General features: G+C 45.3%; 2 protein-coding genes across 2 annotated transcripts; both read left to right on the top strand.

The window, feature by feature from the left end:
- Positions 1 to 32,512: 32,512 nt before the first annotated feature.
- ephx2 (epoxide hydrolase 2, cytoplasmic) lies at positions 32,513 to 95,108 on the top strand (the record flags this gene model as incomplete). Its single annotated transcript, XM_084333432.1, has 19 exons — positions 32,513 to 32,622; positions 44,234 to 44,312; positions 44,975 to 45,137; positions 60,434 to 60,624; positions 60,740 to 60,862; positions 61,058 to 61,129; positions 70,142 to 70,237; positions 70,370 to 70,448; positions 73,065 to 73,099; positions 75,506 to 75,532; positions 76,220 to 76,305; positions 76,544 to 76,655; positions 78,710 to 78,790; positions 80,255 to 80,285; positions 83,618 to 83,720; positions 84,997 to 85,066; positions 85,490 to 85,570; positions 85,722 to 85,780; positions 94,980 to 95,108. 19 exons carry the CDS (start codon positions 32,513 to 32,515, stop codon positions 95,062 to 95,064), a joined length of 1,683 nt encoding a protein of 560 aa, XP_084189558.1. The 3' UTR covers positions 95,065 to 95,108.
- An 11,914-nt stretch (positions 95,109 to 107,022) lies between these two features.
- Positions 107,023 to 121,399, top strand: LOC311244853 (uncharacterized protein; the record flags this gene model as incomplete). Its single annotated transcript, XM_084334536.1, has 6 exons — positions 107,023 to 107,148; positions 108,123 to 108,265; positions 108,907 to 108,974; positions 113,478 to 113,597; positions 118,901 to 119,005; positions 121,365 to 121,399. Exons 1-6 carry the CDS (start codon positions 107,029 to 107,031, stop codon positions 121,397 to 121,399), a joined length of 591 nt encoding a protein of 196 aa, XP_084190662.1. The 5' UTR covers positions 107,023 to 107,028.
- Positions 121,400 to 133,701: the final 12,302 nt, after the last annotated feature.

Genomic DNA, 133,701 nt, shown 5'->3' with positions numbered 1-133,701 from the left:
ATAGCATCATACTTTTTTCCGCATTATTAATTTCGAGTAATCCAGCTGGTGACACACGCCCTCCCAGGCTGCCTATTCCCGAGCTTTTAGTATGTAAATGAAGGTGTGATTGTGCGCCGGCCGCGAGGCTGCTGTAGGTTTAATTAGAAAGTGATTAACGTCTCCTGACGTTTTGAGGATGCGATGACTCTGCCCCAAGCAACCAGCCCCTCGTTTCATGGGTTTGTTTGTTTTGACAAGCAGTTACTCTGTTTATAAAGATGTCTCTTCTGGTTTTTGTCCAGATGTGTAGTAATAGTATACTCGGACCCCGGTGAATATAGCTGTTTTTGATTGTTTGTTTTTCATATTTTTAGGAAATATGAAATTATATGAACAACAACAATATTTCCCGTTTACATGCTCGTCTTTGATTTAACCGCAACATATTTGTAGTTTTTTGACACTGTACATCTGTAAACCAGCCAACACGACTCAGTTAGTCCACCTAAAAACTACAACATCTGTTAGGATCTATGGATATCGTATATGTCACAAATGTAACAGTACTATATACCTGTATGTCATGTATGTCCCTATGCCATAAATGTCATGATGTCATGTATGTTGTGTATGTCATAAATGTCACTATGAATTGAAAATGGGGGACCCTGATGTAAACAAGACAAACGTCTTTCTCTAGTCTGCATCCCCTTAACAATTGTGTGTATTGAGCCGTACTGTATTGTACCCATTCTGCAATCTGTTAAATAAAGTTTTCATTCATTCATTCATTCATTCATTCATTCATTCATTCATTCATTCATTCATTCATTCATTCATTCATTCATTCATTCATTCATGCACCCTACAAACTACAACAACATCACTTACCGGAGTTGAGGAAGAGCCATGAATACACCACGGCCGTCTGCGAGCGCATCAAAGAGCCCATGTTGATGTTCCGTCCCACGGCACCTCTCATCACAACGACCGCCCCTGGGTGTTCTCCTTTTGAGCGAAGCTGTTATTATCTCGACATGACCATTTTCACTGCACGGTCTCCGGTTGTCTGCCACCACGGTGCCTCCGGTCCGGTGCCTGTGTGTGTGTGTGGTGGTCGACTCCAGAAACTTGAGCGCGCCCTGCTCTCTCCGGTATGATGACGATAGTGTGACCAGGACGCAATAAGACATTGGGGTTCAAACGGATATTTTAGGAAATATTTTGCTGGTGAAACTAAATGTTTTTCTTATACTAGTAATAATACTAAATGGAGATATATGTGGCGGATACACCGTCTTGAACCGGTGTGCAGCGGGGACGTGGAGGGCAGGCGCGTGGGCGCTGGACAAGGTGCTGAAACGATTTATATATATATCTATCTATATAGACACTATATCTATTCTGTACATATCCCTTACCTACTCTTACTAGTTACTATATATCTATTATCTGTACATATCCCTCACCTCTTACTAGTTACTATATCTATATCTGTACAAATCCCTTACCTAGTCTTACTAGTTACTATATCGACTATATCTGTACAAATCCCTCACCTCTTACTAGTTACTATATCTATATCTGTACAAATCCCTTACCTACTCTTACTAGTTACTATATCGACTATATCTGTACATATCCCCCACCTCTTATTAGTTACTATATCTATATCTGTACATATCCCTTACCTACTCTTACTAGTTACTATATCTATATCTGTACATATCCCTCACCTCTTACTAGTTACTATATCTATATCTGTACATATCCCTCACCTCTTACTAGTTACTATATCTATATCTGTACAAATCCCTTACCTACTCTTACTAGTTACGCTGCTGGCCAGTATGACTTACTACTACCATAGTGTCTTTATACTGTATCACTGTACTTTTAATATTACAGCCCTGTACATACATCTGATTCGTACTATTACTCACTAGTACTCATTTATATATTCTATACCCAGTTTAATCACCTGTACATTGTATATTACTATTGTACTTTACTGTTCAATTTGAATCTAATCTAATATAATCTACTTTATATTAAAGTTAACCGTCTGTAGTGTGGTAGTAAAAGGGTTAACCTTCTGTTGTGTGGCAGTGACCTTCTGTATTGTCGCAGTGAAAGGGTTAACCCTTTGGTAGTGAAAGGGTTAATTATATTGATTTTGGTGACCTTCCCTCTAGCGCCACCATCAGGTCAAATGTTACATTTCAGAATTAGTGTAGCCCTCTCAGAAGTTGACACATTATTTCCTTGTGGGATTTATTTCATGTTTCTGTTGTAAATAAATGCATAATCATTGGAGTTTATAAAGCTGTTAGAACATGATGAAAATATAATATAAATATGTGGTTAAAAGGTAACATTGGTTAAAATGGATCAAAACTCACCAAAGTGAAATGTTTCAGTTAAAAACGGCTCAGAATCACAGCGCGCCGCAAGAGAAGCGGCCTGTCCTGTGAAGCTCCCGGCGCGCAGTGTTCCACAGGCTCGCGGAGGAGAGAGAATGAGTCATCAAAAGACGTCTGTATGACGCATTGCCATTGTTATTATTCCATCTGACTTGTGTATCTATAGAGCACCGGCTGCGGGGGTGCTGGAGACATGATCCAATAGACTTGTATACGGCCGAGTCTCCTGAACACGGAGAGACCAATTCCAAGTTGATCGGCACTTTCTCAGCCGAGCTATAGTCGCTTTTCTGCACCTACTCCCGAACTCTGCATGCGCAGATTGATGAACCTAGACTTTGTGGGCAATCTGCGCATGCGTAGTTCAGGAGTAGGTGGGGAAAAGTGACTATAGCTCAGCAGAGAAAGTGCAGATCGACTTGGGATTGGTCTCTCCGTGTTGAGGAGACTCAGGCGTATAAAAGTATATTGGATCATGTCTCCAGCACCCCCACAGCCGTAGCTACAACCACTTAATGTCAAGGCTCTCATCCACATTCATTCATTCCCCCCCCCCACTCTCTCCTCTATGAGCTCAATGTAACGCGGAAGTGCAGTGGTCTATATACAGTAAAGCGTAATGCGGTGAAGTGAGTTTTAAAGCCGTGGTACTGGCGAGGGAGGAGGGAGGACCGCCTGGCTGGGGGAGAGGAGGGAGGCTGGGGGAGAGGATGAAGGAGTGCCTGGCTGGGGGAGAGGAGGTGGAGAGCCTGGCTGGGGGAGAGGAGGAAGGAGTGCCTGGCTGGGGGAGAGGAGGGGGAGAGCCTGGCTGGGGGAGAGGAGGGAGGAGCTGGGGGGGAGAGCCTCGGCTCCACACTCCTACGCAGAGCTGTCTCCACGCCTGTACATCACAGCCTCCGTTTGACAGCAGAGCGCGGTCCAACTCTCTGCGTAGGAGAGAGTGCCTCGGCTCGTGTCTCTCTCTCTCTCTCTCACAGTGGCGGACTTAGGCTTGGGCACCATGGGGCAGCCGCCCAGAGCGGCATCTGGTTGGGGGCAGCATGGGAAGGTACATTTTTTTTTAAATAAATTCCCCCCTGAATGGTGATATTTGCACATTGCTCATCACTACATGTCAGGTCAATTAACCTTGTGTTTGGGCACCCTGTTTGTGACTGTGAGCTAGGCAGGAAACTGTCTGGGAAGGTCTTGTTTGTGACTGTGAGCTAGGCAGGTAACTGGCTGGGAAGGTCCTGTTTGTGACTGTGAGCTAGGCAGGAAACTGTCTGGGAAGGTCTTGTTTGTTACTGTGAGCTAGGCAGGAAACTGTCTGGGAAGGTCTTGTTTGTGACTGTGAGCTAGGCAGGTAACTGGCTGGGAAGGTCCTGTTTGTGACTGTGAGCTAGGCAGGAAACTGTCTGGGAAGGTCATGTTTGTTACTGTGAGCTAGGCAGGAAACTGTCTGGGAAGGTCCTGTTTGTGACTGTGAGCTATAGGCAGGAAACTGTCTGGGAAGGTCCTGTTTGTGACTGTGAGCTAGGCAGGAAACTATCTGGGAAGGTCCTGTTTGTTACTGTGAGCTAGGCAGGAAACTGTCTGGGAAGGTCCTGTTTGTGACTGTGAGCTATAGGCAGGAAACTGTCTGGGAAGGTCCTGTTTGTGACTGTGAGCTAGGCAGGTAACTGGCTGGGAAGGTCCTGTTTGTTACTGTGAGCTAGACAGGCAACTGGCTGGGAAGGTCCTGTTTGTGACTGTGAGCTATAGGCAGGTAACTGGCTGGGAAGGTCCTGTTTGTGACTGTGAGCTAGACAGGTAACTGGCTGGGAAGGTCCTGTTTGTGACTGTGAGCTAGGCAGGAAACTGTCTGGGAAGGTCCTGTTTGTGACTGTGAGCTATAGGCAGGAAACTGTCTGGGAAGGTCCTGTTTGTGACTGTGAGCTAGGCAGGTAACTGGCTGGGAAGGTCCTGTTTGTTACTGTGAGCTAGACAGGCAACTGGCTGGGAAGGTCCTGTTTGTGACTGTGAGCTAGGCAGGTAACTGTCTGGGAAGGTCCTGTTTGTGACTGTGAGCTAGGCAGGAAACTGTCTGGGAAGGTCCTGTTTGTGACTGTGAGCTAGGCAGGTAACTGGCTGGGAAGGTCCTGTTTGTTACTGTGAGCTAGACAGGTAACTGGCTGGGAAGTTCCTGTTTGTGACTGTGAGCTAGGCAGGTAACTGGCTGGGAAGGTCCTGTTTGTGACTGTGAGCTAGGCAGGTAACTGGCTGGGAAGGTCCTGTTTGTGACTGTGAGCTAGGCAGGTAACTGGCTGGGAAGGTCCTGTTTGTGACTGTGAGCTATAGGCAGGTAACTGGCTGGGAAGGTCCTGTTTGTGACTGTGAGCTAGGCAGGTAACTGGCTGGGAAGGTCCTGTTTGTGACTGTGAGCTGGGGAGGGGGCGGGGGCGGGGGCGGGGGATTCGGGATTCTATTCTATAAATAGTACACCTTTATAATGCAATTCGTTAAATGAAATCGGTCAATTCGAAGTGCTACCAAATAAACAATTGCAATTGTATAATAAAAGTATTTGATACAGGATTTGTCCAATGTAGTGTTAATTATACGATAGTTTAAGGGTGAAACTTGTTGGTGGGTGAAAACAAAATATACAATGATTACAAACACTTTGAGTGCCACGCCGGGTTTTCCTTTTTACCCCCTTGATGCCACGGTCCACTTCAATGTTAACGTTAATAACGCCTAATCTATGTTTTAAATTATGGCTATGTGTTATGGTTTGTAACCGACCCCAATCGCACAACACAAGACAGGTATGAGAGTAAGCCAAGAACAGGGCATTTATTGAATACAAACAAAAAGCGGCACTGTCCCTTTAAGGGAGAACACAAAATACTGGAAACAAGAATTAGGGAAAATTGGCACTGTGCCTTTAAGAGGCGAGCAGGCTAAGGGGCTAAGGCTAAAGGACAGGGCCAGGGCAAAAGACAGGGCAGGAACAGGGGCACTGGAGAGGGGAACAGGGACAGAGGCCCGGGGAGGCGGGCTGGAGACAGGGACAGAGAAAACAGGGTTAAGGCCTTGGACAGGGCGAGGGCCTGAGCTGCTTACAGGGATGGAGTAGGAGCGCGCAGGCTAGACGTCTGGAGTGGAGCGCGTCGGCTTGAAGAGCGCGCCGGCTCAGAGAGCGCGCCGGCTCGGAGAGACGCATCCTCCCGTAGAGAATTAGGAAGCGATGCGCGTCTGGAGTAGTAGCGCGCCGGCTAGACGTCTGGAGTGGGGCGCGTCGGCTTGAAGAGCGCGCCGGCTCGGAGAGTGCGCCGGCTCGGAGAGACGCATCCTCCCGTAGAGGATTAGGAAGCGATGCGCGTCTGGAGTAGTAGCGCGCCGGCTAGACGTCTGGAGTGGGGCGCGTCGGCTTGAAGAGCGCGCCGGCTCGGAGAGCGCGCCGGCTCGGGGAGCGCGCCTGCTCGGAGAGCGCGCCGGCTCGGAGAGCGCGCCGGCTCGGAGAGACGCATCCTCCCGTAGAGAATTAGGAAGCGATGCGCGTCTGGAGTAGTAGCGCGCCGGCTAGACGTCTGGAGTAGGGCGCGTCGGCTTGAAGAGCGCGCATCCCCCCGTAGGATAGGGAGCGATGTGCGCCGGCTTGGAGAGCGCACCGGCTCGGGGTCTGGGAATGGGGCGCGTCGGCTTGAAGATGTGCGTCGGGAGCGATGTGCGTCTGGAGTAGTAGCGCGCCGGCTAGAGGTCTGGAGTGGGGCGCGTCGGCTTGAAGAGCGCGCATCCCCCCGTAGGATAGGGAGCGATGTGCGTCTGGAGTAGTAGCGCGCCGGCTAGACGTCTGGAGTGGGGCGCGTCGGCTTGAAGAGCGCGCATCCCCCGTAGGATAGGGAGCGATGTGCGCCGGCTTGGAGAGCGCGCCGGCTCGGGTCTGGAGTGGGGCGCGTCGGCTTGAAGAGCGCGCATCCCCCCGTAGGATAGGGAGCGATGTGCGCCGGCTTGGAGAGCGCGCCGGCTCGGGTCTAGAGTGGGACACTGGAAAACCTCCCGTAGAGGAGGATTAGAGAGCGCAGAACTGTGTACCACTCCAGGCAACGGCGACAGGTGGCGATGGTGAAGACTCACCAGGAGCGCGGCGGTAGAATGGTAGCATAAGATACTGATAAGATACAGATACGGAATAGAGAATAAAGCACGACCCGACAAGGACTGAAGGGGAAGTCCAGCTATTTAAAGCCCTCTGGGGCGCTAATTAGAACACACATCAGGTGCGTGATGGTAATTGATACTTGACTTAGAAGTGTGTGTTCGGCACGGACCAATCAACACAGAATCCTCACAGTACCTTAAAGGAACGGAGCGAGGCAGGGAACACAATAAATCAACAACGCGAGGGTGGGGGCTGGTGAGGTGAGGAGACAGGGAATTAAAGGTCCAGGGAACAGGCGAACCTCACAGTACCCCCCCCTCCACGGGAGCCACCGGGCGACCCAAAAATACAGACAGAGGGGCAGGGGACATGACAAGGCAACAAACAAAAAAAATTGGCCAATCTAGCAGGGGAAGCTACACCAAAAGTGGGGCTAGCAGAGGGACAGGGTAGCCGCCAGGGCACTGCTAGCTACAGGGCCTATGCTAGCTGTACTGCTACATTAACATAGAGGCTGCGCTAGCTGCCGGAGCTAGGCTAGCAGACAGAGCTGGACCAGCATGAGAGAACAAGCTAGCTGGAAGGACAGTCCTAGCTGTGGGGAAACTGACCTTGCTAGCTGAAGGGGCAGTCCTAGCAGTGGGGAAACTGACCTTGCTAGCTGAAGGGGCAGTCCTAGCAGTGGAGAAACTGACCTTGCTAGCTGAAGGGGCAGTCCTAGCAGTGGGGAAAACTGACGTTGCTAGCTGAAGGGGCAGTCCTAGCAGTGGGGAAACTGACCTTGCTAGCTGAAAGGGCAGTCCTAGCAGCGGGGAAACTGACCATGCTAGCTGAAGGGGCAGTCCTAGCAGTGGGGAAACTGACCTTGCTAGCTGAAGGGGCAGTCCTAGCAGTGGGGAGACTGACCTTGCTAGCTGAAGGGGCAGTCCTAGCAGTGGGGAAACTGACCTTGCTAGCTGAAGGGGCAGTCCTAGCAGTGGGAGAAACTGACCTTGCTAGCTGAAGGGGCAGTCCTAGCAGTGGGGAAAACTGACCTTGCTAGCTGAAAGGGCAGTCCTAGCATCGGGGAAACTGACCTTGCTAGCTGAAGGGGCAGTCCTAGCAGTGGGGAAACTGACCTTGCTAGCTGAAGGGGCAGTCCTAGCAGTGGGGAAACTGACCTTGCTAGCTGAAGGGGCAGTCCTAGCAGTGGGAGAAACTGACCTTGCTAGCTGAAGGGGCAGTCCTAGCAGTGGGGAAAACTGACCTTGCTAGCTGAAAGGGCAGTCCTAGCAGCGGGGAAACTGACCTTGCTAGCTGAAGGGGCAGTCCTAGCAGTGGGACAAAACTGACCTTGCTAGCTGAAGGGGCAGTCCTAGCAGTGGGGAAAGCTACACAAAAAGTGGAGGCCATGCAGAGGGACCGGGTTAGCTGCCTGGGCATGGCTAGCTACAGGGCCTATGCTAGCTGCAAGGGCTGCATTAACATAGAGGCTGTGCTAGCAGCCGGGGCTAAGCTAGCAGACTGGGGCCATGCCGGTAGTAGAGGCCTGGCAAGCTGCAGGGGAGCTAACGAGGCTAACAGGGAAGCTAACAGGGGAGACTAACAGGCTAACAGGGGAGCTAACAGGGAAGCTAACAGGGGAGTCAACAGGGGAACTAACAAAGGCTAACAGGGGAGCTAACAGGCTAACAGGGGAGCTAACAGGGAAGCTAACAAAGGCTAACAGGGGAGCTAACAGGGGAGACTAACAGGCTAACAGGGGAGCTAACAGGGCAACTGAGGGAACTAAAAGGGCAAACTCAACATACACTGTCTGTGCTGGCTGGGGTCGTCGACTGGTCGGGTTGTACTGTTATGGTTTGTAACCGACCCCAATCGCACAACACAAGACAGGTATGAGAGTAAGCCAAGAACAGGGCATCTATTGAATACAAACAAAAAGCGGCACTGTCCCTTTAAGGGAGAACACAAAATACTGGAAACAAGAATTAGGGAAAATTGGCACTGTGCCTTTAAGAGGCGAGCAGGCTAAGGGGCTAAGGCTAAAGGACAGGGCCAGGGCAAAAGACAGGGCAGGAACAGGGGCACTGGAGAGGGGAACAGGGACAGAGGCCCGGGGAGGCGGGCTGGAGACAGGGACAGAGAAAACAGGGTTAAGGCCTTGGACAGGGCGAGGGCCTGAGCTGCTTACAGGGATGGAGTAGGAGCGCGCAGGCTAGACGTCTGGAGTGGAGCGCGTCGGCTTGAAGAGCGCGCCGGCTCGGAGAGCGCGCCGGCTCGGAGAGACGCATCCTCCCGTAGAGAATTAGGAAACGATGCGCGTCTGGAGTAGTAGCGCGCCGGCTAGACGTCTGGAGTGGGGCGCGTCGGCTTGAAGAGCGCGCCGGCTCGGAGAGACGCATCCTCCCGTAGAGGATTAGGAAGCGATGCGCGTCTGGAGTAGTAGCGCGCCGGCTAGACGTCTGGAGTGGGGCGCGTCGGCTTGAAGAGCGCGCCGGCTCGGAGAGCGCGCCGGCTCGGAGAGACGCATCCTCCCGTAGAGAATTAGGAAGCGATGCGCGTCTGGAGTAGTAGCGCGCCGGCTAGAAGTCTGGAGTAGGGCGCGTCGGCTTGAAGAGCGCGCATCCCCCCGTAGGATAGGGAGCGATGTGCGCCGGCTTGGAGTGCGCGCCGGCTCGGGTCTGGAGTGGGGCGCGTCGGCTTGAAGAGCGCGCATCCCCCCGTAGGATAGGGAGCGATGTGCGCCGGCTTGGAGAGCGCGCCGGCTCGGGTCTAGAGTGGGACACTGGAAAACTTCCCGTAGAGGATTAGAGAGCGCAGAACTGTGTCCCACTCCAGGCAACGGCGACAGGTGGCGATGGTGAAGACTCACCAGGAGCGCGGCGGTAGAACGGTAGCATAAGATACTGATAAGATACAGATACGGAATAGAGAATAAAGAACGACCCGACAAGGACTGAAGGGGAAGTCCAGCTATTTAAAGCCCTCTGGGGCGCTAATTAGAACACACATGTGCGTGATGGTAATTGATACTTGACTTAGAAGTGTGTGTTCGGCACGGACCAATCAACACAGAATCCTCACAGTACCTTAAAGGAACGGAGCGAGGCAGGGAACGCAATAAATCAACAATGCGAGGGTGGGGGCTGGTGAGGTGAGGAGACAGGGAATTAAAGGTCCAGGGAACAGGCGAACCTCACACTATGTGTCTAATCTGCCCGTCGCTTATCAAAGACTACTTTTCCAGTCAGTGCTGTCAAGGCAGATTGGTTTTTTATCGCTTCATTTCCGTTTCAGAGCATTTTGAAAAGCACCCGTTTTGAAATAAAAAACAGTTCATTCTAGACCATTCTGTGATAATCGTCTTTTACTGGAATATTCCAGAACGTTGATATTCGTCGGCCTATTTATGAATCGTTTTCAAATAAACGCTAGATGATCAATATTATACGTGCGCGCAAGCACATTTGTGCCACGCACGGATAATCGGCGCGTTCATTTCCTCATGGATTTTTTCAGTAAAACCGAAAGAGCCCATTTCACATAACAGCCTATATCTTCATCAAAATTAGTCTGATTATCCTAACACTGATAACATAGATTCCTTACCTGACATCAGATGGTATCCAACTGGTATATTCCAATTCCTGATCACCATTCGAAAAAATCGATAAGTGTATGGATCCAACGTGATACATTAGTACACATGATTCCGCGGGGCTGAGAGGCTCCAGAATTAACTGTGGTAACCCCGGCTGGATCAGTGGACTGGAAAATGTGGAGTACCGGATTTTTTCCCCCATCCATTTTCATTGAGTCCATTCCGAAATCCCTTATGTCATCTGGGAGACGATAGGGGGCGCTTTTTTCCACATATGATCGCCGGCGGCGCTTGTGTATACTCGGGTAGGCTCGCGTGATGCAATATGATTTCAGATCGCTAAAAAAAATTATAATAATAAAATCAGAGAAATCTCGTGAGTGGCTTTCAACATAACTATCGGAAACCCGAGATATCTCGTGTGTGGCAGTTAAAGTGTTAATGACAGAAAGGGAATAGAATTGTCCTAGGCTTTAAAGCTGCTGTAGACAACTTCAGAGAGAGTGAGTTTAGCTGCCAGGCAGAGATACAGTGAGTTTACCTGCCTGGCAGAGATACAGTGAGTTTACCTGCATGGCAGAGATACAGTGAGTTTACCTGCCTGGCAGAGATACAGTGAGTTTACCTGCCTGGCAGAGATACAGTGAGTTTACCTGCCTGGCAGAGATACAGTGAGTTTACCTGCCTGGCAGAGATAGAGTGAGTTTAGCTGCCAGGCAGAGAGAGAGCACCATTTGGCAGGACAAGAACATCTGATTGGACAAGAACAACAGATCCCTGCATCATTTTGTTATTCAATTTCATACTATAATATCTACATCCTGATCTGCAATGCACACTTTTTAGAACTGTATATAGTCATCTTTATTTTAGTCATCTTATTTTATTCTATGCTAAATTTATTGTATTTTATTATTGGAAGCTGCTATAGTTGAGGGACAACAATAAATAGATTTTCACTCTTCTTGCTGTAAAGTACTGAAATAAGTGACAATAAATAAATCTGAATCTGAATCTGAATCAATAACCTAATAATCAATAATCAGTATCAGATGTTTTTGACCTGCCAAGTGGTGTTCCCCAGGTTGCATGGGAAAACTAAGACCACCATTGTGTTCCACGTCAAAAGGTACTACACACTATGAAATCACCCGTCAATCAGAGGATGAGATTTTTATTTATTTATTTTTTATTTACCTTATTAAAGCTGCTGGTGCCTCAACAACACACATTAAATGTTGTAAAAATATGGAATTAAAATGCCATAGTTTTCCTTCGAATTCTATCTTGGAATTGAAAAGTTTGGGGTTTCAGTGTATAGTTTGGTTTGTGTCGTCCAGTTTGGTTGGAGTTTGTTTCAGTTTCAGTTCAACTTGAACTTTACTTTGGTTCAGTTCGATTCCGTTGTGGCTGTTCAGGGGCACAGGGGGTGTTTACCCACCGCATACTTAATGAGGCCCATTAACCCTTTCACTGCCACACTACAGAAGGTTAACCCTTTACTATCACACTACCGTTAGGTTATGGCTATAACCAAGTTCTGTTAGTTAGGGGTGACGCTTGGCATCACTACTGCACTATCTCGCATATGTGCACGCGCACTGAATAAAGACCACAAATGTACCTTTAATCCCAATATTTGTCTGACCACACCTTACCTTCATAAGCAGGTGTGTGGTCACCTGCTCTCCTCCTTCCCAAGCTTTCACCATAAGGTGAGATCAAGGGCTGCAGCGGCCGTCTGATGCCAAGCGTCACCCCTAACTAACAGAACTTGGTTATAGCCATAACCTAACGTTCTGTTCCGTTAGGGGCTCTGCTTGGCATCACTACTGCACAAGGGGAGGCCAAGCGGAGCCGCTGGCTGACAAATACACCCCGCTGACAGCCCCCCACAACCATCAGAACAGGGAGGGCGGAGCCCCCCCGACCCCCCCTAATGGAGGGCATCCCCCCTATTAGGGGCTTCACGGGAGGGCGACGGACCCGACCGTGCGAAGAGGCACTCAAGCAACTCAACGCACAGGGTGAGCAGACCGTGGCTTGACCCCACGACTACACACACGCACAACCCGCATGCCACCCGGGAACGAACGGAGGAACAACCTCGTTACTGCCCCCAGAATCACGGGGTCAAGGGCAAACCCAACCCCGTGGCAAAGCCGTAGCAGCGGAGCGCGAAGGAAGACCCAGACCCACCAAAAGGACTGGACTCCCTGGAATGGGGGCCCGGAGAAGTCCATGATGCCAGCATCAAGACCCCACCAGGTGGGCACGTAGTGCCCCGCCCCCCACATCGCCAGCGTATTCGGACAAAGGCCCCTCAGTTACTGCACCTGGTATTCCCAGGCGGAATCCCATCCAAGTACTAACCAGGCCAGAACCTGCTTAGCTTCCGAGATCGGACGAGATCGAGCGTGTTCAGGTTGGTATGGCCGTAAGCCGAGCGGGCCCCGTCCCCCCCAATAGTACACCGCCTGGCACACTGACCCTGCAACAGGCAGTCAGCATGGCCGTAAGCACACAAAAAAGGTTAACCAACGGAAGCAGGCAGCGCACCGGGGAAAAACCAGGCAACAGGCTATTAACCCTAGCCTGGAGACTGCGGACGAGACAGGCGCCAGAGGGGACAGCTGAACACAGCCGCCCCGGCGGAAGGAGCGTAAGCTGGCGGTGTTGCATGACCAAGCCTCCATTTAAAAACCCCCACCCAGAGGGGTCGAGGCAGAGAAGGCTGACACGATTGGCAGACGTCATGAACGTGCAGGGGCACCCTCAACCGGTGAACCCGGGAGTTGACACTGCACCAACACACCAGGGAATCAACCACCTTGGTGTTACCCAATGCGGTGGTTGTTCCTATAACCCCTCAAGAAAAAACTCCAAAACACACCTGCGGGTATACACCGGCTATACCGCAGTACAAGTGTTTCAGTTTTCAAAAAAGGGTTAACCCAGGCCTACGGGTCGACGAAACATTACTTCGGACCGGGCCTGGCGATACGGGAAGCACAGGGTCACCAGAGGAGGTCAAAGACCACCCCAACAGGTCCCTCTTCGCCATGCGTGAGAGAGGAGCGGAAAAGAATGGAGAACCAGCCCCTAAGCACACCGTACTTGGTATTCCCAGGCGGTCTCCCAACCAAGTACTAACCAGGACCAACCTGTGTACAGTGATGCAGTCGTAACATGGATAGAGCGCATCTTTGTGCGCGCGTACTGATCATCTAGTAACACGGCGAGTAACCGCGTGTGACCACGACTGCACCACTGCCTGTGTAGCGGCCGAGATCCGACGAGATCGAGCGTGTACAGAATGGCATGGCTGTAAGCCATTACGACAGTGCTGAGTAAAAACGTACTCAACCAGGGTCTCCATAGCGCTTAACCCTGTGACACCCGGACCGACCTGGCATTTTTCCCCCTGAAAAAAGCCCAAGTCCCTCAGGGTACCAGAACAGCAGATCTGCATCCCCGGCGGACAACGGGTTCAACTGATCCGGACCAGCGCGACCAGAACCAGTCCCGTGCCCTAACCACGCCGACATGCCTACTCCAGGAGAAGGGCAGATATGCGTGTCGATCTTAACATGAAAAGAAGGCGCCACCCAGACGTTCGGGCGAACCGCGCCTGGTGGCCCACCCCAAGGGCGTGAGACCCCTCTACATATGTTCAGATCCATTCCGTCATCATCCCCCAGACATGAACGAGAATCCGTCGAAAAACCAACCCAGGTCGTGGGATTTGGTCGTCGGAAGAGGAAAAAACCCCATCTCAGTTGCTTTATAAAAACGCTGTTTCAACCACAAGCAACCAAGGCGTGCCAGTCAGTCACCTGTTTACAGCGAGCTAGCACTATACGTGCGTCGGGACACACCCCCATCAATGAACAGGCTATTTAGACCTGTCATTGAATCCCCAAGGCGCCCAGGGGAACGACAAGAGGGGTGTGACACTCCCTAACTCCAAAACTTCTTGAATAGAAAAGAAGGAAGCATCAACAGTATGTATCCCAGTCTACACAGCCGGGGGTAAAAAAATTTCACATTTTTACATCCCACCACCCTCCCATAGGAAGGAGACGGGGATCCCCAGAGAGACTTCCCACGCGAGCTGTACAGATTGAAAAGAATATATTGCACCTTGAGCCATGTAAAAAATTGGTTTTAGGGCTCTCCGGGGAAGAGGCACTGAACCCATACACACTCAATAATCGAATTGAATCGAATACATATACAATAGAATAGGACCCTTCTAGAGGGTCCACTCACTTTGACAATCTGAGGAGGAAGGCTCTGTACTCTGATGAAGGCTCCCTCACATGGAAGAAGGAGTCCGAACTCACAGAAGGCCCGAATAGGCGCTTGGTGAGGAGGAGCCCTGACCACCCCCCTGAAACAGATCCATCACATGGACCTGAACAGCACACGGAAGTCCTACCAACAGAGACGCGCACGGTGACGTACTCTATGGCGGGGGAATTCCTGCGGTACACACGCCCAATATACCAGGCCGTGGGACCAGGAAACTCCCTCCCCCCCCCCCCCCCCCCCGTAACGTGCCTAACCGCCACGTGACGGAAACCTTGAAGGACAGGGGGTGTACCCCTGACCGACAGAAACAAGGGGGAGAGGAAAGGTTACCAGTTCACCCCTTTACGACCCCACACCCATGATACGATGTAATGACAAAAAGAGAATATGACACAGTCATAGTCAGCTCTAAGAAGCGTTTTGACAGCTCCACACAGCGCATGAGCTAACCTGCTATCTGATTTTTACTAAGGAAAAAACACAGAATAGAGAGGGCTCTAAGAGCCCCGGTCCAACATACACATGTGCTTCTGTGGCCAGTCCAACCCAGTTGTAGGTCACATGACACACACAACCCATCATCACCTACAAAAAATGGCAAAAACACTCAACAGAGGAACGCCGTTTTTCACAATGAGAGAATACATCATTCTCGATTAGTATCGGCCACAGGCCTTGCTAAGCACACACGACAGCGACCAAACCATCTTTTCTTTTAGGAAAATAAAGTTTCTCCAGCAGTTTTAGCACAACCTCAGCAATCAAGCTAAGGGTTACATCGCATCCCTACCACACACAAGACACAATTAGTGCACAACATGTCTGATAGAAGGATGAAAAAGTCCCCAGGGAACCGGGGGGAAACACAATCCTCTTATTTTACCCTCAATACGGCCAGTTAAAACAGGAAAACCTGTTAATATGTGAACACACTGTTCATTGTCATCACAGGCTGAGAAAAGAACATTCTTTTACTCACTTGTCACCAAGCATAGCTTCATAGGTTAGTTACCTTAGTTGTGAGTACACGGTACATATAAACACCATGATGTTTCTCACACAACAACCAGATCATTACATCCCGATTTGCACGGAGAAGCTAACTGCCAGTGACAAACACAGCTCACACATAGCCCGCGTCATATCCTAAATGCATTGCAGCAACACACGTTTTGGGAAAAACATCGTTATTCACAATACATTTAGAAAAGTAAAACCAGAAGACGTGTTATAAGGTCTGGTCAAACCTGATCCTACCCGGAACGTAGATCAGCGAAGTGCAGTCACAGACACCGTAGGAACACAGCCGCTCCTGTGTTGTTCGAACTGGGCAGCGTCGCCGCTCCAACCCGCACTACAGTCCTCTTTGTTGATGCAACCTTGCCGTCCTGGCTCAGGGCAGGGTCGACGAAACATCCCCTGTCAAGGATGACGTTGTAGTCAAGAGTGTAAAACATGTTAAAATCAAAGCACGTTCAACAGAATAGCATCAAGCTAACGGCCGCTCCAACCGTTCGGGCGCTACTGCTCCTGCTCGCGAGACGCCGAGCTAACGGCGCACGCGACCAGAAGCGAGCTCACGGCGGCGCGCGAGAAGCTAAAGCTACCCCGCGCCAGGCCATGGCCTATAGCAGCAAGCTAACGTTACCTAGTGATCACGACATGCTAGCCCCGCAGCTAACAGCTGACTGGCTAACAGTAGGCCCACTAAGCAGGCCATGCAGCGATCCCCGCAGGCTAACGCAGCAGTTAACAGCTGACTGGCTAACCGTAAGCTAAGCAGCTATCACCTGAACATGTAAACAATGACATAACACTCACCCAGACAGGCCGCCGTTCTGAACCTCTCCTCACTTTTTAAGAGAAAAGAGAAAACAAGATGTCAACACCGCTTTACAACGGTGATTTTACCAACACCTGACGGAATCAGCACAATACCAACTGGCCTGTGTAGCTGACTTGAACATGGATCTGCCGCTATCGCACATCCATGCACATATCCCCTCGTGAAGGAATACTCTCATTTGGATATGAAAGATGGGGCCTTAACACGGTGACAGAGAGAAATCCACTCGTCCAGAACACACAGGGATCACCAGTGTTAATGGTCGCGGCCCACTAGTTAAAACTATAATGGTCTTCAGACCAAGGCCTTCTGTCGCCTAGGTGGCTGAACAAAGGACCCTAGCCTGGGGCCGGTTTCCATAAACATTGTCAAGTAGCCCCCATAGCACTAACAGACAAGTGAAGCCCGCCAGCAACAGTACTCACCCAACCTGAAACCCACCGCTTCTCACAACAGCGGCGTGTCCGACAGTTCAGCTGTGGCCTGACAGGTTTCACCCCAACAAACACAGCAAGGAACTGCAGTTGAGAAGCATGCAGCGGCGTGCTCCCAATACGAAAACCGGTGGAGGATTTTTAGAATGATCATCATCTTCCAGACACTCCAGTACGAAGACAATATCGCCGTATTTTCTCGAAAATAGTGAGAGAGAAAATAAAGATATGATGTCAACGTATCCTTGTTTCCCAAAGCTGCTCCTAAACCTTTCTTCCATCATGGTGTCAAGTGTGGGGATCTACCGAGGCACTTCTTCCTTGTGGTGAAAGCGAGAAGGAGGAGAGCAGGTGACCACACACCTGCTTATGAAGGTAAGCTGATGAGGGGTGTGGTCAGACAAATATTGGGATTAAAGGTACATTTGTGGTCTTTATTCAGTGCGCGTGCACATATGCGAGATAGTGCAGTAGTGATGCCAAGCAGAGCCCCTAACGGAACAGAACGATGGTTAACCGTCGGTAGTGTGATAGTAAAGGGTTAACCTTCTGTCATGTGGTAGTGAAAGGGTTAACCTGCTGTTGTGTGGCAGTGAAAGGGTTAACCTTCTGTGTATTGTCGCAGTGAAAGGGTTAACCGTTTGGTAGTGCTGCAGTGAAAGGGTTCATATCCAACCGTCTCTCCTTAGATTATAGAGCTGAGAGTGGAAGAGCAGAGGAGATTAAAAGTTTGCTTCTGATTCGATGAGGTCACTCCAGGACATTGCTTTAACACACACACACACACACACACACACACAACCAGACACAAAAAAACACGCACACACACACACACACACACACAAACATACACACACACACACACACACACACACACACACACACACACACACACACACACACACACACACACACACACACACACACACACACACACACACACACACACACACACACACACACACACACACACACACACAAACACACAAACACACACACAGTAATTTCTGTATGGCAAGTGACAACCTGTATAAGAATGATGCAATTTTCTTTTATTATTATTATTACGTTTCTTTTTCTCTTTTTGTTTACTGTATTTTTCATTTATTTTAGGTATTGTGTGGTTATAATGTAGTCATGTATTGTATGTATGTTTGTATGTATGTATGTATGTATGTATGTATGTATGTATGTATGTATATAATGTTGTTGTTGAGCCAACAACAAGATATCTCGTTGTTGGCCGCCATGCGTTGGTTGCCAATAACAAGAATCGTTATTTCTTTTATTAGCGATATCCATTCATTTTTCATCCGTCCAGCCTGACATTATCATTGGGAATGGCTCTGAGCTCGAAAAGGGCAAATACCGCCCCCTATCGTCTCCCGGATGGTAATGCACATCATTGGATTGGAGTCGATGGGAAAATGCATCAGAAAAAAACTCCGCCCCAGGGTTTCCCCACCTCTGGAAAGCAATGTCGTTACACTGGCGAGGCTGCAAGCAGCTTGGATCATGCGTTTCAGACTATAACGTTGGATCAATAAACGCGATCAATATTTGGAATGACGATCAGGAATTGGATTCATATTTTTGCAGAACATCTGATCTGAGGTAAGGAATCTATTTTACCAGTTTTGGGTTAATCAGAGTTGCTTTTCACAGATTTCACAACGTGTGTGTGTGAGTGTGTGTGTGTGTGTGTGGCGTTAGGCGCTGAGCGCGGCACGAATAAATAATTTTTCAGCCCGCTTTTGTATCGTGCATAAGAACACAAATACTCTAGATCAGTGGTTCCCAAACTGTGGTGCGCGCACCCCTTGTGGTGCGCGAGCGCCCTCTAGGTGGTGTGTGACATGAAAAGGCTAATGGTGGTAAATAAAAAAAAATATATACATATATATTTTTTTTTACAATCAAATTTCATAAAAATCTTAGTCAAACCTTTAGTATTATGGATATTAAACATGCTGGCAGAGTACATGCATCCATGTTGTCGTGAACATTTTAATTAAATAAAGAAATTCCCTATCCATAGTCGCTGTGGGAAGAGATAAAATAAAAAATAAAATCTGTGCACGGAGACAGCAACAATTTTTTCTAACAGAAACCCATTGGGGGGTGCGTCAGCTAGGTCAAGAGGTGACAGGGGGTGCACGGCCAAAAAAGTTTGGGAACCGCTGCTCTAGATCAGTGGTTCCCAAAGTCGGGGTCGCGACCCAAAGGTGGGCCGCGAGCAGCCACGGATGGGCCGCGAGATGATTTAAAAAAAAATAAAATAAAAAAAAAAAAAAAAAAAAAAAATTTATTTTTTTTATTTTTATTTTTTTTGTCGGGCCACTGAACTTAGAAGCAGGCCAGGACAGTGTTTCTAGTTGTTTTCTAAAATTCTATTCTATTGTATTCTAAAATGTGACTATATGGTTTTATATTAACTTAATAAATAAACAAAAACGAAAAATCTACTTTTTCAACGAACATTTCAAACTAAATAACAGATTATGCACATAAAACGCTGAAAACAACCGAAGCAACAATAGTATTTTAATGAGGCTATTATTATTATCATTATTATTTTGCAACAAGTTAGCCCTCTCATAAATAGCACATATAAATGAAGAACTAACTTAATAGGATTGAAGTGATATTTGGCTTAAAAAATCGGTCGCCTGACAAAAAAAAAAAAAAAGCCAGACGATGTGCATTGGGCCGCGGCTCTCTGACGCCTTATTTTTTGGGCCCCGGCCTGAAAAGTTTGGGAACCCCTGCTCTAGATAATCTAGCGTTTATTTGAAAACGATTCATAAATCAGCCGGAAAATGACAACGTGTTTTGTGTATTCCAGTAAATGGCTATTTTCGCGGAATTTCTAGAACTCTCCTAAACTATACTCGTATTCAAAATGGTATAAAACGGAAATGTACTGATGAAAAAACAATCCGTTTCGTACATGTTGACTGCAAGCAATTCATTGATAAGCGACGAGTGTATTAGACACATAGCCATAATTTAAGATATAGTTTATGCGTTCGCAAATGTGCTCGTCCTCCCATTCATTAACGTGGTGGCATCCAAGCGATAAATCGCCATATCCGGCTGGCAACCAATGTGTTAAAAAAATAAATAAAAACAATTTAAATAATAACACACACACACAAACATATACACACACACACACACACACACACACACACACACACACACACACACACACACACACACACACACACACACACACACACACACACACACACACACACACACACACACACACACACACACACACACACACACACACACACACACACACACACACACACCCACACACACACACACAGTCACACACACACACACATACACTAACACACACACACACAAACACACACACTCGTACGTAGGCTACAGCTAGCGACCGCTGCTGCCCCTGTTGTCTGTCAACACCACCACTCCTCCCAGGCACAGGCGTCGATTTAGAGCGGGTTGCAGGGGACATGTCCGGGGGCGACAGTGGCTCAGGAGGTAGAGCGCTCATCTGGTAATCTGTGAGATTCCCAGGTCGATTCCCGCTCCTCCCAGGGCAGCGTGTCGAAGTGTCCTTGAGCAAGACACGTAAGTTAACCCCTAATGGCTCCCGATGAGCAGGTCGGCACCTCGCGTGGTCGCCTCCGCCGTCGGTGTGTGAGTGAGTGGGTGAATGTGAAGCACTCTGGATAAAAGAGTTATATAACCCTTTCACTACCACACTACAGAAGGTTAAACTTCTGAGGTCAAAGCTCCCGTGAGTGGGAGAACACCTTTGACGAAAAGGTATGAAAAACTGCCTCATCTCGGCGGAGAGGAATTTTCATAAATGCTGAAAATGTTGCACGATTCAGAATTAGGTAAAAAAAAATTATATTAGCAATTTCTAGTGATTTGAAATGTTCTCTATCTGTTTCCTTATTTGCTAAATGTAATACGACTTGTAAATTTCCCTTGCTGTCTAAAGAACTAGTTGAGTCATAGGGGAGGGGCTAAGTACTTTCACTCTTGAGTGTCGGGGACGCCTGATTGCTTTTACCAACGTGTTTGTGTTTCCGGGTTCCCGTTTTGCGCTCTGATTGGCCACGCACGTTTCTGGTCATGTGACATGTGCGCCCAATCATGTGACGGCAAGTTCTTTCGACGGTTAAGTTTAGGCACTCTTTCGAAGTTGGTTAAGGTTAGAGTTTGTCTTAGAGCATGGCGATAGAACGGCAGGTAGTTTGCAGGCTGTTTGACGCGGAAATGGGCAAAGACACAGCTCGTCACGCTATTGGGCGCACATGTCACATGACCAGAAACGTGCATGGCCAATCAGAGCGCAAAACGGGAACCCGGAAACACGAACGCGTTGGTAAAAGCATAGACGCATCGGGGACAGATGTGCCGACATAATAACAGCTACCAAATCCATTTAGATCCAGTAGGCTACTTTGTTGGTAGTGTGAAAATATGCAGAGAAAGCTTAATATGTTTAGAAATGTGTATATCTCTGTAGCATAAAGACAGTGTGCATCAGGCGGAAAAGTTACCATACCTCCGCGTCGGAAGCTCTGATTGACTCGTGCTTGGTTTTAAATTGTTCAGGAGACTCATTATGACAAACGCCTCATTCCATTCTCATTCCAGGAAGTCCTTCATTCCGACAGCCATCAGACTATACAATGCATCACTGTGCCTTGCTGCATCACTGAACACAGAGTGACAGTTATCTTCCTGGACTCTTACTCTTGAAACAGCACTGTGCAATATTACACCTACTGTAGACTTCAGTATATTTTTACTGTATATTTTATTCTATTTTTATTCTATTCTTATTCTTAGGCAATTTGTTTTGTTATTCTTATTTGTGACTTGTTCTGTCTAAATGTTTAATGTTGAGCGATTTGCAGTGTCAAATTTCCCTCGGGATAACAAAAGTATTTCTATTCTATTATATTCTATTATGATCATGTCTCTAAAGGTAAGGTAAGGTAAGGTACATTTATTTGTATAGCGCTTTTCCAGATTAAAATCACAAAGTGCTTTACAGGCAGTAAAAGGTTATAGGTTTAGGTTTAGGTTAAAATAGAATAACCACACATATTACATCACATACAAGATTGTAGAATACTTCAAAAATAAATAAATAAAAATATAATCACACATACACACATGTTATACCACATACATGATCAATTAAAAGCCTGACTGTATAAAAAGGTTTTTAGACCTTGTTTCATAAGGTAGCTGATTCCATAGCTTGGGTGCTACGACTGAAAAAGCCCGGTCACCCTTGGTTTTTAGTTTGGTCCGGGGGACGACGAGCTCTCCTTGGTCGGAGGAGCGGAGAGCCCTATTTGGGGGTGAAGGGGTGCCCGGGCACCTGCCTTTTTCATTTTTCATTAGAAAGTGCCCTTTTTATGCCACCCTCTTTTTTTTTTTTTTTTTTTTTACTGTTGCACATATAGATATACTGCCCTGCCCTTCCAAATGAAAGATGTCACGATAGCATCTAAATATTAGGTAAAGAAAGAGAGAGAAATGCCACCCCTCTCGTAAATAATAGGTCCTTCCAGCCTGGATTCGTTCTGACGGAAAACAGAATAATTTTGATTGACAGTCGAGTCTGCCAATTACGTCACACCGCTTGTACCCGCCCTGCTGTTCTTAGCACCAATCGGCAAGCACTATTCGTTTTTGACTTCCTGAATGTCCCGTGTGCTGTAACCTCGTTCCCAGCTTTATCTCAAGAGATAATGTGTGCTGACAACAACAAAGCTACAGTGCTAACAATAAGCGATTTGGCTGGATGCAGTCTGGACAGTGGATAAACATCAAGACAACAGTATGTGACTGTGGGACAGTGGACATAATACTTCATCAAGCCCTGCTGACCTGGACCACCTTTCAACTAACAAGTGAGTTAATGCGGTCTCTCTCTCGCTCTCTCTCTCTCTCTGTCTCTCTCGCTCTCGCTCTCTCTCGCTCTCTCTCTCTCTCTCTCGCTCTCTCTCTCTCTCTCTGTCTCTCTCGCTCTCTCTCTCTCGCTCTCTCTCTCTCTCTCTCGCTCTCTCTGTCTCTCGCTCTCTCGCTCTCTCTCTCTCTCTCTCTCTCTCTCGCTCTCGCTCTCTCGCTCTCTCTCGCTCTCTCTCTCTCTCTCTCGCTCTCTCTCTCTCTCTCTCTTGCTCTCTCAACACAGCGCGCCCGCAGCTGTTGGTCTGGAGCGCATATTGTGTTATTAAAGGGACACTATGTAGTTTTGGTGACATCGGTGAAACTGAATGTACCATAGACTTGTATTAACCAAAAAAATCGGGCTCGCGCGCTTGAATTTTATAAAAGATGCCCTTTTCTACTTTTTCGGCACCTGCCTTTCTAAAGTCCTGTGCACGTCCCTGTGGAAAAGTATTTAGCTTGTTTCACTGATGGCCTGGGGATAGAAGTGGGGGTCACAAATGGTTAACCGTCTGTAGTGTGGTAGTGGAAGGGTTAACGAAGGGTTATGTATATAACCCAGTTCTATGAGTTAAATGGTGCGCTCAGCACCTGTTCTGCACTGTACTTCACTTCGTGCACGTGCACTGAATAAAAAATTCCACCATGTACCTTTATATCCCAACATCCGTCTGACCACACCCCCTTCCGCTTACCTTCATAAGCAGGTGTGTGGTCACCTACTCGCCTCCTTCCCAAACTTTCACCACAAGGCGAGATCAAGAGCCGCAGCGGCGTCCAGGTGCTGAGCGCACCATTTAACTCATAGAACTGGGTTATATACATAACCCTTCGTTCTATGACGTTAATGGATTGCTCAGCACCTGTTCTGCAACAGGGGCTGAGCGGGAGCCATAGCCCGACCAATGTACCCCGCTGAGGCCCCCCACAACCATCAGACCGGGTAGGACCGATCCCCCCCGACCCTCCCTAATGGAGGATACCCCCCTATTGGAGGTTCACGGGAGGGCGACGGATCCGACCGTGCGAAGAGGCACTCAAGCAACTCAACGCACAGGGTGAGCAGACCGTGGCTTGACCCCACGACTACACACACGCACAACCCGCATGCCACCCGGGAACGAACGGAAGGAACAACCTCGTTACTGCCCCCAGAAATCACAGGGTTAGGAGCAAACCCAACCCCGTGGCAAGGCCATAGCAGCGGAGCGCGAAGGAAGACCCAGACCCACTGAAGGGACTGGATCCCCTGGAAAACGGGGGCCCGGAGAGGTCAATGACGCCAGGCATCAAGACCCCACCAGGTGGTCACTTAGTGACACCGCCCCCCACATCGCCAGCGTATTCGGATAAGGCCCCTCCAAGAGCGGGCCCTTTCCCCCCAATAGCACACCGCCTGGCACACTGACCCTGCAGAACAGGCAGTCAGCATGGCCGTAAGCACACAAAAAGGTTAACCAATGGAAGCAGGTAGCGCACCGGGGAAACCAGGCAACAGGCTGTAACCTGAGCCTGGAGCACTGTGGACGAGACAGGTGCCAAAGGAGTCAGCTGAAAACAGCCCCCCCGGCGGAAGGGGCGTATGCTGGCGTTGTTGCATGACAAAGCCTCCATTAAAAAAAAACCACCCAGAGGGGTCGAGGCAGAGAAGGCTGACATGATTGGCAGACGTCATGAACGTGCAGGGGCAAACTCAACCGGGTAACCCGGGAGTTGACTCTGCTCCAACACACCAGGGAATCAACCACCCGCTCGGTACAGACGGTGGTTGTTCCTATAACCCCTCAAGAAAAAACTCCAAAACACACCTGCGGGTATACACTGGCTATACCGCAGTACAAGTGTTTCAGTTTTCAAACAAGGGTTATCCCAGGCCTACGGTATCAACGAAACTTTACTTCGGACTGGGCCCGGCGGCACGGGAAGCACAGGATTACCAGAGGAGGTCCAAGACCACCCCAACAGCCCTCTCTTCGCCACGCGTGAGAGAGGAGCGAAAAGAATGGAGAACCAGCCCTAAGCACACCGCACTTGGTATTCCCAGGCGGTCTCCCAACCGAGTACTAACCAGGACCGAACCTGCTTTAGCTACCGAGATCGGACGAGATCGGGCGTGTACAGGTTGGTATGGCCGTAAGCCATTACGATAGTGCAGAGTACAACATGTACCCAACAAAGGGTCTCCATAACGCCTAATCCTGTGACACCCGGACCGACCCGGCATTTTTCCCCCCGAAAAAAGCACAAGTCCCTCAGGGTACCAGAACAGCAGATCTGCATCCCCGGCGGACAACGGGTTAACTGACCTGGACCAGCGAGACCAGACCAGTCCCGTGTCCTAACCACGCCGACATGCCCACTCCAGAAGAGGGGGTAGGTATGCGTGTCGATCTAAAACATGAAAAGAGGGCGCCACCCAGACGGTCCCCATTTAGACCATGCTCAGTGGCCCACCCCAAGGGCGTGAGACCCCTCTACCTATGTTTTGATCTATTCTGTTAACATCCCCCAGATATGAACGAGAATTCATCGAGACAACCTAGTAAACTGGCGCTCGGAAGAGACAAAACTCCATCCCAGTTGCCCTATAAAAAACGCTGTTTTAACAAGCAACCAAGGCGCACTTAGCCCCTGTGTGATTCTTTAACAGAAACACACCGAGCCAGCACTATGTATGCGTCGAGACCCAAACACATCAATGGATAGTCTAGCAAGACACCAAACATTGTTCCTCCAAGTCGCCTGGGAGAACGACACGGAGCTTCGTGCTTCATGTACCTTCCTCTTTTTATTCAAAAAAGAAAGAACACAGACATGAATCCCTCGTGATGCAGCTGAGGGTAAAATGTTTTACATTTTTACATCCCACCACCCTCCCATAGGGAGGAGACGGAAATCCCCAGAGAGACTTCCCACGCGAGCTGTATAGATTGAAAAGAATATATTGCAACATTGAGCTATGTAAAATTTGGGTTAGGGCTCTCCGAGGAGGAGGCACTGAACCAATACACACTCAATAATCGAATTGAATCGAATACACACACAATAGAGCAGGACTCCTTTTTGAAGTTCTACTCACCTTGACAATCTGAGGAGGAGGCTCTGAACTCTGAGGAGGCTCCCTCACAGGGAAGGAGAGTCCTAAGTAGGAGCTTCGTGAGGAGGAGCCCTGACCACTCCCTGAAACAGATCCATCATATGGACCTGAACAACTCATGGAAGTCTTACCAACAGAGACGCGCACAGTGACGTACTCTATGGCGGGGGAATTTCTGCGGTGCACACGCCCAATTTTCCAGGGCGTGGGACCAGGAAACTCCCTACCCCCCCCCCCCCCCCCCCCTCTTACCCTGTAACGTGCCGAACAGCAACGTGACAGGGACCTTGAAGGACAGGAGGTTTTAACCCCTGCCCATCAAAAGGGGAGGAAAGGATTACCAGTTCACCCCTTTACGACCCCACACCCATGATACGATGTAATGACAAAAAAGAGCATGACACAGTCATAGTCAGCTACATGAAGTGTCTAACAGCTTCACACAGCTCATGTGCTAACCTGCTATCTGAATTTTTACTAAGGAAAAAACACAGAATAGAGAGGGCCCCCTTAAGAGCCCCGGTACCAGACTTACACATGTGCTTCTGTGGCCAACCTAACCCAGTTGTAGATCACAAGACACACACAACCCTTTATCACAACAAAAAATGGCAAGTACACTCCTGCTACAGAGGAACGCCGTTTTTCATAACGAGAGAATACAGAATCCTCGATTAGTATCGGCCACAGGCCTTGCTAAGCACACACGAAAAGCGACCAAACAATCTTTTCTTTAGGAAAATATAGTTTCTCAAGCGGTTAGCACAACCCCAGCAACTAAGCTTACATCGTATCCCCACAAACACAGTGACCCAATATATTGTAAACAACATGTCTGAGAGGAGGGTGGGGAAGCCCCAGGGAACCGGGGGGAACACCCCTCCTACCTTACCCTTGATACGACCCAGTTGAACAGGTAACCCTGAGAAAAGAATTCATTCTTCACTCATATGTCACTAAGAATAGCTTTATAGGTTATTAACCCCCTTAGTTATGAGTACACGGTACATGAACACACATGATGTTCTCAACACAACTAACCAGATCATTTTTGCACATGTAACAACAACCCGATTTGTATGGAGAAGAAGCTATATCAGTGACAAGACAATTCACACACAACACGCGTCGTATCCTCAATGTATTGCAGCAACACCCGTTTTGGAAAACATCGTTATTACAAAACATTTAGAAGGGAAGGAAGAAGACGTGTTAAAGGTCTGGTCGGGACCTTCCTACCGTGAGCGCAGGCCAAGCGAACTGCAGTCTGGCTAACGGGGCACCGACGGTAAACACAGCATTCCTGTGTTGACGAGAAGGGCAGCGTCGCTGCGCCACCCAGCCGCTACGGTTCTCCATGTTGGCGCAGTCCTCGCCGGCCGGGCTCCCGGTAGGTTCGACTAACATCCTCTGTCAAAGATGACGTCGTAGTCAGAGTGTTTTAAGGCATGTTATAGTCATAGCAATGTTAAACAGTGTAGCATCAAGCTAACAGCCGCTCTCGACTGATAGCACCAAGCTAACGTTTCCTAGCCTAGTGACACAACGGGCTAGCGCCGCAGCTAACAGCTGACTGGCTAACAGGTAGGCCCACCCACCAACCCCACTCCACCCACCCAACCTCCTCCAATGTACAGTTTCTACGTCAAATGTATATACACTCTTTTTCTGGACACTTTTCTATCACAAACAGTACTGTATTTGCAAATCTGATATGTCATAAATGTATAGATGTAGCAGTACTGTCTATCTGTATGTCATGTATGTCATATATGTTATGATGAATTGAAAATGGGGGACCCTGATGTAAACAAGACGAAAGACCCGCCCTACTCTGCCTCTGATTCGCAGACTGTGGGTGGGGGGGGGGGGGTGCTGACGGGACGCTGAATATGATTGGACCAAAGCAGTAGACACAGACACAGACAGTTGGAGCAGTGCAGCCGGACAGGAGCTTGCAGAGGAGATAGCGGAGAATTTCGAGGATACCTGCTATACGCACTGATGACAGGATATATTTCCTTCCACTTGGTATCACTCCGGAATCACGTTTACTAACGTTGCTGCCATGAGCCTGCGCTATGGTAGCCTACAAGTGATAAAATAAATAAAACGCCCAACTCGCGCAACGACTCGGCAACAAGTTGTGCGCGGGCCGCACTAACACTAAACTTTGATGTCAAGTAGGGGGCCGCAAAATATCATCCAGCGGGCCGCAATTGGCCCGCGGGCCGCGAGTTTGAGACCCCTGCTGTAATATAATCTAACCATATAACTGTCAAATGTAACTATACAATGGGCATAATTAAGCCTGTAATATAATATAAGTATATAACTGTCAAATGTAACCTACAATAGGTGTAACGGAGGTACCGCAGTCTATCCACAGTCACGGGTACAAGTAGTGACGTGGCTGTGGACGTTAAGCGGTACTGCAAGTAAACTCACTCCCCAGAGGCATCCAGACCAAGTAGCAAGAGGTGAGTTCACCTCTTGGTACAGTGGTCTGTGATGTCGCCCCCGGTGCGGGAGACCGGGGTTCAACTCCCACTCAGGGCAATCCCTTAACAGGGGTCGAATCGAAGCAAACACAACGCAGTAAGATCACACCGGCTACACGTGGTGCCGCTAGACCCGGATGCCCTGGGTGGAGTGAGTTTAGGGGGGTGAGTGTAACGGAGGTACCGCAGTCTATCCACAGTCACGGGTACAAGTAGTGACGTGGCTGTGGACGTAAGCGGTACTGCAAGTAAACTCACTCCCCAGAGGCATCCAGACCAAGTAGCATGAGGTGAGTTCACCTCTTGGTACAGTGGTCTGTGATGTCGCCCCCGGTGCGGGAGACCAGGGTTCAACTCCCACTCAGGGCAATCCCTTAACAGGGGTCGAATCGAAACAAACACAACGCAGTAAGATCACACCGGCTACATAGGCATAATTGAACCTGTACTATAATCTAAGAATATAACTGTCAAATGTAAACTACAGTAGGCCTAATTAAACCTGTACTATAATCTAAGAATATAACTGTTAAATGTAAACTACAGTAGGCCTAATTAAACCTGTACTATAATCTCAGAATATAACTGTTAAATGTAAACTACAGTAGACCTAATTAAACCTGTACTATAATCTAAGAATATAACTGTCAAATGTAACCTACAATAGGCCTAATTAAGCCTAAACAAGCTTTTTAATTTGTTGATAAAGGAGGTGTGTCTCTGAGCCAAAGGGAGAAACGGGGGCATGTCTTAAAGGGGAACACCACCCAAATTACATTGTTTACATTTAGTCATTTAGCTGAATGCTTTATTCAAAGTGACTCGCCGGTTCTGTATGATTGTTCATCAAACAGTGTTGAACTTGAGTGCTACAGTCTTGAGTGCATAGTAGTAAAGACATATTAGCATAGTACTAGGTAATATAGGCACGGTAGATTACTTAGTAGCAAAGTGCATAATTGTTACGGTAGGTGGGGTAGTGAGGGAAGACGATGCGAACTCAGGTTGCGGACCGGAATGGAGGAGGCAGAGACGGCAGGATAACGTGTAAAACAGACTTTACTTGAACACGACAGTACGTTACAAAAGAAAACAAACGGCACAGCCGAGCTGGCGCTAGAGACAGAGAACTGAATTGTAAAACAAGGAAAATAAAACAACAACAAAACAAAAGACTAATCTACTTAATACAAACAGCAAGGCACGGGAGAACACGGGAGACACGACGAGTAGGGTAACACCAAGGACTAGGAGGAAATGACACCACAAGGAAGTGAGGACAGACAGACACCTAAATACCCATACTAATTAATAATGAAGAACACCTGGCCAACACAGAATCACAACACAACCTAGACACAAAAGCAATGACAAACTAAACACAACTAAACACTAAGGCAATGACACACAACAACTCAACAGGGGGGTGACATCACACATAGACAGGGGTGGCCCAGGACAACAGAACATTACAAATTAAATCCACAATGTGTAACCAACATATCGCTGCTGTCGGGACAAAACCTCATAACTCCAAAAACCCAACTTTTCAGCAGATGAAAAAAACTAACACAGATTTGAGGGTGAATAGAGTTAGGAGGTTTAGACAGATGATCGGTTTAATGCTTTCCCTTTGTTTAAACTTTGTAAAACCCACACACACATATGGAGGATGATCTACGGAGTTGATTTATATAATAAAAAAATAAATAAAAAAATGGAGTTATGAGGTTTTGTCCCGACAGCAGCGATATGATAGCAGCCCGTACCATAGGGCTTAGGTCCCTAGAGGGAGGCAGAGAGCCAATGTCAGGCGGAGGGCACTGTCCAATGTTACCATCCTGCCCAGTCCAGCCAGGACCGGGCCTAGGAACGTGACACATAATAGTAAAAGACAGTACAAAGTTTAGTATTTATTTCAGATATTGATTGAAGTGTGTCTTCAGGCTGCGGCTGTCCCGACTGTGGTGGGAAGTTTGTTCCATTGTGGACATTTAGAATTCCAATATGTTATGTCCACGGTCTAGGTTCGATCAATATTTATGAACGAACACGAGCTCCTCTCTCCCAAATCCAGAAGCCAGAGAAGAAAGAATCAAACCTGTGACGCCATCACAAAGTCTGGAGCTGCTCCACTGACAATGTAGTGTCAAATATGTTTCCCAACTTGTTGTGAATGGAGCAGCTTCAGACATTATACTTAAAATAAAATTATGTTTTTATTTTATTTTATTTTCAAACATAGAACAAAACATTACAATACAATAATAATAATAATAATAATAATAATAATAATAACAATGACATTGGCAACATCGACGATACCGACACTAACCATAACCAAAGAACAACAGTAACAGTGAAACTAATAAAAAAGGAATATAGACTATACAGACTTGACAAGAAACAAACAAACAAGAAAAAATAAATATGGCTCAAGTACATGCGGCCAGTGGGAGTGGCCCTTACGGAGTCGGCTCCCGGCCAGTGTTAGGACCATGTGTGCTTTATATGTGTTTTACCTATGTGTGTGTGCGTGACCTATGTGTGTGTTTTATGTGTGTGTTTAGTATGCCTGTGTATTTTATGCATGCATGTTTCATGTGTGCGAGTGCATGTATGTTGTGTGTGTGTATGTGTATGTGCGTGTTGTGTGCGTGTGGATGTGTGCGTGTACATGTGTGCACCTTTACATTCATTATGATACCCTCAGCAACGATACCAGCATCAACAAAACAAAATAGGGCAGTATTGGTCTATAGGGAGGCTATGGGTAATGGGGAAACCAACCGAGTACAGTGGCAGACAGTGCAGGTCTGATATGAGACAGATATGGGTCCCATATTTCATAGAAAGTGTCCAGTTTAGAGTGTAACATGCAAGTGATGTATTCACAGGGAATGCAGTCCATAATAATAGTGCCATGATCTTTTTTATATGACCTCGTCCTTGATCCAGAATAAAATCATGTTTTTCCTGGCAGCAAATGTCAACAAATTGAACAGTCTCCTATGTTTGAAGTTGGCAATATGAACATCTGGGACTGGGAGACCGAGTAAAACAGGGGATCTGGAATATATCAGATAGTTCCTCTATAATGTCGAACCAGTAGCTCTGGAGCTTTACACAGGACCAAAAGCAGTGGACGTGGTTTCCAATCTCTATCTTGCATTTAAAGCAGAGTGGGGACGCATTGGGATTCATTTTATTCAGACGTTATACTTGAAGACATTGCAGAACTTGAGTTTTCGGGAGAGAGTTCACGTTCACTAATATTTGAGGTCATAAACCATGAGAATAACATGTACAGTGTGAATTCTTAAACTTGCATAGTTCACCTTTAAGGAGCCCCCCCCCTCCCCCTCCCACACACACACAGGGATGTGCACAGGACTTTAGAGGGGCAGGGGCTCAATGGCTGAAAAGGGCACTATACCTGTGTGTGTTGTAACCGAGTGTGCAAAGCTTGCAAGCCCGATTTTTAAGGGACCTTTTCAGGGGGGGCCCCTTTTTATGCTTTTTGGTGGGTTTTGGTGATTAAATATTGAATATTGAACTATAATAATCAGTGCAGGAGCTCACTTATCCTTGAAAGACACTTTTATCACTGACTTAAAAGGCCCATACATCTCCATAAATGTTCAGGGGGGAGGGAATAAGTGCTTACCCTACAGTACAGACCCCAAGAAGTGCTGTATATTCTGTATTATTTAATATAAATGCATTTTTTATTCCAATTCCGATTTGTATTTGAGATTCCCAAATCCCATCGGACTTGACTACTTCGTGTCCCTCAATGAGTGTAATACCAGCATTCAACTGTATGCGCCACAGCGGTTTCTATCATCATCATCACCACCCACACTATGCATAAAATATAATAGTCCGCGGAGAGGCACGCTGAGGAGGCCGTGCAAACTGCAATGGAATATGGGGCATCTCTCTCTCTTTACCTAATATTTTGATTATATCCTGACATTTTTCAGTTGGAAGGGCAGTCTATATGCGTAACGGTAAAAAAAAAAGAAAAAAAATTAATGGCACTTTTTATGAGACTCAAAAGGGCAGGTGCTCAAGCACCCCCCTTGGGCTCTATGCGTGAGTCAGCTGGGCACTATCTATGGGTCCGCACAGTGAACTTCAGCAGCGAGTAGCACTGTATAATTGGGAGGAGGGAACAAGTTCAACCTATAACCTACACACTGTTTCATTCATTGTCGCTGTAGCCTGTCACAGTCGACTGGGAACATGTCGGGGAGGAAGGCTGTCCTGTTCAACTTGCGCGGAGTGGTCGCTCCGAGCTCCACACCCGGCGATGTCGCCTTTCGCGAGTTCGAGGAGGCGCACAAACTTCCACGGTAAGCAGAGAGATGGATAGAGAGAGAGACAGAGAGAGAGCGTGAGAGAGGGATAGAGAGAAGGGGGTGTTGTTATGTAAGATACTTGTCAGTCTACTCTCCACCAGCTTGGGGACCCTGATGTAAACAAGACGAAAGTCTTTCTCTGGTCTGCATCCCCTTAACAATTGTGTGTATTGAGCCGTACTGTACTGTACCCATTCTGCAATCTGTTAAATCAAGTTTAAATAAACGCATTCATTCAAGATATCTGGCCTCGCGCGGATCTCACAGCTGTGCTCGCACAGTGCAATACTCCAATTCAGCCATTGGGTGGGTGGCGCTGCTGAGCGGTCCCCAGACCGCCGGACCGTTGCCTTTAATATTCACGCCTGAGAGCGCCGCTGGCTCTGCGGCTCTGCAGTTGCATGCTTCTCGCGCACAGCCGCACTTTGTGCCTGGTGACCTGCTTGCAGCAGCATAATCGATCAGCCTGCTGGCTGCTATAGGATAATACTGTGAAATGAGTCCAATATGCCGATGCAACGGTTGCATAATGCAGTAAGCTAATGTAATAGGGTGATCAGCGATGTGAATTTGAGGCGATATGCATTTTTAGTAATATTTTTTATTAGTGGGCCGTGGCTATGTGGGTCAGAGCCTAGGTGCTGTAGCTAAGCTAAGCTAAGCTCTGGGGACCACCACCAATAGTTTAATTTATTTAACTATTTTCTTCTCTAGAAGTATTATTATATGGTGAGAGAATGGCTATAATCCTGCTCTCTCCTAGTCCTCTGATATCTCTACCTGTGGAATATACAGTTACTAAAATCATGTAAGCATATTATACCCTGGTTTAATCCATATGTAACAATAATATGTAACATTTTCATTCAGTTGCCATACCAAATAAATGTGAATGTATTGCTTTAAAGATCCAGTTGGGGCCCTCCTCAATGGTTGTAAGAGGTGTGTATAGACCTCCAGCTGCTGGCACAGAAACTGTAGATATTCTAGCAAACCTCAATTCTTGTTTTTCTGATTATGAACTATTGGTGGTGGGAGATTTGAACTTGAATCGAATCAAATTAAATCAAATGTATTTGTAGAGCCCGAAATCACAAATAATTGCCCCCCATGGGCTTCACAGATCAAGAATCACAATAGATCCACAACAAAAACACCATAAAATCCACAATTTAAGCCAACTTAAACTGGCTAAATAGGAACGCTGGGGGAGCTAGCATTCACAAGCCTGATGCAGTGGCGGCCGCCCCCTCTGGTTAACCCTGGTTAAAAGAGAGAAGAATAAGAATTTTTAGTTTTTGTTTTTTGTTGTATAGCCCTATAAATAATATAAACATGTTTAAAATGAATAATATTTACTAATTTTAAGTGTTTGTGTTTCCAATGCACAATATAACGTTAATATATCCAATATAAATAATCGTTTTCCTGAACAGGAAGTGACTCACTGTCTGATAGAGAATATGTTCTGTTACCGTAGCCGCATTTCTCCTAGCCGTGTTTCTCTCGGGCTAGACGCAATAGCGCTTTGAGTGCGCGTGCACGCCGTGCACTGTTTCATCGCTGTATCCGTCGCAGCCAATCAGTGCGTAACGCGCTGTGCGTTGAAATATGATGTATTATGATGGAACACGGGCGCGTTTTGAAGCGGCCTAAGCAGCAGCGTCTATAATTTCCGTAGCCGCATTTCTCGGAGACGCTCTCTGATTGGCCGACATCAGTTTTTTCCGTAGCCGCATTTCGCGGAGACGCTCTCTCTGATTGGCCAATGCCAGTTTCTGGGTTACAGTAGATAGTCTCTCTATGCTGTTGTGTTGTTGTGATGCAGCTATTTGTCTTAGAGCGTGAAGGCAAGTTCTTTCGACGGTTAAGCTTAGGCACTCTTTCAAAGTTGGTTAAGGTTAGAGTTTGTCTTAGAGCATGGCGATAGGAACGCCAGGTAGTTTGCAGGCTGTTCGACGCGGAAATGGACAAAGACACAGCTCTTCACTCACACAGTACTTGTTGGCTAACAACTAGGGATGCACCGAATGGGAAATTCTTGGCCGAAACCGATACTGAAAATAGGAAACAGTTGGCCGAAAACCGAATGCCGAAAGGCCGAAAATGATTAATAGAAATATATATATATATAATGTATTTTTTTTGTTCAGCTACCTGATTATGACAAAAGACATGATTATGGCAAAACTTAACTTAAATAATATTAATAAAAGTCAATTGCATTTTCTTTTCTCTGTAGTATAACTACAACCAAGTGCAGTCAGAACAAAGCCAAGGTGCTTTAAAACTGCATAAAGATCTGCACACATGAGAGGGAGAATAGCTTATAGCAGACTTAATGATGTTACTGTAGTGGCTACAGTAAGCATTTTATATAAAAGTACTCTGTATTTTTGTATGACAACTAATAAAGAAACTTTAACTACTGTCATTCACTGCGTTCTAGCCTACATGGAAGGACTTGTATTTACTACATCTCCCGTGACTCTTAGCGGTGGATGACGTAGCTTAAGAAAGACGAGTGAAAGAGGAACTGAAGCGTTGTTAGCTAGCTTAACGCTAACGTTAGTTAAGGTTTTTAACCGCGACGGGCATATAGTAATGGCGAGGATATAAAGCATGTTAAAGACGCATTTATTGGACGCGTTGCGCGCAGGGTTTACATAGAAACAGCGCGACTCCCGAGTCCCAAGAGGAGTTATCACAGGCTGCAGAACGCAGGACTGAAGAGCTCACGTTGCGCATGTAATGACTGAAGCCGCGTTTTGATGACATCATCACAACAACACGCGTTAGGTTACAGGTTGTTTCTGTTTCGGCGATATATTTTCGGTGAAAAAACTCTTTCGGCCGAGAGCCGAAAGGCCATTTTCGGCCGAAAACTTTCGGTGGCCGAAATTTCGGTGCATCCCTACTAACAACAAGCTATATATGGATGCAGTGTGGACATGCATGGACAATGGACATCAACACAGTCTGGACAGTGGAGTGGATATACTTTATCAAGCCCTTCTGCCTGCTGGACCACGTTTCAACTTAACAAGGTAGAGTTGCGATATCTCTCGCTCGCTCTCTCTCTCTCACTCTCACTCTCACTCTCACTCTCTCTGATTGTGTAGGGCATATTGGAAGCGTGGCTGCATTTGACTGACTGTGATCATATTGATTGATGGCAATGGTGATAGTTGTACCTAATTAAATATTCGCCAATGCGTGGTACATGTTTGCAAAATGTTTGGTATAGCGCCCCCCATGGAGAAGAATGTACGGGCCGCCACTGGCCTGATGGCCTGTGGGTAGAAACTGTTTGTCAGTCTCGTAGTCCTGCCTGCCTGATGGCAGGAGGTTGAAGAGTCTGTGCTGGGGGTGTGTACTGTCCTTAATTATGTTATGTGCTCTCCTGGTGGCAGGGGCGTAGTTTTGGTATGGCAAGGTATGGCACTCGCATATCCGATATACCATATCCACATATCCGAGGACTTGACATGGACCACACACATTGACGGCACGACAACGCCTCTACTTCCTTAGGCGCTTAAGGAAGTTCAATGTGAGTTAGAAGATCCTCAAGAACTTCTACTCATGCACAATGGAGAGCATCCTGACTGGCAATATCACCTCCTGGTTTGGGAATAGCACTGCACAAAACCGCAGCAGACTACAGAGTGGCCCGTTCAGCCGAACGCACAATTGGAGGGGGACTTCCCACTCTCCAAGGCATTTACAACAAGCGGTACATGGGCAAGGCTAAGGGAATAATCAAATACTCCAGCCACCCAACAACTGCCTCTTTGAATTACTGCGGTCAGGCAAGCGATACCGGAGTCTCATGGCAAGCACAGAGCGACTCGGAAGGATCCCCAGGCCATCAGGATGCTCAATGAACAATGAACAATAAGCAACCATCAACACACCCACAGCACACATAAATAAACAACCCACTGTAGCACCCACTTTACCACTTTAGACACACTTTACACTTTATATTTATATTATATTATTGGTAAGGAAATTGCACATCATTCTCATTCCTTATTGCACCTCCCTATTGCACCTCACCACTACAAGGTGGCACCACAAGCTAAGCTATACCTCATAATTTTGTACCAGCTGTACCAGTGATGTACCTGAACGCGTTCAATGAACGATCGCTCATGAACGCGTTCGTATTTTGGGTGAACGTACTGATTATCCGCTAAATAAACGTTATTGAGAACGCATTCATTATCAGCGCTTTATAACGGCGTTCAAACATGCGTTCATTCTCAGCACTCTGTTATAACGGCGTTCAAAGGTGTGCCAGATTTCATATGCATTTCAGCCGAAAACCCAGTTAAAACACACCGTAAAAAGGCTACAAAAGTATGCGGGAAACCACCTTATCTGGCAACGCGCCCTTGGCTACGTCATCAGACTCATCACAACAAACAGACCAGACCGGAACAGCGAGCAGAAGCCGAGCAGCAGGTCGAGAGCAGCACTCGCTCAGAATCAGACCCTACCTCTAGACGTCTGCGTTTGAGCATTTAAAAGAGTTTAACATTAAAGTCAGTACTGACTCAGACGGAAAAAATCTAACGTTTGTCTGTAAACTTTGTCCACTCGGTTTGAAGAAGCAAGTCCGCACATCGACGTCGACAGAAAACCTTAAAGTTTAAACGGCACATTGAGAATAAGCAAACGTCCTGTTTTTGTTTTCATAATAAAGACAATTCAAGCAAAGTTTTTCCTCATGTTTTTGAAAATATACTGTAGAGATGAAAGCTGCAGCTGCTACTAGTGTGGACTGAATGGGCGACGGCAAAGCGTTATGGAAATGAATTGATTGATTGATTGAAAACTTTATTAACAGATTGCAGAATGGGTACAATACAGTATGGCTCAATACACAGAATTGTTAAGAGGATGCAGACCAGAGAAAGACTTTCGTCTTGTTTACATCAGGGTCCCCCATTTTCAATTCATCAGGACATATATGACAAATGAAAAATGCAAATGCCAGTATTCCGATTGCTGTCTGTGGTTCAATATTTTTTACAAATAATAGCTCGCAGCCAGCAACGTATTGAAAAAAGAACTATAAAAATTAAAAAAAAATAACTATAAATTAGTTCTTTTTTGAAACCATGAACTTTAGTTCAAATTTCTTTATTATGAACTATGAACTGAACTAGTTCATTTTAAAAATTGTGAACTGTGAACTGAACTAGTTCATGTAGAAAGTGAACTTTCCCAACACTGAGCTGTACATACTGTATATATAGATACACAGAAAGAAACATTTCATGCAAAGTATTCTGTAACCTGTATGACAACTAATAAAGAAACTTAAAAAAAAAAAAAAAATGTTATCCTCTCTTTCTCCGATTTTTCTCTGTTTTTCTCCCCGTCCCAATTTAGTCGTTGTGCCAATTCCCCCCCCCCCCCCCCCCTGCCTGGTTGTTGTGCGCATGTTCTCCTACTGGTCGGTACAAGGGAACCCTGAAGTCATCCGCACGCTTCCTCCGACATGCGCGGCAACAGCCAGTGACTCTTTTTTCACCTGGCAGCGAGGACTCTCATTGGTGAAGCGTAACGCGTGGGAGGTCACGCTGCCTTCCTCAAGTCCTGCCTCCGCTGAGCAGGCGCCCAGACCTGACCTGTAGGTGTCGCTGTCCACAACGCCAGATTCCCACCCATGACTTCCCTCCCCCTAACTCAGCCAAACGAGTTAGTATGACGACGATCAGACCAAGCCAAGGCAATGCTGACTCCGGGAGTCGAGACCGCAGCCTCTTGGTGCATTGGTGACGAGCGCAATCTCCGCTACGCCACCTGACCGCCCAACTAATAAAGAAACTTGAACTTGATGTCCGGTTGCCGACTCTGACTGACTGGGGCCTGTTTGTAAGAACGTTCAGCACCCAGTTACAGAGAGCCGGTGTCAGACAAACAGTGAGGAGTTTAAATGAACAAGCTTTCATGAATGATATTATGCATAGCAGCAACATCTTCTTCATCATGGCAGAGTCTGCCGATGTTCAAGTGACCCTTGACCTCTTCACAAATACCCTGGTTCTTGCATGAGTTGTCAACTCTGCTTAATGACAGGAATATGGCCTGGTCACATGCTAGACACTCAGGTGATCCACAACACTGGCTTGCCTTTAAACAGCTCAGAAACAGATGTACCACAGCTATGAGAGTCAAAATCAAATTACTTAGATTTAATTACAAGTTCCTACACAAACCCGGCTCAGTTTTGGAAGACAGTTAACTTAAAGAAAAACAAGACCTCTATTCACTACCCGGCCGCTCATATTAGTGTTGACGATTGTGTCATTTCTAGCCAGAACTAAATTTGTCTGGCATTTAATAAACACATTGCAGTTGCTGGGAACCTGTTTGATAGAGAATATATTGGACTTCTTCCTGTTGATCTTAAAGGGGAACTATTTTACTATTTCTTTCACTATTTGGGCACTTTTACACAATTCCTGTGAGTTTATGGAACACCTCTGTAATTCTTTATTTTTTTTTATTCATTGTTTTGTATTTCTAATCAAGTCCTCAAACAGCATTTTTTTCTACCTCAAGATCTTAAGCCGTTTTGAGCCTGGGCTCCAACCACGGTGGGAACTGTGTGGAGACTCATGCAGCCGAGTCTCTCTGACATCACAAATCAGTAAGGCTGAGCCCGAACGTTCGAACGTTCGTTCGTTACGCTGACATTCGGACTTTAATTAATAGGTTCGAACGTTCGGTGAAAAAAAAATAAAGGATGCGCACGGGGTTGAGGTGATGTGAATGCGAGGCGCTCGGCTCAACCAGTATGGTCTGCCGGGCTGCAGCGGGATACTATTTCTCAACCAGAGCTCTATTTTGATTGACAGGCGATTCTGCCAATTACGTCACACCGCTTGCACCCGCCTCTGCTGTTACCACCAATCGGCAAGCCTCAACAGACTTACCGTAGCTACCGGGGAGCCGTAGTTAGCTCCCCGCCGAGGAAGTAATCGGTAACAAGGTTTCCGTAGGTGAACCTGCATTAGGATCATTAATGAATACCATCCTTTTTCGGCCACGGAGCGCGAGCTTCATGGCGGGAGGTGGTTGCGTTGGAAACAACAGCAGGCGCACGGTGGACAGACCCGTCCACCGTCTACCTCGGAACGGTGGTAGGGCGGACGGGCGGCAGGCGTGTTGGGAGCCCGGCCGTTCCGAGGTAGACGGTGGACGGGTCTGTTGAGCCGAGGCGTGCGCCTCTCCTCCCGGCTCCCCTCCCCGTCGACCAAGAGTGAATACCTGTTATTGAACGTGTAACACTAACTATATAACGTTCGGTTAATGCCACAAAACGAATGCATTTGTTTATCTAGCCCCTTACGTGACTGCAAGGGCTATTGTTTATCATACTTTGATTCAGTAGCTTGTTTATTTTCTTCTGAGTGCTTTGTTTAATTACATGTTTACATGAACAGCCACCACTGTAAACAACATGTTGTTCACCAATAGACTATGCAATGCCGCCCTCCGTAGGATCTATAATACAATAAAAAAAAAAATTATTATTAAAAAAATTTAAAAAAAAAAATTATAAAAAAAAAATTATAAATCTTTTTAAAAAATCGAACGTTCGTTCGATAAACCCTGGCGAACGTTCGAACCCTAAAAACAGGGTTCGGGCTCAGCCTTACAAATCAGCACATTTTCAGATGACTCAGTTCAGTGAGGGTGAATATTGTGAGAGGAGAATTGGAAGAATGCGCCAATATGAGAATTAGAGACGTATATAAGTCCACATAGCTAGGAAACAATGCTAAACACTGAAAAAGGCCATTTATAAGATAGTTCCCCTTTTAATGTTGATATAGACACTGAGGGGCGAATTCACAAAGAATCGATTGCGCGGCGCTAATAGCACCCTTAACTGCGCGCGATTAGCGCATGCTATGTGCTCCGCCTTTGCGAGCCATTCACTAAAGATATTGCGCAGATGAGATACTAGCGCAAACACGCCCATAGGTGTGCAATTTGCTCCTGATTTGCTGTAGCGCAGTTTGCCCGCGGAGCAGTTTGCACCTGACAGCGCTGTTGGCAGATATCAGGAAGGGGACAAAATAAACCCGAAATGAGGCATAGACATAACAGTATTTTTCATCATTGTATTTAGTTTATTTTGTAATGTATACATTTAGTCATTTAGCTGACGCTTTTATCCAAAGCGACTTACAAGTTCTGTACGACAAGTCATCAGGAAGGGCACAACTCTATCAGCTGAGTAACAATGTTCATCAAAGTGTTGAGGGCTACAGTGTAGGTTAGTATATTAGGACAAGTGCATGACAGTAAGGTTAGTTAGGTTAGAATTATTATTATTATTTTTTATTTCAGATAATGGTTGAAGAAGTGCATCTTTAGTCGACGGATAGAGCTTGCTTAATTTGTATTTTCATGACACATGGCATCCTTTGTTTTTGTCACTATCTTTTGTCATTGCATTTGTTTGTCATGTTATCCCCAAATAAATTATTTTGAGCAGACCTGTCCATGGTGCTGAATCTTTAGACCGAAGTTAGGCACTGTGCCAGTGAAAATATTGTCTCATTTAGGAATATTTTTTTTGAGTGAGAAAGTTGTATTTAATGTTTAGTTAAGATAATAGAACCCACATTATCATATACTCGAGAATAAACTTTTCATTGGCTGCGTTTCCAGCGTCTACTTCTCATGGACCTGATGAAACATTATAAATTAAAAGTTTATTCTGGAGCATAATAGTGTGTGGGTTCTATTCTCTTTATTGTGATTATTACCTAACCCGGCACCCAAAGGAGTGATGTGCTTTGGGGGGAATATATAGCATTGCCCCACCGCTACGATCCAGGCATCTAAACCGGCTTTTTAAGATGCCAAATGTGCACGTTCTGATGAGACTCTGATTGTAGGCCGCCTCTCCAACATTGGCAGGATTACGCACGGCAAGTGGACCCAGGGAATTTTGCAACCACATTCGTTATTATATTACTGCCATTGCACACTACCTGTGTAACTGTGTTGATTGAATACGTTTGCTTCCTATTTATTGGAACGTGAGTGCAATCAATAATAATAATAAACTTTATTTATATACCACCTTTCATACAAGGATTGCAGTTCAATGTGCTTTATATAATGAAGACATAATACAACAAGCAGCAAGAGCAATGCATAACGCAAATAAAAATGTCAGCATGATGCAAAATAAAAATCTCATTACAAAATCGATCAATAGCGCTGAAAACATTGGGAACGCCAATTTAACAATATTTAAATAATAAATAAGATTGCATGGGATCTCTGGGTGGCTGGCTCAATATCATCCTTGATTTCATCGAGTAGATCAAGAATTGCTTGAGCTGGCAACCTGTGTCTCCGGATGATTTCGGTCTCGCTTAAATCAAAAAGTGATATTTTCATTAGAAATATTCTTTCACAAGCACGCCTGGCATTACGATGCCTTCGCCTGGCAACGATTACTGCTGCCATGATCACCTGAGACGCTGGCAATGACGCCCCTTTATAAATGCGCTTAGTTACCACCAAATCTCTCAAGACGTAAATAGCGTCGCTTTAACTGCACGTCGCAATTAGCACCGATCTTTGTGAATTGGGAGTGTTCTTGCGATGAGGCTCATTTGCATAGAAAGGGGCACATGTTCCGCCCATATTATCTCATTTAAATACCCGCAAATATCACAGACGCACCGAGACGCAATGCTGATGGCAACGCAATTACCACCGTATTTCACCCTTTATGCTTGCTTTGTGAATAGCAAACTGTGTTTCAGTTATTTTCGCCGGCATAGCGTCAGAAAAAGCTGTGCAATCCCTTTGTGAATTTGCCCCGGATTGTGAGTCCCGTGGATTACACCCTGTCAGTGTGTAAAGTCGAGTTATGCCCAATAAAAATTGTCAATAACTAAAGGTGTGCCACAGGGTTCAATTCTAGGTCCTATCCTCACTATTTATATGAATGATATTGTGTCTTCACTGAATGGTTGTCAAGCCCATCTGTATGCAGATGATACTAGGGATGCACCGAATGGGAAATTCTTGGCCGAAACCGATACCGAAAATAGGAAACAGTTGGCCGAAAACCGAATGCCGAAAGGCCGAAAATGATTCATGGAATAGATTTTTTTTTACCAATGTTGTTCAGCTACCTGATTATGGAAAAATATATGATTATGGCAAAACTTAACTTAAATAATAAATAATCACTATTATGGGTATTTTTGTATCACAAACAGTACTGTATTTGCAAATCTGGTATGTCATAAATATATAGATGTAGCAGTACTGTCTATCTGTATGTCATGTATGTCATATATGTCCTGATGAATTGAAAATGGGGGACCCTGATGTAAACAAGACGAAAGTATTTCTCTGGTCTGCATCCCCTTAACAATTGTGTGTATTGAGCTGTACTGTATTGTACCCATTCTGCAATCTGTTAATAAAGTTTTCAATCAATCAATCAGAGAGAGAGAGAGAAAGATAGAGAGAGAGAAGACATGTGGACATCTGTGCTCTACTGACTCTAGTCCCCAGATGAATGTGCTCTCTTGACTTTGGCACAGTAGACGCGCGACGTGTATGCTCGAGAATGATAATAATAATAATGCTCTTCAGATTATATTATCAACAACAAACGGCGTCAATGTGAGAAACACAATCCCCCCCCCTCTCGCTCTGAAGAATATGCATATTAGATCACTCAGTGATTAACCGCGATGGGCATATAGTAAATAAGGATATAAAGCATGTTAAAGACGCATTTATTGGACACGTTGCGCGCAGAGTTTACATAGAAACAGCGCGATACCCCCGAGTCCCAAGAGGAGTTATCACAGGCTGCAGAACGCAGGACTGAAGAGCTCACGTTGAGCGTGTAATGACTGATGACATCATCACAACAACACGCGTTAGGTTACAGGTTGTTTCTGTTTCGGTGATATATTTTCGGTGAAAAAACTCTTTCGGCCAAAAGCCGAAAGGGCATTTTCGGCCGAAAACTTTCGGTGGCCGAAATTTCGGTGCATCCCTAGATGATACTGTTGTGTATTGTATTGCGGACTCTGTACAATTGGCTATTGAGAACTTTACTAGGTTCTTAATGCTAGTAAAACAAAATGTATGCGGTTTTCTAGAGCCAGAAACATTGAATATGATGGTTTTACACATATCTACCGTAAGTGGTTCTAGCATTGAGAGAGTCACTGAATATAAATATCTTGGTGTGTGGCTTGATGAGAAATTCACATTTAAATTCCGCGTGGACAACCTTGCCTTCAAGTTGCGACAGAAAAGTGGCTTCCTGTACAGAAACAGAACCAGCTTTCCTTTGATAATAGGAAGAGAGTTGTCGAAGCAGTTTTCTCATCAGTCCTGGACTATGGTGATGTAATTTATAGGCATGCTGCGGCCTCAACCCTTAAATCCTTGGACTCTGTCTATCACTCTGCCCTCAGATTCATCACTAATGATGGATATGACACTCATCACTGTGTCCTTTATGTGAAGGTTGGTTTGTCTTCTCATTCAGGACGACTCCCTGAAGGTTTCTTCTTTGCCGTTTCAGTGGCTTTCTGTCCAAAGTGGCGTCTCAAAAGGACAGTGCCATGGGCAGAGCAGAGCGGGGCGAGCTGACTCTGTCTCAGGTGAGACCATCCTCTCCTCCCCTCATCTCCTCTCTCCGCTTCTCTCCTCTCCTCTTCCCATCCTCTCCTCTCCTCACCGCCTCCTCTCATCTCCTCTTCTCATCCTCTCCTTTCATCTCTTCTCTCATCTCCTCTTCCCATCTTCTCCTCTCCTCTTCCCATCCTCTCCTCTTCCCATCCTCTCCTCCTTTCATCTCCTCTTCCCATCCTTTCCTCCCTCATCTCCTCTCTCATCTGCTTCTCTTCTCCTGTCCTCTCCTCTTATCTCTGCTCCTCTACTTTCATCTCCTCTCTTCTGGATGGAGATAAAGAGAGGTTAGTTTGATCAGAGTTCTTCAGGCTTAATGCTGTCACAGACTCAATCCTGAGAAACCCGTTTCAGACGGTTCCCAATAGCACACTTAAACATGTGTGTGTGTGTGTGTGTGAGAGTGTACTGTATGCGTGTTAAGGCTGTCAAAGTTAACGCGTAATTAACGCGTTAACGCACAATTCTGTTAACGCCACTATTTTTTTAACACACAATTAACGTTTTAGAAAAAAATAAATATATATATTTGGACAATCATGCGATTAATCAGATTACATATTTGAATCGATTGACAGCACTAAGATGGAGACGTCTCAGATCCTCCAGGTGTATTGTGTGCATGTGTTTGCAGATGATCCCAGAGCTGGACAGGCAGTGTGTGGAGGCAGCGGAGGCCCAGAAGGTGTCTCTTCCAGAGGGGTTCTCAGTGAGCGGTCTGCTGGGTCACCTCCTCCACGACCAGCCTGACCTCCACCCTGCTGTGCTGCTGACCGTCGCCTCTCTGCGCCAGAATGGTGCGCACACACACACACAAAAAATGGAGTAGGGGCCGCACTCGAGGAAAGTCGTTGTTTTTATTTTAATATGCACAAGTTGTATACGCACAAAACGTTTTCAGCCATCCGGTTTTCATCAGTGTGCAATGATAGTTGTGACAAACAAACCTTAACTAGGCTGTACTTGACAACATGCAGGTGGGAACAATCAGCAATCAGTCAACAGTCTAGGTTGACGTCATGATCAGTAATTAGCAGGGCTAGATTGACAGGTAGATATCATCACAGTATCGCATGAATGCGTATAATGGCTATGTATGAAACAACACATATTAATACATATTACAATACATTATTTACAAGTCTGTATGGAACAAAAAACTAGTACATTGGGGGTATCAGGTTATTAGACCGTTCATTAATCAGTGTACTAGTTATTGTTTATACAGTAAACAACTTAGAATAGGCTCAGCTTTCACCTAAAGGAATGGAGCCAAATTGAACTCTTCATTCATACCAGATTGATACATAGATTGGAGCCGATGAATCCATACACATTCCCGTTGCAAAAGAAGTTGTTCATGGTTACCACCCCTTCTATTAAGAAATACCATCTCTAGACCTATGCACTTGAGGTCATTGATTTTATGATCCATTTCGTTAAAATGTTGTGCCACAGGGGAATTAATGTCGGCCCGCTTTATATGCTTCTGTGTTCGTTCAATCTGATTTTTTATTTGCGGGATGTCTGTCCGATATAGTATATTTTACATGGGCAGATAGACACACATGAGTGACATTATTTGTTTCTTGGCTCCTCTTCATCAGCACACAGTACTAGTACACATGAGCACACACATACACACACAACACGCATGCTGCAATCGCTCACAGACAAACGGTCACTTTAAACCAAATGGAAAGGACACTTTAAAGGAACAAGGAAAATAAAGGTAATTTTAAGGAAAGAACTAATGTGGTTCTTAGTTTAGAAATAGCAAGTATAGCATAAGGATATAGAGTAAAAACTGTATATTGTATAGTAGTGTACATAGGACCCAGTGCCTTAATCCGTAGCTAACATTGTATTGCACTATCTCAGGACTTTATCATGTCTATTTTATGTATTTGTATTACCTGTTTTTTACGTCTATTTTATTATTAGTATTATTTCACAATCAAAGCGGGCATGGCCACCCGCATTTCACTGTATGCCCTGGTATGTATGTGACAAATAAACCTCTTGAATCTAGTAAGTAAACAGTGTAAGAGTTAAAATTAACAGCATTAAGAATCCGAAACACCATCTGTTGTATTATATATATATATATATATATATATATATATATATATATATATATATATATATATATATATTAGAGGTGGGCATAGATTAATTTTTTTAGTCTAGATTAATCTATCTGCAATCCTGGATTTAATCTAGATTAATCTAGATTAAAATGGCTAAAAAAAAAAAAAAAAAAAACTGCCGAAGGCATTCAAAATATGTGTGTTCTACCCAAATAATGACCAGAAGTAAGTCCTTACTTTTTCTTTCCTCCTTATGTTTCTCAGGCCAGGTGGCCCATTACACCATGAGCCCATCTCCCGTTTCCAAAATGCATTACAGACTGTTTGAAAAAGCTGTTTTGCTATAATAATTGGTAATGAAATATCAAAATAATGTTCAATAAGATGTACTTGTGTTTAATAAGTTGTTTTATTCAGAAGTTAACACAAATACATAATATTACCAGTACAGTACAGTATCTAGCACACTCTCAGGAGCAAAACAGAAATAATCATTTCAAACTTGAACTATGTGACATGGCTTGAATCAACTGCTCCAGTGGAGTTGCTCAGTGGCCAATGGTGTCAACTGTGGTTGTACTGGGCAGCTCCCAGGTGTGAATGGAAAAGAACATCTGTGCTCAGCGAACCTACCCTGGGTAAATAAAGGTAGACAAAAAAATGTAAAAAAAAAAAAAAAAAAAAAAAAAAAAAACTTGCTGCGTTAATGCTATACTAGTATCGCGCGATAATATAATTAGCGCAAATGTTTTTTTTTTTTTACCTTTATTTACCCAGGGTAGGTTCGCTGAGCACAGATGCTCTTTTTCAGGAACGCCCTGCTTCACATTCACACAGTTCCATTCACACCTGGGAGCTGCCCAGTACAACCACAGTTGACACCATTGGCCACTGAGCAACTCCACTGGAGCAGTTGATTCAAGCCATGTCACATAGTTCAAGTTTGAAATGATTCTTTCTGTTTTGCTCCTGAGAGTGTGCTAGATACTGTACTGTACTGGTAATATTATGTATTTGTGTTAACTTCTGAATAAAACAACTTATTAAACACAAGTACATCTTATTGAACATTATTTTGATATTTCATTACCAATTATTATAGCAAAACAGCTTTTTCAAACGGTCTGTAATGCATTTTGGAAACGGGAGATGGGCTCATGGTGTAATGGGCCACCTGGCCTGAGAAACATAAGGAGGAAAGAAAAAGTAAGGACTTACTTCTGGTCATTATTTGGGTAGAACACACATATTTTGAATGCCTTCGGCAGGTTTTTTTTTTTTTTTTTAGCCATTTTAATCTAGATTAATCTAGATTAAATCCAGGATTGCAGATAGATTAATCTAGATTAAAAAAATTTATCTATGCCCACCTCTAATATATATATATATATATATATATATATATATATATATATATATATATATCAGTGGCGAATTCTCAGGGCCTTCAAGGTATTCAGAGAAGGCCCTGTGAGCCTCAGAAGAAAGAAAATATGAATTTTAAAAATTCCTTTTTTTTATTTTTATTTTTTTATTTTTTTTTATCAAATGTATTAAAATAGTTTGTGTCGCTAATCTGTTAAAACCGCACTGTTTCACTCGCCATAGTTGTTTTCGACCCATTCACTGCGCATTAGAGCGTTTTTGTACAGGAGAAAATAACAGCCAATCGGAGATTTCTTTTCACAAGTCTCTGGGCAGACTTTCCTCCATCGGGTATTCTAGCTCGACCTGCCCAATAAACCTTAACAGGAGCCCAGGTGTGGAGTGACAGTTTGATCAGCCAATCACATTTGGAGCTGTAGTCAATGGGCGTAGTCTTTTAGATGCCAAAGTATTCTAGAGTCTGGCTGCGTCGGCCAATCAGAGCGCAAAACGGCAAACGTGGAACTTGCTACCTTAGTTAACTATCAAGCAAGACAACACGAGACAAACTGAAACATGGCAGCAGCAAATGATACCGTCGATGTTGTTGCGGATTTATTAACAGTTCCCTTTTCAAGAAGAACATTCAATGAAAAGATGGACATTATCAAAAAAGGCCGCCCAACCCCAGAAGGACTGGAAATCAGCCAGGCATCAAAGGCTGGTTACGAGCGACATTTCCAGGCTAGTAATTGGGAACGGTACCCCTGGATGACTGGCTCGGTTTCACGGAAGAAGCTTTTCTGCTGGGAATGTTTGTTGTTTGGGACCGACAAGGGTGCGTGGAACTTTAGAGGCTTCGATAACCTTACCTGTTTAACAAAGTCTGCACAAAAGCATGAAGGCTCGGCAAGTCACCTTAAGGCAACAATTAGTCTGAAAACATTTGGAGACGCAAGGGTTGATTTACAGCTGGATGAACAGAGACGGAGAGAAACAACGATGCACAACGAAAAGGTCAAAAAAAATCGGGATATTTTAAATGGCTCATACACTGCATGGTTTTCCTAGGGAAACAGGAGATGGCTTTCAGGGGCCATGATGAGAGTGGAACATCTTTGAACCGGGGGAATTACCTGGAGCTTTTGTCATTTTTAGCAGAATATGATCCAGCTTTGCACTACCATCTGACCACTTCCAAGGTATTTATTGGAACCTCAAGTCAAATACAGAACGATTTGATAAGTGCTGTTGCTGATGTGATGAATGACGAAATTAAAGAAGAAATAAGGAACGCGTCATGTGTAGCTCTAATGCTGGATGAAACGTCCGATGTGAGCAATGCTGCACAGCTGTCAATTGTTCTTCGTTATGTAACAGACGGTGGCGTAAAAGAGAGGTTCATTAAATATGTGGATGTGTCGGGGGGCAAAACAGCAGAAGAGGTTGCAACCCTGGCTCTTAATTTCTTGGAGGAATATGCATGCACAGATAAACTTGTAGCGCAGTGTTACGATGGTGCACCTGTTATGGCCTCGGGACTAAACGGTGTCCAAGCCAAAGTGAAGGAAAGGGTCCCCGATGCGCTTTTCATACACTGTTATGCACATGTCCTTAATTTAGTTTTATCTCAAGGTGTAAAAAAAATTCAAGAATGCAAAATCTTCCTCTCACACCTGTCTTCCATGGCCGCGTTCTTCACTAAATCGCCCAAACGTACGCAAGTGCTTGACCAGATGTGTCAAAGGCGACTGCCACGAGTTGCACCAACTAGGTGGAATTTCACATCAAGATTGGTTTGCACTGTATTTGAACAGAAAGATGCTCTTAAGGACGTGTTCCAGTACATAGTTGACCACCACGAGGAATTTGACGATACTGCTACAGGCGGTGCTGATGCTCATATATCATACTTGAGCACCTTTGAATTTAGCTTTTTAATTTCAACATTTTACGAAATGTTTTCCCATGCAGATGTTCTTTTTGACATTTTGCAGAGCAAGTCATTTGACATGCAGTTTTGTTTGGCTCGGGTGGACGAGTTTTGCATTCGCATTGAGGAGCAGAGGCCACGTTTTGAGCAACTCTATGACGAGACAGTGAACACCACCGGTGTGCCACCTGGGCGCAGAGCGTGCGGAGATCCACGTACATACTACAAGAAGGTGCATGATGGCATTATTGACAATATTCTAAATCAAATGACAACTCGTTTTAAAGATCACGAAAAGCTTTCATTCCTTTCCCTTCTGGATCCCACGCAGTTCACCATCTATAAGAAAACGTTCCCTGAAACTGCTTTCACAAGCCTGACTGACAGCTACGGGCCGCGTTTTGACTTGCCACGGCTGAAAACCGAACTTGGTGTCATGTATTCTATGGCAGATTTTCAGGGAAAGGACCCATCTGACCTTCTTCTATTTCTTCAACAAAAAAAACTCAGTGAAAGCATGAAGCAGCTATATAAACTGACGTGTTTAGTTGTAACTATCCCTGTCACCACCTCAACCGTGGAAAGGACATTTTCTGCCCTCAAGCGCATTAAAACATATGCGAGGAATACAACCGGACAAGCCCGACTCTCTGCATTATCCTCCATGTCAATTGAAAAAGAAATGCTCCTGGATCTGAAAAGGACTGATCAGCTGTATGACCGGGTCATTGAAAAGTTCACCCAAATGGACAGGAGGATGGATTTCGTCTTCAGGTGAACCACGTCAAAATGGTGAGTGAAACAAATTAATTTATATTGATTATATTGATCTGCCGCTGCGCATTTTATTTCCACACATATATGTCTGTCTTGAAATATTGGCTGGGCTGCTGTGCGTTTCATTTGGTAATTCTTGACTTGATCTTTCTTTGCATACCGTAACTTCCCTCTAAGCACAATTTGAATTGTATTAAAATAGTTACATTTGTTTCGTTGTTGAGTCACCATGCATGTCTAATAATGACAACTCGCTGGGAGGCGGAGATCGGCATTGGTTTTAGCGATCACGCAACGTTGAACCACACGATAATGTTGCCGTCTCTCTCTGCTTTCTCAATTCTTCGCTTGATATAATTAATGCAAATGTCCAATATAACGGAATTCGTTAGCTCATACAAATGTGATTATAACAGACTGCTGTTTAGTGTCGGGCCGACTGCCCACAGAACTGTCTATTTTATTTCAAGTCAGCAGCAGCAGCAGCACGGAGTATCGAGGGACTTATTTTATTTGGAATATAATATTAATAATATATAATATTATGAAGGCCCGGTTAACTCCGGTACGCTTCGCCACTGATATATATACTGTCCTGGATGGAGGGGGAGCTCACAGCCACTGATGCTCCGGGCCGTTCACACAACGCTCTGTAGCGCAGAGAAGTTTCCATACCAGGCGGTGAATGATGCATCCATCTGTCTCTCTGTCTCGCTGTCTCCATCTGCCTCTCCCTGTCTGTCTGCCTCTCTATATCTCTCTCTCTCTCTCTCTCACTTGCTGTCTCCATCTGCCTCTCTCTTTCTCTCTGTCTCTCCTTCTCTCTTTCTCCTTCTCTCTCTCTAACTCCCTGTCTCTCTCTCTCTCTCCCACACACGTGCATGCGAGCAAGTTAAAAGCTGACTTAAAACCCCAAGGCCAGACTTGCCAAAATCAATGATACAAAAAGCCATGAATCAATGACTAGACAAACTTCAAAGCCGTTCACACTTTCAAGAGGTCAAGTATAAAAACTGAGCTTCTACTGTGATTTAGGCTGCGGTTACATTAGGGTAATTTCATTTAGTTTCATTTAGCTTTTCAGTACGCTGCGTATTGGCAGGCAAGTTGGAGTTAAGTTAGACGTTGTTTTGTCTCCTCTACTATATACATGTAGTACAATGCCAAAGCAGTAGGTTGCGATGTAGTTCAAACATGAAGGCCATTTTCAACCAATCAGAAAGGTTGAACGAGCCACTCCACATCCTGCTCAAAATCTCAGAAAGCCACCATCTTTATACCTCGCATGAGCCATTTAGCAACATAGCATTTCTTTTTCAGCAAGAAATAAAGTGCAATAAACAAAAACGGATACATTCACTGTGTTCTGCCTCATTTGTTGATCATTTGTTGATGAAACAAAACTAACATCAACACAATTGACCACCAAGAGCGGAGTTTAGTCTCACAAAAATTGTTAGCTTACGTGCTAACGTGATTGGGATATGCCATTATAACAGTATAGCATTGTGGCTAGCAGCGTAGTCACGTTAATGCTAGCAGAATGAATGGATGTAAATGTTTTTTAACAGATTGCAGAATCGGTACAATACAATACGGCTCAATACAAACAATTGTTAAGGGAATGCAGACTGTTGTAGTTTGGAGTACTGGGTTCCTTATAACAATAACTTGACAACACATGATCTTAGTTTAGCCGCAGCTACAGGCAATCTGAGGAGGACGCAGCTGATACAGTATGCTGTATAGGTCCAGCCAGGGGAGAATTTGTCGTCTGTGTTTACTACTGCGCATGGGCGTTGGGCAAGAAACGGCTCTGTATCCGGCTTGCGCAAATTACATGGCACCATTGTCTGCGAGTTTCCAAAACGAAAACACCCTTTCAGCGTTGCCACTAGGAACCCGCATTTTCCTGCCAAAACGGCGTTTCTTTTTAACTTGGACATGCAAACGTAATCATTCAAAAATACAACGTTGCTGTTTTACCCCAGTGTAACCATGGCCTTATAGGCCAGGTGGGTGAGGTTCCACTGTGATTTATAGATCTGGGCCCTCATTTATCAATGTTGCGTACGCACAGATATGTGCGTAACCCGTGCGTACGATAATTTCTAAGCAAAGTGTGGGACTTATCAATTTGAACTTGTGCTTGACTTTGTGCGTATATCTACGCACAGCTCGGAGCATGCGTAGCTGGCGCCCGGTGGTAGAATATGTTTACAATGCGGAAATAAGCTTCAACACTGGCGTGTTCTGTATGGCCCGTAATTCATTATAGTTCATTGTAAAATAGCAACAGTAGTGTAATTATGGTCAAAACCCTATAAATAGCATTTGGAATAATAGGTATTTCTCTCCGAATGAATGCAGCATGGCCATGGTTTATATATAGCGTTATCGGAATATACGGGGTGTACTGACTGACTGCGCTCCGCGTAACTCAACTCGTTATTATTTTGCGCATAGATTTCAGAAATACGGGAACTTTTGATTATATTTAAAAGGCTTTGCCATTGTTAAACATAATAAGTGGAACCCCGAAGCTGTAAGCAGAATACAAGTCATATGAACACCCACGATATAGTGTTCTTCCCCCTTCCTATAAGAAAGAATAAAAAACGCATTGCAACGAGAACAGAGGTTATTTGTTGAGTTTGTGTATACAAAACCCTTGCAATAAATGTGTCTTAAATGAATGAAAAGCATACATGCTCTGGATACAGAGCTATCGTGTGGGTGATATGACTTGTATTCTGCTTACAGAATTCCACGTATTTAGTTTTACAATGTCAAAGCCTTTTAATATAAATCAAAACTTTCCCGTAGTTCTGCAATCTATGCGCAAAATAATAATGAGTAGAGTTCTAACAAAGAACATATTACATGCTGGGTAGGCTGATAGAGTAAACTATGATATGAATATGATATGATATAAAGGTATACTGGTCCGTCCGAGGATAGCGAGGAGTCGGATAGCCATTAAATGCCATTTGAGAATATAGGCTATTAATGCAAAGCGACGGCCTATAGCCTACATATTATTTAATGTTTTCATAAGCGTAAAGATACAACAGCTAGATTAATGATCAAATTGGTTTACTGTATGCAGGGCTGTGCCATGTGTTATTAAATATGCGCAAGTTACTGTTGCATAATGTAGGCTATGGCTGCTATTATATGTAGTTCATACAGGCTACCTAATACCGACAACAAAATAGATTGTATGCCTCTAGTACAAATCATATTATACCCGGTAGCCAATCGAACAGAACGAATAAAGGCATTCATAGCATGGTTATAATGACACACCAACGCCAAACAGTCGAACGGTCTTTATTAGTATTTTGAGCTGTCCAGACAGAATTGCAGCAATGGTCTTAGGGAGTCTTGATATCTGACATCACCATGTACAAGTCCGCCAGCCTTTTATTTATCCCATAACACGGGTTGTGTCTTCTTGGTTCCGTGAACAATCTCGCTCGTGGAGTTTCTCAGAGTTCACTCGGGTTGGTCCATTATTTCACACCCCATGGGGGGTGTTTCATGACCATATATGGATAATCATGCACGAGCATTGACGGTAGAACAAAGAGGTATTTATCAACACGGAGGAGCGTAGGACCCGTGTACACACGGTTGATAAATCCCAATATTTCTGTGCGTACACACATTCTAAATTCTGTGCTTACGTACTAAAATAGAACACTTTCTAAGAATTGTTGATAAATGAGGGCCCCGGGGAGTGAGGTTCTACTGTGATTTATAGGCCAGGTGGGTGAGGTTCCACTGTGATCTATAGACCGGGGAAGGGAGGTTCTACTGTGATTCATAGGCCAGGTGGGTGAGGTTCTACTGTGATTTATAGACCTGGGGAGTGAGGTTCCACTGTGATCTATAGACCTGTGGAGGGAGGTTCCACTGTGATTTATAGACCTGAGGTTCTACTGTGATTTATAGACCTGGGGAGTGAGGTTCCACTGTGCTCTATAGACCTGGGGAGTGAGGTTCTACTGTGATTTATAGACCTGGGGAGTGAGGTTCTAATGTGATTTATAGACCTGGGTAGTGAGGTTCCACTGTGATCTCTAGACTTGGGGAGTGATGTTCTAATGTGATCTCTAGACCTGGGGAGTGAGGTTATACTGTGGTTCTACTGTGATCTCTAGACCTGGGGAGTGAGGTTCCACTGTGATTTATAGACCTGGGGAGTGAGGTTCCACTGTGATCTCTAGACCTGAGATTCCACCTGTGATTTATAGACCTGGGCCCTCATTCATCAACGTGACGTAGAAAATGTTCTATTTCCATACTTAAGCACAGAATTTAGAATGTGTGCACGCACAAAAAAAAACGGATGCATCACACGTGCGTACACAGGTCCTACGCACACCTGTCATGATAAATATCACCTTGGTCCTACGCCGAGGCTCGTGCACACTTTCACGTATTTGCATACCAGAACCGCCCCGATTAACCATATACGGTAATGAAACACCCCCATGAAATGTGGAAAAGTGGACTAACCCAAGCAAACTCTGAGAGACTTCACTAGAAGCGAGATTGATCACAGAGGTCCAACCGAACTTGAACGTATAATCTTCGGTGCGCCGGGAGCCAAGGATGTTGACTGACCCAGTCCTGCTACAGAACCAGCACATTGACAGAAATAAATGACAAGAGATGACCCGACATTAAGCACTGTAATGACTGAAATTAAATCAATTTCAGCACGCCAACTCTGCGCTCTACAATGCCTATTGTGTGCGCTCGTCATGAGCCCGTGGTTCTGATCAGAGTCATTATGGCTTCAGTGGATCACCCTGATCTACATTGTGATGTTTTAGATACCCCAGTAATAACATTACAATTGAATTAAATACAATTAGGCCTGAATGAGACTGCGAGATTGTTCACAGAGGCGCTGCCGAACCAAGATTCAAGTTTCCCAACTTCAAGTTCAAGTTTCTTTAATAGTTGTCATACAGAAGTACAGAATACTTTCATACAAAATGCTTCTTACTGTTATGCTCCAGAGACTGTGCTAGACAAGATAGTATCAAATAACATAGTATAGCATGTAATTTAGAAGTAGAAAATGAGGTCACAGTGTTCAGTATAGACATATGTACAATGTTCGATGCAGAATAGACGTAACTGAGTTACCATATAATATACAATACTATATAGTGCAAAGCAGAAATGGGATGAGGTACAATTTAGGTACAATTTACAGTAAGGTGTACGAGTTGTAGTGCAATCCTTCATCAATAAATATAAAGTGTGGGGAGTGGGTGCTACAGTGTGTTTGTTTAAAGTGGGTGTGTGCTATAAAGTGTGTGGAGTGGGTGCTACACAGTGTGTTTGTTTAAAGTGAGTGTGTGCGTGTGGATGTGTGTGCTATGTGCGTTTGATGGTTGTTGTTGTGTAGTGTTCATTGTTCGTTTAGCAGCCTGATGGCCTGGGGATAGAAGCTTCTTCTGAGTCTTTCTGTGCTCGCCTTGAGACTCCGGTATCGCTTGCCTGACCGCAGCAGTTCAAAGAGGCAGTTGTTCGGGTGACTGGAGTCTTTAATGATTCTCTTAGCCTTGCCCCTGCAACGCTTGTTGTAAATGTTCTGGAGGGTGGGGAGCCCCCCTCCAATTGTGCGTTCGGCTGAACGTGTCACTCTTTGTAGTCTGCTTCGGTCTTGTGCAGTGCTATTCCCAAACCAGGAGGTGATGTTGCCAGTCAGGATGCTCTCTATTGTACATGAGTAGAAGTTCTTAAGGATCTTCTGACTGACTTGGAACTTCCTTAGGCGCCTGAGGAAGTAGAGGCGTTGTCGTGCCTTCTTCACAACACTGTCAATGTGTGTGGTCCATGTCAAGTCCTCGGATATGTAGGCTCCGAGGTACTTAAAGCTGTTGACTCTCTCAACCGGATATAATATGATGTACATGATATAATGTGTGTAGAGGCATATGATACAATCCATTTTGTTGTTGGTATTAGGTAGCCTATGAATTACATATAATAGCAGCCAGCCTACATTATGCAACAGTAACTTGCGCATATATAACACACAGCCCTGCGAAGCCTGCATACAGTAAACTAACTTGATCATTAATCTAGCTGTTGTATCTTTACGCTTATGAAAACATTAAATAATATGTATAGACTATAGGCCGCCTATATTCTCAAATGGCTTAATGGCTATCCGAGTCCTCGATATCCTCGCGGACGGACCAGTATTTATATGATCATATCATATTCATATTCATATCATAGTTTACTCTATCAGCATACCAGCATGTAATACGTTCTTTGTTAGAACTCAACTCGTTATTATTTTGCGCATAGATTGCAGAAATACGGGAACGTTTTGATTTAGGCTTTGACATTGTAAAACTAAATAAGTGAAATTCTGTAATATCACCCACACGATATATGCTCTGTGTCCAGAGCATGTATGCTTTTCATTCATAAGACACATTTATTGCAAGGGTTTTGTATACACATACACTCAACAAATAACCTCTGTCTGTTCTAATTGCAATGCGTTTTTATATCGTGGGTGTTCATATGACTTGTATTCTGCTTACAGCTTCGGGGTTCCACTTATTACGTTTAACAATGGCAAAGCCTTTTAAATATAATCAAAACGTTCCTGTATTTCTGCAATATATGCGCAAAATAATAACGAGTTGAGTTACGCAGAGCACAGTCGGTGCTTATTTCCGCGCTGTGAAAATATTCTACCACCGGCGCCACCTACGCATGGTCCGACCTGTGCTTAAATATACGCACAAAGTCAAGCACAAGTTCAAATAGATAAATCCCACACTTTGCTTAGAAATTATCGTACGCACGGCTTAAGCACATATCTGTGCGTACGTCAAGTTGATAAATGAGGGCCCTGGGGAGTGAGGTTCCACTGTGGTTCTACTGTGATCTCTAGACCTGGGGTTGAGGTTCTACTGTGATCTATAGACCTGGGGTTGAGGTTCTACTGTGATCTATAGACCTGGGGAGTGAGGTTCCACCTGTGATTTATAGATGTGGGGAGTGAGGTTCTACTGTGATCTATAGACCTGGGGAGTGCGGTTCCACTGTGATTTATAGATCTGGGGAGTAAGGTTCTACTGTGATCTATAGACCTGGGGAGTGAGGTTCCACTGTGATTTATAGATCTGGGGAGTGAGGTTCCACTGTGGTTCTACTGTGATCTCTAGACCTGGGGAGTGAGGTTCCACCTGTGATCTCTAGACCTGGGGAGTGAGGTTCTACAGTATAGACCTGGGGAGTGAGGTTCCACCTGTGATCTATAGACCTGGGGGTTGAGGTTCTACTGTGATCTATAGACCTGGGGAGTGAGGTTCCACTGTGATCTACAGTATAGACCTGGGGAGTGAGGTTCCACTGTGATCTATAGACCTGGAGAGTGAGGTTCCACCTGTGATTTATAGATATGGGGAGTGAGGTTCCACTGTGGTTCTAATGTGATCTCTAGACCTGGGGAGTGAGGTTCTACTGTGATCTATAGACCTGAGGTTGAGGTTCTACTGTGATCTATAGACCTGGGGAGTGAGGTTCCACTGTGATCTACAGTATATACCTGGGGAGTGAGGTTCCACTGTGATCTACAGTATAGACCTGGGGAGTGAGGTTCCACCTGTGATCTATAGACCTGGAGAGTGAGGTTCCACCTGTGATCTATAGACCTGGGGAGTGAGGTTCCACCTGTGATCTATAGACCTGGAGAGTGAGGTTCCACCTGTGATCTATAGACCTGGGGAGTGAGGTTCCACTGTGATCTATAGACCTGGAGAGTGAGGTTCCACCTGTGATCTATAGACCTGGGGAGTGAGGTTCCACCTGTGATCTATAGACCTGGGGAGTGAGGTTCCACTGTGATCTATAGACCTGGGCCCTCATTTATCAACGTTGCGTACGCACAGATATGTGCGTAACCCAAGTTCAAGTTCAAGTTCTTTATACGCACGTAACCCGTGCGTACGATCATTTCTAAGCAAAGTGTGGGACTTATCAAATTGTATTTGTGCTTGACTTTGTGCGTATATCTACGCACAGCTCGGAGCATGCGAACCTGGCGCCCGGTGGTAGAATATTGAATATTGCAACGCGGAAATAAGCTTCTGTGCATTAGTTTCAACACTGGCGTGTTCTGTATGGCCCGTAATTCATTATAGTTCATTGTAAAATAGCAACAGTAGTGTAATTATGGTCAAAACCATTTAAATAGCATTTGGAATAATAGGTCTTTCTCTCTGAATGAATGCAGCATGGTTTATATATAGCGTTATCGCAATATACGGGGTGTACTGACTGTGCTCCGCTTAACTCAACTCGTTATTATTTTGCGCACAGACCGCAGAAACACGGGAACGCCCGACCACATTCAAAAGGCTTTGCCATAACGTTAAACGAAACAAGTGGAACCCCGAAGGTGTAAGCAGAATACAAGTCATATGAACATGCACAATATAGTGTTCTTCCCCCTTCCTACTGTATAAGAAAGAATTAAAAACGCATTGCAACGAGAACAGAGGTTATTTGTTGAGTTTATGTGTATACAAAACCCTTGCAATAAATGTGTCTTAAATTAATGAAAAGCATACATGCTCTGGAGGATACAGGTAGCATATATCGTGTGGGTGATATGACTTGTATTCTGCTTACATAACTTCGAAACTCCACCCACCCCGTCCCACAATGTCAAAGCCTTCCAAACATAAATCAAAACATTCCCGCACTTCTGCAATCCATGCGCAAAACAATAACGAGTTGAGTTCTAACAACTACATGCTGGGTAGGCTGATAGAGTAAACTGTAAATAAAATAGCCTATAACATTATAAAGGATAATGGCTATAGCAGGGGTTCCCAACATTTATTCCCCAGAGCCCCACGATTCCTGGGAGACATAGCCTATAGGGATATGATATGATATATTATATATGCGCAAGTTACTGTTGCATAATGTAGGCTATGGCTGCTATTATATGTAATTCATATAGGCTACCTAATACCGACAACAAAATAGATTGTATGCCTCTAGTACAAATCATATTATACCCGGTAGCCAATCGAACAAAACAAATAAAGGCATTCATATTCCAGCATGGTTATAATGACACACCAACGCCAAACAGTGGTTAACGAACAGTCTTTATTAGTATTTTGAGCTGTCCAGGCAGAATTGCAGCAATGGTCTTAGGGAGTCGTTGATATCTGACATCACCATGTACAAGTCCGCCAGCCTTTTATTTATCCCATAACACGGGTTGTATGTTCTTGGTTCGGCAGCGCCTCCGTGAACAATCTCGCTCGTGGAGTTTCTCAGAGTTCGCTCGGTTCAGTCCATTATTTCACATCCCATGGGGGGTGTTTCATGACCATATATGAATAATCATGCACGAGCATTGACGGTAAGAACAATTGGTATTTATCAACACGGAGGAGCGTAGGACCCGTGTACGCACGGTTGATAAATCCCAATATTTCTGTGCATACACACATTCTAAATTCTGTGCTTAAGTACGAAAATAGAACATTTTCTAAGAATTGTTGATAAATGAGGGCCCTGGAGAGTGAGGTTCCACTGTGATCTATAGACATGGGGAGTGAGGTTCTACTGTGATCTATAGACCTGGGGAGTGAGGTTCTACTGTGATCTATAGACCTGGGGAGTGAGGTTCCACTGTGATCTATCTCTTATTTAAACAATTATAAATAAAAACAAAGATGGTAAATGCGGGACGGTCCACATTCATTTTGTGAAGGCTTAGAGTGTATTTAGGGACGGTCCTGCGAGGAGGGTGAAAAGTAAAACCCCTCAGCAGGCGGGTCTTAGAAAGGTCACATAACTCTCCTCCTCCTGGTCTATTTTCTGTCCACGCTGACCTCCGCACTCCATCTCTGCCCATCAGGATTACAGACAGCCGTTCTGGCCAATCACTGGGTGGACGACATCGCCGCCGGAGACGGCTCCTCCCGCCTGCTCTCCCTGCTCGGCGGCCATTTTGACCTGGTCCTCCAGTCCTGTCGGACGGGTCACAGGGTCCCCGAGCCCGCCATGTTCAGCTGCGCCCTGCAGCGCCTGGGGGTCACACCTGCACAGGTAGAGCGCACACACGCACACGCACACACACATTACTAACAACGTTCACATAATAAGGGACCCCTGTATTTCAGTCTCTCTAATTGGTTGGTGGACCTGCCACTCTTTGTTTCAGGCCCTGTGGTTGGATGTGGACGAGGAGGGCGTGCGGACAGCAGAGTGGGCAGGGATGAAGGCCATTCTGGTGAAAGACCTGACTGTAGCTTTCATCGAGCTGGCTGACCTCACTGGAACCACGGTATGAGTGACTGACTGAGTGACTGACTGACTGACTGACTGACTGACTGACTGACTGACTGACTGACTGACTGACTGACTGACTGACTGACTGACTGACTGACTGACTGACTGACTGACTGACTGACTGACTGACTGACTGAGTGAGTGAGTGACGGAGTAATTTGTTGATTGAGCGTGTGTGTGTGTGTTCCAGGCGGTCACAGCTGACAGTCTCCCAGTGGCCTGTCACCCTGACGAGGTCTCACATGGATATGTCACCATTAAGGTAACGACCAACACAGCTGATGAACTAATTAATAACTAATGACCTGGTTAACTGACAAGATAACGACCAACACAGCTGTTGAACTAATGACCTGGTTAACTGACAAGATAACGACCAACACAGCTGTTGAACTAATGACCTGGTTAACTGACAAGATAACGAGCAACACAGCTGATGAACTAATGAATAACTAATGACCTGGTTAACTGACAAGATAACGAAAGGTTATCCTATAACCTAGTTATATGAATACTGGCAGAGCGTCTCACTCCTGCCATTATGAGAACTCTTATCTCCTAGCACCTACTGTGCTCATGAACAAACAATCTGCACCCATGCACCTGACCAGGCCACGCCCCAGCGTACTCCTATAAGACGTCGGACATGGTCACACTCTACCTTCCTCGGGAAAAAAAGTTTCCAACATTGAAAACTAGGGATGCCCCGATCGATCGGCCACCGATCGTTATCGGCCGATAATCAGTATAAATATGCGCTCTGTGAATTCCGATAATGAGTCATATTCACCGATCGGAAACCGATCAAGCGAAGATCTCACTCGCTGTCTGTCTCAGACACACAGGAGTCGGACCTGCAAACTGCCGCTGCTCCTCCTCCATAGCCCCGCCCGCACCCGTGTACAGTTTGTAAACACAGAGGACTGAGAGGCGGCTCCTCTGCTCGAGTCTATAGTGCATTCGACCTGAGGTAACGTTAGCTACCTAGCTATCGTTACTGTTTAAACAAAATTACCCAGTCAACTATTCACTTTTAGTAGGCATTGTCTAACGGTATTTAGCCGGCTAGCTACTGATAGCTCCTGATATCAACAAATGCTCCAGCAAGTCTATTAGTCCATGTTGATACCTCCGTTAGCTTGCGTTAGCTTGCGTTAGCTGATGTTAGTTCACTGTTCAAAACGAAATGTCCCATTGAACTAAAAAGTTCTGTCTTAACGTCATCTAGCCGGCTAGCAGTAGCTACAGATAGCTCTTGATATCAATGTCTTATAACATTGATTCAATGCGTATTCGAGCTGAGGGCTTGCTGAATGTGATATGACCAAAGCACAGTAACATTATATCAATAGGGTCCATCTGCAGCTCCGGAGAATCCTTGCCGTAGCTCGAGGCTACTCGAGTATAGGGTCCAGGTGCAGCTCCGGAGAATCCTTTTTGGAGCTGGAGGCTACTAGAGTACACACAGACAGTGGAGCTGTTTGCAGATAGCGAGCATTTTGACTTGTTGCGTGGTGGCGATGTCTCGCAGATAATACAAGTACAAGTCTAATTATATAATATATTTTATAAAAAAAAATTTTTTATATAAAATAATTTTTAATTTCTTTTTAATCAAAAACTATCGGTATCGGTATCGGCCGATATGGCTCACGACGATCGGTGATCGGTATCGGTGGCAAAAAACGTGATCGGGGCATCCCTATTGAAAACCCAACCAAGGGACCTCAGGGCGCTGAGAGCGAGACGCTCTGCCAGTATTCATATAACTAGGTTATAGGATAAGCTTTCGTTATATATCATACTGGTCATCGCGTCTCGCTCCTGCCATTATGAGATATGGGGCAGAGCAGACGCGTGACCCGACAAGTGTACCCCCTGAGGGCCCGTAAGCCCCACTGTAACTGCCCCCCCAGCATCGTGATGAAATAAAGATGCGGTTATGTTTTGTACAGGTGCTTTTATTCATTTTCTCTTTTCTTTTGCATTTTAGCATAGCAGCACTGTAGCTTTTCTTTTGCAGTCGTCGTTGCACCGTGGTTGTACAGGTTGTGACGGTTGCACCGTTTGCCCCGTTTGCACCGTGAAAACTATGACAGTAAAAACACAAACATACACAATTAGTTATATTGCTCACAGAACCACAACAAAGCACATAATGCGTTCAAACAAACATTTGAATTTAATGATATCAAGGGTGAACTCGTCTTCCATAATAAAAGGGCATTTAGGGAAACTAATAATAATAAGTAACGTTACTTGTTCGGCAGCAGGTGCTCTTGATTAGAACCGAATCAGTCGGTGCACCACTTTACATGTCTACAACACGCAAAATATAGACATCTTCAATAATAATAATACATTTTTGTGTTCAACATAGGGCTGGGCGATAAAACGATAACGATAACTATCGCGATAAATTATTTCCTCGAAATAAACGTGAAACGTGGTCGCAAAGTTTCGATATATCGATTTTCCAAGCTTGGCTCCGTTCAGCCTCGGCTCAGCACACTCACTAACAACAACCAACGTTACGTGATGACGTGCTTGCGCACAACAGCTAACAACCAATCAGTGAAGGAGATGGCCGAGAGCGAAGTACACCCGGAAGGAGGTAGGACTCACTCAACAACAAGGCTTGCTAGGCTAATTAGCTTGCACTGCGATGTTTTATATATTTACGTGCCGAGTGTGTGTGGCGTGAATTCTGAGGCCACGTTTATAGTAGTGGGGGTATACAGTGGACGTCGTTTCAATATATTGTGGCGGAAGAGAGTATTTTCGTGTCATATTTAGCACATTGTCATGGAATACACCGCTTAGATACTACAGGCTTGCTAGGCTAATTAGCTTGCACGGCGATGTTTTATATATTTACGTGCCGAGTATGTGTGTGTTTTTAATTCTGAGGCCACGTTTATAGTAGTGTGGGGTATACAGTTCGTTTCAATATATTGTGGCGGAAGAGAGTATTTTAGTGTCATATTTATTGTCATGAGATACTCCGCTTGTCGGCTAACTGCTAATGTGCGCGGACTGATGACGACATCAACTCGACTTGAGACATTCGCAGCAGCATAAGAAGTTAATTAAACTTGACAGACATTATATCGACGATAATTATCGATATCGAATTATATGAAAATAATTTTATAATTTTATCGCAATAACGTTTTTGGTCATATCGCCCAGCCCTAGTTCAACATACCTTATTCCGCTTTACCAAGGGGTGTTAATTACTGAAGTAAGGTCCTTGTACTCTATATAGTTCGCTGTCTGCTCCGACGTTGTCTCTGGGTTACATCCTGTATTAGTTACAGGTCTCCTTTTGAACAAACAGGATGCTGTGACCTTTATACTATAGAAAAGACGAGCTCTGCCCCCATGTGGACACTAAAGGAAAATGCACAAGCGGCAACTGAAATATTAACCCAGGGTTTCTTAAATAGAAAGCTTAATATTCTGAGCTAATAAAGAAAAGTTGATCATCTAGACCAATGTAAATTAAAGCTTACTGATAATAAAGATGATGGGCATCTTGACCCTTGGCGGTCAGTTACACCCACTATCAGGGAGGAGGGGAGTCCCGTCCACCCGCCCGTCCTAACGAAGGGGGGGAGGCAGTCAACTCCACCAAGTGCGAAAAAGGTGGAACCAGAGACCCCTGAAAAACGCACAGCACAGGCGAGACCACGTGTGACACATCACCCCGTGGCACACACCTACACACCCCTGCTAGCCCACCGAAGGCGGGACGCAGGAGTGGTCCCAGACCTCAGAACCGCCTGGGAGACAGAACCCCCAGTCATGTCCACGAGGGAATACGTAACGAAGGGACCCGGGGAGAACCAGGAGGCCGCAGCACAGATGTCCTCCACGAGGCCCCCCCTAACAGGGCAGCAGCCCAAGGGGGGACCTGTCCAGCCAACGCGCCTCACCCGTACAAGGGCCACCGTAACAAACAAACAGTTGAATGGACGAATGCCTGAACCACAATATCCCGAAAGAGCTCCGGATATTCTTTGGCACGAAGACTGGATTAGGCCTCAGAGTGGCACCGCTATCGGCCGAATAGACAGGCGCTCAGGCCGCACCGAGGGAGCACACGGCTCACCCACGCGTTCAGCGGAGGTGATGGTCAAAAAGAACGCGGTCTTCAAGACAGCAGATCCAATGGCGCCTGCTCAAGAGGCTCAAACGGGGCCTCCGACAACCGGCCCAGGACCAGTTGGAGGTCCCACTCGGAGACAGAGAACGTTCCACAGGCTTGAGACGCAGAGCGCCAAACAGGAATGTTCCACGAGAAGGTGGCTGAACAATGTTCCGCCCCCACACTCGACCATAAGCCACCCCCCAGCGTAAGCCGCGGTAGAGGACGGAGCGCACGCGTACCGGATAGCGTTAACCACAGAATAGTCAAGGCGCATCCCCACCAGATTCACACTGTCAGCAGCCAAGCCTAGAGGCTGCCCCAGAACAGGAGGCAGAACAGAGTTCTGCGTGCCTGAGAGAGGGCCCGCAGTGAACAGGCCACGGCGGGGCCACCAAGAGCTGAATCAGGGCCGGGGACCACACAGCTGAGCCCCATCCCGGCGCGACCAGGACGAAGTCCCGCGCTCCCGACGTACCCGCCCCAATAGCTGAGCTATCAGGTGTAAGAGGGGGAAAGCGTACAGAATCCCGGACGGCCACGGAATCGGTCCCAGACCTGCCCGACTATGTCTGGACGTAATCCCCACTCGTCAGGGTGAGGACCGCCCCGCGACATCACACCTGCACCCACATTCACCATGCCGGGGATGTGGAGAGCCCTCAGGCAGAGCAGATGGAGAACGCCCATAGCCAGAGCCCGACCGCCGCCCGGTGCAGACGGGGGGAGCGCACTCCACCCTGTCTGACAATATACGACGCTGACGTCGTGTTGTCCGTCCCGACCAAAACATGCTTGCCCACCACAAGGTGGTCAAGCCGTTTGAGGACCAGAAGGACTGCCTTCAATTCCAACACATTGAATGTAGCGCAGACCGGGCAGCATGGCAGCTGCCCCCTACTGCGTTGGCTCGACACGTCCCCCCCCATCCCATGAGGGAGGCGTTGGTGAAGACCGTGACGTGTGACAGCCTGCTGCCCACGGGGACCCCGCAGGTGAGGGCACCAGACCCTCCCCAGAAGACTAGGTCCCCCAGTACTGACATGGGAACCTTCAGCCGCTTCCATATGTCTCACACCGGGTCCATTTCCCTACTGGAAAAAACCACCTCTGCATCCTCCTCATGAAGAGGAGGCCAAGAGGGACCCCAGCAGCAGGCGCATCACGGACAGCGCCGTAACCGTCCTAGGACGGAACCTCCCGAGCGCGCCAAGAACCCAACCACTTGCCGCCGCTCCGAGAGGACCGCCCATATAGACCTTGAGCTTAGAAAAAGCCCAAGTACTCCACCCGTTGATTGGGAAGAGGAGCTAACTCTACTTCCAGTCTACAGCAAAACCCAGGCTGGTGAGACATCACCTGCCTGGTATGAGACCTGGCGATCTACCCTGACCGGCCTAGGACCAGAACGTCGTCCAGGGCAGAATACAATTCGTAACCCCCGACGACGCAGAGGCCCCAGTGCAGTCTACACGCACTTGGTGAAGATGCGGGGAGCCAGAGAATAGCTGAACGGCAGCCTCTGGTACCTGTACGCTAAGCCCTGCAAAGGAAGTGTAGGTAAGCCCTAGGATGGAAGATCGGGATGCGAATACGCATCCTACAGGTCTATGGAGGTGAACCAGTCCCCCACCTGACAGCGTCTAACAGGTGGGAGACTGTCAACATTCTGAACCTTCCATGGGATAGGTCCAGTATGGGTCTGACACCCCCCCCCCGATTTCTCGGGCACCAGAGAATACCGGGAGGAAACGCCACGCATCGCGTCCTCCTTTGGGACCACGACGATGGCTTGCTTCGCCAACAGAGATTGGATCTTGTCAGCCAGAGCTGTCACCGCTGTTGACCCTGACAATAGGGACTGTAGCAAACCTGAAAACGGAGGGTGGGGTAGCACAAACTGCAACACAAGCCCCCGCCTCAGCGTTCTCTCCATCCACCTCGACATATGGCACTGCTGTAGCCATTATGTGATGATAATCCCAAGCGCACCCGCCGCCACTTGACACTGGTCCGCCAGGAACCGTAGATAGGCGGCTCGGTCCCACCCGCTGTGCGTTGCCAACCCTGGACCCGCCAACTGCGCGAGCAGGGGTCTCGTGGAGTCGGGATATCGGACCCTGACACTACCAACAAGGCAATCGCACCCAAGGGGGGCCCCCGACAGAAAGGGACGGTTTGATACGGGGGAAGCTGACGTCACACTGGGTGACAAAAGCTCCCCCACTGAACACCTCCCCGGCATGGATTGCTGAGGAACTGTTCTACAGCTAGACATGCAAGGCGTGAGGTCCCCACACTGCCCGATAGGGTGGGTTCCTACACACCGTAGCCCTGCAGTGATATTACTACCACCCAAATCACACGTGCCTGCCTGACCACTGCCGGTCTTCAGCTAGACGGCAACGGTTTTTTAGGGCGTGCTCATCTAATGTAGCCGATCCCTCGGCCGCCAAGGCTGTCGGCCTTGAGATCACCTGTTGTCTTTGTGTCCAGGGTACCTAAGGCGGGGGAAACATGGCCGCTGGTTGGGGGCCTCGCCACAGCCGCTGGCGAGGCTGCGCCCTCACCTCTGGCTGCGCGGTGTGAGGCGGTGTGGGGCCTAGGTAAAATACCGCCCGCGCTTCTGCCCAAAGACCAAAGTCCCTCTGCGGAGAGGGGAGCCCTGAGGAGGGAAAAAACTTCTCTCCTCCTCAAGGGGAGACTGATCCAACCAAGATGTCTGTAAACAAGCGTTGACAGCATCCTAGCCCTCCCTGCGGTTATAGCTTGCGGCTAGGTCAAAAGCGAATAACCTCAACCTTGCGTGATGTTTCAACGTCGGCTGGCCCTAAGGCCCCACCACCCGACATCATTTTTGACAGAAAAAACAGCAATTCGAACAATGTTGCTAGTCGCTGCTAATTCTATACCGGGGCGGTATAGGCTTTAACAGCCCACTAGCCACCTGCCGGGCCGACTCGCCTCATGGCGTCGTCCGGGCGGGACACCGTTCCACCATGTCAGAGGCAAAGGACTGATGCCACCTGCTTCACAAGCACGGAGCACCAGTGGTGGCTGAAGACAAAAGACTACTACTAGTGAAGCACTGCCTCACTAGTAGGAATGCAGCAACCTCCACTGTGGTGTGCACCCATGAAGGGATAAATGAATAAATGAACGAAAACTCCACTAACACACTGCAGAATGGGCTAGTCCATACACACAAATGTTAAGGGGATGCAGACCAGAGAAAAACACCAGTCCCGCACACAATTCATAGATTCACAAAAAGCACACCAGCCCGGCGGTTAGGTGGCCGAGCGGAGATTGCGTTCGTCACCAGCCCCGGAGCTGTGAGCTGGATTCGCCTGTTCGAATCCAGCTCACAGCTCCGGGGTTGTCACCAGCTTGGCTGGCCGTCTGCACTAATACAATTGGCTGTATTAGAGGGTGGGAGAAGCTGGCGGGGTGGGTCCGGTCGTTGTAAACAGCGACTCCTACAATTCGGTCGGGGCGCCTGCTAAGCGCGGATAGGACTCGAGGGGGATAGTGTGGTCCTCCCACACGCTACGCCCTCTCGATGAGAATCCGCGCTGCCAGGTGAAAAGAAGCGGTGATTGGCTGGACGTGTGTCGGAGGAAGCACGTGGTAGCCTCCACTCTCCCAGATGATCTGACTGTGGGGGGTAAGTGCGCAGCGACCAGGAAGGGACTGGGAATTGGCATACGACTAACATTGGGATGGGAGAAAATCGGAGGAAAATGGAGGGGGGAAAAAGACCAAAAAAATTAAAAAAAAAGGCACACCAGCCCTAGGCCTCAGCCCATCCACCCATGAAAATGGTAAACAAGCCCCCGTCAAAACTCCCAACATTAGACACCGATCGACCGTCAGCATGAATGGTTAAGAGGATGGAAGACCGGGCTGTCAGGTGGCGTAGCGGAGATTGCGTTCGTCACCAACACCGGAGACGCTGGATTCGCCTGTTCGAATCCAGCTCACAGCTCCGGCGTTGTCACCAGCTTGGCTGGCCGTTCACACTAATACAATTGGCTGTATTAGAGGGTGGGAAAGCTGCCGGGGTGGGTCCGGGTCGTTGTAAACAGCGACTCCTACAGTTCGGTCGGGGCGCCTGCTCAGCGCGGATAGGATCTAAGGGGGGTAGTATGATCCTTCCACACGTTACACCCTCTCAGTGAGAGTCCGCGCTGCCAGGTGAAAAGAAGCGGTTGATTGGCTAGACGTGTGTCGGAGGAAGCATGTGATAGCCTCCGGGGTAAGTGCGCAGCGACCAGGAAGGGGATTGGGAATTGGCTTAACAACTAACATTGGGATGGGAGAAAATCGGAGGAAAAAGGAGGGGGAAAAAGATCAATAAAAAAAAAGGGGGGAAGACCTTTTAGTAAAGACGGCCCTCGGCGGGGAACAAGAACGGAGACCCAGCATTGTAGCATTAGCATTAGCCGTGCGCACTAGGATAGCTGGGAAAACACCCAAAACAGAGTCATGACGACCATGTTTTCCCAAATATCCTGCCCCTCGCGCCAATACACAACTCTGCTGTCTCACGGGACAACGAGCAGTATCACAAATGCTAGCATTAATGCCTGGCAGCGCAGGCCCTACCTGTGCGCGACCTAGCCCGACAGCTAGCCGCCGCGCGACGTCTCTCGATCCGCTGTCACGAGATGAGGAAACCCCAGGACAGGCCCGATGCGCTGTTAGGATGTGCCGAGAAGATTCCAGGGGCTGGCAAAATCCGGCGAAAACCCGGATTTTGCATTTCATAACAACTAGTTCATGGAGTGCACTGCAGCGTCCATGTTGGAAACAAAAAAAAGAGGAAGGTAGAGTGTGACCATGTCCGGCGTCTTATAGGAAGACGCTGGGGTGTGGCCTGGTCAGGTGCATGGGTGCAAATTGTTTGTTCATGAGCACAGTAGGTGCTAGGAGATAAGAGTTATCTCATAATGGCAGGAGCGAGACGCGATGACCAGTATGATATATAACGACCAACACAGCTGTTGAACTAATGAACTAATGAATAACTAATGACCTGGTTAACTAACAAGATAACGACCAACACAGCTGATGAACTAATGAATAACTAATGACCTGGTTAACTGGTACCTATGTCTCCAGCCGGGTGTGAAGACCCACTACGTGGAGATGGGATCGGGACCACCGGTTCTGTTATGTCACGGCTTCCCTGAGAGCTGGTACTCCTGGAAGTACCAGGTACACACACACACACACACAGAAAATACACACAATTTGTTTTTGAATATGTCAATACCTTTCAAACCAGATATGAATCCTAAATATTCTGGAATATACAGTATAATCTGTTCCTCCTCTCCTCTCTCCTAGATTCCGGCCCTGGCAAATGCAGGCTTCAGGGTGTTGGCTCTGGACATGAAGGGATATGGAGAGACCTCAGCTCCCGAAGGTGAGAGAGGGAGAGAGAGAGAGACACACCAGCAACTGAGCATTGTCAGTGGTGTCAGCGGACTCATCCACAGCTAAGGAAATGCACTGTGCATTTCTTATTCCATCACAAAGCTCTTTAATCAAATCACCAGCCAGTATTTCAGTCATTCTGGTTGCTGTGCTATCTGAGGGGGATTTGCTTTTTTTTTGCCTTCAAACATGGTCTCCGTCACTTCAGTCATACATTATTTTATTATTTCTGCATCAGAGAATGGCTTCTCTTGTTTAGCCAACACCCATGCCACTCTGAGTGAGGACTCGGTTGCTTTTTCTCGTTGTGACATAGACTTGCAGCTTGATGACTATTTCATTCCATTTATTTTTGTGGTTCTTAGCGCTGAATTTTGAGGAAAGGTTGCATTCAAATAACTGTTGTTTCATAGTGGCGTTTCAAATTGCCACTCTTCACAACAGCTACCGTTTCTTGGCATATTAGGCACATTGGTGTGCTGGTTGGAGGGAGGATGAACGCATATATTTCAGTAGGGATGGGAATTGATAGGATTTTATCGATACGATTCCATTATCGATTCTGCTTATCGATTCGATTCTTTATCGATTCCCTTATCGATACCTGATCAATTTATAATTGAAATAAATAAATTGGAAATGCAACAGAACTACATTTACATTTAGTCATTTAGCTGACGCTTTTATCCAAAGCGACTTACAAGTTCTGTACGACAAGCCATCAGGAAGGGCACAACTCTATCAGCTGAGCTGGCTACATGCTAACGCTAACTTTATTGCGCAACTGTAGGAAAAACCTGGCAGCGATAAGGGAATCGAAAGTCACAGGAGCCACACGGTTCCAGGCATCGGCCAATTAGGAATTTGATTCCCATCCCTATCTTTCAGTCCATTCACCTTTGAATTGCTGATTTTCACCGTCGACTTTTCTTTTACTGGCCATCTTTGAACATGCCATATTTTTCTACTAGCTGCCTGCTGGCTAAACTAGGCTAATAGCTACAGTACCTGCAGATTATACTACCATGTAGTAGATGCACTGTCAATACTCGCTCTGACTCGGACCCCTTGAAAAAGACAACATGCATTCCGTGAAGACCCGCCCTACTCTGATTCGCAGACTGTGGGTGGGGGACAAAAACGCTGATGGAACGCTGGATTTGATTGGACCAAGCAGAGTAGACAGACACACAGACGGTGAAGCAGTTGGACATGCAGAGCACTGTTTGCAGAGGAGATAGCGGAGAATTCTGACTCGTTGCATTGTGGCGATGTCTCGCAGGTAATACAGATAATACATATGAAAAGTATAATTTGCTCAGAGTCCAGAGACAGTTGTGGTTCGGTCTGGATCCGGACGGGAGTCCGGACATGGAGGATGCCCGCTTTAGGATCTTGTTGAGCCAATTTACCCTCCACAAACACACACAAACCCCTCCATCATGTAGTTCTCTCCACATGCACCTCTCTCTATTCTCTGTTAAGCGCGAGCAGCAGGTGTTTGTCTGAGAGCCGAATATGCGGAACGCAATGGAGTAGATCGAAAAACTATAGGAAATATAGAAATAGATGCGTTCATTAGAGAAAACAAATTTCAATAATCTATGCCTAATCTATTCTATGCGTACTGCCAGCCAGCCTTCACGCAATGGAGAGATACACTTAAAATGTTGACGGAGAGAACATAATCTCCCGTTCTTTCACACAAAAATAATACAGCCGGACTATCTAACAATAATTAACATATTTACAAGTCGGATTAAGTTTTATAAATAAGGAGACTGACTAAAAATGGCCAATATCTCAATTTTGACCTATTTCTGAATTGAGCGACATTTAGCCATTTTCTGAGAAATCGTGAGCTCTTTAACCAGGCTGGTTAGAGGGTGCAGAGTCCCATATGGTGAGCTCCATAACCAGGCTGGTTAGAGGGTGCAGTCCCATATCGTGAGCTCCATAACCAGGCTGGTTAGAGCGTGCAGAGTCCCTCATTGTGAGCTCCATAACCAGGCTGGTTAGAGGGTGCAGAGTCCCACATCGTGAGCTCCATAACCAGGCTGGTTAGAGGGTGCAGAGTCTAACATCGTGAGCTCCATAACCAGGCTGGTTAGAGGGTGCAGAGTCCCATATGGTGAGCTCCATAACTTTTTTTTTTTTTTTTTTTTTTTATCTTTATTTATTATTTATTATGTAAATAAATACAAACAATATAAAATCAAAACAAATCATTGATCTCAAGAAATTCAATGTAAAAAAATAAACAAACAAAACTCAATTTACATGTTCGAAAAGGAGTAGGAAGAAGTATACACTTTTAATCCTACCCCTTTTCCACTACTCAAATGAGTGTACTAATTTAAAACCTTACAAAACAAATAAATATATATATATATATATATATATATATATATATATATATATATATATGCAAAACAAAAATGATATATGTAAAACATGAAAGAAATAAAATAAAAATGTAAACACCCGTGAATGTCAAATCCCTTCCTCATCCCTGTACCTCGTGAACATAATTTCCTTATAATTCAGTTTGAATTGTCTCATATTTGGACAATTGCCATTGTCTCTTGGTGTTTTCTCTCCACAGATGCAGAGGAATACTCTCAACAACAACTCTGCCTGGTAGGACACACACACACATACATATACACATACACACACACACACATACCCAAACAAGCATTATTTAATTAAGCATTACATCACGCGTCAGAGTGTGTTATAGAAATTAGATCAGGCCTATTGATTGATTGATTGAAAAGTTTATTAACAGATTGCAGAATGGGTACAGTACAGCTCAATACATTTGTTAAGGGGATGCAGACCAGAGAAAGACTTTCATCTTGTTTACATCAGGGTCCCCCATTTTCAATTCATCATAACATATATGACATACATGACATACAGATAGACAGTATTGCTACATCTATACATTTATGACATTTCAGATTTGCAAATACAGTACTGTTTGTGATACAAAAAGTGTCCAGAAAAAGATTGTATATACAGTTGACGTAGAAACTGTACATTGGAGGAGGTTGGGTGGGTGGGGTGGGGTTGGGTGGGTGGGGGCTGTACATTGGAGGTGGGGGGGGGGGGTACACTGTACATTGGAATACTGACAAAGCCATACTTGGTCATTTACTGTACAACTGGGTTAGGACATTTGTAGGGGCCAGTTTCGAATTGCAGTCTCCCGTAGGTGTTCTTTGAGAGTGTTTTTGAAAGTGGGTAGTGATTCACATTCCTTTACAGCTTTGGGTAGGGCGTTCCACATTGATGTGGCATAATTGCAAAACGTGTTTAGTCCCTTGTTTGAGCCGAATCTGGGTTTAACATGATTTGTGGAGCTCCCTCTGGTGTTGTGATCGTGGTATTCACTGACCTTTGGGAAGTATTTTGACATGTACATGGGTACCTTGGTCGTGTAGTGTATCTTGTAGACCAGGCCTATTGCAAGTTGCTGTACTCTGTTGTCTACTCTAAGCCATCCTAGGTTGTCAAAGTGGGCAGGGGTGAGGTGGGTTCTAGGAGTCAGGTCAAGCAGTAGTCTGACTAGCTTGTTTTGAGATGTTTGTCATTTGTTTTTAGTGCCTTTGAGGTGCTTTGGTACCATGAGGTGCAAGCATAGTCGTAGTACCCTTGAATGAGTGCTCCTGCCAGAGTCTTCAGGGTATTTTTGTTTACCAGAGAGGAGATCCAGTACAAGAATCGAGTTCGTTGGTTGACTTTTTTTATTACATTGGATGCCATTTTGTCACAGGAAAGATTAGTCTCTAGGATGGAACCCAGGTAGGTAATTTCATCTTTCCTTGTGACAATATTGTCACCCACTGTAACCGAGAAGCCGTCGGTCTTGCTGAGTTTGTTATTTGAACCGAAGAGAATGGACTCTGTTTTGCCCATGTGTAATGATAGTTTGTTGTCGGTGAGCCATATGCAGATTTTGCCTAGTTCCGAGCTGAGGGCTTTTTCAACCTGTAACTTGTTCTTGTCAGAGACCAGCAGGGCTGAGTCGTCCGCAAACAGGAACAAGTTGCAGTCACAAGCTGACGACATGTCATTTGCATAAATTAGGAATAGTAGCGGTCCTAGTATGCTTCCTTGTGGAACACCACAGCTCACTGTGAGGGGGGGGATAGGGTACCGTTTACCTCCACCATCTGTTCTCTCCCCTCCAGGTAGGATTGTATCCAGCTCACTGATAGACTATCAAAACCAATTGCTTTTAGCTTGTCAATCAGAATGGTGTGATTGACAGTGTCGAAGGCCTTTTGTAGGTCCAGCATGACCATGCCGCAGTATTTGCCCACGTCCACCTCTTGTTTGATGTGGTTGTTCAAATAGAGATGGTAGATAGAGTTTGGAATCAGGGCTGGTGGTCTATCGCCCTGCTCTAAAGATAAACTCTAAGCTTAACCGACTTCGAAAGAGGGCCTAAGCATAACCAGTTAGAAACAAGGCGGACATTAATAAAATGTTCAATCAATCATTCCAATAACACACGCTCACTTCATTCTTAGATGGCATGCACCTCTGAGCTGCTTCAAAGCATGCAGTCTAACAGTGAAGTGAGTGTGTTATTGGATTGATTGATTGCTTGAACATTTTATTAACCGTGAAATGGGTGTCCTTTTGACGAATGGCATCTAACTATAGACTTCCCGCGATTTATATTTTGTTCCACAATGAGTCATGACCAACCAATTACATAATCCAACATTGTGTAAGAAACGAACATGTTCCACGTGACAGAATCGTTTTTGAATGAGTCGTTATGACGCTATCAACACATCCATTCGTAAATATTATTGTCCGCCATCTTGGTTTCGTTGCTAAAAACTCGAACTGGCGGAGTGATTGTAATTCAGTTGTGGGGGCGGGTTCTGGGATCACAAGCGTGTGTTATGATAAATAACAACGTATAACTTGACTGTTTCAGCCAATCAGAATCAAGAAATGTGCATGCCATTGTATAAGATTGAATTCATTACACATTATTCATGAATGTTGTTTTGTGTTTTTCAGGATCTTATAACTTTCTTGGACAGAATGGTGAGTCGGACTGAACTGCTACTCTTTATGGAGATCCTGAATGGAGGTTGATAGATACAGTATCTCTCTCTCTCTCTCTCTCTCTCTCTCTCTCTCTCTGTCTCTGTCTCTCTATATCTCTCTATTTCTCTTTATCTCTCTCTGTCTCTCTCTCTGTCTCTCCATCTCTCTCTGTCTCTCCATCTCTCTCTATCTCTGTCCCTTTCTCTCTCTGTCTCTATTTCTCTCTACCTCTCTCTGTCTCTCTATCTCTCCATCTCTCTCTGTCTCTCGGTCTCTATCTCGGTCTCTCTGTCTCTTTCTCTCTCTACCTCTGTCTCTCTACCTCTCTCTGTCTCTATTTCTCTCTACCTCTCTCTGTCTCTATCTCTCCATCTCTCTCTGTCTCTCGGTCTCTATCTCGGTCTCTCTGTCTCTTTCTCTCTCTACCTCTGTCTCTCTACCTCTCTCTCGGTCTCTATTTCTCTCTATCTCTGTCTCTCTATCTCTCCATCTCTCTCTGTCTCTCGGTCTCTATCTCGGTCTTTCTGTCTCTTTCTCTCTCTACCTCTGTCTCTCTCTCTATATATATATATATATATATATTTCTGTGTCTCTCTATCTCTTTGTCTCTCTCTCTATATATATATATCTCTGTCTCTATTTCTCTATCTCTCTCTGTCTCTCTCGGTGTCTCTCTCTCTCCAGTCCATTCCTCAGGTGATCTTGGCAGGTCATGATTGGGGTGGTGCTCTGGTGTGGAACATGGCCCAATGCTTTCCTGAGCGAGTCAGGTACACACACACACACACATGTACACACATACACATATTATGTACACACACAGAATACACACAGAAAATACACACTTTGTTTTTGAATATGTCAATACGTTTCAAACCAGATATGAATCAACACTAGTCAACACTCATCTCTACATCATGCTCACCACTCCTCTCTATGTGTGTATATCTGTGTGTGTGTGTATATCTGTGTGTTTATGTGTGTATATCTGTGTGTGTTTATGTGCAGGGCGGTAGCATCACTCAACACTCCCCTCTTCCCTGTCGATCCTTCCTCTCCTCCCATGGAGAAGCTCAAGTCTCTGCCCATATTCGACTATCAGATCTACTTCCAGAAGCCTGTAAGTCAGTGTGTGTGAGAGGGAGAGAGAGGGAGACAGAGGGAGAGAGAGAGAGAGAGAAAGTGTGTGTGTGTGAGAGATAGAGAATAACTTAGTTTTATATAGCGCCTTTCAGAAGACCCAAGGTCGCTTTACATAAGGGGAAAAAAATAACAAAAGTAACAAACATACTAGTGGACAGACACAACATACAAAGTGAGAAATTAGGGGTTAAAGGCCAAGTTGAAGAGGTGGGTTTCGAGGAGTTTTTTGAATGAGTCCAGAGTTGGGGCGTTGTGGAGTTCTGCTGGGAGGGAGTTCCAGAGGGTGGGAGCTGCCACACTGAAAGCTCTGTCCCTGAAGGTCTGCAGTCTGGTTCGGGGAATGGAGAGCTGACCAGTGTCCGAGGATAGCAGGAGAGAGACAGAGAGTGTGTGTGAGAGAGAGAGAAAGTGTGTGTGTGTGTGTGTGTTCAAGTTTCAAGTTTCTTTAATAGTTGTCATACAGAAGTACAGAATACTTTTATACAAAATGCTTCTTTCTGTTATGCTCCAGAGACTGTGCTAGACAAAAGATAAGTATGAAATAAAATAGTATAGCATGTAAAAATAGAAGTAAAAAATAGAAGTCACGTACGTAGACACAGTGTTCAGTATATACATATGTACAATGTTCAATGCAGTATGGTAACTGAGTTACCATACAATATACAATATACTATGCAATATACTAATATACAATATACTATATAGTGCAAAGCAGAAATGGGATGAGGTACAATTTAGGTACAATTTACAGTAAGGTGTACTGAGGTATGGGTTGTAGTGCAAATCCTTTACCAATCAATATAAAGTGTGTTTAGGTGTTCTAAAGTGTGGAGAGTGGGTGCTGCAGTGTGTTGTTTGTTTAAAGTGAGTGTGTGCGTGTGGATGTGTGTGTTGTGAGTGCATTTGATGGTTGTTGCATAGTGTTATTGTTCGTTGAGCAACCTGATGGCCTGGGGATAGAAGCTTCTTCTGCGTCTTTCTGTGCTTGCCATGAGACTCCGGTATCGCTTGCCTGACCGCAGCAGTTCAAAGAGGCTGTTGTTTAGGTGGCTGGAGTCCTTGATGATTCTCTTAGCCTTACCTCTGCACTGCTTGTTGTAAATGTTCTGGAGAGTGGGAAGCCCCCCTCCAATTGTGCGTTCGGCTGAACGTGCCACTCTCTGTAGTCTGCTACGGTCTTGTGCGGTGCTATTCCCAAACCAGGAGGTGATATTGCCAGTCAGGATGCTCTCTATTGTACATGAGTAGAAGTTCTTAAGGATCTTCTGACTGACTTGGAACTTCCTTAGGCGCCTGAGGAAGTAGAGGCGTTGTCGTGCCTTCTTCACAACACTGTCAATGTGTGTGGTCCATGTCAAGTCCTCGGATATGTGGACTCCGAGGTACTTGAAACTGTTCACTCTTTCAACCGGTGCCCCGTCGATGCTGAGGGGGCTGTAGTCCCTGACCCCCGACCTCCTAAAGTCCACAATAATCTCCTTTGTTTTGCTGACGTTCAGGGAGAGGCTGTTCTCCTGGCACCATCCCGCCAGGACCTTGACCTCTTCCAGGTAGGCCCTCTCGTCGTTTGCAGAGATCAGGCCCACCACTACTGTGTCGTCAGCAAATTTGATGATTGTGTTGCTGTTCCGCTGAGCCACACAGTCATGTGTGTACAGGGAGTAGAGGAGGGGACTCAGAACACAGCCCTGGCGGGCCCCTATGTTGAGGGTGATGGATGAGGAGGTGCAGTTGCCTGCTCTCACCACCTTGTGTGTGTGTGTGTGGTGTGTGTGTGTGCGTGTGCGTGTGCGTGTGTGTGTGTGTGTGTGTGTGTGTGTGTGTGTGTGTGTGTGTGTGTGTGTGTGTGTGTGTGTGTGTGTGTGTGTGTGTGTGTGTGTGTGTGTGTGTGTTAGAGAGATGGAGAGATGGAGAGATGGAGAGATGGAGAGAGAGAGACTGTGTGTGTTAAGTAAGATACTATATCAGGCTTGGATGCACATTGTCCATCTGGTTCTGTCTAGAGATATAGAACTGTGTGTGTGTCAGGGCGTGGCAGAGGCAGAGCTGGAGGAGGACTTGGAGAGGACATTTAAGATCTTCTTCTTTGGTTCAACTTCCGCAGACCAGGTTAGTGGACTCACTCACTCACTCAACTCACTCATTCTTTAACCAGAGACAGTTTATATAATGAGATAGATCACTGTGGTAGTTTAACCAGAGATACTTGTGTATAATGTCCATCAGGGCACTAACTACCCAATAGTTCAAAGCTTCATTCATAACGTTGACATTCAAATTCTAAATCAACATTAGAAAAACACACTCGTACACACACACACACACACACACACACACTCATACACACACACACACACACTCATACACTTTAATATTTTATTTGGTTCCACAAATTATATTACATAAACAGGGAATCAAATGTATTGGGGCCAAGCAGCACTGAACACTTAAGGGTACACATAGCACCTCCTTCTCCACGTGGCTAAGCTGCCAATAATAGCTGAGACAGAGCAATATTTGGCAATTTGTTTGGCTTTTCTTTTAGACATTGCAGCAATTCTCAGACCGGTCATGGTGCATTTGTGTACATGGCCAAGACTTCCGAACACAAGTACACTATATCTACACCTATACCCAAGGTCAGCCATCACACTGAGCAGTGGTTGGTATTTGATATACTTGTCCCGGAAGGCCTGGTCCATGTACAGGTCAAAGGTACAGCCTACTTCTATGACCAGCACCTCTCCGTGGCTGGTGTCAACAAAAACAACGTCCGGTGTATTGGGTATGTTAGCAAAAACATTGTTGGTAAGGCCAAACCACTCTGGTTTCACTCTGGCATGTTTGTACATTGCTGCACTAGATGGTGATATGTTCCGTACCACATCAGACACAATGTCCACAATACGGTCATGACGAGCGATGTACTGTACAGGTGTTTGTATGCATTACATCCGTTTGTTATGTGTGCAATGGATTCTAGGTGTTGTGAATCCTGATGGTTTAAACAGAATGGACTGTGAGTTTGAGGATACCAAGTGGACAGATTGTATTGAGTGGATAATACCTGCAGTCTTGCTTTGATGGTAAATTTTAAAACATCCTCACCAACAGCGGCGTTCTTATACACTGAGTGTGAGACTGAGTGGTCAGCAAACTCCAAACAAGCTAGCTTTCCCTGTAGTCTGAGTCCACACCAGTGCACACACACACACACCCACACACTCATACACGCACACACACACACACACCCACACACACACACACACACACCCACACACACACACACACACACACACACACACACACACACACACACACACACACACCCACACACTCATACACACACACCCCCCCACACACACACACACACACCCACACACACACACACATACACACACATACACACACAGGTGCACGCACCCACACACTCATACACACACTCACACACACACACACACACACACACACAGACGCATTAACTTACACATGTAGTACACACAAATACACACTTACATGTACTTATACAGACAAACATACACACTTGTAATTCTGTGACTGTATTCCTCTCAGGCTGTCAGCACTTCAGGGGTCTGTGCCAGAGGTGAGACACAGAGACACACCTCTCTCACCTCTCTTCTCACCTCTCACCTCACCTCTCACCTCATCTCTCACCTCATCTCTCATCTCTCACCTCTCATCTCTCACCTCATCTCTCACCTCTCACCTCTCATCTCTCATCTCTCACCTCTCATCTCTCATCTCTCACCTCTCACCTCATCTCTCATCTCTCACCTCATCTCTCACCTCTCATCTCTCATCTCTCACCTCTCACCTCACCTCATCTCTCATCTCTCACCTCTCATCTCTCATCTCTCACCTCATCTCTCACCTCATCTCTCACCTCATCTCTCATCTCTCACCTCTCACCTCTCATCTCTCATCTCTCACCTCATCTCTCATCTCTCACCTCTCACCTCTCACCTCTCATCTCATCTCTCACCTCTCATCTCTCATCTCTCACCTCATCTCTCACCTCTCATCTCTCATCTCTCACCTCACCTCTCATCTCTCACCTCATCTCTCATCGCTCACCTCATCTCTCATCTCTCATCTCAAGTTCAAGTTCTTTAATAGTTGTCATACAGAAGTACAGAATACTTTCATACAAAATGCTTCTTACTGTTACGCTCCAGAGACTGTGCTAGACAAGATAGTATCAAATAACATAATATAGCATGTAATTTAGAAGAAGAAAAATGAGGTCACAGTGTTCGGTATAGACATATGTACAATGTTCTGAGTTACCATATAATATACAATACTATGCAGTGTACTAATGTACAGTACTATCTAGTGCAAAGCAGAAATGGGATGAGGTACAATTTTAGGTACAATTTACAGTAAGGTGTACGAGTTGTAGTGCAATCCTTCATCAATAAATATAAAGTGTGGGGAGTGGGTGCTACAGTGTGTTTGTTTAAAGTGGGTGTGTGCTATAAAGTGTGTGGAGTGGGTGCTACAGTGTGTTTGTTTAAAGTGAGTGTGTGCGTGTGGATGTGTGTGCTATGTGCGTTTGGTGGTTGTTGTTGTGTAGTGTTCATTCATTGTTCGTTTAGCAGCCTGATGGCCTGGGGATAGAAGCTTCTTCTGAGTCTTTCTGTGCTCGCCTTGAGACTCCGGTATCGCTTGCCTGACCGCAGCAGTTCAAAGAGGCAGTTGTTCGGGTGACTGGAGTCTTTAATGATTCTCTTAGCCTTGCCCTTGCAACGCTTGTTGTAAATGTTCTGGAGGGTGGGGAGCCCCCCTCCAATTGTGCGTTCGGCTGAACGTGTCACTCTTTGTAGTCTGCTTCGGTCTTGTGCAGACTACCTCACATCTCTCATCTCACCTCTCATCTCTCACCTCTCATCTCACCTCTCATCTCTCACCTCTCATCTCTCATCTCTCATCTCATCTTTCACCTCATCTCTTATCTCTCACCTCTCACCTCATCTCTCATCTCACCTCTCATCTCATCTCTCACCCCTCACCTCTCACCCTCACCTCTCACTGTACTATATTCTGTAGCCACTAGGAGCCAGTGAAGGGGTGTGAGGTCAGTGTGTACTATATTCTGTAGCCACTAGGAGGCAGTGAAGCGGTGTGAGGTCAGTGTGTACTATATTCTGTAGCCACTAGGAGGCAGTGAACGGGTGTGAGGTCAGTGTGTACTGTATTCTGTAGCCACTAGGAGGCAGTGAAGGGGTGTGAGGTCAGTGTGTACTCTATTCTGTAGCCACTAGGAGGCAGTGAAGGGGTGTGAGGTCAGTGTGTACTCTATTCTGTAGCCACTAGGAGGCAGTGAAGGGGTGTGAGGTCAGTGTGTACTCTATTCTGTAGCCACTAGGAGGCAGTGAAGGGGTGTGAGGTCAGTGTGTACTGTATTCTGTAGCCACTAGGAGGCAGTGAAGGGGTGTGAGGTCAGTGTGTACTGTATTCTGTAGCCACTAGGAGGCAGTGAAGGGGTGTGAGGTCAGTGTGTACTGTATTCTGTAGCCACTAGGAGGCAGTGAAGGGGTGTGAGGTCAGTGTGTACTGTATTCTGTAGCCACTAGGAGGCAGTGAAGGGGTGTGAGGTCAGTGTGTACTGTATTCTGTAGCCACTAGGAGGCAGTGAAGGGGTGTGAGGACAGTGTGTACTATATTCTGTAGCCACTAGGAGGCAGTGAACGGGTGTGAGGTCAGTGTGTACTGTATTCTGTAGCCACTAGGAGGCAGTGAAGGGTGTGAGGTAGGGGTGGACGGTATAAACGGTATACGGTATAAACGGTATGAATTTGCTCTACGGTATGGATTTCGACTATACCGTGTAACCGGTAGGGCAGCTCTAAAATAGCAATGACGTCATGTAACCACAGCGCGACTATTTCACTCGCATTTGCCCCTAAAAATAGATAGAATTAGTCATAGATAATAGATATGTGCGAACTGGAAAAAGTTATTTAGGAGGCTTCGCGCAGTGGGCGTGCCAGCCCCTACCGCACGCATGTAAACACGGGTCTAGTAGTCTAGTGGGACGGGACACGACACGGGAGGACGGCGGCGTCTCCCTGAGCTAACGTTAGCTTAGCTACCGTTACAAAATGACCCAGTCAACTATTCACTTTTAGTTTAATACATGATGAGGCATTGTCTAACCGAACGGTATCTAGTCGGCCAGCTACCGATAGCTCCTGACATCAACAAACGCTCCACAAAGTCTAGTAGAGACGTGTGTGCTACCGGTTAGCTGTTAGCTCACGTTAACGCAAGTTAGTTCACCGTTCAAAACGAAATGTCCCATTGAACTAAATAATTCACTGAGGCGTTGTATTAACGTTATATATCCGGCTAGCAGTAGCTACAGATAGCTCCTGATATCAATGTCTTATAACACTGATTCGATGCGTATTCGAGCTGAGGGCTTGCTGAGCACAGTTAAGTAACGTTATGCCAATAGGGTCCAGGTGCAGCGCCGGCGAATCCTGGCCGTAGCTCTGCTCGAGGCTACTCGAGTATAGGTCCAGGTGCAGCTCCGGAGAATCCTGGCCGTAGCTGGAGGCTACTAGAGTACACACAGACAGTGGAGCTTGTTGCGTGGTGGCGATGTCTTGCAGATAATACAAGTACAAGTCTAATTATATAATATATATATTTTATAAAAATAAAAAAAAATTATATAAAATAAAAAAAAAAATTATCAAAAACGATGATACCGTGATATATACCGTTACCGTCTATGCTTCAAATTATACCGTGATATACATTTTAGACCATACCGTCCACCCCTAGTGTGAGGTCAGTGTGTACTGTATTCTGTAGCCACTAGGAACCACAGATCAGCTGTCTAGTTGCTGAATCTGTGGTAAATGTGTTTGTGTGTTAAAAAGACGTTGTGTTTGTGTTGTCCTGTAGGCGGCCTGTTCGTGGGCCTTCCACAGGAAATAGCCAGGAGTCACATCCTGTCTGATGCTGCACTGCAATACTATGTCAGTCGTTACAGAGAGGGAGGCTTCAGGTACACACACACACACACACACACACACACACACACACACACACACACACACACACACACACACACACACACACACACACACACACACACACATTGTAAATACTTTATTTGATTCAATGTATTTGTATAGAATACCATGTCTCAATGGGCTTCACAGACCAGAACAACAACCAGCCTATGAAGATGAGCAAAATACTGTGCATAACACAGTTTTCAAATATTCAAATATTAATTGATGAAGGACTTTGTAGTAGGGCTGCATGATTCTTGCTAAAATGTGAATCACGATTTTTCTCTCAAAGAATTGAGCTCACGATTCTCTCACACGATTCTTGTTTTTTCAATAAAATCATTTATTGCACTCTTTCTTAAACTTAAACATAACATATGAAAGTGCTCGACTTAAACTTAAAAGTATCTTGTAACATACAAAATAACTCTAATAACAAATTTTTTTTATGCAATAGAAAATCGTCATAATTTAGAAATAAGATTGCATAGGTCTATGAATCGATTAATCATGCAGCCCTACTTTGTAGCATGTTGTAGTAGGGAGGGAGACAGGAAGCCAGTGGAGGTTCAGGACTGAGGTGATTGGATGGGAGACAGAAAGCCAGTGGAGGTTCAGGACTGAGGTGATTGGATGGGAGACAGAAAGCCAGTGGAGGTTCAGGACTGAGGTGATTGGATGGGAGACAGGAAGCCAGTGGAGGTTCAGGACTGAGGTGATTGGATGGGAGACAGGAAGCCAGTGGAGGTTCAGGACTGAGGTGATCGGATGGGAGACAGAAAGCCAGTGGAGGTTCAGGACTGAGGTGATTGGATGGGAGACAGAAAGCCAGTGGAGGGTCAGGACTGAGGTGATTGGATGGGAGACAGAAAGCCAGTGGAGGTTCAGGACTGAGGTGATTGGATGGGAGACAGAAAGCCAGTGGAGGTTCAGGAGGACTGAGGTGATGTGGTGCCAGGATGTCCAGTAGAAGCCTTGCAGCCTAGATGTAGATAATAGATGATAGATAATAGATTATATATATAATAGATAATAGATGATTTATAATAGATAATAGTTAATACATAACAGATAACAGATGATATATAATAGTTAATATATAATAGATGACAGATAATAGATAATACAAGGAGATAATACAGAACATTGCAAAAAGATAATCGGCATAAAAAAAGAAGAATCCAAGTCAGACACACTGAGTGAGAGAGACAGGTTAACAGACAGTTTAACAGGTTAACAGACAGGTTAACAGACTGTTGTCCGCAGGGGTCCGTTGAACTGGTACCGTAACGTCGAAAGGAACTGGAGCTGGCTGTGTTCTCGTCCCCGGGGAAAGGTTTGTTACGACACATACACACACACACACACACAGACCATTCATTATTTACACAGAGGAGTATACAGGAAGTGATTTTACACCTAAGCCGAAATAGTGACTGTCTCTCTCTCTCTCTCTCTGTGTCTCTCTCTCTTTGTCTCTCTCTCTGTGTATCTCTGTCTCTCTCTTTGGCTCTCTCTCTCTTTGTCTCTCTCTCTCTTTGTCTCTTTCTCTGTGTATCTCTGTCTCTCTCTGTCTCTGTCTCTCTCTTTGTCTCTCTCTGTGTCTGTGTCTCATCTCTCTGTCTCTCTCTCTTTGTCTCTTATCTGTCTCTATTTCTCTCTCTCTCCCCCTCCCTCTCTCTCTGTCTACCCCCTCTCTCTCTCTCCCCCCTCCCTCTCTCTCTCCCCCCTCCCTCTCTCTCTCCCCCCCTCTCTCTAGTTGTTGATGCCTGCTCTGATGGTGACTGCAGGTAAAGACCCAGTCTTGCTGCCTGTGTTCACACACGGCATGGAGAAGATGGTGAGAATACACACGCTCTCACACACACACACACACTTGTACCCTGTGCAATGACAAAGTACACTTAAATCTAATCTAGTAGGTACTTTGGCCACATGGCCCAGTGACCTATGTGTGAACGTTCACGTCATCAGACGCTCCCTTCTTCCAGATCCCCAACCTGACGAGAGGACACATCGAGGAGTGTGGACACTGGATCCAGATGGAGAGGTGAGTGTGTGTTACCCAACATCTACACTCTGCTATAAATATACACAGCCACATTTACATTTACATTTAGTCATTTAGCTGACGCTTTTATCCAAAGCGACAAGTCATCAGGAAGGGCACAACTCTATCTGAGAGAGAGAGAGAGAGAGAGAGTGAGAGGACGCTGGCGCTGCTTGCTGCCGCTTCTCACTGTCGGTTGAGTTTTAATGTTAATTCTTTTATTGTTTTATTGTCGTTTTTAAACCTATCTTGATCACTTTTTTTAAAAACTCCTACTGCTACCTGTGGAGCCAGCCATTTTTAGCCTCTAGCTTTTAGCTTCTTAGCCTCCCTCTGGAACCTGTTAAACTCTCTGTTTTTCCGGTCACAGAGTGGTTTGCCTACCTGCCGGCGTGCTTCTTTTTTTCTCTACACCGACCATCCCGGTGTTGTCGCCGAACTCAAGCGGCATCATCTATCACCCGCCAGGCTGCCACAGCTTCCCACCTCCGTACGAGTGCTTCATGGCTAGAAGCTAGCGTCATGATCGGCTCTTCCTCCTTCGGAATGCGGCTATATTCCATCTCGCAGCTGCTGCGACTCAACTGCACACATATTCCAACCTGCCTTCCAACCATCAAACAACTGAAACTCCTTCCCCGGCCCCAGTACTTCCACAGGAGTGCCCAGAGGAAAGTTGTTTACACGCAGCAACAGCAGCACGGAGCCCCATTGCTTGGTCAGTCAATCCCCACTGTCGCAGTGGTGCGACGTCATCAGAGCGCTCCCTCTCTGCAGCCTTGTAGCTCCGTGAACATTACGAGCACTAGGTGGCACAGAAAACACAGAGTGGATTCCAGTGTTTTACGGCCCCTCCAAAAACACACAACACCGTCCACTGTTAAAATAGAACTTTTAAACGTTCGATCCCTCACATCAAATTCCTGCTCCATCCATGAGCACATTCTGGACAGAGGGATAGACGTAATGTGTCTTTGTGAGACTTGGCATCAGCCAGGGACCTACTCTGTCCTGAATGAAGCCTGCCCCCCCGGTTACACCTACCTAGAGAAAGCCCGCAGTACTGGGCGACGTGGCGGCGGTGTGGCCATTCTACATCGAGATGGAATAGAGCTGACCCCCCTCCCCCTCCCCCAGCCCTCCTCATTCGAATGCCTTGCTGCAAGGTGCAAACCCCCCTTCCCCATGACCATACTGGTCATCTACCGGCCACCCAAACCAAACCCAGCATTTATTCCCGAAATACATGACCTCCTAACCACCCTCTGTACTACATCTGCAAACATGATCATTCTCGGTGACATCAACATTCATGTTGACACCCCCTCATGCCACTCTGCTTCAGAGTTCCTACAAATGCTGGACAGTGTCAACCTGACACAGCACGTGCACGTCCCCACACATGACAGGGGGCACACACTTGACCTTGTGATTTCCGACCCTGCTGCCCCTATTAACAACTTGTGTGTATATGACCCAGGCATGTCGGATCACATGGCCGTTTCCATGGATATGCTGTTCCCCCCCCCCCCCCCCACCCATTCAAAGCCCAAGCGCCAGATATGTTTCAGAAACATAAAAAACATCAACCTGGATGCTCTGGCCTTGGATCTTCAACATCTTGCCCCTCCTGCCCTCTCCCCAGCCAGTGACTTGGTAGGCTATTACAACAAAGCCCTGAGTGGCCTCCTGGATGTTCACGCCCCCGTGAAATCCAAGATGGTCACCTTCTCACGCTCTGCCCCCTGGTACACCAGCGAGCTGAGGGAGATGAAGGTGGCTGGCCGTGTCCTTGAGCGACGCCTCACTGCGTCGGGACTCACCGTGCACAGAGAGGTCTACAGAGAGCACCAAAAGGCCTACTCCAAAGCCCTGAAGGACGCTCGGTCACGGTTCTACTCCAACATCATCAACAATAGCCCCGGCAATTCTAAACAGCTTTTTTCCACCATACACCACCTCCTCAAACCCCAAACCCAGGCACACAGAGAGACCACTGAGAAGCGATGTAATGACTTCATGTCATTTTTCACATCCAAGGTTGAGGGCATCCGCTCTCTCCTCCCCGGCTCCTCTTCCTCACCTGCTCCACCTGCTGTCTTACAGCCTGAAGTCTCCCAGCTCCTCCGCTGTTTCAGCGACACCACGCAGCGTAAGGTCGAGGCCATCATCGGGAGGATGAAGTCATCCACGTGTGCTCTGGATCCCCTCCCCACAGCCCTGGTGAAAGCCAACATCCGCACTATTGGTCCCCTCATGACCAGCACCATCAACCTCTGCTTGCAGGCTGGCCACGTTCCGCCTGCCCTCAAAACTGCCATCATCACCCCCCTCCTGAAGAAACCCACCCTGGACCCAGAGGCCCTCGTCAACTACCGGCCCATCTCCAACCTCCCGTTCCTTTACAAGGTGCTGGAGAAGGTTGTTGCGAAGCAGCTCCTAGCACACCTCGGAGACAACAACATCTTCGAGAAGTTCCAGTCTGGTTTCCGTTCCGCGCACAGTACAGAGACAGCCCTGGTCAGGGTAACCAACGATCTACTGATGGCGGCGGATGCGGGAACCCCATCCATTCTGGTCCTTCTCGACCTATCGGCAGCCTTCGACACGGTGGATCATCCCATTCTACTGGACTGTCTCCACTCCAATGTCGGACTCCGCGACCTAGCCCTTGGCTTATTCCAGTCCCTCTTGGCTGGTTGGACTGAGTGTGTCTCCCTCGGAGGCGCAACATCCTCCAACCACCCTGTCACCTGCGGTGTCCCCCAGGGATCCGTCCTCGGCCCCCTGCTGTTCACCCTGTACATGCTCCCCCTCGGCCGCATCATCGGCCGGCACGGTGTGTCCTTCCACTGCTACGCTGACGACACCCAGTTATATATCCGGATCACACCATCATCACCTTCATCACCCCCCACACTGACCACTTGCCTGGAGGAGACTAAGGTGTGGATGAACCACAGGTTTCTCCAGGTCAACAGTTCCAAAACACAAGCCATGCTGATCGGTACCCCACACCAGGTCCGGTCAACCACCATCACCACCATCTCCTTCTCCGGTCAGGACATTCCCCTTTCCACCCTTGTCACCAACTTGGGCGTGAAAATGGACCCCCACCTCACATATGATACACACATCAAACACCTCTGCAAGACTTCTTTCTTTCACCTCCGTAACATCACTAAACTCCGCCCCTCACTCACCCTGGCAGATTCGGAGAAACTCGTCCACGCTTTTGTTTCCTCCAGGCTGGACTATTGCAATGCACTCCTCATCGGGATTCCTAGCAAAAGCATTAAAAAACTGCAAACCATCCAGAATGTCGCTGCTAGGATCCTGATGAGGGTGCGCAAATATGATCACATCACCCCCACCCTCAGATCCCTTCACTGGCTCCCCGTGGAACACAGAATTGAGTTCAAGGTGTCCCTCCTCACTCACCAGTGCGTACATGGTGGTGCCCCTGCCTATCTCAAGGAACTCCTCACCCCCCAGTCCTCCTCACGTTCCCTCCGCTCCGGCACAGCCTACCTCCTCAAAGCCCCCAGGACTAAGCTGCACTACATGGGTGATCGCGCCTTCTGCTCCGCCGCACCCAGACTTTGGAATGCTCTCCCCATCCACCTGAGAGCACCACAATCCGTCGAGGTTTTTAAAAGGGGCCTAAAAACATTTCTTTTTAACAAGGCTTTTGCCTGAATTTTCTTTTACTTTTATTTTTTACTTCTATTCATTTTACTATTATTTTTATTTTATTTTACTCTTAGGTTCTTCCATTTCACTGGTTGTTAGTCTTTTTAATTGTTTTTATTCATTTTAAATTGTTTTATTCCTTTAACTTTTGTTTATCTCCTGTAAGCACTCTGAGATTCTCACGAATGTAGAGCGCGGTACAAATTTAATCCATTATTATTATTATTATTATTATTATTATTATCAGCTGAGTAACAATGTTCATCAAAGTATTGAGTGCTACAGTGTAGGTTAGTTTATTAGTACAAGTGCATGACAGTAAGGTTAGTTAAGGTTAGATTTTTTTTTTGTTATTATAATTTTTTTTACATACAAACACAGCCTCTGCTATAAAGATAGTTATATACAAACACAACCTCTGCTATAAAGATAGTTATATACAAACACAGCCTCTGCTATAAAGATAGTTATATATTTGAAATGTATTAGAAGGATAAACCCCTTGAGATACCCTATCTCGTTTTCGAGGGGGTCCTTAACATAGGATACAAAACATACAATACAATACAATACAATACAATACATAACAAAACAAAACACAGGACAACAAATACACTTATACACTGACAGACGCTCTCCCAAGCGCACCCCCACAATCCACACTGATTCCTCCCAAGAGGATCACCAATATATATATATATATACATGTTCCCTTATAAAACACATACAAAATTATAATTTGATCTGTAAACAACATGTAAGCCCTAACACAGTAAATCAATAACGGGTGCAAGTAGTCTGTAGATGAGTGAACAAAGATATCTTGAATAACCGGTAAGAAGTGAGAGATCTGAGTGAACTAGGCAGTTTGTTCCAATCAGCTGGTGCTTTATATTTAAAGGCAAGTCGACCAATAGCTTTGGTGGTTCGAGGTATAGTAAAGAAAGGATGATCCCTGTGTCTTAAATTATAAGTTGAACTATATGGTGTTAAGAACTGCTTTAGATAGGGGGGATAATTAAACTAAATACATTTGTAAACAAAAAGCAACCAATGAAAATGTCTTCTGAATTGGGGAGAAAGCCAGTTTAACGACTCAAACATAAGACAGTGATGGGTTCTATAAGGGCACCTCAATATAAATCTGCAAACACTATTATAAGTGACATTTAAAGGTCAACCTTCACGTTGTATTTTTGTTCAATAAACAATGTGGACTAGGCCAACAGTGACTTTCATGAAGAATGGAAAAAAAAAGTATTGAAATTGACCCAGTTTTAGCGTTTTTATCAAACATTTTGTCTGCCCAACACAATCACCACGCACGTGCATATTTTAATCAATGGTTCATAACGTGCGTGTGTAATCGAAATGATCGTCACAACAGGTGCAGGGCACCAGGGGGCTCACCAGGGGGCGCTGAGAGTCACACACAGCTAGTGGCAGGCACTGATATATGCTTGCTACTACTAGCCGAATGAAAATGTATCTGTTTCACCTAACACTATTGCTCCGTGATTATAGCCACCCATCTCTAAAGCCACAACCACGTTACCATATTTGTAATAATGTAAATCATTGTGTCGTTGTACACATATTGTGTTTATAACGTTAGTAGCTAACATAGCTTAGCTTGGTAGCTATTGTGCTAACAAAATATCCCGACATCCGGCTCGCTGGCCGGCATGAACGGCCAACCCAAAATGGTTCTCTCCTCTCTGTACACCCCGTCCCCACGGGTACCCTGCCGGGGGGCCCATGGACGCGACAACGGCGACAATGGCTCGAGCCCGTAAAGGCTAGTGGTACACGATAGCTATGAGCTAACAACGGCCGCCGCTGTTGTCGCGTCCACAAGCTCCTCCGCAGGACACCCGCGAGGACGGGGGCACACAAAGAGGAGAGAACCATAGGCTAACGTCAGTGTAGTGGTCCCGACTGTAGGCAGCAGGGACGGCGGAGCTATATAGGCTAACTGTGATGCACCGAGTGGGCCACCATTGAACTAGTACTATGACCCGGACGGGCAAGGCATTTCCTGAAGTGACGTCACGGCCGTGCTAGCGTCTGATAAGCTTTTAGATTCGGCTCATTAATATGCACCTGTAGTGACGTCGGCGTTTGATAAGCTTTTTTTGATTCGCGCGTGCATGTTATTCGTGCGTGTACCTTTTTAACTCTTTCAGAGTGGCATTTCCGGTGTCAAATGGAAAAAAATAAATAATGAAATTATATACCAATGATGTAAACTACCCATAATTGATCAGTAGGGTTTAACCTGGAGGTTGGGCTTTAAAGGACGGAGATTTGTTAGTATGGTGTTCTGATAGACTATGACTGCGTAGTCCACTATTGGAAGTACCAGCTGTATAATGATTATTTTCCTAACTTGAAGAGAAAAACAGTTAATAGAACGATACAATATTCATTGTATAAACATTGTATTCATTGTAGGGATGTCCGATATTATCGGACATCGGCCGATATCGGCATTAAAATGTGATATCGGAAAATATCGGTATCCGTTTTCACATTTTTTATTTATTTTTTTTACATTTCTATAGAAATGATGTCCGATATTATCGGCCTACCGATATTATCGGCCAATATCAGCATTAAAATGTGATATCGGTTGATATCTGTATCGGAAATTAAGAGTTTGACAATATCGGTATATCGGTATCGGTAAAAAAGCCAATATCGAGCATCCCTAATTCATTGTATATAAATATAAACACAACCTCTGCTATAAAGACACAGTTATATACAAACACAACCTCTGCTATAAAGATAGTTATATATAAACACAACCTCTGATATAAAGATACAGTTATATACAAACACAACCTCTGCTATAAAGATACACAGTTATTTACAAACACAACCTCTGCTATAAAGATGGTTATATATAAACACAACCTTGGCTATAAAGATAGTTATATACAAACACAACCTCTGCTATAAAGATACACAGTTATATACAAACACAACCTCTGATATAAAGATACACAGTTATATACAAACACAACCTCTGATATAAAGATAGTTATATACAAACACAGCCTCTGCTATAAAGATAGTTATATACAAACACAACCTCTACTATAAAGATTTTTTTTTATCCACTTTTTCTCCCCATTTTTAAATTTTTTCTCCCATTCCAATTTCGTGTATCCAATTCTTCCCTCCCCTGTCTTGAACGTTGCTAGACTATGCCTCCCACTGGTCGGTTGTAGTGAGGACGGAAGCCTTGCATCACGTGTCCCCTCTGGTACACGAGGAGGCAGCCTGTCGCATCTTTTCACCGCAGCAGCTCGAACTCTCAGTGGCGAGGAGTAACGCGTGGGAGCCTCACGCTGCCCCCGCTACTTCCTGCTTCCGCCGCACCGGCGTCACCAAATTGACCTGTAGGAGTCGCTGTCCACAACGTCCAATCCCCACCCACCGGCTTTCCCACCCTCTAACAGTTGCCAATGGACCTGTCTCAAAACCCTGCCCTCTTTTCTTGATCCTCCAATCACAGCTGTCGCTTACCTCTGACTTCCTCGTACAAACAAAGTTTGTACGAGGAAGTCAGAGGTAAGCGACAGCTGTGATTGGAGGATCAAGAAAAGGGGCAGGGTTTGAGATAGGTCTATTGTGTTAGTATGAACGACCGGCCAGCCGGTAGCAACGCCGAGAGCTGGGCTCGAACCCAGCTTCTCCTGCGTTAGTGGCGAGCGCCTTGCCCACTGCGCCACTCACCCGCCCGTACTATAAAGATAGTTACATACAAACACAACCTCTGCTATAAAGATACACAGTTATATACAAACACAACCTCTGATATAAAGATACAGTTATATATAAACACAGCCTCTGCTATAAAGATAGTTATATACAAACACAACCTCTGCTATAAAGATAGTTATATACAAACACAACCTCTGATATAAAGATAGTTATATACAAACACAGCCTCTGCTATAAAGATAGTTATATATAAACACAGCCTCTGCTATAAAGATACAGTTATATACAAACACAACCTCTGATATAAAGATACAGTTATATACAAACACAACCTCTGCTATAAAGACACAGTTATATACAAACACAGCCTCTGCTATAAAGATACAGTTATATACAAACATAACCTCTGCTATAAAGACACAGTTATATACAAACACAACCTCTACTATAAAGATACAGTTATATACAAACACAGCCTCTGCTATAAAGATAGTTATATATAAACACAGCCTCTGCTATAAAGATACAGTTATATACAAACACAACCTCTGCTATAAAGATAGTTATATACAAACACAGCCTCTGCTATAAAGATAGTTATATATAAACACAGCCTCTGCTATAAAGATAGTTATATACAAACACAACCTCTGCTATAAAGATAGTTATATACAAACACAACCTCTGCTATAAAGATAGTTATATACAAACACAACCTCTGCTATAAAGATAGTTATATACCAACACAGCCTCTGCTATAAAGATACAGTTATATACCAACACAACCTCTGCTATAAAGATACAGTTATATACAAACACAACCTCTGATATAAAGATACAGTTATATACAAACACAACCTCTACTATAAAGATAGTTATATACAAACACAACCTCTGCTATAAAGATAGTTATATACAAACACAACCTCTACTATAAAGATACAGTTATATACAAACACAACCTCTACTATAAAGATAGTTATATACAAACACAACCTCTGATATAAAGATACAGTTATATACAAACACAGCCTCTGCTATAAAGATACACAGCTACATACAAACACAACCTAGATCTGAGAGACAGAAAGTTGGGAGGAGGCAGGATGAGGTAGATGAGGGATGAGAGGAGGAGGATGAGGCAGGATGAGGTAGATCTGAGGGGGTTGGGAGGAGGAGGAGAGGAGGCAGGATGAGGTAGATCTGAGGGTTGGGAGGAGGAGAGGAGGCAGGATGAGGTAGATCTGAGGGATGAGAGGGTTGGGAGGAGGAGAGGAGGCAGGATGAGGTAGATCTGAGGGATGAGAGGAGGAGAGGAGGCAGGATGAGGTAGATCTGAGGGATGGGAGGAGGAGGCAGGATGAGGTAGATCTGAGGGTTGGGAGGAGGAGAGGAGGCAGGATGAGGTAGATCTGAGGGATGAGAGGGTTGGGAGGAGGAGAGGAGGCAGGCTGAGGTAGAGCTGAGGTACTGAGGGTTGGTAGGAGGAGGTCTGAGATATTCGTGGGGCTGGTTGGTGAAGTGCTTTGTAGACCAGGATGAAGTGGAGATCTTTAGGACTGAGGTGGTGTCAGGATCTAGTGTGGGTTAGACGGCTGGTATGTGTTCTGGATATTATCTTATTATCTTACATCATGACTGTCACTAAGGCACCAGACCACCGTGACATCACATAACCTCTCAAACAAATAATATAATAAGTAATGATAAAAAAATAAAATAAGTGTGTGTGTGTCTTTTCTTTTCTTTTCTTTTTTTTCTTCTTCTTCTCCAGGCCATCTGAGTTGAACAGGATCCTGATAGACTGGCTCCAAGACACAGTGAGGAAGACTGAGGTTACCATGGCAGCCAAAATGTAACAAGTGAAGGATGGCGGGATGGAGAAGGAAGAGAGGAGAGAGAGAGTTTTCCTTTATCTTTGTTTTGTTTGACCTTCTATCCAGTACACTCTGGGGGTGGGGGGGGGGGGGGTAGCATTCCAATGCTATTGTACTTGTATGATGGCAAATAAAGACCTTGTCATAACTTAAAATCTCAATCCTAACTTCAAACATAATCCCTCTCAAACATCACGTAAAACCACATACAGACAGTCAACTTTCTCTTTTTCTACCCAAAGTTGAACCGAAGATACTGTATGTTTCTGACAACATTTCTAGCGGTAGGTTTGGTATGATATTGCTAGATCCTGAGTCTATTTGATCTGCAAAAGTCCTGAGTGGGTCTGAGCTCAGCAGACAGAGACGAGGAGAGAACAAGGCTCGACCCCTGAACTAATGACCCCTGAACTAACAACTGACACAGAGCTTTGTACTCTCTATCTCCCAGGCTATAAAACACACAGACACGCCTCACTGTTGCAAAACACACACTCGCCCTTTTGAAATATAATCCTGCATTGATTGAAACCTGTATTTATTCTTGAAATGGGACGTCGAGGTTTGACCCTCATTTGGAATGCTGTCAATATTACAAATACAAACAGTTCAGAATTCATATAAAAGAGATGACATACATTTGCATGACTAGGACAAAAACCCAGGTGAAAAGAGAAGAAAGGAAATAAAGAAAGATGCAATTACACTGAGGTAGGGCGGTGTGTGGTCATGTTTTAAATTAAAAACGGTTACATATTGGTCTGGGGTAGGGAGGTTTGTGATCATGTTTTAGATTAAAAACAGTTACACACTGAGGTAGAGAGGTTTGTGATCATGTTTTAAATTAAAAACAGTTACACACTGAGGTAGAGAGGTTTGTGATCGTGTTCTTAAATTAAAAACAGTTACACACTGAGGTAGAGAGGTTTGTGATCATGTTCCAGAGGATAGTGGCGTATTGACTTTTGAGAGTGAGTTGAAGATCATCCCAGGAAGCTGATGCATCAAAACAAAAGGCAGACTGACCAAGTTCAGACTGAACTCGTGGGACATTAGGTGTGAGGCCATCATCTGAGTGGGTCAGATAAGGTCCAGCATTCCAATCTAGCATTGTTGTGATGTATGGTGGCAATTTTCCATCAATGGCCTTAAAGATAAAGTACATCTTTCAACGCTGTATGGTGTTGGAGAAATCATACAATAACTCTTTCTTTCAACCTGAGACTCACTGGCCTTGTCTCATTTTCTGTGAAAAACATGTAAAAGAACACATTTTCATTTGAGTGACCACTGTGCACCCCGCCATTTATATTACATGTGTTCAGGTCCACTGCACCCCAACGTGTGTAAATTGTAGATAGAAAACAGTAAATATGGTAAGAATTCAACAAAAGGGTTCACTGTGTTCCTTCACTGTCTGCCTCCACCTTGTGTCATTTATATTGTTCAAGATAAACATGATTTATTACATTCATGACTTTATTATAATGGATTGTTTATCACAGAAAATAAACTTAGCACTTTTTTGTTAAAACACAAAAGAGGTAAATGGCAAATATAAAAATATTAACCACACATACTGTCTAGAATGGCATTAACATCTGTTAAGTATTTGTGCATGAAATGTTATGGCTTTATTGTTTTAAAATCCCAATAATGTTGTGGGTCCAACAGACCTGAGAACACTGAGTGACAGAGTCAAACACAGGGGTTAAGAGAGAGAGATGGAGAGAGCAAGAGAGAGAGACTGAAAAGAGAGAGAAAGACGGAGAAAGAGAGAGAGGATGAATGGGTGATAATGAGCATCACACAGACTTTGTATCATGGCAACGGTAAGGCCACCATGTAACTCACTGCCCACACACATACACACACAAGGACGTATGTTTGGTTTCAACAACTTTTTAACCCTTTCACTGCCACACTACAGAAGGTTAACCCTTTACTATCACACTACCGACGGTTACCGTCGGTATGTGGTAGTAAAGGGTTAACCTTCTGTAGTGTGGCAGTGAAAGGGTTAACCGGCTATCATGTGGCAGTGAAAGGGTTAAGCGGGGGGGGCTGAGGCTTTGGCGGAAATGTCTTTATTTATGTAAAGGAAAAGACTACATCCAGGTACCCGCTGACACGAATATTATGGGATATAATGCAGTGACGCTCTCATTCTGTATCGCTTTCAAATATGTATTCTCCTGTATTGTTTCTGCACGTTCAAAACATGGCACATGTGTTTTGGGTTGTCTTTCATATTAGCTCTAATTTCGGGGAGACATTTATATTTTCTCAATATTGAGGGGGGCCTGTCCCCTGCAACCCCCCCCTAACTCTATGCACACACACACTCACTCACTCACTCACAATAACACATGGGGTGCAGCCCTGCCCCTGAACCTGCGTGATGAAGACTGATGAAGCTGATTAACTTAATTAATCATTTGTTCAGATGTAGTACATGTGTGTTATACTTGTGAGGACATCCTGGGCAGTAAACATGATAAAGATAATACAAAAATACCTGATTGTAGGGTTACATCATAGAAAATCTCTGTTTTAACAAATGAATCCTGTTTTAAAACCTTGAAAAAATCGGAGGTATTTCTTTTCTTTTTAATAAATCCGTAAAAATACACCTTGAAATACACCTGTAGTGTGGTAGTGAAAGCAGTGGCGGCCCGTGGATGCTTCGCCACTAGGGGCGCTATACCAAACATTTTGCAAACATGTACAGTACCACGCCACCGACTCATGGCAAGACGTGAGCGATTCGACTCACGCTCACGGAAATGAATCGGCTCTTATGAACGAGTCGCTCAGCTGTTACTACAACAACACACAACCAGTCAAATAAAGTATAGTCTAATTCACAACTTGAAACACAATATATAAATAGAAAAGTTAGAAACAAAACTCGCTCCATCTCCAAACACACGCAGATCTCTCCCTCTCTCCTCTCTCTCACACACAGCGCGACGTGGAATCGATTCGTTACACAATCAGACCTATTATATACCAAGAATAACTTCAGTATGAGTACAGGGCTGTACACATATTTTGCATATTGTTAAACGAGCCAAGGCTAGCTATTAAACTATCGATATGAATCGAAAATCTGGGACCCTGATGTAAACAAGACAAACGTCTTTCTCTGGTCTGCATCCCCTTAACAATTGTGTGTATTGAGCCGTACTGTATTGTACCCATTCTGCAATCTGTTAATAAAGTTCTCATTCATTCATTCATTCAAACATAGACGATATTGAACAAGCCATAATCCACGTATTTTCAATCCAAAAGCGAGAGAGAGAGAGAGACTCACTGTTTAGTTGACACGTCCAGGGCAGGAGGGCTTGCCTTGATAAAGTAGTGTATAATCCACTGTTGATGTATTCCAGACCACTGTCCACTGTGTCCAGACTGCATCCGCCATATAGCTTGTTAGCCAAGTGTTAGCTTGTTAGCAGTTAGCAGCACCACAACACAAGTACTTCATTCCTTTGTCCATTTCCGCTCGAACAGACTGCAAACTACCTGGCGTTCTATCGCCATGCTCTAAGACAAACTCTAACCTTAGCCAACTTTGAAAGAGTGCCTAAGCTTAACAGTCTAAAGAACTTGCAGTCACGGCACGCTCTAAGACAAACAGCTGCCTGCATCACCAACCTAGGAATAAGCTAGAATTGGAACATTAGAAATTGGATTCGGCCAATCAGAGATCGTCTCTGTGAAATTCTGCTACGGAAAAAAATACTGGCGTCGGCCAATCAGAGAGCGTCTCCGCAAAATGCGGCTACAGAAATTCTTGACGCTACTGGCTAGACCGCTTCAAATCGCGCCCGGATTCCAACATAATAGTCATATTTCAACGCACAACACGTTATGCACTGATTGGCTGTGACGGATACAGCGATCAAACTGTGACGCGCACTCAGAGCGCTATCGCGTCTAGCCTGGGCCGAGAAATACGAAAACATAAAAAAATAAAAAAAAAACACTTCCTGCTCAGGAAAACGAGTGTTTTTTATTTTAGATAATAACGTTATATTGTGCATTGGAAATACAAACATACTTAAAATGAGTAAATATTATTCATTTTAAACATGTTTATATTATTTATAGGGCTATAAAACAAAAAACTAAAAAGTTTTATTTTCTTCTTCTCTGATTTAACAGCAGGTGGGGCGGCGCCCGTGCGCCCCTAGTGGCAGAGCCGCCACTGAGTGAAAGGTTAACCGGCTGTAGTGTGGTAGTGAAAGGGTTAACCTTCTGTACTGTGGTAGTGAAAGGTTAACGTACGGTTATGTATATAACCATAGTTATATGAGTATAGTGACGCTCGGCGTCATAGTGGCAATACTCTTCACTTCAGTACTTGCACTGAATAAACTCTCACAATGTACCTTTACATACCATCATCTGTCTGGCCACACCCCCATCCGCTACCTACATAAGCAGGGGTGTGGCCATGGCCATACCATCATCTCCTTCCCAATCTTTCACCACAAGGCAAGATCAAGGGGTCCTCAGTGAGTCCTGACGCTGAGCGTCACTATATTAATATAACTATGGTTATATACATAACCGTACGTTATATTTTGTATAGCTCTGCTCAGCGTCATAGTGGCAACTCAGGAGCTGAGCTCGTCAAATGTACCCGCTGAGGCCCCCCACAACCATCAGAACCGGGGAGGACCCGAGCCCCCCCGAACCCCCCTAGCGGAGGACGGGAGGGAGTCGGATCCGACTGTGCAAAGAGGAGCTTCAAGCAACTCAACGCACAGGGTGAGCAGACCGTGGGGCGTACCCACGACTACACAACGCACAACCCGCATGCCATTAGGGAACGAACGGAAGGAACAAACCCCCGTTACCACCCCTAATATCACGGGGTCAAGAGAAATCCAACCCCGTGGCAAGGCCGTAGCAGCGGAGCGCGAAGGAGGACCCAGACCCAGAAGGGACTGGCCTCCCCGGAAAAAGGGGGCCTGGAGAGGCCAATGACGCCACAGCATCGAGACCTTACCAGGCGGTCACTAGTGACACCGCCCCCCACATCGCCAGCGTATTTGGACAGGGCCCATCCAAGAGCAGGCCCTTCCCCCCATAGCACGCCGCCTAGCTCACTGAACCTGGTATACTCAGGCAGTCACCCATCCAAGTACAACCCAGGCCTGAACCTATACAGCCCCCGAAATCGAACGTGTTCAGGTTGGCATGGCTGTAAGCTCGAAGCACTCAAGAGGCTACACCCACAGCGGGAGCAGGCAGCGCACCGGGGTGACGACCCCCAGAAGAGGTCGATCCCTCAATCCAGGCAACAGGCACTTGACCTGAGCCTGGAGCACTGCGGACTAGACAGGCGCCAAAGGGGTCTGCTGAACAGCACCCCGGCGGAAGGGGCGTATGCTGGCATTGTTGTGCACCATGTCACAGCCTCCACAAAACCCTCCCGACTCTCTAGATGGGTCGAGGCAGAGAAGGCCGACACGATTGGCAGACGTCATGAAACGTGCGGGGGCACACTCAAGCGGCCTACACCGAGAGTTGACTCCGCTCCAACACACCAGGGAACCAACCACCCCCTTGGTTCAAACATGAGGTGGTTGTTCCTATAACCCCTCAAGAAAAAAACTCCAAAACACAACTGCGGGTATACACTGGCTATACCGCAGTACAAGTGTTTCAGTTTTCAAAAAGGGGTTATCCCAGGCCTACGGGTCGACGAAAACAATTTCGGCCCGGGCCCGGCGGACAGGGACGTACACAGGGATGCAAGAGGAGTTCCAAATGAACCACTACAACAGCCCCCTCCCAGTCATGCTTAAGCAGGAGAAGAGAGGGGCGAAAAGAATGGAGAAGGACCAGGCCCCCTTAGCGCAGCACAAGGTACAACACAACATGGACCAAGCAACAGTGAGGGCCGGGGTAATACGTAGTAACACAACCACGAACATCTCCATAACGTCAAACCCTGTAACACCCGGACCGACCCGGCATTTTCCCCCCGAAAAAAGCACAAGTCCCTCAGGGTACCAGAACAGCAGATCTGCTTCCCCGGCGGACAACGGGTTAACTGACCTTGACCGGCGTGACCAGAATCAGTCCCGTGCCCTAATCACGCCGACATCCCCAACACTAGGAGGGGGGTAGGTACCCGTGGCGATCCAAAACATTATAGAGGGCGCCACCCAGACGGTCCCCTTCGTACCGCGCTCGGTGGCCCACCCCAAGGGCATGAGACCCCTCTACCTATGCTTTGATCTATTCTGTTAACATCCCCCAGAGCAATAGCTTGAAAAGACATATTGCAACATTGAGCTATGTAACAATTGGATTAGGACTATCCGAGGAGGAGGCTCTTAAAACTCTGAGGAGGCTCCCTCACTGAGAGGGAGACTCTGAACTCACCGAGGAGGCTCTGAACTCCCTGATGAGAAGACTCTGAAACACCCTGAGGAGGAGGCTCTGACCCAATACACACACTACCAGTAGGGAGCAGAGCAGAAGAACAAACGTCTCTACTGCGTTGCATCACCCACCAAGCTCAATACACATACAACAGAGCAGAACTTCTTTTTAAGTTCTACTCACCTTGACAATCTGAGGAGGAGGCTCTGAAACTCTGAGGAGGCTCCCTCACTGGGAGGGAGGGTCTGAACTCACAGGAGGCTCTGAAACTCCCTGAGGATGAGGCTCTGAACTCCCTGAGGAGGAGGCTCTGAAACTCCCTGTAACAGAGGTCCATAACATGGAGCCTGAACCCATGGAAGTCTTACCAATAGAAACGCGCCCAGTGACGTACTCTATGGCGGGGGAATTTCCGTGGTCCACCGCCCAATATGGCGTGGGACCACGAAACCCCCCCCCCCCCCTACCCTGTAACGCGCTGATCCAGCAACGTGACAGGAAGCCCGAAGGACAGGGGGTTTTAACCCCTGACCAATCAGAAAAAGGGGAGGAAGGCTTTACCAGTTCACCCCTTTATGACCCCTCACCCCTGATACGATGTAATGACAAAGTAGAGCCATGACACCAGTCATAGAATGCTACCTGAAGCATTTAACAGCTTCACATAGACTCATGTGCGAAACCTGCCATCTGAATTTTACAAAGAAAAACACAGACCCAGAGAGGGCCCCTTTAAGAGCCCCGGTACCAGAGCTTACACATGTGACTTCTGTAGGCCAACACCTAACCCAGTTGTGGATCTTAACGACACACAGGGATGTAGCTCCAGATTCTGGGCCCCATGAAAGAATGTATTTGTAGGCCCCCAGTGAATGTGAGCGCGCCAGTCAGCGCGCGAGAGAATTTTTTTTGACATTTTTTTATTGATGAAAACGCATAATATGGTTTTTACCTATACATTCGGATCAGCAGTTCAGCACCTGCACTGTTGGTGGGTGAGCCTAGTAAAGGATGTCGCATTGCGTTCATCTTCAATGAATGGACCAATGCAATAGTCTACCAAAGCCCCCCCTCTCTCTATATATATCACACACACACACACACACACACACACACACACACACACACACACACACACACACACACTTCAGAAACAAACATAGTATCAATGAGAGCATCAATAATACACCTGAGTAAAAAAAAAAATAAAAATAAAATCTTTTTTTTGGGCCCCCCCCCCCCCCCCAGTGCTGGGCCCTTGGAATCATCCTAAGCTACCAGCCCCCCCCCCCCCCCCCCCCAGCTACGCCCCTGACGACACACACAACCCTCCATCACAACAAAAAAGGCAAAAGTACACTCTCACTACCGTAAGAGGAACGCCATTTTTCATAACGAGAGAAGACACAAGTCCTCGATTAAGTACAGGCCCACAGGCCTTGCTACAGTAAGTCCACATGATAGCGACCAAAACAATCCTTTCCTAGGAAAAATCGTTTTCCCAAGCAGGAGCACAACCCCAGCAGAAGCTGAGGGATTACACCGTATCCCCACAAACATAGTGAAACAATATATTGTAAACAAAACATGTTTGAGAGGAGGGGGGGAAGCCCCAGGGAAACCGGGGGGGAATCACCCCTCCCCACCTTACCCTTTATTTATTGTCGTCACAGGCTGAGAGAAGGACTCACCCCTCGATCATATGTCACTAAACATAGCTTTGCAGGGTTATTAACCCAACTAGTTGTGAGCTCAACCACGTTAACTAACGTTACATGAACACACAAGTTCTCATCACAACCAAACCAGTTAATTTTTACTCACGTAAAAAACAACGCCGATTTTCTAGGTAGAGAGAAACTACTGTATACCAGCGACAAGACAATTCACACACAACACATGTCGTATCCCCAATGTAGTGCAGCAACATACATTTTGGAAAAAAACATCGTTATTACAAAACATTTAGAAGGGAAGGAAGGAAGAGGCGTTAAGCGTCCAGAAGGACTCTTATCTACACCATGAGCGCAGGCTGAGAGGACTGCAACCACTGGTCTCTCCATGTTGACGAAGTCCTCGCTGGCGGGGCAGCACGGTGTAGGGCCGACTAACATCCTCTGTCAAAGATGATGTCGTAGTCAGAGTGTTATGGCCTGTTATCCTCACGGCTAATGTTCAACGGTGTAGCATAAGCTAACAGCCAACTAAGGCCGACTGGTAGCAACAAGCTAACGCTCCTGGCCTAGTGAACATAACGAGCCAGCGCCGCAGCTAACAGCTAACTGGCTAACAGTTAGCTCACCCAGCTAGCACGCAAGCTAAGCAGTTATCACCAAAACTGTGCGTGCGTGCGTGTGAGCGTGTGTGTGTGTGTGTGTGTTTTATTGCAGGATGGGTTTAAATGGAACTCCCACTCTCTCCTTGGCTCAACCTCTGTGGGTGTGAAATATTGACAGACACAGACATTCACACTCTCTCTCTCTCTCTCTCTCTCTCTCTCTCTCTCTCTCTCTCTCTCTCTCTCTCTCTCTCTCTCTCTCTCTCTCTCTCTCTCTCTCACACACACACACACACAGTGAACTGAGGTGATAGCCTCAGTTGTTAATTAATGACGTCTGTGAATCAATGCTGTGCGTGAGAGAGTGAGGAGGAGAAGAGAGAGGAGGAGAGAGAGAGGAGGAGAAGACAGTGAGGAGGAGAAGAGAGTGAGGAGAAGAGTGAGGAGGAGAAGAGAGAGAGGAGGAGAAGAGAGATAGAGAGGAGAAGAGAGAGAGAGAGGAGAAGAGAGCGGAGGAGAAGAGAGAGGAGGAGAAGAGAGAGATTTTAACTCTGGCTGATGCTGAAACCCTAATTCATGCTTTTGTCTCATCACGTCTAGACTACTGTAATGCACTTTTTTCAGGCCTACCTAATTCAAGCATCAAAAATCTTCAACTCGTGCAGAATGCGGCTGCACGGATACTAACTAAAACTAGAAAATTTGATCACATCACACCAGTTTTGTCCACCCTACACTGGCTTCCTATTCAAGCCCGATCTGACTTTAAAGTGCTACTCCTCACCTACAACATTTTAAATGAGCTCGCACCGCTCTATCTTTCCGATCTCATCTCTCGATACTCGCCCGCTCGTGCTCTGCGCTCACAAAATGCGGGGCTTCTATCGATTCCTAGGGTTAAAAAGAAATCCGCCGGCCACAGAGCCTTTGTCTACCGCGCTCCCTACCTGTGGAACAAATTACCTGCCGTCGTCAGGGGCGCCTGCTCTGTCGAAGCTTTTAAATCCCTGCCTAAGACCCATCTTTTCTCTCTCTCCTTCAACCTACCCTGATCTCACCTGGTCGGGGACTGACCCTTAGATTAATCTGTCTAGTTTAGTTAGGATGTCTATTTGCTCCCTTGTCTGCTTTCATAGGAGAACCGTCTTCTGTCTGGCCTGCAGTGCTGAACCCTCTGAGTGACTTCTCCTGCCCCCACGGGGCATACGGCCCTGAGCTATTGTCTTGTATCTCATCCTGTATCCTATAGGTAAGGGATATTTACAGATAATAGATAGAGTAACTAGTAAGAGTAGGTAAGGGATATGTGTAACGCTTGGGTTCTCTGAGAACCACCCATCATTCTGACACCTGTCACTGGGCATCATTCTGACACCTGTCACTGGGCTTCTCTGTCACTTATCTCCCTGTCACTTGTCACTTATTGTTTGGGTCTCCTGATTGGTTGTCACGTTGGAACGCTTGGTATGTCAGGAATGTGGTCGTACTTAAACCCCTGTCTCTCTACTTCCAGTTGTCGGATCTTCTCATTCTCCTGCAGAGTACATGGCGGTACTGCAGACACTGGACATTGCTGTCATTATTTGTTATCATTATTATCTTCTCTCCTAGATGCCCTGCGTCAGTGTACTATCTGTTGCTATTACTCTAGGTGTACCGTTCTACAATAAAGAGAACCACCGTTAACGAGTAAACAACCTTCTCTGCCTCTACTTATTACTCCACAACTGGAACCTACCTGTCTCCGTCATAACAGATATGTACAGATATAGTTATAGTAACTATTAAGACTAGGTAATATATATGTACAGATATAGATATAGTAACTAGTAAGAGTAAGGGATATGTACAGATATAGATATAGTAACTAGTAAGAGTAAGGGATATGTACAGATAATAGATAGAGTAACTAGTAACACTACTATCACCAACATCTAAGAAGGGAGATCCCCCCTTGAATGGCCCTTCTAAGGTTTCTCTCCTCCACACTGCCTGTGGAGCTTTTTTCCCTATTGTTAGGTTTTAGTGAGTTTTTCCTTACCTTCGCGTGGGGTATGTCTGGGAGTGCTTGCATTCTTTAATTTTTAATTTTAATTTTTTGCATTCATCTAAAAATGTTTGGACCTTATGGTGTTCTTGTTCTGTTCTTGACTTATTGTTATGCTTTCTTCTTGACTTATTTAAAGAAGACCTGTATGGCCCATGGGGACATTAACGTGTGTTGTCGGGCCTTATAAATAAATTTGATTTGATTTGATTTATGTAAGGGATATGTACAGATATAGTTATAGTAACTAGTAAGAGTAGGTAAGGGATATGTACATATATAGGGAGGTGTAGTCTGACGTCACTTTGGACCGCCCGCAAGGTCCACCCGTATAGGGATTTATCATTGGGGAAATGGATTATCGGCTATTGTAACAATTCTGCCTCATGAACATTGGCAAGCTTTCCATTTTTGCACAAAATGAGTTCCCTTCTATCACTAACATTATTGTTTTGGTTGGTATTGGTTGAAATAAAATTGTACGTAATTATTTTACAATTAATTGTGAATATTTTCATGTTGAGCTATAGATTGTGGATGAATACGCACAGAAAGGTACACCATGCAAATGTTCATGCTTTATTTGTTTTAAACTAGACGATTTAGAAATGGGCAATGGGGAAATATGTTGCAATTTCAAGCGAGGTGGATCATTGATGCCAACTTTATTTTGAAGTAAAGATATCTTATATTCCTGTATCTTAATGATGCATTTCTTAAAGAGTAATTAAACACTACACTAGATCATGTGTTTCTATATCAAGGTTTTAATTCATTGCCTTATGTCTAGGAACTAATTCAACAGATAGTTACTTAAAAATGGATGTATCCCTGGTTTGTGCCCAGTGTGGCTGTCCTAAGAATGTGTGTGTGTGACCTGTCAGTTAATGATTGATACACAAATCACAAAGTTTTGACATCGCAAGTAATGTTACCGCTAGTGGTCATTCCTAATTTGGGAAACCACAGAGTTGCCTAAATTGTGAAATTGGGGGAAATCCCAGAGGAAAACGGTTTTCACTCAAAATGCTCAAACCATTGTTGTGTAATAACCAGCCACAGGCCTTTATAAACAGTGGAGGGCCTTTCTTTCCAACCAGCTTAATCTCCTCTCTGGTTTTAGTGAGGCAGTGAAGTTTGGCTGTGATCTCAGTTAACGTTCCTCTCTCTGTGTTTAAAACAGTGAAGCGTATAGATAGTATCTGTGTCCAACATGTGTTTGTGGTACAGTGTTTCTCTCCTCCTTGCTGGACTGTGTCTGACTGCATCGGCTCCCACCCCCGAAGAATGTGACCGGCTGGTCAAACCTCTACCTACGGACAAAAAAAATATGGTAAACTACAGTTATTACTAGGTTATTACCAGGTTATTACCAGGTATATGATTGAGGATGTTACTTTAAAACAGTAATCTATTACTGATTACCAGTGTTGATGGTACTGTAATCACAATCATTTTACATTTACATGTAGTCATTCAGCTGATGCTTTTATTTATTTTGACTACCTAAATGTTTATTGTGAGTGATCTGTAGTGGTGAATTTCCCTCAGGATTTCCCTGTGGTGCTGTACTCACATTACATTTGACTGTATATAACAGGGGTGGTGCTGTAATCACATTACATTTGACTGTATATAACAGGGGTGGTGCTGTAATCACATTAAATTTTACTGTATATAACAGGTGTGGTGCTGTAATCACATTACATTTGACTGTATAAGTCAGGAGTGGACTGCTGAGTCGTCCGGATACAGCACATTATCTGTACAGACTGAATTATTATTATTCGTACAGACTGAATTATTATTATTCATAAAGACTGAATTATTATTATTTGTACAGATTGAATTATTATTATTTGTACAGACTGAATTATTATTATTCGTACAGACTGAATTAATATTATTCGTAGAGACTGAATTATTATTATTCGTACAGACTGAATTATTATTATTCATACAGACTGAATTATTATAATTCATACAGTCATACAGACTGAATTATTATTATTCGTACAGACTGAATTATTATTATTCGTACAGACTGAATTATTATTATTTGTACAGACTGAATTATTATTATTATTTGTACCGACTGAATTATTATTATTCGTACAGACTGAATTATTATTATTGGTACAGACTGAATTATTATTATTTGTACAGACTGAATTATTATTATTCGTACAGACTGAATTATTATTATTCATACAGACTGAATTATTATTATTGGTACAGACTGAATGGTGGTTCAGAGAGCTGTTGTAGATGTTGTGAGTCTGTCAGTTAAAAGGTGTCTCTCCGCAGCTTCTCGGCAGGTGGATCGGTATCGAGGGTTATGCTGATCATCCCAAATTCACCTCCGTGTTGAAGTCTATGGACAGCTTCTGGATGCAGATCAATGGATCTTCGGAGAGCAACGTTCTCCACGGAGGAGACGAGGTCAGCATGTAAGTGAAGTGTGTGAATCCATACAGTTATTCAAGGCAAAAAAAATACAGCTCGCCACTCTGTTCAGCACAGTCTCTGGGCTGGTGATAATGATTTTGCGGAGGTTTATCAGGTCAAACAAAACAGAAAAACAGTTAGCTAAAGAGAACTTAAAGGCCCAATCAGTGATCCAAAAGTGATACAAGGACTAATACTAGACAACAGGTACATATGACTGAGCTCTTGATACAAGGACTAACACTGCACTAGACAACAGGTACATATGACTGAGCTCTTGATACAAGGACTAACACTAGACAACAGGTACATATGACTGAGCTCTTGATACAAGGACTAACACTAGACAACAGGTACATATGACTGAGCTCTTGATACAAGAACTAACACTAGACAACAGGTACATATGACTGAGCTCTTGATACAAGGACTAACACTAGACAACAAGGACTAACACTAGACAACAATCTGTAGAAAATACACTTTTCTAATTCATTGTAAATCAGAATATAGATTTACACTGATATGGTCAAAATAATCACGGATTGGGCCTTTATTAAGTATCAATGTGAAAACGTTTCAGGAAAACAACAGACACAACGGAACCATTTGTTACCTGCTGACATCCTCTCTCTTCTCCCAGAAATGGATCCTGTCTGAATCTTACGTCTTACAGTTTGATCTTCTCTGATGACGTCATTGATATTAAACGTAAGTAGTATCACCTCTAGGTGGAGTTTTCAATCAATTAAACAAACAGACAATCAACCAACCAATCAATCAGGTTTTATTTATACACCATATTTCATATAGAGTTGCAATATAAAAAGTAATAACTAACAAGGTAATTCATACATAAAATGATCATATTCCAGTTTCTCATAGTCACTGGGTCATTGTAAAGGTTATCTTGCTTTTTCAGTAGAAAAAGGGGGTAACCACTGCGCTCAGACAGGTGTGTAGTCCAACATTAATTAAGTTGCAAAAAAGGAGGTAGGGACCGCACTCGGAATATCGTTGTTTTTATTTTCAAGTTGTTATAGCGCACAAAACGTTTTCAGCCACCCGGCCTTCATCAGTGTGCAAATGACAAATGTGACAAACACAACTTAAATAGGCTGTATTTGACAACAGGTGGGAACAATCGGCAATCAGTCAACAGGCTAGGTTGACATCATGATTAGTAGCAGGGCTGGATTGACAGGTAGATATCACAATATCACATAAATGCGTATGATGGCTATGTATGAAAACAACAAATTTATACATATTACAATACAATATTTTCAGACCTGTATGGAATAAAAAAGACAGTACATTGGGGTTGTTAGACCGTTCATTAGTCAGTGTACTAGTTTTTGTTTATACAGTAGATAACTTATGATAGCTAAAGGAATCGAGTCAAATTGAACTCTTCATTCATCCCAACTGGATATAGATTTGAGCCGATGAATCCATATAGTTTCTCAAGTTTCAAGTTTCAAGTTTCTTTAATAGTTGTCATACAGAAGTACAGAATACTTTTATACAAAATGCTTCTTACTGTTACGCTCCAGAGACTGTGCAAGACAAGATAAGTATGAAATAAAATAACATAGTATAGCATGTAAATTAGAAGTAAAAAATGAGGTCACAGTGTTCAGTATAGACATATGTACAATGTTCGATGCAGAATAGACGTAACTGAGTTACCATATAATATACAATATACTATGCAGTGTACTAATATACAATACTATATAGTGCAAAGCAGAAATGGGATGAGGTACAATTTAGGTACAATTTACAGTAGGTGTACGAGTTGTAGTGCAAATCCTTTATCAATAAATATAAAGTGTGTTTGTGTGATCTAAAGTGTGGAGAGTGGGTGCTGCAGTGTGTTGTTTGTTTAAGTGTGCGTGTGGGTGTGTGTGCTGTGTGCATTTGATGGTTGTTGCATAGTGTTTATTGTTCGTTGAGCAGCCTGATGGCCTGGGGATAGAAGCTTCTTCTGAGTCTTTCTGTGCTCGCCTTAAGACTCCGGTATCGCTTGCCTGACCGCAGCAGTTCAAAGAGGCAGTTGTTCGGGTGGCTGGAGTCCTTGATGATTCTCTTAGCCTTCCCCCTGCACCGCTTGTTGTAAATGTTCTGAAGGGTGGGAAGCCCCCCTCCAATTGTGCGTTCGGCTGAACCTGTCACTCTTTGTAGTCTGCTACGGTCTTGTGCAGTGCTATTCCCAAACCAGGAGGTGATGTTGCCAGTCAGGATGCTCTCTATTGTACATGAGTAGAAGTTCCTATATATACATACATACATATACATTCCCGTTGCAAAAGAAGTTGTTCATGGTTGCCACCCCTTCTATTAAGAAAAACCATCTCTAGACCTATGCACTTGAGGTCATTAATTTTATGATCCATTTCGTTAAAATGTCGTGCCACAGGGGAATTAATGTCAGTCCGCTTTATATTGCTTCTGTGTTTGTTCAATCTGATTTTTTATTTGCGGGATGTCTGTCCAATATAGTATTTTTTACATGGGCAGAATAATAGATATATTATGTGTGTGGAATTGCATGTTATTAGCGATCTGATCTTGTAATTCTTCCCGGTGTGGGAGTCGTGGAATGTGTTTGTTTTGATCATGTGGCTGCAAGATGTGCATGATCTACATGGGAAGCTTCCATGGATAAAAGGCTCTGGCTTTGAATACGAGTCCGCTCTAACAAGGCAGTCCTTCAGGTTTGTAGCCCTTTTATGTGTAAAGCATGGAGGGTGTTGGAAGCGATCATTTAAAGTTCTATCCGATGATAGAATGTGCCAGTGTTTCATGACTGTGGACTTGATAACGTAACTAAATAAAGTAAGGACATAATTAATGGTGCCTGGTGTTCTGTTTCTTTCTTTCTTTCTTCCGGAATAGTTCTTTTCTTTCAATTTGGTTTACAGTGGCCATGGCAGAGTTGAGACACTGCTTTGGGTAGCCCTTTTCATCAAATCGTCCCAACATATTTTCACTTTCGGAGTGGAACTCCTCCTGAGAGCTACAGATACGTTTAAGTCTGTATAGTTGACTTACAGGCAGGCTTTTCTTTAAAGGCACCGGGTGGTGACTAGAAAACTGTAGGAGATTGTTTTTATCCGTTGGTTTTCTGTAGATGGTTGTGGCAATTAGGTTATTCATTTTAGTTAGTTTTACATCTAGGAAGTGAATGGATTCTCTGCTCTTTTCCATACTAAAAGTGATGGATTCTACACAAGAGTTCAAATAAGACAAAAAGGATGACAGCTCTATCTCTGTCTCGAAAATATCATCGATAAATCGAACAAAGTATTTGATATAGGGTCCATACAACGCATTGTTGTAAATGAAGTCCTCCTCGAACTTACCCATAAATAAACACGCATAGGCGCATGCGGATGGGGATCCCATAGCAGACCCATATTCCTGTTGGTAATAGGTATTTTCAAACATAAATACATTTCTATTCAGTGTAAATTTCATCAGTTCCATGATAAATTCATGTGGAGGTGTTTGGTCTGGGTGTTTACTTAGGAAATGGTTCAAAGCTTCTAGACCAAGGTTGTGGTTAATGTTGGAATATAGCGAAGTAACGTCTAGGGTTACAAGAATATCACTGTCACCAATATTTCTGACTAAATCTAGTTTAGATAGAAAGTCAGAGGTATCTTTTATATACGAGGGACGTTTCCAAACCAGTGGTTGGATGTGATAGTCTACAAACTTGGAGGCATTCTCTGTGAGGGACCCCCCCCCCCCCCCCCCGAGATTATTGGTCGGAGTGGAGGGTCGTTTGGACATTTGTGCACCTTGGCTATAGATGACAGGTGTGATAGGGAACTCATCCACCAGGAATTTTGCTTCTTTTGCAGTGACCCATTTATTTTCTTCAGCTCTTTTGATTATCTGTTTCAATTCTAGGTTGTAGTTATTCCTGGGATTCAGTAAAATTCTCTTATAATATTTGGTGTCAGTTAACATCTCTTTGATTTTTTCACTGTATCTAGATGTATCCATTATAGAGATTCCACCGCCTTTTTCACAAGCCTTAATGGTGATATGCTTTTTCAACATATTATTATTCAGAATACTGCAGTATACAGATGATACAGGGACACTATTGATGAGTAACTCTTTGATGTCCCAGTGGTCTAGGTACTGATCACTGATCAGAACTGAAGGAGGTCTATAGTACTGATCACTGGACCAACCAACTATAGGGATGGGACTTTCTAGCAAAAGTGCTATTCGAAAATTTGTGTTTCATAATATCGAATATTCGAATATTCGCCACCCCCCCCCCCCCCCCCCTCCCCCAAAAAAAAGTATATAATATTTTAAAAAAATTTCCAGCTGACCGGCAATAAATCAAAATGACACCATTCACCATCATAGCCTATAATAACAGCATTGCATTGGCCTATCAACCGGCTTTAATTAACAAACAGAAACAGTAGCATGTGCATCTTTTTGATCAATTAGGCTATGAAAATTAGGCTGCCTCTAAATATTAAAATTAATTAAATAAGAATGTTTGCTTCAATAAAAAAAAAAAGCATTTTATAGCACTCAGGAATGGATAATGTCTAAACGAAAAATGCAACAAGTAAGCCTAACCAATTTTGGTTTCACGAAGACAGTGAAGCAGTCAATCGACTTGACAGAGCAGCAGGAGGCGGGATCATCTACAGGCGACGCCGTTACAATTACACCTGCTGCTGGTGCTGCTCCGGTGGGGACTATTATTGACAACGCCCGGTGACTGTGCCGGCGCCTGCGGTCGTATCAGAACACAGGATAGGATACTGTAGACAGTGTTGGATGATGATCTATCATCTATCTAACTAAATGGATACTTTTTTTTATCATGGAATGTGCTGTGGAAGCCCAGACCGTCCAGACGGCCGGACCTCCACAAGTGAGTTGTCTAGTATTATGTGTTCTGTAGTTACTGAAACTGATTGAATATATGACAGGATTCAAGAGGTTTATTTGTCACATACATACATACACAAGGCCTACAGGCTACAGGCTACAGTAACATCTGCGATCACAGTATCCTCCAACAGTCCGACTCCTCCCTGAGGAGTCCCCCCCCCCCCCCCCCTCCAAAAATTATTTGGCTCACCCAAAGACGGTTCGCACACTGCCTACAACCAACCAACAGAGCAAGCTAGTTGCTCGCGGCTCAAACGACCTGCTTGCTCTCCTCAGATCCGGGGGGCGAGGCCACCATGGAGATGCTGACAACACCCTGCCCTGACTGTGCCGTCTTGAGATTCAACATCACCAAGGCTGAGATAGAGAGGATGGGCCAGACCCTCTACATCATAGGTAGGTCACTGTGTGTGTGTGTGTGTGTGTGTGTGTGTGTGTGTGTGTGTGTGTGTGTGTGTGTGTGTGTGTGTGTGTGTGTGTGTGTGTGTGTGTGTGTTTGTGTGTGTGTGTGTGTGTGTGTGTGTGTGTGTGTGTGTGTGTGTGTGTGTGTGTGTGTGTGTGTGTGTGTGTGTGCGTGTGTGTGCAGTGTTGGGCAAGTTACTTTTAAAAAGTAACTAGTTACAGTTACTAGTTATTTCTTCCAAAAGTAACTAAATTACTTACTCAGTTACAAATGATAAAAGTAACTAGTTACTTCAGAAAGTAACTATTGCGTTACTTTCAAGTAATTTTTTTACATAAACACACAAATCTAAACTATTTTAATGTTGCTGTGGGACAAAGTGAGACTAGCCTTAGTAGCCTCCAATTAAATGCCATGTATATGTAGATATTATAATTACTATGTTTATATAGTGGATCATACAAATACAAACACAATAGATGTTTTGGAACTTTTGATATGTATTGCCCCTCAACAGGCCACAACTGGGCAACATTAAATTATGCTTGTTAAGCACTATACCAAAAATAAATAACAAATATATACTGATTGATTGAACATTTTAATTAACAGATTGCAGAATGGGTACAGTACAGTACAGCTCAATACACACAAAGGGGATGCAGACCAGAGAAAGACTTTCGTCTTGTTTACATCAGGGTCCCCCATTTTCAATTCATGACATTTATGACATACTGTACACAACATACAGATATAAGAATCTAATCTAATCATCTAAACAAATCTAATCATGACATTTAAGACATGCATGACATACAGATATATATATATATCTCTGAGCACCTGAAGACTGTGCTATTAAACCAGGAAGTGCAGCACTATGTCAGCAGAGTAGAGCCTCCACTACTGCAGTGCCCTGCGCTGCAACACAACTAAACGCTCATGGACCCGCGGTCTGTCATTGACTGCTCGCTTGTGTTGTTCGTTGGATTATTTGGGCTCCAACTATCAAAACGTACACGGACCCACAGTCTCACGTTGAATGAACTCGCTTGTGTTGTCGCTGCACCCGCCCACCTCTACCTCTGATTGGCTTACCATGACATTTTACTCAACCGCAGCCAATCGCGCTGAGGTTGGCTGAGAAGAACAGTATTGCTTCTCGGCGCTGAGATCTGTCTGATAAAAAAAACAGCTTCAATCATAGACAGTAACTCGCCGCATTTTTTGGCAGTAGCGGTAACGGCGTTATTAAGATTGGAAGAGTAATCCGTTAGATTACTTGTTACTGAAAAAGCTAACGTTGTTATTAACGCCATTACTTATAACACCCCTTCCTGACAGGGAGCGACGCGAGCGAGCGTGATTGCGAAAATGATTAAAATGTATTCGTTTCAATCAGACTATCCTGACCTGCCGCGAGCGACAGCGAACTGAGCAGCGATGTCGTCCACCCCTCAGATATTCGCTCGCTGTGTCTCTAGTTGAGCGAATACGCGGCCGAGTCCCGCCCCTAAACACTTTTTATTGGTCAAGAATCGCAGGCCCCCCCCACGTGTGCTTCCAGGTAACACACACACAGACACAGACACATTAGGACACGCGCCGCCTCATATCAGGACAGTGTCGCGCGCGATTTCGTCTCCAGTTCGCTCGCTCGCTCCCTGTCAGGAACCGGTGTAACGCTGTTATTCCCATCACTGCATGTGTGTGCAGGGCCGCCTGGGAGAAATGCGAGGCCCTGTGCGAGATTCAACGCGAGCCCTTAAATCCAACAAGAAGAGCAGGGTATACCAGAGAAACCAAAGCAAGGAGCCAATGGCCGACATCAGCTAAATAGGCTAGCCAGGTACTGTGAGACACCAGGCCACACACAGCTTTGGCCAATGGCCCAACGCTACCCAAGCTACACAAGCTACACAAGCTACACCATTCACACACAGCACATGTCGTATCTCCAAATGTTGTGAAGTAGCATATGTTTTGCCTGGAAAAAAACATCGTTATTAACAAAACATTCGGGAGGGGAAGGAAGGAAGAGTGGGGTAATGTCATGACATTTTCATTAATCTTAGTTACCTGCACGAGGGCGCAGGGCGAAAGGCCGCAACACAGGTCTCCACGTTGACGAAAGGCCTCTCGCTGCCTTGTCATGGTATACATGCATACAGCCAGGTGCTCTCACCACCAGGCACACACCGTTAGCGTTAGCTACTAGTAGTATTAGCTAGTCGACCAGTTTGGCTCCAGAGAGAGAGAGAAAGAGAGATGTCAGATCCACGGCGGGTATATAATCATAGGTTGACTCACGGTCACTCACCATAACGCAGTATCAACGTGGAAGGAGACTTTCTTGGCCCCACGGTGTAATTTCTTCTTCTTCTTCTTCGAGTACTTTCCGGCAGACTGGACACCTTTCGGCGTATTGCTGCCTAACAGATTTATCTGCTCACAAGTTATCTTCTCCTTCTTTTGAAAAGACATCCACTCGCCTCGCCTCGCTCCTCTGGATAGGTTAGCTAACGCTAGTTAGCATTTAGCTAAGCTAGCTAATAGCCGACATCATGGCTCCGGCCATTTGTCCCGCTAGCGAGAGGCCTTTCGTCAACGTTCCTTGGTGACCGACCGACCGACTGATAATGATGATAATGACCGACCTCTTTCTTCGTCTTCGTCTTTGACTAAGCATAGTCAAAAGCTGCACGCTGAAAATGAAATAGTCAAACGCAGCTGACTCACGCTGGAAGCATCTCGACTCACGCGGCGCCGGCGGGCGTACTACTGTCTACACATGACGTAAGTAAAACCACTCCCTTCGTTGAAACCTGCCTGCTGCTGCAGAACCCCAGCTGAGCTCCAATAGTGAGTATGTCTGCAGGACCCAGGAACAAGTCAGACACATTCTACAAACGTGTCTAATGTGAAATATATAAGCATATAAGCAAAACTAGATTTTAGGTCTGTGATGAAAAAGGGCCTCGCGGGAAGGGGGGCCTCGCAAAAAAATTTAAAAATAATAAAAAAAAATAATAAAAAAAATTTAAATTTTTTTTTTTTTTTTTTTTTGCGAGGCCCCCCTCCCGCGAGGCCCTGTGCGACCGCACTGCTCGCACACCCCCTGAGGCGGCCCTGACTGTGACACCAGGCCACACACAGCTTTGGCCAACGGCCCAACGCTACCCAAGCTACACAAACGACCATTCACACACAGCACATGTCGTATCTCCAAATGTTGTGAAGTAGCATATGTTTTGCCTGGAAAAAAACATCGTTATTAACAAAACATTCGGGAGGGGAAGGAAGGAAGAGTGGGGTAATGTCATGACATTTTCATTAATCTTACCTGCACGAGGAACGCAGGGCGAAAGGCCGCAACACAGGTCTCCACGTTGACGAAAGGCCTCTCGCTGTCGGGACAAATAAGCTATGGCCAGAGCCTTGTCATGGTGCAGGCCCGACTACATCTTCTGTCAAAGATGATGTCGTAGTCAGAGTGCCAGGGCCTGCTATTCTCAAGGCTAACTGATAGCATCAAACGAACGTTCCCAGCTGACGCTAAACAGCTAACTGGCTAACAGTTAGCTCAATCAGGCACCTGGCTGTATGTAGCCGCATAGCTTGCTTCTGCGTTCTGCAAGCTATGCGGCTACATACAGCCAGGTGCTCTCACCAGGCACACACCGTTAGCTACTAGTAGTACTATATTAGCTAGTCGACCAGTTTGGCTCCAGAGAGAGAGAAAGAGAGATAGGTCAGGTCCACGGCGGGAATATAATCATAGGTTGACTCACCATAACGCAGTATCAACGCGGCGCCAATGGTAAAGTTGGAAGGAGACTTTCGGTGTAATTTCTTCTTCTTCTTCTTCGAGTACTTTCCGGCAGACTGGACACCTTTCGGCGTATTGCTGCCTAACAGATTTATCTGCTCACAAGTTCTCTTCTCCTTCTTTTGAAAAGACATCCACTCGCCTCGCTCCTCTGAATAGCGCTGAATTATCTACCTCGTGTGTCTTCTTCTTCTATTTGGTATTACGGCGGTCGGCGGACGGGCCGGAAACACTATCCTAAAATCTGTAGAGCAGCAAATCCGCAGAAACCGGAAAACTGCAGTCTGCAGAGCCGCAGAGGCAGGAAGTCAGACACATTCTACAAACGTGTCTAATGTGAAATATATAAGCATATAAGCAAAACTAGATTTTAGGTCTGTGATGAAAAAGGGCCTCGCGGGAAGGGGGGCCTCGCAAAAAAATTAAAATAAAATAAAAAATAATAATAAAAAAAATTAATACATTTTTTTTTTTTTTTTTTGCGAGGCCCCCCTTCCCGCGAGGCCCTGTGCGACCGCACTGCTCGCACACCCCCTGAGGCGGCCCTGTGTGTGTAGTATGTATGTCATCAAAGTGCCTGGAAGGAAAGTGTTAGTGTAACAGTGTAGCTCTGCCTGAAGCCTAGTAAGACTAATATCGGTCTTGACCTGAATCCTAGTAAGACTAATATCTGTCTTGACCTGAAGCCTAGTAAGACTAATATCTCTCTTGGCCTGAAGCCTAGTAAGACTAATATCTCTCTTGGCCTGAAGCCTAGTAAGACTAATATCTCTCTTGGTGTTACACTGATGTCCTTCTGTAGGGTAATTAGATTAGATTAGATTAGATTAAATTAAATTAAATTAAATTAAATTAAATTAAATTAAATTAAATTAAATCAGATTAGATGTTATTAAATTAAATTAGATTAGATTGATTAAATTAGATTAGATTAGATCAGATTAAAATGTATTGTCATCATGCAGCACAAGTACAGTACAACAACAATAAGTTTGTCATCCAACCAGAGTGCAAATGTAACAGTAACGTGCAATAGTAATATACAATGTACAGGTGAATATACTGGGTATAAAATATATAAATACTACTACATAATAGTGCTATCAGATGTATGTTCAGAGTTGTATAGTGATACATGTATACAGACACTAAATAAATTAATATATATATATATTATTGTACACTTAATATATTATTGTGTGTGTGTGTGTGTGTGTGTGTGTGTGTGTGTGTGTGTGTGTGTGTGTGTGTGTGTGTGTGTGTGTGTGTGTGTGTGTGTGTGTGTGTGTGTGTGTGACTGTGTGTGTGTGTGTGTGTGTGTGTGTGTGTGTGTGTGTGTGTGTGTGTGTGTGGGTGTGGGTGTGTGTGTGTGTCTCTCTCTCTCTCTCTCTCTCTCTCTCTCTCTCTCTCTCTCTCTCTCTCTCTCTCTCTCTCTCTCTCTCTCTCTCTCTCTCTCTCTCTCTTCAGGCAGGAACGGGACGCTGAGGGACTCAGATCTGGAGTATTTCAGGAAGCAGGCTGCCTGCCTCCAGATCTCCCAGCCCCCGGGCTTCCACTACAGCGCAGAGAAAGGTCACTACCATTCAATTCAGTTCATTTTGATTAAATTAGGTTCACTTCTGTTCACTTTGACTCAGTTCAATTAAATTCAGTTCAATTATATTCAGTTAACTTTGATTAAATTCAGTTCACTTCCGTTTACTTTGATTCAGTTCAATTCAATTCAGTTGACTTTGATTCAATTCAGTTAACTTCCGTTCAGTTCACTTAAATTGAGTTCACTTTTATTCAATTCAGGTCACTTCCGTTTACTTTGATTCAGTTCAATTCAATTCAGTTCACTTTGATTCAATTCAGTTCACTTTGATTCAATTCAGGTCGCTTCCGTTTACTTTGATTCAGTTAAATTCAATTAAATTTGATTAAATTCAGTTAACTTTGATTCAATTAGGTTAACTTCTGTTAACTTTGATTCAGTTAAATTCAGTTAAATTTGATCAATTCAGTTCACTTTGATTCAATTCAGTTCACTTCTGTTTATTTTGATTCAGTTCAATTCAATTCAGTTCACTTTGATTCAATTCAGTTCACTTCCATTTACTTTGATTCAGTTCAGTTCACTTTAATTAAATTCAGTTCACTTTGATTAAATTCAGTTCACTTTTATTTATTTTGATTCAGTTTAATTCAATTCAGTTCACTTTGATTAAATTAGGTTAACTTCTGTTTGCTTTGACTCAGTTAAATTCAATTCAGTTCACTTTGATTCAATTCAGTTCACTTTGATTCAATTCAGTTCACTTCTGTTTACTTTGATTCAGTTAAATTGAATTCAGTTCACTTTGATTCAATTCAGTTCACTTCTGTTTATGTTGATTCAGTTTAATTCAATTCAGTTCACGTTGATTCAATTCAGTAAAATATTCTGTTCACTTTGATTCAATTCAGTTCACTTCCATTTACTTTGATTCAATTAAATTCAGTTCACTTTGGTTCAATTAAATTCCGTTCACTTCCAATTCAGTTTGATTAGCCTATTTAAAGGGGCCTTTCAGCAAAGATTCAAGAAGATATATTATTTCTCCTCTCACCCGGAGTCCTATCTGATTTGTCGGGCTCTGGGGATGTCTGCCATAGAAACAACTGCATCAATCCAATACCATGGAGCTGAATGGCATTGGGTTCAAAGTTCAAATCTTTGAGATTCTATTAATCATTGAGAGCAAACTCTCATTCACAATGACAACCAGAAGTACAGCACGTAATAAATACAAAAACAATATAGAAACAGAAAAGTTCAATCAATTGAACGGTTTCCCTCATTTACAGTCACGTTGTGCATACAGAGTTAAGCAAACAAGGCATATCAAATCACACCGCATATAAAATCACAGAGCATATAAAACCACAACAATAAGACAGGTAAAGATAACAATCAATTAAAACACGTACAACTTGATTGACAAAGGTTGGAGATCAAGGTTTTAAACTCGGCAACAGAGGGGAGAATCTCAAGCTTTAAGGGCTGTTGGAGTTCATTCCATGAGCTATAGGGGCATCATAGTGTTAATGCAGATTTATCCTGTTCAGAGCAAACTCAGGACCAAGGACCAGCCAGTCACTAGAACGGGTTCCATAGGTTCCAAAATGTCATTCCAATAATGATGTAGTGTAAGGAGGTAGCTTAACAATTTGCAAATACCAGTGTTTGTTGCGCCTCTCCATCAGAGAGGACCAACCAACCTTCTCACAATTACAGACTGAGGTGAAATGGTTGCTACTATAGCAGTTTAAACAGACCTATGGATACTAAAGTATTGAGTTTTGTGCCAAAGCGCAAATAAATTATTTGAAGAAGAATTCAACAGCAATGTCTCTTTCTAGAAACCACAATAAGACTGGATGGATAGATAGCACAGGGTCTTTTGGGTGAACTGCCCCTTTAAGTTAATTTCACTCAAATTCAATTCAACTCAATTCAGTAGAACTCATTCTGAGAGAGTTCAGCTCAACCCAATGCAAAACAAGTGAGGCACGTTATCTAACGTATCTCATTTCATGTTCTCTTGTTCTTCATTTTCAATGGTCACATTAAAGGCCCTATATGTGTCGAATTTTGATGTCAATATATTATTGTCAATTAAATGTATTGCAAAAGCATGATGAGACCAATGAGAGCGGCTCTATATGGTATTTATATTGTATAATATTTGGTATTTATATTGTATGGTATTTATATTGTGTGTGAATAGTGTTTATAGACATATACTGTAGTCTATATCTCGAGCTGTGTGAATAGTGTTTATGGACAGATATAGTCTATATCTCGAGCTGTGTGAATAGTGTTTATGGACAGATATAATCTATATCTCAAGCTGTGTGAAAATATAGTACTAAACAATTGTCTCTCTCTCTCTCTCTCTCTCTCCAGCACTTTGCCATGAGGACAAGTTTAATGCACCTTAAATCACTACACCTGTTACCAATGGCACTGGACTTTGAGAACTTGACATTAATCAAATATCTGTGTTTGCATTTGCTTTGACTTTACCGTGTTTGCACTGATTGATTTTGTTAATAAAATATTGATGAAACTGACGTCAGAATTGCAGATTTAATAGTACTCACGTTGGACCAGTGACGGCTGCTGACCAAATTTATTGGTGAAGCAAAAATTATATTTTTAAGACATCCCCCACTGTGTGTGTCAGTGGTGGCTGGTGAGTAAAAAAGATTGGGGAGGACGGGAGAGATAAAAAAAAAATTTAATAAAGAAGTCTGAAATTCAAGCTTTCTTTAACTACGAGGCATTTATTCATCATATTCATGATCAAATACATGCAGCAGGAGCGTGCTACACAGCTGTAGGGCTGACCCCTATTAGTCGACTAAACGGTCGAAAGGAGCCGTAGTCGACTGCCAACCTCTTAGTCGAAAAAAAAAATTATAATTAAAATAAATATATATATATATTTTTTTATCATTCTTTCCAAAATAAAAGAGGCCTAGAAGCGTGGCTAACGCTAATGGCTTGCATACCAGAGGCTAACTGCCTACGAAAACAGGCACAGAGGCACTGAAAGAGGATTTCACCCATCTAATGAACACACTAGACTAGACAAATATCAAGATGTACAGTGGACCAATTGCATGCTTTTTCAGAGGACAAGAAGCCTTCAGTCGACTCCTTCAGACATTAAGCACCCCCACAGCCCGAATGGAATGATACAAAAAATATATATATTATACCTTTTTTTTTTTTTTCTCCGACTAATAGTTGACTAACGGCAAATTTTGGCCAATCATAGTCGACTATCCAAATCCTTAGTCGGGGACAGCCCTACATAGCTGTCAACATTGGGATTCGAAAATAAGGGAGATTTCCCAGCGAAATGTCCCGGCGCCCCGTCCCACCTTGTCTACAAATTCCCCTTACATGCAGGCAAGGGTACACCTAGTGAATCCTAAATCTCCACTAGGCAACCACAAAGAAAACAATATCTTTGACCTGTATTGGTCCCCTTGATACCACATTGTTGGGTATGGCCTATGACACTTGGCCATAGTGCAGGGTCTTGTGAGGTCAAACCTTTAGTGGTGGTGGTGATACTGCTGCTTGTAGAGGTGGGTGACACGTCATCTTCATGATGGGCAGGTGTTATGGTCTCACTGAAGGTGGATGTTGATGGACAGGGTTCCTGCGAGTTTCAACAGGTTACATTTAAGACTGTTTTAAGACCACTTTCAATATAATGTAATACGTATTGCATTGCCCATACCAGAAAAGAACTATTAAGGAAAATGAATAAGAAGTAATTCCATATGTATTGGCCTGATAGGCTATTACCATACTGCTTACTTTGCCTGATAGGCTATTACCATACTGCTTACTTTGCAGCCGGGACATTTCCCCCGAAACACATTTAAACATGATACAGAGAAGTTATTGCAATATAGAAGTAATTTCCTAATCCAATCCAATTGTAGGACCTATCTGACTTTTTAAGACCCAAAATTCTGATTATTACCCTGTTAAACCCTAGCCCTATTTTCAGAAAATCCGCCTAAAAATACATACCTAAGTAAATGGAAGATTGCTCCACTTCTACAAGGGCCATTTGCATGTTCTTGGTATCTAGGGACATCTATGGATCTCAGGGAATGTATTCCCACGTCCCAGTGTCCGAAATATTCTGTCTAGTCTGTTACTAGGCTTGAGTAAATTGTGATGAAACAAAGGAGAATATAAATTATAATTTTTCTTTGCATCTTTGACAGTGAATAACACCATCAGCACCTTCTTGGGATCATGTGTACAAGAAATTGAAGGAAATGAATAAAGGGATGATGATTAAACAGAATGTTTTGTAGATACAGTACCGAATTCTGCCATCCGGACACGAAATAAGAGAAATAAAATAAAATGTGCTGTACAGTAGCTGGCTTGGGCTGGGTAGGGTAGTTTTTCTAAAGGGACGCTCATTGAAAGCCCTGTCTTTCCTTCATCATAATAACTACAGCAAAATGGCCGCTCTTGTTTATTTCTGGTCGAAATTTGCTAGTTTATGAACACAATTCCTAAACTGATATTTCATTAATAACCCTTTAACCTATTGGTAAACAAACGTATCGTTGAAAATATACACTATGACTGCTGTTTTTACAGGATTATGGTCTTTACTCTTGGCTACATTTGAAAAAAAGTTTTTTGTGAAGGGGCATCACTCTAGCAAGTTTAAGGTCATTGGGAAATTCCATTCCTTACCGACAGATTTACTATATCAGTATATGGACCAAACATGGTGCTATGACTTCCGCAGCATCCCACAAGAAACGAGCAGGTATATCATCCAGACCTGTTGCTTTGGAGTTGTTCAATTCAGTGAGTTTCTTTTATTACACATGATTCCGAAATGTCTGTAAGCATAAAGGCATCTTCTTTAATCCCCTTATCTGCATAAAACCTCTGTACATGAGTTTGTTCAAAGGTGCTGTAATGTTCGTGGTGTACAATAATGAGGAGATGGTGGTTTTGTATCAGAGCGTTTACTTGGTGTAGTTCAAGGTCCCATTACACAACACCATTGCCAACCGTCCAACCCTCTCGCCACCTAGGCTACTGCCTGTGACGTGATGACGTCACTGCGTAGTACAGTAGTTTGGATTACTACATTACTCCTTTTTTTTTTTAAAAGAAGACAAAATGTCAAATAGTTGGTATTTCAACTTAGTGTCAAATGAAACTCAGGAATAATGCTGCCTAATAAACATGTATAAATAACATTATACATTATACATCTTTGCACTACAGAACGGGTGTGCGTCAGTATTCAAGCATAACATGCATAAATTAACCATGAAACATTTCCGAAGGATACTTGTGAGGTTGAAGGTGAGGTTGAGGTTTAAAGGTCTCTTTAAAAATGACCCATTCACAGTCCTTCAGTCATAGTCAAGGAGGTAAGCTGGAGGCTGTCTGTGCTGCCTGACTGGATATCTGGGCGGCGGCGGTGCTGGTTCAGCATCTTCCTTGTCGTCCGGATCAGGATCCATGTCTGGGTCTAGATGTGGCAGCGGATGTTGCTGTGCCTCGGGATGGATCTTTTTGAAGAATGAGCTGTTCCTCGTTGTAACATAGCCATGCCGTCCAGCAGTCACCATGGAGCCTTTCACGCTTGTGACTGTGAGTGGTTCTTTTCTGTAGGGTGGTGTGAGTTTGTTCTGCCTCGGCTGACGACAGAGCACAGTGTCACCCGGCACGATGTTGGATTGTGTAGCATGTCGTTGGTTGTCAGAACGAGCTTTCATTTTAGATGTTGCCTCAGTGTCTCTCTTGCGCACCTCGCTGTCAGTAGGAATGGTGATACGACAGGCGGATGGTATCTTGGTGTTCATTGGTCTCTGGAACTGTCATGGTCCCAGCCGGGGACCCTTCCTGAACAATGTGAACAGTGGTTTTCTGCCGCCCTCTGGCGGCCAAACGCAGCAGCTCCAGATATTGAACCTTATCAGGCATTTAGACCTAGGTTTGAATACTATTATTAATGCTATGCTGCCTCTGTTCATGTTGTGTTTCCCCGGCTTAGCTTGTGTTTAAAAGGTTATCGTTTACATATGTTTCCTTTAAGGGTTACCCCTTTACATATATGTTTCCAGTGTGGAGATAATCTCCTTACATATATTTTGCTAGTGTGGTGATATTCCCTTTACATATATATTTCCAGTGTGGAGATAATCTCCTTACATATATTTTTCTAGTGTGGTGATATTCCCTTTACATATGTTTCCAGTAAGATAATCCCTTTACACATGCTTATATTTGTGATGTGAGTTTTCTTTTTACTAATGCTTTGTGTTCACCAGTCTTGGCCATGCCTGGCCTTAAACCAGCTGGCGTTCATTAGTAATCACGGGCAGTATTTATTCCTGCCCGTTTCTCACTTCCCTGTCGCGCCATTGTCATTGTTTTGTTGTTCTACACTTGTGTTTGGTCGTACTCTGTTCACCTTCACTCCCGTATTTTCCCGTGAGTCCGTTCCTTATTACTAGTCCACCTTTTCCAGCACTGCTGAGTTTTATTTTCGGGTTTTGCAGTTCGCTTTTGTTTGTTACTGTTTTAACGTGTATCACTGTTTGTTTGCAATTGCTAAGTAAAAGCCTGTTCATTTTCATTCCGTCGTCTCTGCCTCTACTCTCTCTGATCGTGTTCTGCATTTGGGGTCTCCTCACCTACCCTCACACCGAACCCTTACAGGAACATCAGTTCTGCTGGTGATCTTCCAGTCGTGCAGTGGGGTGTAGATCTGTACTCACGGAGGAAGATGTTCAACTGCTGCTTCCATGGCAGACCTTGCATCGGGGCTATCCGGATGATCTTGCCAAGAGTACGCATAAATCTTTCAGCTGTGGTGTTAGCCTGCCGCCACAAAAGTGTTATTTTCCTGTGATGACATCCCATGTAACTGGCAAACTGGGAAAACTGTGAACTGTCGTTAAACGGAGGTCCATTGTCTGTCCGGACGACTCAGGGTATCCCAAACAGGGAGAAGACACTGTCCATGCTGGGTATTACCACATTGGCGGATGTAGAACGGATGATGTTCACTACAGGGTAGCGTGTGTAGTCGTCTACGATCACCAGCAGGTATTCTCCGGACGGGAGGGGACCGTAGAAATCTGCACTCACAGAATGCCACGGCGCTTCTGGTAGCTCTGACATCTTGAGTGGTTCCGTTTTTGTGATTGGAGTTGTAGCCTGACACGCTAGGCAGTTCCGACTGAGGGCTTCAGCCTGTTGATCAATGTTGGGAAACCACACCTTCTCTCGGAGGAGGGCTTTGGTCTTTGCAATGCCTTGATGGCTTTCATGTGCAAGTTCCAGGACTCTCTGCTGTAGGGACAGGGGCATGATGATCCTGCTTCCCCGGAGTATAATGTCCTTGCTCGCTGAGAGTGTGAGTTTTGTGCTGACATGTCTATACTGCCGTAGTGCATGGGCATTTGGCGTTTTATCTGTCACTCTGTGCCACGTGTCGTTCTTGATGTGGGCACTGACTTGTTGTAGCGTGTTGTCCTTTAATGTCTCTGTTTTTATCTCTTCCAGCGTCATCGCCTTGGGTGTGGCGAACAGAGATATGAAGTTGACATATTCCTCTGTAACTTTCGAGGCTCTTGTGTTCATGGATGTTTGTATGGGGATCGGATGGCGTGACATGTAATCCGCTGGATTGTCCGCTCCCTTTTTGTAGACTATTCTAAAGTCATAGGGCTGGAGCCTGAGTCCCCATCTCTCTATCCGGGCAGGTGGCTTGGACCTTGGGTTGTTCCAAATAATTTCTAGCGGCTTGTGATCAGTCACTAGGGTAAATGGATGTCCGTAGAGATATAGATGGAAATGCTCACAATTCCACACAATCACTAGACCTTCTTGTTCATACTTAAGTCCTGTGCTAACCAGCTAGCCCCTGTGTTCACCACCATATTTAATCTATCCCTGGCGGAGTCAGTGGTCCCTGCCTGCTTCAAGATGTCTACCATTATCCCGGTACCAAAGAAATCCTCCCCAACAGGTCTCAATGACTACAGACCGGTGGCACTCACCTCTGTGGCCATGAAATGTTTTGAGAGGCTGGTCAAGGATCACATTTGTGCCTCCCTCCCCAGTGATATGGACCCTATGCAATTTGCATACAGGCCAAACAGGTCCACTGATGATGTGGTCTCCCAAGTACTGCACAGCACCCTCTCTCACCTAGACCGCCAGAAGGGGAGCTATGTGAGACTGTTGTTCATTGACTACAGCTCAGCGTTCAACACCATAGTCCCCACCAGACTGGTGGACAAGCTGATCGAGCTGGGTCTGAGCTCCGCTCTCTGAGCGCCTGGATACTGGACTTTCTGAGTGAGAGGCCCCAGGCGGGCAGGGTGGGGGGTCAGACCTCCAACACCATCACCCTGAGCATCGGATCCCCCCAGGGCTGTGTTCTGAGCCCCCTGCTGTACTCACTATACACACATGACTGTGTGGCCAAGTTCAGGTCCAACTCCTTAGTGAAGTTTGCGGACGACACAGTGGTGGTGGGGCTGATCTCGGACAATGATGAGAAGGCCTACCAGGAGGAGGTTGAGGTACTGGAACGCTGGTGCCAGGACAACAGCCTGCTCCTGAACATTGGTAAAACCAAGGAGCTGATCGTGGATTTTAGGAGGAGACAGCAGGGGACACACACACCACTGAGGATAAACAGGGCTACCGTGGACAGGGTGAGCAGCTTCAAGTACCTGGGGGTCCACATCTCAGAGGATCTGACATGGACAACACACATAGACTCAGTCGTAAAAAAGGCGAAGCAGCGCCTCTACCACCTGAGACAGTTAAGGAAGTTCAGAGTATCTGGGAAGATACTCCAGTCCTTCTACTCCGGAGCTGTAGAGAGCATCTTGACTGGAAACATCACTGCCTGGTATGGAAACAGCACGGCACAGGACAAGAAGGCCTTACAGAGAGTGGTGCGCTCAGCCGAGCGTACCACGGGTATTGCACTACCACCCCTGCAGGTCCTATACAACAAGAGGTGCAAATCCAGAGCCTGCAGAATAATGAAAGACCCTCACCACCCCAACAACAGCCTGTTCAAGCTGCTGCGGTCAGGCAAACGCCTGCGAACACCAGCAACTAGGACAGAGAGACTTCGCTCAGCTTCTTCCCCCAGGCCCTCAGAGCCTTGAACACTGAACTCTCCACACACAAGCACACATGAGCACACACACAACACACACACTGTACATGCTCACACACTAGCAGCCACTTTAACATGAGCACACACACACTCATGCTGCACACGCTCACACTTATGGCCACTTTACAAAAGGAAAGGTCACTTTAAGAATAGTATAGTATAACTTGAGATTGTATAATATAGCATTGTGTAGCAGTGTACATAAAGACCCAGTGCCTCATCCGTAGCTAACAGTGTATTGCACTACCACAGGACCTAGCATGTCCTACCATGCTCTGTAAATAACTCATGTACATATACCGATATGCCCTACTTTGTTTAACTGTTTTATTGCACAATGTCGTTCTATTGGATTCTTATTATATATTACTATTGTATTATGCACAATCATTGCGGACAAGACCCCCCGCATTTCATTGTATACTTGTATGCCATGACAAATAAAACTCTTGACTTGACTTGACTTCTGTCTGTGAGTATCTCCTCTTAACGTCAGTGAGCTCGCGGCTGGCATACGCTATGACGTGTTTCTCTCCCTCTTTTCCTTGAGAGAGAATGGCACCCAGCCCAAATGGGCTGGCGTCCACGACCAGTTCAGTGTCCCTTTTCGGGTCAAAGTATGACATGGTGGTGTTGCTTGTGAGACTCTCCTTGAGAGTTTGTAGTGCTTTTGACTGTTCTTCACCCCAGCGCCAGGGCACTTCTTTCTTTGTTAGCTCTCTGAGGGGTGCAGTGATGGTAGAGAAATCCTGTATAAATCTTGAACAATAATTTGCCATTCCAAGGAGGCTCCTGATCTCCGCAGGGTCCTTGGGTTCAGCGGTCTGATGTATCGCTGTCACTTTCCGGGGGTCTGCTGAGATGCCGTCTGCGGAAAAAATAAAACCAAAAAACTCAAGTCTTTCTTTGTTGTACTCACACTTGTCACGGTTAAGTGTGAGACCACTTTCCTTCAGTCTGACAAACACTGCTGTCAGAGCGTCGTCATGGGCCTTCTGGGTTGCACCATATACTATGATGTCATCGCTGAGATTTTTGACACCAGAGATGCCATGCAGGGATTGACATATGGCGTTCTGAAAAACCTCAGCAGCAGATGATATACCAAAACTCAGTCTCTTGTATCTTCTCAGACCCAGGTGTGTGGTGAAGGTAGTGATATACCAACTGTCAGGATGTAGCTCTAGCTGATGGTATCTTTTGTTGAGGTCCAGTTTTGAGAAGAATCTCGCACCGTTGAGCTTATGGATCACGCTGTCCATTGTAGGTGTGAGATGACGTTCTCTCTGTACGGGCACGTTTGCTTGCCGCATGTCGACACAAATCCTGACCTTATCAGGATCCTTAGGCTTCAGAGGGGTCACAATGGGCGACACCCAGGGCGTTGGTCCGGTCACCCGTTCGATGATGTCGTCATCCTCCAGCTTTTTTTATTCTTCCTCAACCGTGAAAAGGCACTCTTCTGTGTGGTTGACACGTTGGCTGTATGTCAGGATTTATGTGTAATTTCACCTGAAAATCCTTTAGTTTTCCAATGCCGGTGAACAGCTCTGGGTAGCTGTCAATCAGTTCATCTGCCACGCTGCGGGTGGCGAGGTCGACACTGTTGATTATTTTAATAAGCCCAAGCTTACTAGCTGTGTCATAACTCAGGAGCGAATGTCCATTTCCTTTCAGCACGTAGAATGTTGCCTCCATGTTTCTGTCCTTCGCCTGGACACTGCACTCGAAGACACCGGTGATGGGCAGAGCGTTGTCAGACCCATAAGAGAAGATCTTAGTCTTATGCTGCTCTCATCGTTGGTTATGGCTTGAGCGTGTTAAACACGGTTTCACTTATTATGTTAACCGAATTTAGACACCTGAATATGTCTAACAATAATTCAATGTGTCTAACTCTAATTCCTTGTACTCTACTGTGTTCATGATAACGTTGTGTAACTCGCTGACCCGTCTTGATTCTCCATATCCTAATATTGACATTTAGTAGTGGGACATGGCGCTGGACTGCCGTCAGGGGGAGCTGGTGCGACGTTGGGCTGGTGACAGCAGGTGAGGAAGAGGCTGGCTAAAGGAGGAGCTCAAACCACGAGACGACCTCTTCGTCGTTTTCCATTGAAGCAAGCAGACGTGTGGACCAAGAGCTCCTGATAATAAAGACACGCGAAATACGAGTGCTGCCACGGTGTGGGATAGTAACGTCGTATGCAAAAGTTTAGCTTCCCAGTATAGTGCTTAGGGTATGTTTGAACCAAGAAGAAGATGTTCTACTGCCGGACTGTGCTGTGGATATTCCACGCGCTGTGTTTAGGAATGTATAGGCGAAAGGCTAGGGGGTCGAACTGACCCAAAGCTTAGCTTCAAGTATAGGCCTGTAAGCCCAGTTAGCTCACGCGTCGCTCCACCGTCTCCCAGTCCCGCAGCGGATACCGCAACAGACGTCGCTGGACCGCACCCCCGCCTCCAGCATTCTCCTTGCCGACAGCCAGTCCAGCTTTCGCCTGCCTAACGTCAGCCCAGCCAGCCCCCTTGCTATCACAGGTGACAACCACGGGACAGTTGGACGGCCATCTCGCGTGACAGACATTCGTTGCGGGAGCAGGCCAGCACTCGGTTGGTACACTCAAACCAGGTACTGTTAGTGCTCCAAGCGCTCTGGAACATTATCGACGAAACATTCTCCTTTTCGAGCGCATGCCCTCTAAGGGTGAAGAGAATAAATACATTGAGCTGGCACTTTGACTAGGGGCGCCCCAACGTTTGTTGTTTTGGGTAATGCCGGCTTAGATAGGCTTTTTGTTTAAACTGTGGGCCCACTTAATTTTCTGGTTACATGTGTGCTTCAGTTGTGCAGACAACACGTATGTATATTGATAATCTTTCCCATTGAATAGCTCGCGGAGCTCGCCATTACCCTCTCTCTCCCCCTACGGGTGAATGAAAAGAATATTAACCCTTACGGGGACCTGTTTCATTACCGTAGAGTGTAAGATCTAAGTGCCATGCATTGTGCCGTGTATTGAATGCATGCATAACTTATATAAAAGGAGAGGCGTAGAAATGGGATCACTGTGTGTGTGTCAATTACTGTGAATGTGTATTACTGTTTAACCCTTTCGTATCCGGCCTATGTATCATTGGAGCAGGTGTTCTGGACAGGTCTCCGCTCGTCAACAAGGAAAGGTACTGCTTTGGGGAGAAATTATATCATCTATCACTACTGCCACCGGGTGTGAGAGGGTGTGGGAAGTATTAGGGGAAGTGTGGGTGTTTGGGGAATTACTGTAAGTCGCCCTGGAGGGCAAGAAGGACCAGCGCAGAACCCCTAGGTTAGTAAACCCTAGGCCCCATCCGCTCCCTCTGCTAAATCCCAATTCTAATACCACTACACTACAGTCGGGGACTCAGCCGGACCCAGATCTGCCGTGCTCCCACTACCTGGTGCCAGTTCATATCTACTCTCATAAAGTAGGGATAATCCACCCTTCTACATTTGGCGTCACGAACAGGATCAACATCCTAACCCACTTCCTTGACTTGACCTGGAGAGAGACCAAAGATGTCCGAGGAACAGACCCGCGCCGCGCAGGAAATGGCGACGAAGTATGAGGCGCTTCAGGAGGAGTGCAAGGCCCAGGCTGCGCTACTGGAGCAACAGCGTGCCCGGCACGCCTCCCCCGAGGTAAAAGAAGAAGAAATAGAAGCGATGATGGACTTGACCGCACAAGTGGAGGCTCTGAAGGACCGATTCCACGACCAGGCAGGCCTCCTGGACCGACAGGCGGTGTACATGGAGCAGGCCCGGAGTGACCAGCGAGAAGCCCTCGCCTTGGCCAAGGCCGCCCTCGAGAGAAACGCCCGCGACCCCCAAGCGACCCCCTCGACTGTGTATATCCAACGGGACCGAAAATGCAGCGAGTTCGGAGGGGGAAAAGAGAGGGGAGAGCTGTCGGTAGAGGACTGGATCCGGGCGATGAAGTCGCACTTCCGAGCTAGCAAAATGCCAGCCGACGACCAGGTGGAGGTATTACAACTACACCTGAAAGGCGAGGCTAAGCAGACGGTGAGATTCATGATGGAAGAGCCCTCCCCGGACCCAGACGCCCTGTTCAAGGTACTAGAAGCGACCTACGGGGACAAAGCCCCTGTCAGTGTCCGTCTGGGGGAGTTCTACGACCGCAAGCAGGCAGCCGGTGAGACCGTGAGACAATTCGCGTACGATTTACAAGAGATGCTACAGCGGCGGGCACCCACACGGGTCCCAGACACCGTCACCTTGCTACAGGAGCAGTTCGTCCTAGGCCTGAGAGACGACGCGCCGCGACGAGAGATGAGACGGTATAAAAGGGAGAAAGGGACTCTGACGTTCCTCGAATTAATGCTGGCCGCGATCGACTGGTCCGAAGAGGAGGAGGCACTGTCCACCGCTAAGAGTTCCGCCCGGGGCACAATACACGCCGCCGCCGCGGAGGGACGCGAACCCCCTCTTAGCGTGTCCGCACTACAGGAATCCATCCGACAGCTGGTCGCGGGCCAAGAACAGTTCCTCCGGACCCTGCAGCAAGAGCGAGACGTGCCCCAAAGAAGCTTCACCGGACTCCGACCCAGGGGAGACGTGCCCGCTACCCCGCGTATACTATCCCGCCGGAGCGAGGAGGGAAGACTGATCTGTTACGCCTGTCAGCAGCCGGGACATATCAGTAGAGAATGTCCACTCCAGACCAGCGGATCACGCCCAGCACATTCCCCTGCGCCCGAAGCTCCGGGCCCACAGGGGCACCCCACTAGAACACGAGGGGCGATCGACGCCGTCGCGGCAGGAGCCGCCGACTCGGTAGCCACGGGCCTAGAGGCCCAAGATGTATACGGGGGATGTTACACCCTAGATGTGCAGATAGACGGCGTCAAGACCTGCTGCCTCTTAGACACCGGATCTAAGGTTACCACCATGACCCCCTCCCTCCCCCTTCTCTCTGAGTGCCCGTCTCCTGGCGCTGACTAAGGTGATGGATGCATTGCCTCGGGGTCTTGGCCAAGATTGTAGTGACTGCTCTACATGCACCTCCGAGGCCTTGGATCAGTTATTCACCGTCGTCTGTCCGTGGTCCTGTCAACTGATTAACAGTATTAACAGACTGTTAACAGATTAACAGTCAACGCGGTTTCATTGCTGGGTTAAGTACTTCTATTCTATTCACATAATACGCTTACTTCATATATCTACTCCATTCACATATATGCCTACCACTTGTATCTATTGCTATGTCCGCCTACTACAATCTCATGAGCTGTCTAACGCCTGTCCCGTCTCCCTGTCCCCCTATGACTTGCTGTCCTGGAGTGTTGACCGGAGTGTTGGACGTCCCGTGATGAAGGCCGGGAGGTTGCGACCCCCTCTGCGTGCCCCCCTGTCTCCGGAGGTCTCGTAGTGGTGACCGGAGTGCCGGATGTCCCGCGATGATGTCGGGGAGTTCGCGACCCTCTCTGCGCCGCCCCCTATCTCCCTGTCTCCGGCTGTCCCTGAGCAAT

The sequence above is a fragment of the Notolepis coatsorum genome, assembly GCF_963971535.1.
Source record: "Notolepis coatsorum genome assembly, chromosome: 1".
In the NCBI taxonomy this organism is placed as follows: domain Eukaryota; kingdom Metazoa; phylum Chordata; class Actinopteri; order Aulopiformes; family Paralepididae; genus Notolepis; species Notolepis coatsorum.
This window is presented reverse-complemented; position numbering and strand designations above follow the sequence as displayed.